Here is a 144,179-nt window from a genome sequence, read left to right as displayed (position 1 = left end):
CCGCCGTCAGTGTCAGCCAGTTTGCCGTGGCATACGGAGCTCCATCGCAGTCTTGAACACTGGTAGCATGCCGCGACAGCGTGGACGTGAACCGTATGTGCAGTTGACGGACTTTGAGCGAGGGCGTATAGTGGGCATGCGGGAGGCCGGGTGGACGTACCGCCGAATTGCTCAACACGTGGGGCGTGAGGTCTCCACAGTACATCGATGTTGTCGCCAGTGGTCGGCGGAAGGTGCACGTGCCCGTCGACCTGGGACCGGACCGCAGCGACGCACGGATGCACGCCAAGACCGTAGGATCCTACGCAGTGCCGTAGGGGACCGCACCGCCACTTCCCAGCAAATTAGGGACACTGTTGCTCCTGGGGTATCGGCGAGGACCATTCGCAACCGTCTCCACGAAGCTGGGCTACGGTCCCGCACACCGTTAGGCCGTCTTCCGCTCACGCCCCAACATCGTGCAGCCCGCCTCCAGTGGTGTCGCGACAGGCGTGAATGGAGGGACGAATGGAGACGTGTCGTCTTCAGTCGTGAGAGTCGCTTCTGCCTTGGTGCCAATGATGGTCGTATGCGTGTTTGGCGCCGTGCAGGTGAGCGCCACAATCAGGACTGCATACGACCGAGGCACACAGGGCCAACACCCGGCATCATGGTGTGGGGAGCGATCTCCTACACTGGCCGTACACCACTGGTGATCGTCGAGGGGACACTGAATAGTGCACGGTACATCCAAACCGTCATCGAACCCATCGTTCTACCATTCCTAGACCGGCAAGGGAACTTGCTGTTCCAACAGGACAATGCACGTCCGCATGTATCCCGTGCCACCCAACGTGCTCTAGAAGGTGTAAGTCAACTACCCTGGCCAGCAAGATCTCCGGATCTGTCCCCCACTGACCATGTTTGGAACTGGATGGAGCGTCGTCTCACGCGGTCTGCACGTCCAGCACGAACGCTGGTCCAACTGAGGCGCCAGGTGGAAATGGCATGGCAAGCCGTTCCACAGGACTACATCCAGCATCTCTACGATCGTCTCCATGGGAGAATAGCAGCCTGCATTGCTGCGAAAGGTGGATATACACTGTACTAGTGCCGACATTGTGCATGCTCTGTTGCCTGTGTCTATGTGCCTGTGGTTCTGTCAGTGTGATCATGTGATGTATCTGACCCCAGGAATGTGTCAATAAAGTTTCCCCTTCCTGGGACAATGAATTCACGGTGTTCTTATTTCAATTTCCAGGAGTGTATATTGGCATTCGAGACGAAACCACGATAACGAGTTACGGGTTTTATTACTGTAAATTGAACTGGCATACGATATATTGTCTGGTGCTATTAGCAGATGAGTTTTAACTCTGATGATTCAGGAGAGAGAAAATTAATTATTTATGGTCCCGTAACCACCCTGAGTACTGAGCTAGTTTGCTGATTGCTGATCCGCGTCGGGCTAAATTAAATTACATTACACTACATCTACATCTACATCCATACTCCGCAAGCCACCTGATGGTGTGTGGCGAAGGGTACACCAAGCCACCTGATGGTGTGTGGCGGAGGGTACCCTGAGTACCTCTATCGGTTCTCCCTTCTATTCCAGTCTCGTATTGTTCGTGGAAAGAAGGATTGTCGGTATGCTTCTGTGTGGGCTCTAATCTCTCTGATTTTATCCTCATGGTCTCTTCGTGAGATATACGTAGGGGGGAGCAATATTCTGCTTGACTCTTCGGTGAAGGTATGTTCTCGAAACTTTAACAAAAGCCCGTACCGAGCTACTGAGCGTCTCTCCTGCAGAGTCTTCCACTGGAGTTTATCTATCATCTCCGTAACGCTTTCGCGATTACTAAATGATCCTTTAACGAAGCGCGCAGCTCTCCGTTGGATCTTCTCTATCTCTTCTACCAACCGTATCTGGTACGGATCCCACACTGCTGAGCAGTATTCAAGCAGTGGGCGAACAAGCGTACTGTACCCTACTTTCTTTGTTTTCGGATTCATAGTTTCTCTTTTGTTTTGACATCACTTTATTAAAAGCTATCAAAGCAGATATAATACATCTAAAATTTTCTTAAATTACATTACAGTACCTCTGGGGTTTCTGGAAACAACTGGACAAGAAATAAACGACATGGAAAAAATAGACACGTATTAGCGGATAGAGAATCTCTGCAAATTGTTAACTCGCTTCACAGGTGTTCATTATGGGTGCCATAATGTCAATACCTGAAGTTCATTCAGATAGAAAATTGATTCCAGACGTGCCCTTTGACTTAAGCAATGTATGTTGCAGTATTATATACCTATATAGTCTCTATACTCTTAGCTCAATTCCATCAAAAACATTAGCAATTGACAGCGGAATAATGCGAGTGACTTCAAAAACTTTATTATTTATACCACCAATTTATTTACGTGCCCTATGTCACACATTTAGCACAATGGGCTTCTAGATGTAAAATGCAATGGAATCTGTCTAGTGATCACTGTAAATTTTTGTTCCTTTACTGTGATACGTGGCTGGCGACCACGGGGCCCCGAGCTGAGTCCTGGCATTGCTTCCACTTACTTATGCCAGGCTCCTCACTCTTATCTTTCCTATGTGGCCACCCTAGGCCAGCTCTTGTTCTTTTCCGACCCTGACGCTATTAGGTTTCGAGGGCTAGGGGTCTTTCATTTTCCAACCTATACTTCTCATGCAGCGTCTGACCCGGAGCGGGCGGCTGCAAAAGGCGTCTGTATCCCATGTTAGGGGCGGCCTCCAGAACTGCGGAAGGCAACGGAATACCACCGCAGATTATCTTCCCTGCATAATGCAGTCTCCATTTTATGCACAAAAAATGGCTTCCTCTCATGTTAAATCAGTGTCCGGAGGTAAAATAGTCCCCCATTCGGATCTCCGGGGGGGACAACTTGAAAGGAGGCAAAAAATCAAAATGAGAATTGGTACCTGGAATGTCAGAACTCTGCTACAAGCAGGAAAACTAGAAAATCTTAAAAGAGAGATGGAAAAGAATCATATGGACCTCGTAGGAGTTGCTGAAGTAAGATGGAATGGACATGGAGAGTTGCAGTCAGATGAATATGTATTCTACTACTCAGGAGGAGAAGTAAAAGGAATTAATGGAGTAGGAATGATTATGACAAAGGAATTGGCTAAATGTGTGGAATATGTAGACTATGCAAATGACCGGGTTATTGGTGTAAGGCTGAAAGGAGCACAAAAAGATTTACTGATTGTACAGGTGTATATGCCAACTTCAGAACATGATGACCAAATTGTAGAGGAAACATACAATGTAATAGAGAGAATAATGGACGAAAATAAAAAATGCTGCAAAATAGTAATGGGAGACTGGAACGCCATTGTGGGAGAAGGGAAAGAGGGAAACATAGTAGGCAGTCATGGTATTGGAAAGAGAAATGACAGAGGTGAATGGTTAATTGACTTTTGCAGGGAAAGGCAGCTGATAGTGGCAAACACATGGTTCAAGAACCATAAGAGGAGGCTCTACACTTGGAAATCACCAGCGGATAAATATAGAAACCAAATCGATTTTATACTGGTAGAAGAAAGATACAGGAATGGAATCAAGAAGGTGCACACATTACCAGGTGCAGATATTAATAGTGACCACAACTTACTTATGGCAGAAATAGAAATAAGAATGAAAAAACTGAAAAAGGCGACAATGGTGAAGAAATGGGATCTAGAGAAGATAAGGTCCAACAAAGAACAAATTACAGAAATGCTGTCTCGGGACTTTCTAATCACATTACGAGACAAAGAAGCACCTGATAATGCCAATGAGTACTGGAATATGCTGAAAGAAGGAATCATTAAAGCAGGACAGCAAAATATAGGATATGTAAAAGGGAAAAGGTAAAAAAAACCATGGGTCACACAAGAAATGATTTCCAAGATGGAGGAGAGAAGAAAATTGAAAAACAAGAACACTGAAGATGCAAGAAAGATATACCGAAGGTTAAATAACGAACTGCGAAGAGAAACAGAGCAGGCTAGGAAAAAAATGGCTAAAAGAGGAATGTCATGAAATTGAAGAACTGGACAGGAAAGGAAGATACGACTTACTATACAACAGAGTAAAGACTATGACATGGGAACAAAACAGAGCAGGAAGTGCTACTATGGAAATTTTGAGTAAAGACGAAGAGGTAGTGTATAAAGATCGTGACGATGTCCTCCAGAGATGGGAAGAATATATAAAAGAGCTATATGACACAAATAGCAAACCAGAAACTCTAGAACTTGAACCACACAACAGTGTAAGTGATGAAGAGAAAGGACCGACCATCATAATGGAAGAAGTAAAGTCTGCCATTGATGCAATGAAAAATGGCAAAGCAGTAGGTATAGATACAATACCGGGAGAAATACTAAAATGCTTGAACCACAATGGAATAAGAGAAATATTGAGGTTATGTAATAAAATATATGACAGTGGTGAATGGTCTGAGGACTTTTTGACAACAGTAATGATTCCATTGCCGAAAAAACAAGGAACCACGAAATGCAGCGAGCACAGGACAATCAGCCTCATTTCACATGCAGCCAAAGTGATGTTAAGAATAATTAATAAAAGACTTGAAAAAGTAATAGAGGAGAATCTCGGCGAGGAGCAGTTTGGCTTTAGACGGAATACGGGCACCAGAGATGCAATAGGGCTCCTACGAATCTTGGGAGAAAGGTTTATTGAAAAAGGAAGAGACCTATATATGTGCTTCATCGATTTAGAAAAGGCATTTGACAATGTGGTTTGGGACAAGCTGGCGACTATTATGAGGGAAAAGAGAGTGAACTGGAAAACCAGAAGACTTATAAACTCATTGTACCGTAATCAAAAAGTTTCAGTTAAAGTGAGAGGAGAAAGTACGAACTGGATCAGACTAGGGAAAGGAGTAAGACAAGGATGCTGTTTATCACCTACTCTTTTCAACCTGTACTTGGAAAATATGATTGACCAATGCTCATTAGATGACAAAGGAGTAGAAATTGGAGGAAGAAGAGTAGGGTGCTTGAGATTTGCTGATGACATGGTCCTTCTAGCCACAGGGGAAAAAGAATTACAGGATTTGGTGGACACCATTGCAACTAACGGAAAAAAATATGGAATGAAAATTAACACAAATAAAACAAAAGTATTGGCAATAGGAGGAAATAAGGAAATAAAAATTGTGCTGAATGGAGAAACACTAGAACAGGTGCAAAATTTTAAGTATCTTGGAAGCAGGATAGACACCGACTGGAAGTGCACCACAGAAATTAAAACAAGGATAGCAATGGCAAAAGAGGCGTTTTATAAGAAAAGGAGAATCTTCTGCAGCGGTATGGACAGAGAACTCAGAAAGAGACTCATAAAATGTCTTGTATGGAGTGTTCTTCTATATGGCGCTGAAACATGGACTATGAGGAAAAAAGACAGAGAAAGGCTGGAGGCTTTTGAGATCTGGACATGGCGGAAGATGGAGGGAATAAGTTGGATGGACAGAGTAAAAAATGAAGAGGTACTGAGAAGAGTGGGAGAGAAAAGGCAGTTACTAGATGTAATAAAGAGAAGAAAAAGAAATTGGATTGGGCATATATTAAGAAAGAATGACGGACTGATAAAAACAGTTTTAGAAGGTTATGTAGAAGGGAAAAGGAAGCGAGGAAGGAAGAGATTCCAGATACTGGATGACATGATGGACGGTACAACATACAGCAGCCTTAAGAAGGAAGCAATGGATCGCAGAAAATGGAGAGGCAAAGGACCTGCTAATATAGCAGATAACTGATGATGATGACTGTAAATTACATCTTTAAATTTTTTGCGAGGTACCGGTACTGTAACGTCGTTTCAAACCAAATTTGCAGCGCCCATCGATCATGCGAGTGGACAAAAGGTATTCAGGATTCTTATCGTTCTTTTCTGTCATTTTCATTCAGATTTGAAGGCTTCCGACGATGGATGGCTAGACTTACTGTTTTTGAGCAAATAACCACTAGACCAGCGAACATCGTCCGTACCGTGAGCAAATGATAAACTGCGCTGACAGCACAATTTTGCCGAACTGAAAAGAGTTGTGCCGACAGAAAAATACCACACCATCTTGCTGAATGAAATGTCGAGCTGTACCGAGTACTTCCGAGAAGGACCAGGCAAACCCGAGTCTCATCATTCACGCAGCCCGCACAGTCGGTGCGCGAGACATTTGGCTAGTTTACGTATTCTGACATGCCTGCCTGTTACAGTTGTAGTCTGCCTACTGATACACGCCATTTCACTGTACGCCTTTCGCGCACTTGTCTCCTGAAACCCCGGACTTAATGTGATCAAAAGTATCCGAATACCCCCAAAAACATACGTTTTTCATATTATGTGCATTGTGCTGCCATCTACTGCCAGTTACTGCCAGTTACTCCATATCAGCGACCTCAGTAGTCATTAGACATCGTGAGAGAGCAGAATGAGGCACTCTGCGGAACTCACGGACTACGAACGTCGTCAGGTGATTAGATGACACTTGGGTCATACGTCTGTACGCGAGATTTCCATACTCCTAAACATCCCTATGTCCACTGTTTCTGATGTGATTTGGAAACGTGAAGGGACACGTACAGCACAAAAGCGTACAGGCCAACCTCGTCTGTTGACTGACAGAGACCCCCGAAGTTGAAGACAGTCGCAATGTGTAATAGGCAGACGTCTAACCACACCATCACACAGGAATTCCGAACTGCAGCAGAATGCACAGCAAGTACTATGGCAATTAGGGGGAGAGGTGAGACAACTTGGATTTCATGGTAGAGCGGCTGCTCATAAGCTCTACATCACGGCGGTAAATGACAAACGAAGCCTCGTTTGGTGTAAGGAGCCTAAATATTAGACGGTTGAACTGTGGAAAATCGTTGTGTGGAGTGACGAATCAAGGTACACCTTGTGGCGATCCGATGGCACAGTGTGGGTATGGCGACTGCCCAGTGAACGTCATCTGCCAGCGTGCGTAGTGCCAACAGTGAAAATCGGAGTCGGTGGTGTTATTGTGTGGTCGTGTTTTTCATGAAAGGAGCTTGCACCCTTTGTTGTTTTGCGTGGCACTATCACAGTACAGGCCTAAATTGATGTTTTAAGCACCTTCTTGCCTCCCACTGTTGACAATTCGGGGATGGCGATTGCATCTTTCAACACAACCGAGCACCTGTTCATAATGGACTGCCTGTGGTGGAGTGGTTGCACGAAATTAACATCCTTGTAATAGACTGGCCTGCAGACAGTTCTGATGTTAATCCTATAGAACACCTACGAATGTTTTGGAGCGCTGACTTCCCCAAGAAATCTTCCAGCACCTCATTGATCTTATGCCTGCGAGAGTGAAAGCTGTCATCAAGACTAAGGGTGGGCCAACACCATAGTGAATTTCAGCATTACCGATGGAGGGCGCCACGAACTTGTAAGTAATTTTCAGTCAGATATCAGGATACTTTCGATCACATAGTTTACGTGTGAATAACGCTCTATATCTGCACCACGTGTCTCGTCTTGATACCTGCTGTTTCCCGCAGCGAAGCAAATACGCGTACTGGAATTTCCTACAACCTGTAGTAACAGAAGCGCCGGGCAGGTTTTTGCCTCTTCCAGCAACAGCAGCGGCTAAAGAAAGTCGCGGGACAAGGTGAAGAGGGGTCGATGGTAGCAAGATATGGCGACATCGGGAAAGTTTGTTTGCTGGCACTCTGGCCAGTATCCATTTACATGACATTAGCATCGCTAAACAGAGCCTTCCTGTCCGCCCGGAAGCCTTCCGCCTCCTCCGGGAGAGGAGACATGTTTTCCTTTGCTTCCGCCGACTGGCATTAGCATCCGACGCTCCGGTGGTCAGAACGTACCATATCCCATGTGGCTTCACAGACACCGTGTTTGTATTGTTCCGCGCAGGCAGAATTACCGAGCCTAACTGTTTTCTTACTTTACCGCACACCTGCTGGAACAAGTAATCCTCACATGTCGGCATACTAAACTGAGGAAAGCTACCACAGCAGTGCTTCCCTGGTGCTCGGTTGCGGGTCGTGAATTCTAAAGTACAATTTTTAGCGCCATTAAACAAAGTGGAAAGCTAGAGGGCGACTCTCAAAATACTGAAAACCTGATTCATGCAAATACAGTCCGGTGAAGTGCAAAAGCTGTACCAGAAGCACTGTAAAATTAAGACTATAATAACACTATTAAGGAGTTCTACTTTTATGTTCCCCCTCTGAAAAGAAATCGAATTCCTGATGCAAAGGTAATTCCAAAATATTGAATACCTTTTCATTAATTAATTTGAAATGAAATTTTGAACCAATCCAGGATCTGAACTCAAATATTTTGCTTTCCCGAAAGCAGTCACCTTAACCTATACGCTTTTTTAAAAATTATTATTGCTTTTTACTTTTATAAGAACTTATTGCCCTTTATCCCTTCCCCTAGTCATTTTTTTTCCTTTTCGACTGCCTCTCTCCAGAATTTATTACCTTTAAAATAAAATCTTATGTTTGTAAACATAAAATTTTGGGACATAAGACATTTCAGACTGGGATAAAATTTAATGGTGTTTTCTTTTTGTTTCTGCCTTAAAATTTGGTTCTTGATGGAATTAATACTGGTGAATGTATATAAAAAGCGAATTCTCGTTACTTTAGAATTAATCCAAATTCAGTTCTTGTTTGTATGTGAAAGGAAAGCAGGAGTACAAGATCATGTAGTTTCATTCATTTGATTGTTTCACTAAATAATTTTTTGGATGATATTAGGTATAAAATTTAAATCTTCATTCCTCCGACAGTTTTCGCGCATCTATTGCGCAGAGAATGTGCAATAGTGGATCTCCTGAGTTCTTTCCCTCTATTTGTGTTTGTTATAGCTTAAGTGTTACCTTCCAATACTACTGCGAAAGGCAGTCCTCACAGTTCTTGTTCTACGGAGCTAAATGTCCTTAAAATGAAATTAGCGAGCGGACCAGTGATTGAGTTATAATTATTTTGTTTAAGCGTTGTAACTAGCTTCCAATCCGGCTGTATATATATATATATATATATATAAGGTGGTGGTGTTTCCGTTGTTGCCATCTGCTTCTGCGTCCATTCCAGATTCTCAGTCGTTCCTTACAAGAAAAGAAGAGCGATAGTAGCAAAAGTAGCAAAGACTTTATATTGAATGCTCCGCTTTGATTTCTGAGTAATGCAAAATATCGGATTACAAACGACTGTCAACAATTTTTGTCATACGTTTCACGACAGCTTACAGTTCCTAGTGCAGATTTCCCAATTTGCAGTTTGTTGCTGTTGTCGTCTGCAGTCCTAAGACTGGTTTGATGCCGTTCTTCCTGATAGTCTGTCCTATGCTTCCACTCTTCATCTCTTCGTAACTACTGCTACCTACATCCATTCAACCCTATTTACAATTGTAAAACATTGGCACTCCTCTAGAATTTTTACCCCTACATTTCGCTCCATTATTCGTATGACAGAATGCAGATTATCGTTTATTTGTGTGATGGACACATCTGTAACATCATTGCTCATCACTCAATGCGTCTCTTGTTAAGTGAACAGGGCGACATATGTCGTGTTTCGTAGTTGGGAATGTACTCTCAATCCACGCTCCCATTCATTGTTCCTGTTTTGAATTTGACGGCACCTATAACTGACCATGTTGTACCCGTCAGCAGATTATCAAAGAGATTCACAAACAATAATTCAGCTAATGCTGACTTCAAAATTTTATCTTGTTGTTCGCGAATAAAAGTTTGCCAAGACATATGCAAAGACTAAATACCTCTCTAGTGGCCGGCCGAAGTGGCCGTGCGGTTCTAGGCGCTGCAGTCTGGAACCGCGAGACCGCTACGGTCGCAGGTTCGAATCCTGCCTCGGGCTTGGATGTGTGTGAGGTCCTCAGGTTAGTTAGGTTTAACTAGTTCTAAGTTCTAGGGGACTAATGACCTCAGAAGTTGAGTCCCATAGTGCTCAGAGCCATTTGAACCATTTGAACCTCTCTAGTGGAAACCTCATTGGCCTTTTCTTTACTTTCACTTTTCTTATTTGGTTTCTCTCAAAGCTGCATGTTTCTGCTACAGGAGTGGACGAACATAAAATTCTTATTGGGCAGTTTGTAGTTTTCTGTTCTTTTGAGATTCATTACTTTCCTCAGGGGCACCAAATGAAACTGTAGATACTTCATTTAAGACGTAAAGAAGAAAAATGTGACCAGAATAGCGCTACATTTACTTACTAGAAAGAAATCTACTACCACTACTATAATTAATCCAATTTTTTAACCACTTAAAGAAAGTGATACACGCTAGAAATGTGTCGGTTACACGTTGCAAGCCGCATCCTCCTCGTTGAGTAAATAATAACGACAATTAGCATTCCTGTTTTAAATTAGCTATAGAATTATTGGAGTCTGGGCAAACGAACGACCCTGACAAGAATGTGTGGCTCTGTAGTCGCAGCGGTTGATAGTTCACCATTGCGTTTCTGTCTTAATAGCAGCCCTCAGATGACTACGATGGGTCTTGCCAACCAATTATCGATTGAACACATGAACTGAAGCGTATATTTCAGTATTAATAAATAATAAAACAAGTTAAAGAAAATGAAAAACTGAGTAGAGCCGAGATGCTAAATATTATGGTTAACACAGTGATTCAGTAAAGTTGAATAGTGAATATTTTAGTTTCAGTGATAGAAAAAAAAGTATCAATGTGATGAACCTACGACAGACTATCAAACTTAGTTAATGAATTAAGATCATAGCTGAGTGGAGATTATATTAAGAGTCATAGGAAATACTACTTAGCAGATTTCCAAATTAAATCAGGTACCTCCATAGCAAAACCAAAGTCGACGTCTCGACTACACGCTACAGTGAAAGTTCGTCAGTGATGCTACTGCATTGTCTGCTATAGTTTATCGTGAACTAAAATGAGACTCACACCATATTTAAGTTCTCAAGTTGTGAAATCGTACATGAATTTGTAAGCAATCGGCCCACTTGATTTTTTAACACCATCACCCATAAAAAAACTTTGAAACGATGTGGCAATGCTGGCACCTCGAAAGTACATTCAGCTTCTAGCCGAGCGCTACCTGGGCTCACCAGTCACTGTCCACACAAACAACATGACTGCCTGAAATCAACTGAAAGAAAACAAGGCACAGTGCTCCTCGCATATAGCACCTGAGCATGGTAGTCATGTTGATGATTTGTCACATAATGGAAACTCCAGGTTCCAATAAGCCGGCACAGTAACTCAGCATGCTTGGTCAGAGGGTTAGCTGCCCTCTATAGTAAAAAATCTGAGTCAATGGCTCAACAGCTAACTTTAACAAGCGTCGGGGGACGTCCGCCACGAGCAAATGCAACGACAAATAACGAACAAAATGAGATAAAAAATCAACAGTGTAAAAAAAGGCAGATTGCTACCTACCATAAAGAAGACACGTTAAGTTCCAGACAGGCCCAATTAAAAGACGTTCACATATAGCTTTCGTCCACAACCTTCATCATTAAAAGAGAGGCACACATTATTCACACACACAAGCAATCGCACCTCACACGTGTGCATGAGATGTGGTTGCTTGTGTGTGTGAATGGTGTGTGTCTTTCTTATACTGATGAAGTCTGTGACCGAAAGCTCTATCGAAGTGTCTTTTAATTGTGCCTGTCTGCAACTTGATGTGTCTTCTTTACGTTAAGTAGCAATCTATCTTTTTCTGCATCATTGACTTGATACGTAAGTATATAGTTCTGGTAATACCAACCATGACACTTTTCTTCTGTGCGGATGCACACATATTCCCCGAACTCTTACAGGAGTTGGTAAAAAAGTGTGTTGGGGTGGGACACTACGAATGTGGTATGTGGACATAAAAGGTGAGAATGTGGGTTTCACGGGAGGCGTGCGCGAGATAGTCTCTGCAGTCGCACTACCCTCCCTGCCCTCGGTGGCTCAGATGGATAGAGCGTCTGTCACCTGAGCAGGAGATCTCGGGTTCGAATCCCGGTCGGGGCACACATTTTCATCTGTCCCCGTTGATATATATGAACGCCCGTCGGCAGCTGAAAGTATTAATATATAATTGTAATTTCGTGATACATAAGTCGTTTAAATGACTGTGATTGATTGTACATTGATCTCGTAGTAACTAAACATGTTGCAATCAGCGCCTCACCAAACTGGTAAATTTCTAATCTCAGAAAATATTCCAGCATTCATTTTATAGTGAATATCAATGAAAACCATCGGGCCATCGCACACAACTTTTAAAATAATAAATTACATACAAGTGTGTCATATCAAAACGCTGTGCAGTTTTTTGCTCTGTTATGTGGTCTCTCACTTTTTATGTACTGTGCACCAAATACGAATTACGACCGGTGTAATTGATGTCCTGTTTCAATAAAATCACTGAAGTTTCCTACGTACATGAACATCAATACGTTCATGAAATGGGTGAAAGTATTTCCTAATACATGGTGACATCATCATACATGTGTTGCAATGGAAACATGAACCTCTGGTAAATTTAATTAATTAATGTTAATCGAAACTGTCGTTACTTTGAATTTATTTAGGTTCGATATAAGTTACTTTTATGATTATGGCAGCGTTGATTTCCTATTTTACACTTCAAGTGTTTGTTCAATCATTATTTACAGATATTCGAGTTTCAACTACGCACAGTTCTGCCTGGAAATGGTGATGTCAAGACGTAAAATTCTATATGCTCATTTATTACGCAGACCCACTGGATGAAGTTTAATTATTTTCCCACGTAATATTTACGAATAATATTTCGTAGCTGTAAAGCGAAACTTTTGGTAGTTTGGCATTGCAAGCACCACTTGCACACGAACGAAACCTTTCTTAGATTTCCTATTCCTTCACCTGCTTCAGCAGTTTCATCTAATAGCTGGGTTACTCTACCAAGGCAAACTAAGAGCCAGAGAACCTTGTTGATTCACAACACTAAATGCATGCTTCACATCTACTACCTCCGTCACAGCGAAACATTATTTTTCGCATCATACACTTTTTGTTATCTGCGGTACTTACAAATTTTATGTACAATATCTGGCAACAGAAATTATAGTGCTGTAACATATCGAATAATTTTTATACAAAACAAATCTTGTAAACTGCTTTGTTGAACAAATATGTGACATGTTGTAACAGTCAAATTTCTGTACTACTACGTTGTACAATAAAATTATTTGTAATGTTGACAACGAAATAGATTAATTTGAAGAAACGTGTTATAGCCAAAATCGCATTAATCAATATGTATTATTGACGACTGTGTTCGACTGGTGAAACTGTAAAATTTGGAAGGTAGGAGACGAGGTACTGGCAGAAGTAAAGTTGTGAGGACGGGGCGTGAGTCGTGCTCGGACACCTCAGTTGGTAGAGCATTTGGCCGCGAAAGGCAAAGGTCCTGAGTTCGAGTCTCGGCACGGCACACAGTTTTAATCTGCCAGGAATTTTCATATCAGCGCACACTCCGCTGCAGAGTGAAAATCTCATTCTGAATCCGCTGTTTATATCTGAGGGCTTCATGTACTTAATCCCATAATTTTGTCTGTAAGAGCCTGAACATAGTCTGGAAATGAACTAGAAAGAAGATGGACTTCATCAGTGGAATGGCTGATACCTACACGACCATCTAAGAGGTACTCCACCCCTACAGGTTTGCATTTATAGTCTGCAAACGTAATGCCTATTCATCTCTGACAGTTCGTTTTGCGTACTATGCACACAAATACGAACTTCCTACACAAGTACTATCAAGATTATTCGAGAGCACTGCTTTCATAATAAATGGCATCTTAAACAGGCGAAGATTATCAAAATTTCTTACTCATGGCTGTATCACAATATGAATTTAAGAGATTAGAATCCAGTGTACCCAGTGTATGTACGAATATTCGGAATTCGAAGGTGTTCTCGCAGGTGGTGTTGTCTAGTACCAGTGGAAATTGTGTAAACAACAGTGTTATGTGCAGTAGTGCTATTTTTTTCTGTGCTCCGCCAATATCTTCGGGAAAATGGTAAACAGAAGAGTCAACAGCAGCGCGTCCAGCAGCGGGGAAGCAGCAGGTGCGGCGGGCTCGCTCTTGGCGGAAGGTGTGGCCACGGCTCCCGGTATAGCGGAGCTGGTCCGCTCTGAGGTAAACGCTGCGCTTCGCGATAAAAACAATCTCGATCTGATAGCAGGTACTATATCAGATACTGTAACGGCAGCAGTGTTGGCCAAAATGCGTGAAACTGTTGAGGCCAATACTGCCGAAATTACAGCACTAAAAAAGTCTGTGTCTGAATACGAGAAAAAGGCACGAGAGTTGGAAGTGATGCTATCTGCCGCAACAGACGAGCTAGAACAGTACCAAAGGCGAAATAGTCTACGACTGTTTGGAGTAGCAGAAAATAAGGAAGAAGACACAGACAACCTGCTTATACAGGTTGCGCGTGAAAAATTAGGCGTTGAAGTGACTAAGGCAGACATTGACAGAAGCCATCGGGTGGGACGGAAACTACCAGGTGCTACAAACCTCGTCCAATAATAATTACATTTGTCTCATACCGAAAAAGGGCAGAGACCTTTACCCAGAAGAAGTAGTTACCAAGGACAGGGCTTTCAATAAGGGAAGATCTGACACGAACGGCTAAAGATTTTAAACAGTGCCATATCCCATTTCGGTCTTCAGAATGTGTGGACTCAGGATGGCAGAGTAATCATTAAGACAGCAGCTGGAAAGAAGACAGCCACAAACATGACAGAACTGAATAGTATTAAGTGAAGCTACTCGAGCCAAGTGCAAACTTAACACCATTTGCAAATTGTAACAGCCCTATACTCAGATATACTGTCTTGTAACTGTATTAACTTTTTAATTATACCAATATTTGTACCTTCAACTAATTGTTTTTGTAACTGTATTAACTTTTTACTATTTTTTTGTACCTGTAGCTCTAATCTTCACTTAATTTTAGTTACTGCTAATACTTTTTTCATTTTCTCAGTTTATTCTCTTCCATTCTGTAATAGTTCTATTGCAATTATTAGTCTCTCCTTTAGTTCATTAATCACCCATCTCTTCGGTTTAAATTGTTCATAACAAAAATCACTATGAGTATCACTGTAGCAAATTTCAATCTAATTGTAGTTTCCTACGGTAATCACTACCAGTATCACTTCAGTAAATTTCAATTTAATTCTAGCTTCCTACGATAATCTATTAATTATTAAGTTTGCTTCTCTCTGCTGGCAGCATCGGCCTCTTAAATCACTCCCCTTTCCCTTATTTCCACCGTAAGCTGTTTCAAATATGCTAATTACATCTGTCCTCTTACGACATAGGATACACAGTGACACACAGCCGTCACTATTTTGGTCATTCTCCTTGCACCGAATACCACTAATCCATTTTCTATACTCCTGCAACCTCAGGAAACCTCTTGCAGTCGCCTTTCTTTCGGCACTCGCTGAGTCACAAACAGGGCGCGCAAAATCTCTGACACCCCTGTGTTATGTCACTTGGCGGAAGCGGTGGCCAGTGCCCCTAGCGGCAGGTAGTGCCTAACAAAGAGACAAACCAGTCTGCCACCCTACTCCAGGCTGCTCAGCGGAATGCGTCAGAGCTTTTAGCAGCTCACTGCAACATCCAGTCTTTACCTGCACATTACGAAGAACTTAGCCTCCTCTTCAACCAACTAAACTACCACGTAATCCTCTTATCCGAAACGTGGTTAAAACCACACATATCCTCTGCATCTATTCATCTCCCAGGGTACACATTTCTTAGGGCAGACAGATCAAAAAAGCGAGGTGGCGGGGTCGGCGCGTATATACGAACAGATCTCAAAGTGAAAGTCTTATGTACGTCAAACCCTGCTGAAGAAAGAGAGGCTAAAATCATGTTCATTGAAATAAATATACAAAATCGGATGTTCTTGACTGGCGTCGTGTAGAAGCCGCCAAAAATAAGCACAATGAGTTCCTTTCAGTCGGAATTACATTCACTTCAGTGTCAATACGAACATGTCATCGTAATGGGTGACTTGAACGTAGACCTGCTAAGAGACACTCCCTCCGCAATAAACCCAAGAAGAATGTTTAGTTGCAATAGCGTGAACATTCTTCCATTACAGCCTACACACCATACGCCGCACAGTCATACTCTTAGAAACGTAATCACAACCAAACAGACTGACAAAGTAAGAGATGTTGGTCAAACATCGGCCCCTGGCCTCTCAGCACATTATGTAATATTCCTGGCCTACTCTGTGCAGCCTCCAAGGATCAAATCGCGTTAAATAACTTGTAGGAACATGAAACGATTTGACCTTGACGCTCTAACAGCCGATTGGTCAGAAATCTCATGGCATCAAGTAATCAGAGAACCTACAATCGACGGAAAAACTAATGAACTTGGTGATAAACTCGCTGCCCTCTATGACAAACATGCACCTGTACGCACAATCCGTGTAAGAAAATCTCCTGCTCCATGGCTGACAGCTGAATTATGTCAGATGATAACTAATAGGGATGCTGTCCACAGGTGTTTAAAGGCAGATCCGAAACCCGAGCGTTTCGAAGAATATAGAAAGCTACGGAACAGAGTGAAACAATGCATTCGCAATGCTAAAATCAGGCACGCTCGCTCCCTTGTATGCAGCGATCTGACGCCCACGACTCTATGGAAGAATCTCCGTAGCTTGGGGGTTGGAAAGGCATAATCGGAAACTGCTTTTCATGTGTCAGCTAACGAATTAAATGAATTCTTCTCTACACCTCTGAATACCCGCACGGCTGATAACTACCGTCCACAAGAATCCCCAAACAGGATAACTAACAATGATACCTTCCATCTAAAACATGTAACAACAAGTACGGCAAGAAAAGCAATAATGAGAATCTCTTCTGATGCAATAGGCAACGACAGTATCGGTATAACCATGATTAAGAATGTTGCCAATATCTTAGTACCTGTCTTAACTGACATATTTAATTTTTCCCTCGTGAACGGAATATATCCCACTGCATGGAAAAGAAGCATAATTCAACCCATCCCTAAGATCGAAAACCCACAACTGCCTAGTGATTACCGACCAATTAGCATACTGCCTGCTGTTTCCAAAGCACTTGAATATATTGTCCATGACCAAATCACTGAACACTTGCATGAATTCAGCCTATATGACAGATTTAAATCCGGTTTCCGTAAACATCACAGCACAAACACTGCTCTAATTAAAGTAACTGATGACCTGAAATAGGCCATCGACAATCGAAAGGCAACAATATTGACGCTACTGGACTTCAGCAAAGCTTTTGACACGGTTAACTTTGACATATTGCTCAGAAAAATGCAACAGCTTAATTTCTCAGATATTGCAATGAGATGGTTTGAAAGCTACTTAAAAGACAGACAGCAATGTGTTGTCTGCGTAAATGAAAAATCTTCCTGGAAACATGTTTCCTCTGGAGTGCCACAAGGATCAGTCTTAGGACCACTTTTGTTTTCTTTATATGTCAACGATATTTCGTCGGTTCTGTCCTCCTGTAAATATAATTTCTATGCCGACGACCTCCAGCTCTACCTAAGCGTCAGACCTGAAGATGTAAACACTGCAATGGCCCAGATGAATGATGATCTGTCTTCAGTAGTAACATGGGCGAAAAACCTGGGGCTTAAACTAAATGCAAAAAAGACGCAAGTAATCTTAATAGCCCATCAGAAATTAATAAGTTCAGATTTCCGCGAACGGCTATCTCCTATTCTGCTCGACGGTACTCCAATACCATATCAGAAGAAAGTTAAGAACTTGGGTGTAGCTTTGGATGAGCATCTCAACTGGGCGGAGAATACAGTCGCAGTGTGCCGAAAGACGTCTGCTTGTCTCTATGCTCTCAAAAAGTTTCGGAACATATTTCCACAGGACTTGAAACGCCAGCTCGTGCAAGCACTCGTTCTACCGAACCTCCACTATTGTGATGTAATTCAACAAGGCATGAGTAGTGAAAACAAAAGACGGCTAGAACTAACCGTGAATGCCTGTGTGCGTTACTACTGCAACATTCGCCGATATGATCATGTTAGTGCTTCATACTCCGAGCTAGGGTGGCTGCGGCCGGACAAATTGCGTGACTACCACAGTCTATGTCTACTTCACCGACTCCTCGTCGCGCAAGCACCCCAGTACCTTGCTTCAGAGATTAAAAACCTGTCATGCCATCATAATCGAAACACGAGGTCACTCTTATTTGGTATCCTAACTGTGCCCACTCACAAAACAAAAACTTTTGGAAACTCCTTCTCAGTTGCCGCTGTCCGCCTCTGGAACAAACTGACCCTTACCTTGCGCAAAATTCAATCTCCTGCTGCTTTTAAGAAGAAGCTGAAGCATTTCCTACTCTCATCCTCATAACGTTCTCCACAAAATTAATGTACAAGGCCAATCCTCTCACCTGTCAAATAGCAAAGCTAGCGTCACCTATTTTGCTCCTGAGATGCCTTCCTCTTCATCTATCTCTATTAGCCACGCAATCTTATTTTCCTTTATATTTCCTTAATTATGTTTCATCATGTCTCTCCAATCTTCTCCTCCCTTCACCATCAGTCTCCCTCATACTCCCTGCTGCTAGCACTCCTATCTAAAATCTGTCTCTTCAATGATGTCTAATTATAACAGTACTTATGATCTACGAATATAAACTCTATATGTATGTATTTTTCCAGGTGTGCCTTTGTAATTGTTTATCTCACTTTTTGTACTAGATGTAGTTTAACATGCCTACTAAAACATATGAATGTAAAATAATAGAATGCCTGGTTAGATGTGATGGCCCTAATCTTGCTAGGTTAAATAAATAAATAAATAAATAAACGTATGTGCAGACGGACTTTAACAGCTATTACACAAGAAGCATTATTTCAGCTGTCAAATGAGAGTACAAGTTTTGCAAGTGGTTTAGAAATTAGGATCCCATTCTGGAAGGCCGAATTTTAGTTTAAGAAGTAAGTTATTGCATTTTAGTTTAATAAAAGAATGAAGTGAGGTAATATTACTTCCTGTCCACTTACGTTTCCTGTCAGTTTTCGGGACGAGGATTTCGTAGTTAATTTTTGGGTTCCAATTATAAAATGCAATAAAATAAAATAAAATAACTTAAGAGATCATAGTTAAGAAAAATCATCCACGCAATTGCGAAGATAGCAAGAACAAAAAAGTATCCTAATTATCGCATAATCAGCATAAAAGATCATGCATTCAAGTTACTGACAAGAGTAATATACATAAGAATGGAAAAGAAAACTCAGAATCTCTTAGATAAAGTTCAGTCTGATTTTAAGAGAGATGGTTCTGTCGTTGACACTGGAAATAAGAACCCAGAAAAATCAAATCGCATAGCTGTACAATGCCTGCAAAGATGCTCGTCAGCTTAAAACGGTAGAAGATATTCGAAATTCTCAGTAAAATAGGCGTAAAGTATAGGAAGAGGTGAGAAATATGCAGTATGTGTAACAAAGAATAAGGTGCAATAAGAATGGAGGACCAACGACGTTGAGCGCGAATTACAAAAGGCCTCAGACAAGAATGTAGACCATCTGCTCTATTTTCAACCCACACATCGATGAATCAATGACAATGTAAAAAGTAGCTTCAGAAGAAGTAAGATTAAAATTCACAATTAAAGGATATCAATGATAAAATTTGTTGATAACCTTACTATCATGAGTGAACTGGAAGTAATGAACAGTCTATCAGACACAGAATATGAACTGAGAGTAACCCGAGGAAAGACGAAAGTAGCGTGAAGTAGCAGCAATGAGAATAGTGATAAAATCAGCATCAACATTGAGGATTATGAAGTAGATGAAGCGAAGGAATTCTGATACCTTAGAAGAAAAATAATGTATGATGGACGAAACAGCGAGAGCGTAAAAAGCAGACTCGCTCAGGCAAAGAGTTCCTTCCTGGCCAAAAGAAGCCTGATAGTATCAAACATTGGCCTAAATCTGAGAAACAATTTTGTAAGAATATACGTCTAAAGCACAACCCTACATGATAGTGATTCATGGAAAGCTGAAAGGAAGAGAATCCAAGCGTTTCTGATTTTTTTTTTTTTTTTTTTTTTTTGGTGGGGTTTAAGGGCGCTCAACTACTGAGGTCATTAGCGCGCAGTCACCGTTGTTAGAGCACATGGAATCTAGTAAAACTCAAGGGGAGGGAGGGACACCAGAAAGACCTGACAAAGATGCAGAAAAAATAAGTAAAATGGTTAGATGTCTTTGGACAAGCCAGTCAAAGTTATAAAACGCAGAACACGAGCAGCTGCTCGAGCGTCATCAGCTAAAATATCCGGTAAAGTAGATGGCAGGGACAGGACAACACGTGATTGACTAAAGCGGGGACACGACAATAAAACATGGCGCACTGTTAATGCCTGACCACAAGGGCACTGTGGGGCTGGGTCACCGGAGAGCAGGTAGCGGTGGCTAAACCGGCAATGCCCAATCCGCAACCTGGTCAGAAGGACCTTCTCTCGCCGAGATGGTCGGGAGGAGGTTGTCCAAGCAGTTGGGAGCGGTTTTACTGCCCGGAGCTTGTTTCCTTGGAGGGATGACCGAGCATCCCACCACAACGAAACAAGCCTCTTACAAACATCACCACGAACGTCAGATGACGGGACACAATGGGAGGTTGGCCGAGGCAGGAGGACTGCAGCCTTGGCTGCAGCATCCGCAGCCTCATTCCCAGGCACTCCTACATGTCCGGGAACCCACAGAAAGTTGACAGGAGAACCATTATCAGCGAAAGAATGGAGGGACTGCTGTATCCGCTGAATCAAGGGATGGACCGGATAGGGAGCTCCAAGGCTCTGAAGAGCACTGAGTGAGTCAGAGCAGAGTACAACGATGAATGGCGGTGGCGGCGGGCGTACTGAACAGCCTGATGGAGAGCAAAAAGCTCGGCCATAAAGCTCGAACATTGGTCGAGGAGCCGGTATTTAAAGGTGGCGGCCCCGACGACAAAGGCACAGCCGACACCATTGTCAGTTTTGGAGCCATCGGTGTAAATAGAGGTGTGACCAGCAAGTCGAGCACAAAGTTCGACAAACCGTAAGCAATACACTGCAGCCGGAGTAGCCTCCTTCGGGAGTGAGCTGAGGTCAAGATAAATATGAACCGGAGCCGGGAGCCAAGGTGGTGTCGGGCTCTCACCCTCTCTGAAGGTGGTAGGGAGGGCAAAATCCAATTGTCGAAGCAGGCGACGGAAGCGGACTCCAGGGGGCAGCAGGGCAGACACATACAACCCGTACTGACGGTCGAGAGAATCGGCGAAGAAGGACTGGTAAGAGGGGTGGTCGGGCATAGACAACAGCCGGCAGGCATACCGACACAGCAGATCGTCGCGCCGGTAGGTCAATGGTAATTCAGCAGCTTCAGCATAAAGACTCTTGACAGGACTAGTGTAGAAGGCTCCGGTCGCAAGACGTAACCCCCGATGGTGGATGGAGTTGAGACGGCGTAAGAGGGATGGCCGAGCAGACGAGTAGACGAAGCTCCCATAATCCAGCTTCGATCGGACTATGGACCCATACAAGCGAAGCAGGACAGTGCGATCCGCTCCCCAAGATGAACCACTAAGAGCTTTGAGGACATTAAGGGAACGTGTACAACGGGCCGCCAAATAAGAGACATGCGGAGACCAACACAGTTTCCTGTCCAACATGAGCCCTAGAAATTTAGTTGTTTCCACGAATGGGAGAACAACGGGACCGAGATGTAAGGATGGCGGAAGGAACGCTTTATATCGCCAAAAGTTGATACAAACCGTCTTCTCTTCAGAGAACCGGAAGGCATTTGCCACGCTCCATAAGTATAGGCTGTCCAGACAACGCTGAAGGCAGCGCTCCAGGAGGCATGTTCTCTGGGCACTGCAGTAGATCGCGAAGTCATCGACAAAGAGAGAGCCTGAGACAGTAGGTGGAATGCAATCCATAATTGGATTGATCGCGATGGCAAAAAGGGCTACGCTCAAGACGGAGCCCTCAGGCACTCCGTTCTCCTGGAGGAAGACGTCGGACAATATGGAACCCACACGTACCCTAAACTTTCGATCCGTTAAAAAGGAATCAATAAAAAGGGGCAGGCGACCGCGTAGGCCCCACCTGTGCATAGTGCGGAGGATACCTCCTCTCCAACAGGTATCATAAGCCTTCTCCAAATCGAAGAACACGGCTACCGTTTGGCGCCTTCGCAAAAAGTTGTTCATGATGAATGTCGACAAGGTCACAAGGTGGTCAACAGTGGAGCGGCGGCGACGAAAGCCGCATTGGTCATTGGTAAGTAGCTGTCGAGATTCAAGAATCCAATCTAACTGAGCGTTAACCATGCGCTCCATCACCTTACAGACACAGCTTGTAAAAGAAATGGGGCAGTAACTAGAAGGAAGGTGTCTATCCTTCCCGGGTTTGGGTATAGGAACAACGACGTCGTCACGCCAACGTATGGGGACCTGACCTTCGGTCCAGACGCGATTGTTGGTACGAAGAAGGAAGCTTTTGCCCGCCTAAGAAAGGTGTGCCAGCATCTGAACGTGAATGGCATCTGGCCCTGGAGCAGAGGATCGGGACAGTGCAAGCGCACGTTTGAGTTCCCGCATAGTAAAGGGGGCATTATAAGTTTCCAGATTCAGCGAGTGGAAGGAAGGTCGCCGAGCCTCTTCTGCATCTTCCCTGGGAAGGAAGGCAGTGTGGTAATGGGCGGAGCTTGAAACCTCCGCGAAAAACCGGCCGAAGGCGTTGGAGACAGCCACAGGATCAACGAGGACCTCATTACCTGAGGTCAGGCCAGCTACCGAGAAGTGGGCCTTAATGCCCGACAGCCGGCGCAGGCCACCCCATACGACAGAAGAGGGAGTAAAACTGTTGAAGGAGCTGGTGAAAGAGGCCCAACAAGCTTTTTTGCTGTCTTTGATGACTCTATGGCATTGCGCCCAGAGTCGTTTGTATCCAATACAATTCGCCAACGTAGGATGGCGGCGAAAGGTGCGTAAAGCACGTCGTCGAGCAAGGATAGCGTCTCTACAAGCCTCATTCCACCTGGGGACGGAAACGCGACGTGAAGAAGAGGTAGTACGAGGAATGGAACGTTCGGCAGCATTGATGATAACAGCCGTGAGGTATTCGACCTGACTGTCACAACTGAGAAAATCTTGGTCCAGAAAGGTCGCCTGGGAGGAGTAAAGTCCCCAATCAGCTTTCAGTATGTTCCAGCGCGAAGGATGTGGGGATGGGGTGTATTGCAGGAGACGAACGACACAGGGGAAGTGGTCGCTCGAATAGCTGTCAGAAAGGACATACCACTCGAACCGATGGGCAAGAGTGGTAGAACAGATCGAGTGGTCCAAGTGGGAGTAGGTATGAGTAGAGTCCGAGAGGAAAGTCGGGGCGCCAGTATTGAGGCAGACAAGATTGAGATGGTTGAAGACATCCGCCAAGAGTGAGCCTCTTTGACAGGAAGCAGGAGAGCCCCAAAGGGGATGATGGACATTGAAGTCGCCAAACAATAAAAACGGCGGGGGAAGCTGAACAATCAGGTGCATCATGTCAGCCCGACTAACAGCGGATGACGATGGAGTGTAGATGGTACAAACTGAAAAAGTAAAAGCAGAAAGAGTAATACGGACAGCTATTGCTTGGAGTGGGGTGGTCAATGGGATGGGATGGTAATAGCCTCGTCCCGAACGAGCAACATGACCCCACCATGAGCTGGGATACCGTCCACAGGGGTGAGGTCATACTGCTCCGAGGTATAGTGGGTAAAGGCAATACGGTCAGTCGGGCGCAACTTGGTTTCCTGGAGACCAAGGACGAGTGGATAGTGCAGGCGGAGGAGCAGTTGTAATTCCTCCTGATTAGATCGAATACCTCAGACGGGGGAAGAGCTGGTCACCTTGACGGCCGCGGAGGGCCAGGTTTCGAGGGAACAACGCTACAACCGGCGGGAGGCGGATCCTGTTCCATCGAGTCGTCGCCAGCTGTGGCCGCTGTCCCTGGTGATGTAGGAGGGGCAGTATCATTTGCCGACGAGAGGCCAGCTGAGCACATGGCAGCAGAGCGTCCCGGCGAAACTGAGGACGGCCGGGAGCAGCGAATCACGGATGGAGCGTCAGACGAAACGCGCCGGGGTGGAGAGGGGGATAGAGACTTTTTCTTGGAGGCCTTCTTGGAAGTCCGAGGAGGCACAGGGATGGTGGGCTGGACCCGAAGAAGGTCCTCACTTGTGGGGTCCATTTTGGAACGCCGGACCTCGGAAGCTGGGGTCCAGAACGTTTCCCCGATGGACGCCTGAGAAGAGGATCACTTCTCAGGCGGCGGGGGGGGGGAGGAGGAGGAGGAAGGCTGGCCCCTGGGGCAGAGGGGGCGGGGGCCACGGGGAGGAGGATTTGGAAGGGAGGGATTTGGGAGGCGGAGGCAGAGACCCCAGATGGGAGGAGGAGGTGGAGGGGGAACAGGATAGGGGTGAGGATACCGCGGAAGGAGTGGACACAATTGAGGCAAACGAAGTGGGCGACGGCACGGGATGGAGGTGGTCATACTTCTTCCTGGCCTCACAATAAGAGAGACAATCCAAAGTTTTGAGTTCTTGTATCTTCTTCTCCTTATGATATGCGGGGCAGTCTGAGGATCTAGGCGAGTGGATGCCAGGACAATTAATGCACAAAGGTGGTGGGGTGCATGCATGTTCCTCACGAAGAGGACATCCACAGTCGCCACAAAGGGGCTCAGCCGCACACCGTGACGACATGTGCCCAAAGCGCAAACACCGAAAACAGCACATAGGAGGCGGGACATAAGGTCGCACGTTGCACCGGTAGCACATCACCTTTACCTTCTCCAGGAGAACGTCCCCCTCGAAGGCGAGGATAAAGGCCCCGGTGTCGATGCGACGGTCTTTGGGGCCGCACTGGACTCGCCGGACGAAATGCACGCCTCGGCGCTCCAGGTTGGCCCTGAGCTCCTCATCAGATTGCAGCAGGAGGTCCCGATGAAAAATAACTCCCTGCGTCCTATTTGATGCCAGATGCGGGACAATGGACACTGGGATGTCCTCTAGGCGGTCGCACGCCTGGAGCGCCGCCGACTGTGTGGCGGAGGCGGTCTTTATAAGAACGGACCCCGAACGGATCTTGCTGAGAGCCTCGATTTCCCCGAGGATGTCCTCAATGTGCTGAACAAAGAACATGGGCTTGGAGGTGGCGAACGTCCCTCCATCGGTTCGAGAACAGACTAAATAGCAGGGGAAGTACTTCACCCCAAGCCGGCGGGCCTGTCCCTCCTCCCAGGGAGTGGCCAAGGGGGAAAGGGCAGGAGAACCAGAACTAGAGATAGTACATTTCGTTTTGAAAGACTTGGAAGCAGAGCGACCTGATACGTGTTGACGTTTCATCTGTGAAACGTCCGCCCCGATACCACCCACTCCGACCAGGGGCTCTCCCCACAGGCGCCACCCAGCCTCAGCAAGGGCCACCTGGCAGGATGACCGTTGCCGGGAGTCCTGATGCCCCAAGGAGACGGGCATCTACTCCTTGGCCGACGTGGGGAGGATGCAGCTCAGGTATCGGCAGTACAATCTCTGTGTTGTCAGGGAGCTACAACCTAGAGGGTACATGACAACCCCACCACAACGGGCTGGCTACCGTGCTGGATTTCTGGTGCCATGGAAAGTCCATCATGATCGTAGGTGCATATGGGGACGCACTATGGGCGTAACTTGTACATCCCATCAGGCGTTTAGGCCCAATTTGAGGAATAGTGGGTATGGTTACAACGCCGGTACAATGCTGAGTGCCAAGGTCTTAGTGCACTGAGGACCAGTGGTACACCACGTAAGGCGTCCTTCCTCAAAAGGCTCGTACTTCTGTAGAATTTTGAAAAATGGAGGTAAAACCCCAAGTGGGACTATCACATGGAAGGCCGAAACGGTTGAAACTCCTTTTAGTCGCCTCTTACGACAGGCAGGAATACCTCGGGCCTATTCTTACCCCAGACCCGCAGGGGGCCGTTTCTGATGTGATGCTACAGAAGGACGTCGAAAATTATAAGGACTGATGAAAGAAATGTGGCCACACTCCGCTTAATCGGTGAGGAAATAAATATCTTGAAAACAGTGACAACAAGAAGGGATGTACGTAATACATCAGGAGATAACTTCCTTAGTACTAGAGGCAGCTGGAGAGGATAGACACTTTATTGAAAGGCAAATATTGCAGTATAGCCAACAGATAATTTAGGAAGATTGTGTGTAAGTGCTACTCTGACATGAAGAGGTTGTCAGAGGCCGCATCAGACACGTCGGAGGTCTGATGACCCTAAATAAATTTAAAAAAAGTGACCAAGGGAGAGCAGGGCTAGCGCACTGAGAGTTCCATACAAGCTATAGCCTTCTGCCTGTTATCGATATCGATACTGGCAAAGATATCGGTCCTGGAATTCGAAAACTGTATCAAAAGCTTTACTGTAATTTCTAAGACTAGCGCGGACACAGAAAGAACGAAGTGAGTAAGGGACTTCAGATTACGATAATGGTGTAGGACAAAGCAATGAACCAAAACTTATACCCGTGACGGGATTTAAACCTCGTTCTTCTCTTTACTTGGCAGATGCGCTATCTGCTACACCACACTTGCACTACGGATACCATAGATGCACTGACTACACTAGTATGTCTCCCTCACCGATACAAATTCATACTTATATCTCAGGCCGTTGCTACCTACCTAAACTAGCATCGGTATTTATAAGGCTCCCCAATATTGGAATAGCACCTTAGTAGTGATCGAAATGGGGTTAATCTTTCCTGTACCTCAGACAGGTGACATATTAATTAAATATACTTGATAAAAATGGTTCAAATGGCTCTGAGCACTATGAGATTTAACATCTGAGGTCATCATTCCCTAGAACTTAGAGCTACTTAAACTTAACTAACCTAAGGACATAACACACATCCATGCCCGAGGCAGGATTCGAACCTGCAAGCGTAGCAGTTGCGCGGTTCCGGACTGAAGCGCCTAGAAGCGCTCGGCCACTGCAGCCGTCTATAGTTGGTATTCCTCAAACATACTGACCCTTACCGTTGTCTGTGATAATGGTGTAGACCCAAGCAATGAATCAAAATTTGTACCAGCATTGTCATTCGAACCTGAGTCTCCTGCTTCCTAGACAGATGCCCTAGCTGTCACAGCACACTGGCACAAGATCTTCAGGGGCTGCAGTACATCCGCATCATGGGCGCAAATTCAAACAAACTCACGCTTCAGCCCATTGCTCTTCCCCTTCTAAACTCTTGACAGTGGTACGAATATTTATTATTGCTTCGGCCTACATCATTATAGTAGGTAAAGACGAGACAATATGTTTCAGGAATGTCAACTATATTTGACTTCAGTTTATATTTGTAGGGAGAGGATACGTAATAAAATGCTTTTTATTTACTTACTAAAATATGACAACAACTTACATTTTATGTTCACATGCAGTAATACTTTTACATTATTCTTTTGACGGATGATGAGTCGGCTGTAAGTTGTAAAGGTAACAGGAATTTTTATACGATATAATTACAATTTCACAATTTTTGGGCTTTTTCCCCTCTATTTGTACTGTAAGACCTTGCTTCCTGCCAAATTTCGTGGTTCTTGATCAACAGGAAGTATGCTTTTAATGAGTGGATTTGCGAGTATGAAACCATGTGATATAAATGGCCGCGTATTTGCATTGCATTGGCCTAGAAGTTTACATGTTTAACACCACGAGGGGAACTTAGTATGTCACATAAATCTGCTGTTTATATACCTACCCTAAGAAGAAAGGGTCTGAACAGACTGACAGACGGATTAACAAAATCTGACAAAAATATTTTTTCGTACTATATAATTTCAAATTGACAGATTTCAGATTTTTCCTTTTACTTGTATTGTTAAGCGTTGCTTCATAGTTCTAGGCTAAGAAATTATAGACAGCACGCCATATAAGTTTCAACTTGATATGTCTACCCTATCCCCAGAATGTGAATGCCGTGTGGCTAGGGCCTCCCGTCGGGTAAACCGGTCGCCTGGTGCAAGTCTTTCGATTTGACGCGACTTCAGCGACTTGCGTGTCGATGGGGAGGAAATGATAAGGACAACACAACACCCAGTCCCTGAGCGGAGAAAATCTCCGACCCAGCCGGGAATCGAACCCGGGCCGTTAGGTATGACATTTCGTCACGCTGACCACTCAGCTACCATGCGCGGACTTTACTGAGACTAAGGAGGCTTAATAGTCCGACAGAGAGATGGGCAACAAAGCGATTCTATAAGCGTTCCCTTTTTACAGACTGAGGTACGGAAACCTAAAAATAAGAAAAATAGTTAAGCCAATTGCTCGAGACTAACAGGAAATCGGGGTTCGATTGGATGTGCAAATAAATGTCTCTACTTATTTATTATATTGCAATTTGAGCTCATCTGAATTTTTTACATTGACATTATATCTCGTCATTGCATGTAATTTGATACCCAAATAGACGGCAAGATGCAAAATCGTCTAAACATGCGGTCCGAGACCAGTCACTAGAATCGTTCAAAACCTTTAACTGACTTGGGGTTCCTGTCTGGGGAGTTTCAAGAGGGAATGACCATATGAAATTTGCTATGGGTACTCCAGATGCCACACTAAGATTTATCAGAAGAATGAGAAGGAACTGACTTTCACAAACGATAGCAGTTAGTTATTGATCGTTAGGCTCACCTGAAGTAATCCTTGTGCTTCAAGGACTGATGTTTATCGATACCATATGGTTATGGGAATGAATATAGGTCGGTATTACAGTGCGTAAAAGCAAACATTTTCACTGCTTCGTTATTATTATTCTCGGTTTTACAATGTATTTACATTTACATTTAGATTTCATTCTCTACTTGTGCCTATCTGTTACAAATTTTCCTCGACATTTCTTCTTCTAATTGATGGCTGAATTCCTTGCATCCTCATAGCAGGCGCTCCTCTTCTTTTTTTCCTTCCTGGTGATTCCCATTGGATGATGACAATAACTCTTCTGCCATCCTTTTCGAAGATCCGTAATATATGACCTATTTTTTTTACGCAATTAATAATCGATCTTGTGATACCCATTTTCTTCGTGATAATTTCATTTCTGACTCTTTCCCGCCTCGATATTCCCACTGACATCTCCAAAAGTACATCTTATTTGCCACCAGTCTTTTCATTAATTGGGACGTAATTGTCCACACTACTGATCCATAGTCCTAACAGTTCCAGCAATTGTTTCGAAGACTTTTCTTTTATTTTCTTTCTGATCTGCTGTTCCCATGTAAAACCATTTAATATTCCAGTAGTGAACTTTCCAGCATGTATTTTAAATTAATTTCATTACCTTACTTACCGTCTTGTGTGATTTGTATTTCTGAATCTTTGTACTCTTCTGTATGTGTAATCATTTCCATCCCCTCTTCCAGTGTTGAATCTTGATTTTCTTCCTGCTATTTGCGCGTGTTCTATTTGATTTATGTTAACCTCTGGCCCCGTGTCTTTTATATTTCTCTATTAAATTCCTGGTGATATATTCAATGGCTGCCTCTCCTTGTACCAAAATTAGCTGTTGATCAGAAATTTGAAGTGAATGTGTAGTACCGTCATTTATTGGGACCGCCATGTTCTTACATTTTTTCCTTACAATTTTGAAGCAGTTTTCTGCAAATATTTTATGAAGTGTTGGTGACAGACTGCATTCCTGATGTAATCACTCTGTAACTCCAGGTGGCAGGAGGTTTTGTATTTTATTACTGCTACAGAATTGTCAAATCGGTTCCGAGCTGCTTTAATGATGACAGGAATAACATAAATTAATTTAAAACCCTTCCATCACTTGTGTTAAAGTATATTACTAAAAATGGTTCAAATGGCTCTGAGCACTATGGGACTTAACATCTGAGGTCATCAGTCCCCTAGACTTAGAACTACTTAATCCTAAATAACCTAAGGACATCACACACATCCATGCCCGAGGCAGGATTCTAACCTGCGACCGCAGCAGCGGCGCGGTTCCAGACTGAAGCGCCTTGAACCGCTCGGCCACAGCGGCCGGCAAAGTATATTACTATATGCTTTTTCTGTGTCTACAAATACTACGTGAAAGAGCTGAATTCGAATATTAATCTTTTCAAGTACTTGCTGCTAACAAACTATATGGTTTCTAGCTGATCTTCCGGCTCTGAAGCTAGCTTGTTCTTCGGCCTCCATTCTGTCTCTAAAAATGTTTTTAGATCCTTTCACAAAGACTGTTAAATATACTAGTTACAATCATTTCTTTGTAATTTTTAGAATATTCCATTTTCGTTTCTGATAAATTGTTGATATAAAGTCTGCCTTCCAATCTTTATCTCTAATTAGTTTGCATCAGTACATTCGCGCCTGATGTGTTTACTCTTCCGATAAATGGATTACTAGTCAAAGTTCTTGAATCCTGAACTGAACTACAGCGCTTCTAATTCGTTTGCTACTTTCTTTCGGAGTTTACTGTTATCCCGTTGTATTTTTATTCCGTTTCTTTCGTTCAAATAAGACCTTTAAATTGTGGACTGATAAACAAAACACATTTCACCTGGCATCTTGTAGGACATATTAGGAACAAAGATTACATGCAGTACATTAGGGCAGTGTCCGTCTCCGTAGCTGCTGAACCAGTCAGCGTGGCTGGATGCACACCGAAACGGATATGGGTTCGGTTCCCGGCAGGGTGGGGATTTTCTCCGCCACACGAGCACGAGAGAGGGAGGGAGAGAAAGAGAGAGAGAGAGAGAGAGAGAGAGAGAGAGAGAGATCAAGACAGTCACTTTCTCTAGATACAAAAGTCGTAAGTGAAGTGAAAAAATATTGCAACAAGACTGGCAGACAAACTATGATCGCCGATTCGTTGGGTCTGCTGTTCCCTATAGCCCGAAGAATGGTTTCATGCAACTTGAAACTTTACTGCAATACGTAAACTCATGTTTGTGAGTGTCCAGTAGGTATCGGAAAAACGTGTAAAACATATTTTGACATCGAAATATGTAAATCTCGCTCCAGGGCAACAGACCGACGTGAAAATTTAATTTTGAATGCAAAATGTGAATCTCACGCTGCACGATGCGAAATCCAGCCTAGCCAGTAAATCAAACGCTCGTGTGTGGCCTAACATTGTCATGCTGAAGGAGAGGATATGGATTACAGCACGCTGTTTTTCATACGCTGGCATAGCTACTTTATACACCGACATGTTACACACTACAGTTCTAAGCCCTCTAGCGGCAGAGGGTTAAAAATCTACATCAAGATCTACAGCTACATTCACATATATATTCTGAAACCATCGTGAGGTGCACGGGAGAATGTACGTCCCATTGTACCAGTTATTACGATTTCTCCCCGTTCCATTCACTTGCGGAGCGCTGGGAGAATTAGTGTTCTGTGCAGACAGGAGTTATTATAATCTTATCCTCACGATCCCTATCTGAGTGATACGGAGGGGTTGTAACATATTCCTAGGGTCATCATTTCAGCAATTTCTTGAAACTTTGTTAATAAACTTTCTCGGGATAGATTACGTCCATCCTTAAGTGTCTGACAGGACAATTCCTTCAGTATCTCAGTGACACTCACACACGGATTAAACAAACACACAATAGTGTACGGATGCCCTTCCTGTCATTACGCTTTGCAATATCGCGGCGTGCACATCACCCTGCTTTGGCGAAGAGAAGAAAAGTCCTGCCCGCTAAGTGATTTTCCTTCAGTCATCGGTCTCTTGACTGATTTGATGCGTTGTTGTATGTATTCCAATTTCCCTCCCTCCTCCTGCCCCCCCCCCTCCCCACGAACGGCGGATCTCGCCGTTGGTGGGGAGGCTTGCGTGCCTCAGCGATACACATAGCCGTACCGTATGTGCAACCACAACGGAGGGGTATCTGTTGAGAGGCCAGACAAACGCGTGGTTCCTGAAGGGAGGCTACAGCCGTAATTTTTCCCGAGGGGATACAGGTCTACTATATGTAAAATATTCCGGAGGTAAAATAGTCCCCCAGTCGTATCTCTGGGGCGGGGATCCTCTCAGGTGGACGTCTTATGAGGAGAAACATAACTAGATTTCTTCGGTTAGGAGCGTGGAATGGCAGGTGGGTTAGCAAATTTAAAAAGGGAAATTGATAGGTTAATGTTACATATGGTACGAGTTAGTGAAGTTCGTTGGCAGGAGCAAACAGGACTTCTGGCCATGTGGAAGGTTATAAATACAATCCAATAGGGGTAATGCATGAGCAGGTTTAATAACGAGTAAAAAAAAAAAGGGAATGTGGATAAGCTACTATGAACAGGTTAGTGAACGCATTATTGTAGCCAAGATGGATACGAAACCCACACCCTCCACAGTAGTACAAGTTTAAATGCCAACTAGCTTCGCAGGTGAGCAGGAGACTGAGAAAATGTATGATGCGATAAAAGATATTACTCAGATAGTTAAGTGAGCTGAAAATTTAATAGTAATTGGGATTGAAATTCGAAACTAGGAAAACGAAGAGGAGGAAAAGTAGCAGGCGAATATCGACGGGGGGAAAAGAATGAAAGAGGAAGACACCTGGTAGAATTTTCTACAGGGCAAAATTTAATCACAGCTAACACTTGATTTAAGAATCATGAGAGAAGGTTGTATATGTCGAAGAGACCTGGAGCCAAAGGGAAGATTTCAGATTGATTATATAATGGTAAGAGGTTTAGGAACCAGATTTTAAATTGTAAGACATTACCAGAGGCAGGTCTGAACTCTGACCACGATTTACTGGTTATGAACTGTAGATTAAAACTGAAGAAAATGCAAAAAGGTAGTAATTTAAGAAGACGGGACCTGGGTAAAATTGAAAGAACCAGTGGTGGTATAGAGTTTCAGAGAGAGCATTAGAGAACTATTGACGAATACGGGGGAAAGAAATACAGTAGAAGAAGAATGGGTAGCTTTGAGAGATGAAATAATGAAAAGAACAGCGGATCAAATAGGTAAAAAGACGAGGGCTAGCAGAAATGATTGCGTAACAGATGAGATACTGAACCTAACCAATAAAAGGAGAAAATATAAAAATGCAATAAATGAAGCCGGCGAAAGGGAATACAAAGGCCTAAAAAATGTTATCAACATGAAGTGAAAAATGGCTAAGCTGGAATGGCTAGAGGACAAATGTAAAGATGTAGAAGCGTATACCACTAGGGCTAAGATGGATACTGCCTACAGGAAAATTTAAGACATCTGTGGAGAAAATGGAACCAAATATACGGGTATCAAGAGCTCAGGTGGGGGATCAGTTCCAAGCAAAGAAGGAGAAACAGAAGGGTGGAATGAGTATACGGGGTGGTCCATTGATAGTGACCGGGTCAAATATCTCACGAAATATGCGTCAAACGAAAAAACTGCAAACAACGAAACTCGTTTAGCTTGAAGGGGGAAACAAGATGGCGCTGTGGTTGGCCCGCTAGATGGCGCTGCCATAGTTCAAACGAATATCAACTGCGTTTTTTAAAATAGGAACCCACATTTTTTATTACATTTTCGTGTAGTACGTAAAGAAATATGGATCTTTTAGTTGGACCACTTTTTTCGCTTTGTGATAGATGGTGCTGTAACAGTCACAAACGTATAAGTATGTGGTATCAAGTAACATTCCTCTAGTGCGGACGGTATTTGCTTCATGATACATTACCCGTGGACCGCTTACCAATTGCGGAAAATGTCGATATTGTGTTGATGTATGACAATTGTGACCAAAATGGCTAACGGGTGAGTGCTACGTATGCTGCTCGCTATCCTGGATATCATCCAAGTGCCCGGGCCGTTCGCCGGCTAGTTACGTTATTTAAGGAAACAGGAAGTGTTCAGCCACATGTGGAACGTCACCCACGACCTGCAACAAATGCTGATGCCCATGTAGGTGTTTTAGCTGCTGTCGCGGCTAATCCGCACATCAGTTGCAGACAAATTGCGCGAGAATCGGGAATCTCAAAAACGTCGGTGTCGAGAATGCTACATCAACAACGATTGCATCAGTACCATATTTCTACGCACCAGGAATTGCATGGCGACGACTTTGAACGTCGTGTACAGTTCTGCCACTGGGCACAACAGAAATTACGGGACGATGACAGATTTTTTTGCACGCGTTCTATTTAGCGACGAAGCGTCATTCACCGACAGCGGTAACGTAAACCAGCATAATTTGCACTATTGGGCAATGGAAAATCCACGATGGCTGCGACATGTGGAACATCAGCGACCTTGGCGGGTTAATGTATGGTGCAGCAGTATGGGAGTAAGGATAGTTGGCCCCCATTTTAACGACTGCAATCTAAATGGTGCAATGTATGCTGATTTCCTAATATTACTACAAGATGTTTCACTGCATGACAGAATGGCGATGTACTTCCAACATTATGGGTGTCCGGCATATAGCTCGCGTGCGGTTGAAGCGGTATTGAATAGCATATTTCAAGATAGGTGGAGTGGTCGTCGAAAAAACATACCATGGCCCACACGTTCACCGGATCTGACGTCCCCGGATATCTTTCTGTGAGGTACGTTGAAGGATATTTGCTATCGTGATCCACCAACAATGCCTGACAACACGCGTCAGCGCACTGTCAATGTATGTCCGAACATTACGGAAGGGGCGAACTACTCGCTATTGAGAGGAATGTTGTTACACGTATTGAGGTTGACGGACATCATATTGAACATTTATTTCATTAATGTGGTATTTAAAGGTAATCACGATGTAACAGCATGCGTTATCAGAAATGGTAAGTTCACAAATGTACATGTATCACATTGGAACAACCGAAATAAAATGTTCAAACGTACCTACGTTCTGTACTTTAATCTAAAAAACCTACATGTAACAACTGTTCGTCTAAAATCGTGAGCCATATGTTTGTGACTATTACAGAGTTATCTGTCACAAAGCGATAAGTGTGGTCCAACTAAAACACTCATATTTCTTTACTTACTACACTAATATGTAATAAAAAATTAGGGTTCCTATTTTTAAAAAACGCAGTTAATATCCGACATTTAGCGGGGCAACCATAGCGCCATATGGTTTCCCCTTTTCAAGCTAGACAAGTTTCGTTCTTTGGAGTTTTTTCGTTTGACGCTTATTTCGTGAGATATTTGGTCCGGTCACGATCAATGGGCCACCCAGTATAGAGGGTGCACAGAAGGCAGATATACTTGAGGGCAATATTATGAAAATGGAAGAGGACGTAGAGGAAGATGAAATGGGATATATTATACTACGTGAAGAATTTGACTAAGCAGTGAAAGAACAAAGTCGAAAGAATGCACGGGGGGTGGACGACATTCCGGTAGAACTATTGATAGCCTTGGGAGAGCCAGCCATGACAGAAGTCTTCCATCTGATGAACAAGATCTATGAATCAGGCGAAACACCCTCGAACTTCAAAACTATTATAATAATCCCAATTTCAAAGCAAGCAAATGCTGACAGGTGTGAAAATTACTGAACTAACCAGTATAATAAGTCACGTCTGTAAAATACTAACACGAATCCTTTACAAAAGAACAGAAAAACTGTTAGACTCTGCCCTCGGGGATGATGAGTTTGGATTCCGGAAAAATGTAGGAACATGAGAGGCAATACTGGCCCAACGACATTCCCTAAAAATAAGCTTAAGGAAAGGCAAGCCTAAATTTATAGCATTTGCAGACTTAGAGAAAGCTTTTGACAATGTTGACTGGGACACTCTCTTTCAAATTCTGAAGGTGGCAGGTGTAAAATACAAGTAGCGAAAAGCTATTTATAATTTGTACAGACACCAGATGACAGTTATAAGAGTCGAGGGGCTCGAAAGGGAAGCATTGGTTGAGTAGGGAGTGAGACAGAGTTGCAGCCTACATGCGATTCTGCGAATAACATCGTCATTCCTAATTTTATCAGTTCATCTAACTTTTCAATGCTCTTCTCTAGCATTACGTGCGAGACTCTTCGGTTTCTCTCGCTTCTGGTTTCCCCATAGTCTATAATTTACATACATTCAATGCTGCGCGTCAAGTGTAGGTTCTCAGAAATGTCTTCCTAAAATTAAGGCCTATTTTTGATCATGCTAGTCTGCTTTTAGGATTACATTCCTCAGTCGGTAAAAAACGGATCTGTTATAGGATCACTTTGTTGTCCTATTGCTTGACTGTGTACTGAAACCTATTTTCCACACTAGCAGGTAGACGTATCAAGTTGAAATTTATCTCACGCGCTACCATATACAGTCTTTTGTTAGTGTAAGGAATGTAAGTTTTTAAGTCAGTGTAATTAAGAGACACCGCCATTTATGTCACATATTTTAATACTCGCAGGCTCATCAGAACCTACTGCTTATTGCCTGTTGGCTTGGAAACATGGAATTTGGGAAGCTGCAAGGTTTTCCAACCAAGCAAAGGAAAAATCCGAAAATTGTTAATATCTAGCTAATTAAAGGAAAACCATATTTTTATCATTTATTAGCAATTTGTATGTCTATCCGTCTGTTAACATCCCGTTTTCTCAGGTATTACAACAGTGAATGACAAAGTACACAAAATGCAGAAATTTGAAATTAAAAAATTCTCAAAAGACTTGGAATTCCCGAGACTCACAATTTGCTAATATCGATATCAATAACACGCCAAAATCGTCGAGATTCTCGATTCTCTGATTGGGTGACCTGTTGACATACATATTACGTTTGTATGGAACCCAGAGATCGCGAGTTCTACAGGCACTTGGCCAACGTATTTTACGACCTCCTTGCTTCGTCCGTCATTGGTTATTTTACTATCGTGGTTTATTTTGCTTCCATTTTTTTCCAAGTGACGGTGCAGTTGAGAAATTCCTGCCACAACAGAAGTCTGTTCAGAGTTGTATCTTGGTTTATTACGAGTATCAGTGTAGCGAGAATCCCTTTGTCTCTGTTCGATTCTGAACACACGGATTGTTTATTACAGCGGTATACAGCTACCACTGCTGCATCGATCGATTCTGACGCAACTCCTCTCACCCCTTATGTCTATATCACGTGTCGGCCTTCCGTTTCCACACAGTTTTTTTCACAAAGGTGCCATTTCTCATGTCGCGCGGCGGTTTCATCACCAAAACACGCGAGAAGTTCACGCTTTGTGTTTTTCACAATAGCTGCGTCCTCTGTAACATAAGCTTACCTTGCCAATTGCTGCTGGTCGTAAAAATCGACTATTCTGCCGACGATGACGACATGAGTTGTTTGAAAACAGCACCTGACGCAAGATAAGTACAAACAGCACGTCATGCTACGACGTTTCATGCACTGCATGTAATCGTGCTGCCAGCATCAGACGTTCGCCGTAGTGAAAAGACTCCACTGCGTACTGACCACGTTCTTACGGCACAGCAAAAGGATACATATCCACTTAAAACGATTAAGTTTATGCTGCTGATGCATGTTGGAGTCCGTGACTGAAACATTTCAGGAAAATGGCCAGTGCTCTTTCCACTAACATTGATGAGGTACTTGTTATTCATGCAACAGCTTTCAAAACTCATTTCTTAATTATTTCATTAATAAATTTCAATACGATGAAAAGAACTGCATATACTCTTCTAAGAAGTACCCAAAGGAAGTACTGAAATCGTTGATACCGTACCACCATAGAATGATTGCTTGGAGGACTTGGTTCGCGAGAGTCAACACAAAGTTGTCTCTGTTTTTAATTTTATCGTATAGTGCTTCTACCGAACCATCAACATCCTCTCTAAGAAAAACATACAACTTAGCTAAATGTTACAGAATTTCATTACCAAAAACAAGAATAAAGTAGTGAATAATGGCAGAAAATTGAAACAAATAATTTGTGTGTGGGTGTGTGTTTGTGTGTGTGTGTGTGTGTGTGTAGTGTTTTCTCGTAATTTTCTGAAAATCTTATTGTTAGTACAATCATTAATGTTTTAGGTTGGGAGTGTAGCAGCGATGTGGTGCACTATATGGCGTAGGTGGGGCCGTGGTATGATACCTTGTAAGTTTGTCTAGAGTTCTAAAACTACCGTAGGGTACCATGGACTGTCGTCAGTAAGCGTAGACTATGATAATTTTTAAATTTTATTTTTGTGAGGGTCCACAGTCTCAACCTGTTTTGTGAATGAAAACATGGTCGAGGTATGCTGTATTATTTTTTATTATCTTTGCGATTGGCCATTTCCTACCTTTGGCCATTTTCAAGCATCACAAATGGTGACATTGATTTATTTACCAATCTCTCACATATGAGTATACTTAATAACCCAAGTTAGTTACGTATTTTAAGCTTACAGCTTCATGTAACATCATAATAAATCACTTGTACATGTGGACACGAATAATCAAAGATGTTTAGAAGTTATCTGTGGATAATCGATAACATTAGATAGACTACTACCGCTATATTTAATGGCATATTATATTAGCTATTGTTACACGCATTATCTTATTTTTAAAGTAGTGAACCGAAACTCACACATGTCATATCACATGTAGTATTAGAAATTACAGTATCTCTTCAGACTATAGAAGATTATGTCAGGACTTTTAATGAGGCAGGCCCATTAGTCTATAAATAAAAGAGTACTGCTGTAGTACATGGTACATAAGAACTAGTAACAGATTACACATAAATTAGGCGATTTTATTTTTGTCTATGGTGTTATAATAAAAATAGAAATCATAGTTTGCTTACACCATGTCAGTACAGTTACTTCACAATATATTGTGTTATAGATATTGGAACCTCCAAGTTCTATGAAAAGGAGATGGTTCAAAATGGTTCAAATGGCTCTGAGCACTATGGGACTTAACATCTATGGCCATCAGTCCCCTAGAACTTAGAACTACTTAAACCTAACTATCCTAAGGACAGCACACAACACCCAGCCATCACGAGGCAGAGAAAATCCCTGACCCCGCCGGGAATCGAACCCGGGAACCCGGGCGTGGGAAGCGAGAACGCTACCGCACGACCACGAGATGCGGGCAAAAAAAAAAGGAGATGGGGCCAGTTATATGACTTAATATGAAATGGGCGTAGCAGTTACAGTGTTGAGGAAAATTGTCTCATTTAGAGCTCATTCGGCAGGTCTTACAATACCAGCTGATTCATCATTCATGTATCATGTATCATGTGTCATGTTACATGTACACATGCAACATTCATTGCTATGTTGACACCTTTAGCAAATATGTTAGACTTCTTCATGTGGAATGTTAGTCGTAACAAAAACTAACATCTCCATTATTAAATTATCAACAGGAGCAACAGAACAACTTCCACTTTTTCTCAGTCTTTCATCTGGTCAATAGTCTTCAAAGAAAAATTATGTGTAACAATGTTACTTTTGTAAGCTCATAATTTTATTTTCATGGTTCAATTTAGTTATATAATTTCACTTCGAATTACAACACAGCCTGTCTTCAAGGATTTATCTAGTTTATACATATTACGGAGTCGATAATTAGTTTTATAATACTTTATAATCTTAATCAGTTGTGTTAATCCAAACTGAAGTTAGATCACCAGCGTTCATCAGTACTAAGGGTTTGACGTTACAACAATTTTCGAATGACGTGAATTAAATGTTGGCAATTTCGGTTTTGCTACAAATACTGATTTTTCTTAAGTAACAGTCAGGAGGATGACTATGTAAAACAAAAATGTTCCATAGGATACACAGCCCGTTATAGATCCTCACTCAGTTTCTAGACAGTTTACTGCTTTTGTTTTTTAGGGGAATCTAGTAAGACGTTGGTTACTTGCGCAGAGAAATTGATTACTATGAGGTAACGCCCAACAGATATGCAACACAACTAACACACAGGTAACGTGGGTACGACCTTAACTGACTAAAGCTACTAGGAGATTTACTGCAGTCTACTCCTTCTTACGTTAGCCTATGGTAGTATACGGTAGTTTTACAAATCTAGGCATGACAGATAGCGCAACTGAACGACTAAATTATACGAAACTGATAAAGCCACCGTACTGGATTGTTTTAAAAGACATTCGGACATGGAATTTAAATTTTTACGAGTCCATTGATAACCACGATTCTAGGAAATAAATTTATAAGAGACTGAAAGAAGCTTTAACAAACACTAGGCAGTAAATAAAGTATATCTGTGGTGATAGTGTTGATTTGAGTGTGTATTTGCAGTGAGGCCAAGATACAGAGTGGAGATACTGAACCTGTCGGAGACTGCTGGGAAGACTGAATTTAGCACACTCCAAAGCACAATTAGTAAATATGAGTCTGAGCAGGACGTATCAGCCACGTCCTGCTTAAACAAAGCTTACATGTAACAACGGGTTGTGTTTGTTCAAGTCAAACATAGCTGAAAGAACGCCACACGTCAATGATTTACGACATCACTTGCGGGATACGTATGCACATGGACAGTGTAGAAACAAACTGGCTTCCATACAGCGATACAACGCAGCTGGTTCATATGTCAAGCCTGACATTCCAGGGAAAACACATGTTTACGTTTTCTGTATCAGAAATTCCGATATTATTCACATTCTGCTGCAGTGACGGTTCGAGAGAAGAAGAATAAAAATTCATTGACTTATGTTCGCGAGCCATAGTAAACCTAGTGCACTAAAAATGCAAAGGCGTAGCGGTGGTCGTTTAAAATCTGGATGTTAATCAGAACTGCAGCTCATTATTTGAAAAATAAACAAAATTTTCTGCATACTAACTGTTTCATTCACATAGAAATTTTTACATCGAAGATAATATATGAATCCTCAACGAATCTAATATTAAAATATGATAAGCATAGTAAACTGTGTAAAACTTAGCCAATTAATAAATAGTATTCCAGAAAATTTTGCGGGAGACGCGAGTCATAATGAATCTCTTCAAAGATGAAGACAAACACTTTTGTGGAAATGGACTTTTTTTTGTTTAAATAATGTAATTATCTGATACTTTTGAAAAAAGAAACGCGCTCAGTAGACATTTTAGAAGCAACCGAAATTTCAGCTTTCAGAAAAAGATGACAGCTATGGGAGGGAAAAATCAGTGGTGTTCCCGATAATTTGTTTTCTCTCATAACACCAGTGTATTATCTCTAGTGAAGTTGATTTGTCTCGCAATATAAAATCTGTTATTGTGTGTCATCAGTTACGGCTTATCAAATGAAACCAAAAATATTTTCAAGCAGACAAAATTACAAATTCACATGGATTCAAAGCCAACTTGAACTAAAGTTCCATCTTCTTAAGAAGAAATTATTTTTGCTGAAATCTCTTGCGGCTGTACATTAAAGATAAAATTTCACTATTTTGAGCTTCATGATATCAGTCAAGGGAAAACATTCGCTGCCGGTGGTAAGACTTAATGAATATTAATTTTATTTGTAGTATTTCATTATGAGAAACTGGATACTGAAATTTGCTTAAATACAGAGTGTATATCGTCGGAAAAAAAGAATGCGGAGCGGTAAATGAGGGTAGCTGTATGTAGATACGTTCTTAAATATGAGAATCTGTGTAGTTAACAGCAAGCTGATTAAATATATACGGTGCTTCAAAGCTTTTGCATCTAACATCTAGGGGTGATAGGTCATGTCATGTGAACAACTATTGTTAGAGACGTTATGTTCGCTGACGCTTCCAGCGACGATGGGAAATGTTTTCTATTGGCTATGTCCCGAAGAGGCGCCAGAGCACAGTCGCTCTGAGGCATGCATATGCCTTCTGTCCTGCCCATAATGCAGTTATTCGTTCTGTATGAAACAGGTTAGGCCGAAAAACAGTAAATTTCAACTACTGCAAGTAGGTTATACCAGTTTATTCATTATACACGGACTAGATCGCATCTACGGTAGCGTGTAGAACCTATCTGCCCTGGTGACCACGATGCATCTTTGTGATTTGGAGAACACAAGGCATCTTGGAAGTATTGGATGGCGTTTATGTTCCGTGATGATCTAATAGTCGCACGTCTATATCGCATTTGTCGACAACCATCGACAACTCAAGTGCGGTATGACAGTGCATTTTCTTGCCGATAATATAGGTCCGTGTGGTGTACAGTGTTATCAGCTAGAATTTAACTGCAGCATTGTCTTTCTCAGACACGACGTTAGATATCAAATATAGAATTTCTGCCCACATAACTGTAACATATACGAGCATAATGTTATCGGACGTTTCGCTGATACCTAGAGGTATCCTCTACTTCGTTTCTTTTTGCTTGCGTCTAGTTATCAGAGCATACGAACACCTACTGCACACATAGCTAATTAATCAGTAATGTCATGTAACGAGAATCTCCAATCGTTTATAACCAGTGTAATGCTAAGATATTTACAACAGCAGAACAACGCAAAATCTTAGAATAGGAGGCCATATTATAGCAGCCAGACTCGCTGAGTCATCCAATCTCCTCTGTCACCGAATTTTTTTCCGTCTTTTGGTAACTAGTTACTTTGAGCTTCCATCTTACAATAGCCTCCGTTAGAAGTGATATAGGATCAGAGAATACTGAACGCCATTACAGACTATAAAATCTTTCATTCAGTCAGTGCTTATGTCAATTGCCATTTCTTTACAGAAACTCCTTATGAATATGTTGTGGGAGATGAGTATGCGTTAGCTATTACGAAAAAATAGCGTTAATTCTGACTCTGTGGCCATACAAAGCCTCCAAAAACCCTAGTGTGCACTACATCTGCAGCTTCCATTAATTTGACAATATCTGTGCTTCATACGTGCAGTTAGTTTGGTTACGGCCAATAAGTTAATGATTATTAGACATCAGAAATGATGTCTGTATACTCGCTTTAAATCTGACAGTGAATCGTGTGACATCATTTCCAAACTTACCGTTCCGTGTGCCCGCATACTCAACTCGTGAGTCTCCGTCATAGCCCTATCGTCACCTGAGTCTGTTGTTGTATAGAAGTGGACACGACTCGATCAGAAAGGTGGGCGGGACTCTCGAGTTCGCAATCAGAATAGGGGCCTCAACGCATTTCCACGACACACGCAACCGTTTTGAAAGAAATTTCCGCCACTAAATTGTAAATTTCTGTTCATTTATCTCACCGAATATCGTCCTGCATAGCCATTCTCAAGAACAAGTTAGATCTCACAAAATGGTAGACTTGCCCAAATGAGAGAAGCAACCATTGGGCTAGACTTCTATTATACACCAATATAATGACCGATCGGTTAGCAATGAAGGCCGGCCGCGGTGGTCTCGCGGTTCTAGGCGCGCAGTCCGGAACCGTGCGACTGCTACGGTCGCAGGTTCGAATCCTGCCTCGGGCATGGATGTGTGTGATGTCCTTAGATTAGTTAGGTTTAAGTAGTTCTAAGTTCTAGGGGACTGATGACCACAGCTGTTAAGTCCCATAGTGCTCAGAGCCATTTGAACCATTTTGTTAGCAATGAATATTTTTCTGTGTATACATTTATATAGGTAAAACTTATTTAAGACTGTTGTAAATTAATTGTAACATTTAGTATCTATTAGAAAAAGTGTAAGAATTACAGTGACGTGTACACACTTTCGGGGCGTTATTGAGTCTGTAACGAAAGTACCAGAAAAAGTTACATGAGAATGAAGAGGAATCTAGAAATGGTGATTAATTACGAAAATAAAGTCCAGAAATCTATGATAAGCTACACAACTCGCTTTTAATCCACAAATACAAGTTACAATGACCAAATGAATACAGAAATAGCGCACTTTCTTGTCGCAACGATGTAGCAGGCGCATTGCTCTGAGCCCAGTTTCCGTTTGACGTAGCACATACGTTGTCTCGTGGCGGAGGTGGAATAAACAGTAATACGACCATTTTGTTTGCACTGGACGAGACTTGTATATTTTCGTCTGAAGCATGGTTTATAGCATGAAACACTTCAGTTATCACTCCTTCTCTGATGGAACACGTCTGTAATTGTGTTCTTTGCATGAGTTAAATTTCGTCTCACAAAACAAAGCTTCGTTATAGGCCATCTGATATCGGTCATCGGTCACTTCGCTTTGTCAGTGCCACTTTGTCAATCAGCAAGATTGTGTATTCATCTTCCGTACTGATAGTAAGTCACGACTAGGCTTACACTCATGCATGCTTCAGGAAGCGAACCAGTCAATGCTGTCAGCATTCTCAAAAATAATAGAAGCAATTATGAAAGACAGATTAATGAATTACCTGAATAAATACAAGTGGCAAAAATACGGAGTCAGCCATAGTAGAACTCACAAAAGTTGTACTTGATGCTATTGAGAAAGACGAGTGTGTCGCAGTCATATTTTTGGACGTCTCTAAGGCGTTTGATACAGTCGACCACAAGATTCTATTAAATAAATTAGAAACATTAGGTATAAGAGGAGTAGGTAATGACTGGTTTCGATCATTCTCTTCGCTGATGACACTGAGAAAACAAGAGAACTCCTTGCTGAGAAAACAAATGAAACTCTCAAGGAAGTTTATGATCGGTCAATAAGCAATAAAGTGACATTGAATATAAAGAAAACTAAAGCCACGAATTTCAATTTGAAGATGAAAAATGACAATGTTAAATTAGATGTAGATGGCACATCTATAAATTGTGTAACAAATGCAAAATTTCTAGGAATGATTATTGATTCTCAGTTGAAGTGGTGTGAACACACACAGGTACTCTCAAACAGAATGTCATCAGCATGTTATGTCCTTAGAATCCTATCATCAGTGCGTAACATTCAGTGTCTTTTAGCTGCATATTATTCATATGTACATTCAATTCTTAACTATGGCATTCTTCTCTGGGGAACAAACGCACAAAATATGAACGCAATTTTCAAACTCTTGAAGAAAGGCATAAGAATAATAACCAACAATGCTAGTCGAGCTCTTTGTAAAGATCTGTTCAAAACACTGGAAATTTTAGCTGCTCCATGTGAAATCTTTTACCTGCCAGTTGTACACATCACAAATAACATTGGTAGCTACTGCAGAAACAGCTCTGTCTATGACCATGCAACAAGAGGTAGACTCAACGTACATTTACCAAGAAAAACTAAACATAAAACTCAAAACAGTATTTTCTACTAAGGAATAAAACTGTACAATAAATTACGAAAAAAGGCTAAAGAAATTGCAAAAACACACTTATTAAAATGGCACCTAAAAAGTACCTGTTACGCAATGCATTTTATAAATTGAAGGATTACTTAGATATAACAGAGTAGGGGTTTGATTAAAAATGTTATACAAATAAATAATAATAATAATGATTATGAAACATGCAACATTCCACATAACATCTTCACTTTATGTTTTCTTCCTTCTTTTTTCCTTTTTACAAATACTCACCCCCAATCTATGCATAGCACAACACTAACACCCCATCCTATTTCTGAGTTCAACATCTCACTCGTTATGGAGTGATGCTGACTCAGTTTTTTAGGATAGCAAATGGGAAGTTGCGGTACAGAAAATGGCCCCAGAGATCACCAGTGTGTGTATGTGTGTGTAGTGAGTGAAGTGTTATGAAACAATATGTGTATGGTGTGTCCAGTGACTGATAGTGAGATATGAGTGAAAATTGTGTCATTACATTATTTAATAAGTTATTTGGAAAAAAAGTATTATATACCAGGAGTAACTATAATGATTGTCTCTTACTACAATTCTAAATATATGTGTATACGACTTAGCTTACTTTAAATTGATCTAAACTTGTTAATACTTTGGCATGTCCTATATCCTTGTACAAAGAGATCTACAGATGAATAAATCTACTACTACTACTACTTCTACTACTACTAGTATGAAGCGACCGCGCAGCACCACAGTTTAAGACTCGTCACACTCGCAGAACTATAGCAAGAACGAAGGAAGCCCATTAGCGCTGATGTAACAGCTGCATCTCTGTTTGTGAAGTATGCAGCCCGCAACATTTGAGTCATACTCGCTCTGTTTCTGCTCTTTAGTGACTACCACACAGTATTTTTGTTTCATCGGCTCCACAGTGCACATATATCCAAGTGCATTGCATTAGAGATTAAGTATGTATCATCTCTTAATAATCGAAACACAATATCTCACTTAAGTCCCTTAGTTGTGCACATCAATAAAACAAGAAACCATCGCCGACTCCTTCTCTGTTGCTGCTGTCCGCTTGTGGAACAAGTTGCCCTGCACTCTGCACACAATTAACTCTACTGTTGCTTTTGAGAAGAAGTTGAGTCACTTCCTGCTGCCACACTCATATTTCCCAAAATACTGACAAAACATAACGTATATGGACAGGTTTTCCTCTGCACGATCCCAGGTTCTCCCAGTTAAGATTCTTCCTGTTTTCGTTTTTCAGTCGGTCACTTCATTATGTTTCTCCTATTTTTATCATTTGTGTTTCCATCACATTGCTTTATTCTAGTTGTCGGAAAACTCTTCAATCAAAAGTCATTTATTAAAAACGCAACAATGGAAATTTCTTATGAAAGCCGATTTTTTAATCTTACACTAGACAGGCAAATTTATAGTTATAAACTTAATTAAGATACTCCTAAACTTGTTTGAGTGAAGTACAGTCGCTCAGGTCGACCCTTTCCCCAATTCCCATCCACACTTCACACCCATCTTGTATACTTTTTTGTCCGCCTCCTTTCGTTCTTCCTTTCTGTATGTCCAAACAGTCTCATCTGACCTCCCTTAATATTCGACACTATATCTTCTTTCATTCCTCAACGATCCATAAAATTAAGTTAAGAAACTACTTCGTAAAGATTTAAGTCTTAGTTAGACTGTAAGTGCAATGAATAAAACTTGCTCCCGTACTTGATCATGATATTATTTATTGATAAAATTGTATACTATGGAATCCACAAATTAAATGCCAGCAGTCACTAACAAATACTAATGTGAAAATATTTTGGGAGCTCCTTGGAAAGTTCGGGTAATTTTAGGTAAGATTCCAGGTTCCCATTAATAAGCACATTTTTCAGTTTATTCTTCACAAGGTTCATGCTTGAAAATGACTGTTTGCATGAATACGTAGATCCAAATAGGAGAAGAACAGCAATCGCTAGTTCTTTCATTTGACTTGAGTAAGGAATACTATTCCAGGTGTTAAAAATCAACATAACTTTGCTTCAGAGCACTCGCCGTAAGATAAAGACACAAAAACCAACGAAGCAATGGAATTACGGAAACCAGTCATATCTACAAGTACATTTATTATTGCACATGGTTATACACTCCTGGAAATGGAAAAAAGAACACATTGACACCGGTGTGTCAGACCCACCATACTTGCTCCGGACACTGTGAGAGGGCTGTACAAGCAATGATCACGCGCACGGCACAGCGGACATACCAGGAACCGCGGTGTTGGCCGTCGAATGGCGCTAGCTGCGCAGCATTTGTGCACCGCCGCCGTCAGTGTCAGCCAGTTTGCCGTGGCATACGGAGCTCCATCGCAGTCTTTAACACTGGTAGCATGCCGCGACAGCGTGGACGTGAGCCGTATGTGCAGTTGACGGACTTTGAGCGAGGGCGTATAGTGGGCATGCGGGAGGCCGGGTGGACGTACCGCCGAATTGCTCAACACGTGGGGCGTGAGGTCTCCACAGTATATCGATGTTGTCGCCAGTGGTCGGCGGAAGGTGCACGTGCCCGTCGACCTGGGACCGGACCGCAGCGACGCACGGATGCACGCCAAGACCGTAGGATCCTACGCAGTGCCGTAGGGGACCGCACCGCCACTTCCCAGCAAATTAGGGACACTGTTGCTCCTGGGGTATCGGCGAGGACCATTCGCAACCGTCTCCATGAAGCTGGGCTACGGTCCCGCACACCGTTAGGCCGTCTTCCGCTCACGCCCCAACATCGTGCAGCCCGCCTCCAGTGGTGTCGCGACAGGCGTGAATGGAGGGACGAATGGAGACGTGTCGTCTTCAGCGATGAGAGTCGCTTCTGCCTTGGTGCCAATGATGGTCGTATGCGTGTTTGGCGCCGTGCAGGTGAGCGCCACAATCAGGACTGCATACGACCGAGGCACACAGGGCCAACACCCGGCATCATGGTGTGGGGAGCGATCTCCTACACTGGCCGTACACCACTGGTGATCGTCGAGGGGACACTGAATAGTGCACGGTACATCCAAACCGTCATCGAACCCATCGTTCTACCATTCCTAGACCGGCAAGGGAACTTGCTGTTCCAACAGGACAATGCACGTCTGCATGTATCCCGTGTCACCCAACGTGCTCTAGAAGGTGTAAGTCAACTACCCTGGCCAGCAAAATCTCCGAATCTGTCCCCCATTGAGCATGTTTGGGACTGGATGAAGCGTCGTCTCACGCGGTCTGCACGTCCAGCACGAACGCTGGTCCAACTGAGGCGCCAGGTGGAAATGGCATGGCAAGCCGTTCCACAGGACTACATCCAGCATCTCTACGATCGTCTCCATGGGAGAATAGCAGCCTGCATTGCTGCGAAAGGTGGATATACACTGTACTAGTGCCGGCATTGTGCATGCTCTGTTGCCTGTGTCTATGTGCCTGTGGTTCTGTCAGTGTGATCATGTGATGTATCTGACCCCAGGAATATGTCAATTAAGTTTCCCCTTCCTGGGACAATGAATTCACGGTGTTCTTATTTCAATTTCCAGGAGTGTATTTATTTGTTCCTGCTATCGCCTGTTGAACTTATTTCCGATTCGTAGTTACGAATAAATCGCTTCTAAATGATTTATTATTAATATAATTACCGTCGTTCTCTCGATCGCACCTATCTTCCCACAATTCTCGAGAAACTGTTCCACAGTCTTCATCAGAATTCGTATTTATTCGACTACCTTGCAATGCATGAAATTCAGCTCTCACGCGCCGGACTTAAATGCATTATCTATCCCCCACTTTCGAAGACACTGCCACAAGCAGAAAAAGCGATGCGAGTGGCAGCAAGTGGTCTGAATCACGTACACCCCCGCGTAACAATACTTCTTGCAAATAGACTCTCCCAAGCCGAAAACCTACCGTGCGTAGGCCACGAAGTTTCATTCGCGCTGTGTATGCGCGGCCCCTCGCGCTATTTCGTGGAAGAGTCGCTTGTGGCTCGCGAGTCGCCGTTTGCCATCTCTGCTCTATCCCTACCTCTTCCGCCGATTTTCTGAGGTCTTCATAGTTTAACTGGCTCCATCACTGTACCTCGTCTCTACTGTTATACATGATATAGAAGTATACACTGTAGTCATTACTAAACGTTTTATACTGTTGTGTAACTGATGTCACTTACGACATGATTATGCTAAGAAATGCGATGGAATATGTGATTAATGCCTGGTGGATGTAACACAGCCTGGCGACACCATCATTTGAGGTTAAACAAATAAATAAACCGAATTTAACGTTTCTAGCTCTACCGAATTTAGGGATAAAACTGGACACTACTGAGTTTGAAGACAATGGCACTGTACACTGCCCCAGGTTTCCTACAAATTCTTGCTGTTGATATGGTCGTGGCTCTTACCGCTTGATTTATTAAAACCATGAAAAATTGATTTCACTCCTCTGTGGCCTGTATTGCTTGTCAGTTGTCGATCCCTGCTTAGTTTCGGATACACGCTGTTATGGTTTTGCTGCCTAATAACACCAAGATGAGGAGAAGTTGGAAAATAAAAAAAAAAATCTAAAATGGCTATTGCATGCTGGCATGTACCGCAGATTTTAAGCAGCTCCACATCTAATCGCTGCCGTATCTTTCCGGTGCTGGCTTTTTACAAGACGGTGTTTTTGTGCTCATTATACTACTCGTCGCTGTTATGGTCAAATTCTGAAATCCGATGTGAATGCCCTTGTTTCCATTGTCTGTACTTATGCTCTACGAATAAAATGCTTAATACAGTTGAGAAGGGACATTAATCCATTTGACGTCACGATCTTTGCACTTACAAACCGTAATAACGACTTATGCCAAATACAGTTAACCAAACGCTACACTAAAGATGCTATGAATTCCACGAGGTACTACTGATTAGCAGATACAATCGCGTCCTTTACGTCATCTGCTGCCGTTGTCTTCATACAGCTCAGGGTGCGTCCCGAGAGTCCATTATATAAAAATCTGACAATGTCAAACCTCATCCACCTGCATCGATTTCGAGGGCTGATATTAATTCAAATAAAATGAAGTAGTTGGTACCAATTGTTTGCATACCCAGTAACCGACGCTAAAACAACCAATTACAGTAGGGCCCGTTGCCAGCATGCAAATCCCTATAATACTGCTCCGACTTGGTGCTACTGCTGATACCTATCTGCGCCTGCAGTACTGAAGCGTAGCTCAGTGCAGTAGCTGCACGTTTGCATTGCAAACGGGCTTCCATTAGAGGGGGGAGGGGGGGCGGGGTAATATGATTACCTTCCTTCTGAAGAGTGTGTTGCAGTCGTCTACGTATGGTGTGCTGCTATTGCACGCTTCAAGGCTGTTCATAATGATAACGGCAACGACGTCCGCTATGAGAGAAAGCTCAAGAATTTGTAGACAATTCTGGTGGGATATACTAGTTCTCTTGACAAGGTAAGGGTAGAGAGAGCAGATTTATTGTTATGTGCGTCCTCTATCTCGAAAAGCTTTCAAATTGTGCGAAATAAATGTAATTTCCATTTGTAGGACAAGAAAGTTGTACCTAGAGGATATTGTGCCAAGGAACACATAATGTTTTTTCTGCCGTTACTTCAGTCTAGTGACTGATTTTAGAGCCACATGAATGAAGGCGCGCTAGAGACCGCCATGAGCAGTTGTTGAGATATTCCGCACTTAAGGGGAGACGGAAGGCAATTTTTATTCCTATTCTGCAAATGCTATTTTACCCTTTGAAGGAAAACACTTTTCAAAAGAACTATAAGTGAAAAAAGAATTGATTTTTTACTGCATATATGTAACATATATGCCTCAATTTACAAGTAAAATGAACATAATACCTCTTATGGTTTTGAAGAAAAGACATTGATTCTTTCACTAGTAAAACTTAACATTTTTACATTAATTATTATAAAACAGTTTATGATTGTTTGGTAGTTCTCAATTTATTTATTATTACCATCTGCAGTTCAAATTGACCAAATTCTATGTTTCTAACCCCATTAGTTTATCAAGTAACGGTACCTGAAAGTAAAAGAAAATGTAGTTTTGAGGAAATTCGTTTTAAAGTTTAATATTGTGATTCAAGTATAGTTACTGATATTTTCTGCACCATACTGAGCATCATCTGAATCATACTGATCCTCTTTTCTTATCTTCGTCCCTCTTCTTTTCTGTTTGGCCTCTTTTGTGCATTTTAAATTACCAATATCTGCTTTGCACATTCTGTCTTCATTTATTTGCACCAAAGATTTTGCAGTATTTCCACTAGATTTTATGACCATATATTCCAAAACATCCAGTTTTCTAATTACACCATCATTGAAGCATAAAATAGCATCATAAACCCAAAATTGAGGGTTGTAAGTTGAACCAATACAGTTTTCTGTATCCGGTTCCTAATGACAGAATTCACACATTCACTTTAATTTTGGGTTTTCCCATAAAGACATTTCTTCAGCAAGATATCTGCACAAAGGTCTCTAAATATGGGTTTAATTTCATTCATTACACATCAGGTAAAAAATGTTTGTGGTCATATCTGGCACTTCTCCTGTACTTGCACCAAGTGTCAAGATCATTCGGGTAAAGACCGTGCACTGGATTTTCATTTGTGGAAAGCTTATGGACAAAGATAGCCCATACAGATTTTCATGTTTTCTAAATTCCCTACATTTCTTCTTATGGCCAAGCCATAATAATTCTGTAATCTATCTATTTCAACATTTGTCAGGCGACCTTTACTACCTATCTTCTTACCATCTTCCAATACTATTTTGACTTTTCTGTCAACAATCTTTTCAACCTGGACTCCATTCTCTTCTGGACACGCACAATGCACTCTAATGTGGAAATTGTGACATTAGGACCATTGGTTTGTTCTGCACATACCCGGTCAGAAGCCTTGCTGTAACTGTCCTCAGTTTGCACACAACGTCAAGAAAACCATCATACCTCACGAAAAAATTGTCGTATTTATATAAAACAAAAACTGTTTCACGCAGAAGAGGCCAGGAATTTGAAATATGGTAAAATCTAAAAATCGAATTGGTGAAGCCCACTTGCCTTCCGTCTCCCCTGTATTTTCCATTTCCAGTTGCACCTAGAGGATAGTGTACAAAGGAAAACAATGTTTTTTCGGCCGTTACTTCAGCCTAGTGACTGATCTTAGAGCCACGTGTAGTTTTTGAGATTTTCCGCAGTTAAAACGGAACGGTGAAATATTTAATATGTCACTCACTGGCCTAATGCAGGCTACAGACTCATCTGAAAGAAGCCTTTGGAATTACTGTCAAGAACATACTTGAAAATGGCAAACCGCTGAAACGAAACTCATAGTTTTCGTATATAACAAGCTGAGACTATCACTGTGCAGCAAAAAATGGGAAAATACTTAATTTGTCATTCATTACCTAATGCATGCAGGAAGCCCATTCGAAAAGAAGGTTTTTCAATTGCTATCAATAACAAACTTGAAAATGGCAAACTGATGAAACGCGACTTGTCGTTCGTATAAATAACGAGCTAGTAAAATCAATGTGCAGCAGAAAACAGGGAATTATACAACATGTCAGTCACTGGCCCTATGCAATCTGCGGACCTACCTGAAAAGGAGCTTTTAAAATTTAATACATTTTCGTCGGTCGTTCACCATCTTGCACCTTGAAAGAGAAGGTATTTTGTTGTGGAACATGTGATATTTGTGATTTAACTGAGTTTTGTTAATGGATTAACAAATTTACGTATCTTGAAAATGAAAATTTTTTCTATTTTCTAATAGCTTCAGTTTCAAAATGAAGGGTTGAGGGGAAAATCCCTTTAAGTACAAACCACAGATTTCTCGTTTTTTTCCATAGTTTAATAATTCTGCCAGTGAAAATTTAGCTGGCTTAACAGAAATGGTCAGCAATCTGACGAGTCGCCAAATATCTTGTAAACGCGTGCAGGGGAAAAGTCGGTCAAGTGTATGCGAAAAAGAGGTATAGTCTGACAAGTCCAGGGAATTTGAGGCGAAAATTTAACGATATGATGATTCCTAGCTTCTGCAGGTCTGTTACCGCTGATATTATCTTCGTTGCGTTTAATATGACCATTTCTGTTTGGTGTGGCAAAGTAATATGAATAAAAAAGAAAGCGAGTCATTTATTGATGAAAAAAATATATAGTACGCCTTCAGAGAATATGACTTTAAAAGGAAGAAGTTCGCTCGCATTAGTGACGGTTCAAATAGTTTCAGACCCCTATCAGACGAAACAGGAGAACCATGTAAGTGTAAAAATAATTGTTTTGCTATTATCAATGATAGAAATAAAAAGAATCTTACTAAGAAGGTGAACCAGTTTGAAAATCATGATGAATTAAACCTCTAAATCGTTTAACCGGAGTGGTCCCCGCACAGCGCAGGCGTCCGAAGAGAGTACAGCAGGAGGCACAGTTTCGATATGAACCTTACGAATTATATGTTTGCATTACTGTTAACAGAACTGTCGAAGAAATACGTGTCTGAAAGCATGCATTTATGCTATTACGTGGAATAAAGAAGGGCAAGATAGATGATTTATTCAAGAAATCTAAATATGGAGACCAATATTTGCGATATGGCCAAGGAAAACACAGAACCCCCCCTCAGGTTTTAATGCTTGTAACCCGTGGAACAATAAGATGGCACAATAGTTTATTTAAAGTTCGGAACAGCCATTACAGTTAGACGAAAATGGAAAACAGTCTACCTATCTGAGCCCTTGAATATAAAAGGTATGTTCATTATGTTCAGGGAGTAATTTAAAGAAAAGGATGTATCATATGAGACAGACCACACGATATTCAATTCAGATTTCAATATTTCTGGATATCCGGGGCTTGATACTTGTGGTTCATGTGATAAGTATCTATCCAAAAAGAAAAATTTGGAGAGGGAACTAACTGCCGAAATGAAAGTACGGCCTCATTGAGAACTTCGACCAATGCAACCATCCTGTATTGCATAGAAAACAAAAAGTGTTCTACGACAGGGAGGTAAAAGCAAAGAGTGAATGTCAGAAGAATCTCGCTAATGTTGCAATAACCACGGATTACAATAAAAATTTCCCATGTCTAAATATAAAGACAAATGAAGTTTATAATAAACTACATTTGTCTGTATTTGTTTTCAATGTTCATCTTCTGTTAACAAAGCATATTTACTTTCTTATGTATCCAGGCATCGCAGGCCGAAAAGGAGCAAACGAAGTCTCATAGTTACTTCATCATTTTCTACACACTTTTCTTCATCCACAAATCAGACATCAGAAGATTTCTGTAACTCCCACGGAGGGCAAAACTATAGTAGGGCTGTGTTCGGATGCCTGCAAGATCTAGTATTCTAATGCATACAGATAAACTACTGGGCTCTGTAAAGGTGAAATTCCTCATAATGGGTCATTCGTAGGTCAAGTATGATTGATTAAACTCAAGAATTTCAAATGCCGAAATAGTAGTGTAAAGTTTCTAGGAATTCACGCACACACCCTTAGCCATTTGTTCTAATTGGTGTTGATCAGCAACCAGAAATAATCAATGATTGGAAAGAGCGTCTGGATAAAACAATATACCAGAACAAACTGCCTTTCCAGTCCAGGCCAAGAAGACAACTGGAAGTCACATGATATAATACATCACTGGTTCGGTTTTGAAGCAGCTAAAACAGGGCATATGAGCAAGCGTCGTCATTCCTTCTTGGCAAGAAAAACTGATTACCAACTGGAGAGGGGGCAAGTTCAGTTTGTCGTCTCCTCGATATGAAGGTGTTTTGTCGTCGTGGTGAGATCTTTTCACGAAATTTCAGTCACCAACGTTCTCCTCTGAATGTGAAACGATTTGGTTGTCGCCTACCCATGTAGAGAGAAATGATCATCATAGTAAAAGAGGAGAAATCAGAGCTCGTACAGAAAGATTAAGGGGTTTACTTCTCTCACACGCTGTCAGAGTGGAACGGTAGAGAAATTGTCTCAGGGTAGTTCAAAGAACCCTCCGCCAGGCACGTAAGTGTGATTGGAGGGTAGCCACGTAAGTTGTAGATAAAGATGTTGAAAGGTGGCTACACTGAGTCACAGCGCCAGAGATTGCGCCAAAGAGTATTATTCAGCCGCCTCCACTGGCAGTGCTTTCTGAGATGTCGTAGTGAAAAGTTCTTGTCGAGAAGTCGTGGTGGAGAGTGCTTGCGGAGATGTCGTAGTGAAGAGTTCTTGTCGAGAAGTCGTGGTGGAGAGTGCTTATCGAGATGTGGCAGTAGTGAGTCGGTGTTGAGATGTTGTAGCAGGGAGTGCTTGTTCTACGTTTTATGCAGTTGTTTGATGGGCTAGACAGCAGATGTTGTTCCAATGGAGATATTGTAATGATTAGAGTGCTTTTCGTCAATATATACGAAGGTAAAAAATTTCCCTTTTCTTTTTATTATTTCAATGTCTTGAAAAATGCGTCATTACAGGTTCAGTCAACAAAGCATCTGGCTTGTGTTCTTGTATTAGAGTGTAATTCTGGTTTTCTTGCGCAATTATAGTATTTCTATTTTTTAATTACTTCAGTATAAATGGTATTTAAAATTTATTGTCTTATTGAAGAAGAACCGTGCCAGATGTGTACGTTGAATCACACTTCCACACACAGAACAGTTATACTTGTGCTTTGGTTTTGTACGTTTTATAGTTGCTGGGGACTTAATTAAATAATTGTGTTAACGGAAATTTTCTTTCATTCTTTGTTGTTATTCTATGCAGTCAGATTGCGTACTAAAACTAGTCAGGGCCAACCGTTTACGACACTTCGTAACCGGACAGTTAGCTACTAAAAAATTAAAAGTATTTGCATTTCATATTTATAATTAAGCCCCCATGCAATGTATTTCCTTTGCAGTCACAAACTATGAAATGTTTTTGTTTCATGAAGTGATTTTCTATCTTTTTAAGTGTTATAACTGTTTGAATTAGATTTTTCTGATCATTTTACAGACAATCTTACAATACCTAATGAGAAATACAAAGACATGCAGTAGTTTAAAGGTTTTTTGCCGTAGTCAAGTGCCGTCTTCCTCACTCATACCAACCATTGAAAAAGAAGAGAACAATATTTCATGGCGTATTGTTGTAAGATCACATTAGATAGTTTATTGTAATGAGAAATTAAATAAATGGTAAGTGTTTGAAAGCTAGTAGCTACGTTTCGGACATGTCAGTTTTTCCCTGTACAAGTTGCATTCACGGTATAAATACATCGTATTGCTGTCACATTAATCAGGTGTATATATGTATATCTTAAATTCAACAGTAATGCTTGTTTGGAATATGTATTACTACTTTAAACAAAAATGACGAAAATAACATTATAAAGTGAATAACATTATAAACTGAAATAATATGTGTCTAGAAACTTTAAATTTTCATCCACAAAAAAAGTAAGTTATCAGGATTCCTCCCTGTATTCTTCAAACGTATTTAACTTTTAACATTTTGCTTATATAGCTTCTGCTTTATTTGATTTCGCTTACTGATTACTTGTGCGTAGTATTGCAATGTAACAGACAGACGACCAAATACAGTACCGAAACGCTTTCAATTTTCAATTGCAAATTTGTTCCTCTGTATTAAATATACTAAACCATGTTGTTCTTTGGAGAAAATCATCACATTCCGAAAACCTTTAATTTATTGATGTACTTTTCGTAAGTTCAGAAATAAGCTACAGCACTTAGAAAGTGAATGCCTTCATTTAGAAAACGGAATTAAGAAGTCTGTTAAACCTCTACTACATGGGTGACTAGAGACGAGAATCTGAAGTGTTCCGTGGTTCCATGGTACAACACTCTCCCCTGGTACTTCTGCAAATATTCTCACCTCTAGTGCTCATCGATGCTGAACAAGTGAGGTTGTTACCAAACTCTGACGTTTCCCCTTCGTTTTCATGAAATGAAACCCGTCTGTGAATCAATGGTCGCTAATGGACTTAATCGTTATAATTCCTGTGTCGATTAATCGGGTACTGATTTATTACGACGGTGTCAACAAAGCTTGTGTGTCCAATTCTTACTCCTCTTTTTCTAGGAGGTGCTTCCAGTTCCCACTTCCTTATATCTCTTTGTCGGATTTGTGCGATTCTGAGCAAATGGTGTCACATTACTGGTTTTCAACAGCAGAAGCCCTCACTAAAAAGGTTAACGTTCACGCAGAATCCTAACTAACTCGGAAACGGCGCAATAAGGCCTAGTGCTGCTGTTTTTGACATAAGTTCGTGTAACACGTTGATGACCTTAGTAACTTTTACAGATTGTGAAAATTGGAACAATTTTTTCCCATTTTGAAGCAAAATTCGTTTTACTGTGTGTTCTACGGCTATGGTCTTATCACAAACTTTCACACGTTTGCTGCATCTAACAAGATCATGTTTACTCTTTTTAAAGGTTTTAATTTTATTGAAAATATATTTTTTTAGCTTTCTATGCTTTTAATTGATGTACCACTGCTCCACTTTCATCCCCTCCTTTTTAGCCGCTAGTAGCGATGTTCATAGGACGTTAACGACCTCAGAGAATAAACTAACAGTCGTTTTTATATACTTCATATTTTATTGCCATGTGTTATACCGTGTTACTTATTTTGCCGTAGCAAACTAGCTCTGTTCATATATTAAATATTGACAACCAAATAGTTTAAGTTGTTTATATTCTTTACAATATGTGTCATTTGCCATATTAACTGATGGTTGTCCCTTTTACTTATGATGATCTTAGGACCATGTGATAAATTATAGCTGATGATTTTTCTATGCAAGTTGCCATTCTTTTGCTACAGCAAACAACTCTTACGACTTTTTATTAGAAGAAGAATATAATTACTTTCGTATTTTCTCATCTAAAGAAATGTTTGTGTCATCTGCCTAACCATGCATTAAAATTACTGTTCTGGCTCTGAACATAAGCTTTTGACGGTCGTTAATCTCCTTCAGCAACTAGAGTAAACATTATTTGTCACAAACATGTAGCTATATAATCACATGTTATATTTGTAATGATGTGTCACCTGGAATAGTGTATCTCTAACTATTAAACGTTCGAAATGTAATAAAGACTTCCTTCTCCCATTCTCTGGATTTCAGTGGAGCATGCAGGCGCATCTGTTACTTCAGCACACTGTTCGTTTTGGATTTTTTTTTTTTTTACACTTTCGACCTTGTAGTTTATTGGGTTGGGTGTTTGGTTGTTTGGTGGAGGAAACCAGACAGCGAGATCATCGGTCTCATCGAATTAGGGAAGGACTGGGAAGGAAGTCGGCCGGGCCTGGAGCGACTTAGGGGAATCACGGAAAACCCAAATCAGGATCGTCGGACATGGGATTGAACTGTCGTCTTCCTGAATGCGAGTCCAATGTGCTAGCTACTGCGCCACCTCGCTCGGTTCTTTCAGTATACGATTATAATACCATACAGTATGTTATATCTCTGACTCTCGTATCGATGTATGGACACACTATTCATATAGACAGAAATGACAGTTGGTGGTCAACAGCGAAAGCGAACACATACTGAGGTGAAAAAAGACGTGGGTCAGCGATGTGGCGGAAGTGTTATTTTTACTCAGGCGATTCATGTGAAAGGGTTTCCGACATGATTATGGCCGCACGACGAAAATTTACTGACTTTCAACGGGGAAGAATAGTTGGAGCTAGATACAAGTGATGTTCCATTTCGGAAATCTTTAGGGAATTAAGTATTCCGAGATCCATAGTGTCAAGAGTGTGCCGGGAATACCATATTTCAGGCCGTACGCCTCACCACGGACGAAACAGTTGGTGACGGCCTTCGCTTAACGATCAAGGGAAGTGGCGTTTGCGTGGAATTATCATTTCTAACAGACAAGCAACATTGCATGAAATATCCGCATAAATCAATGTGTGACGTGTGACTAACATTCATTAGGACATTGCGGCGGAATTTGGCGTTAATGGGCTATGGCGGCAGACCACCGACGCGGTGTGCCCTTGCTAAAAGCACGACGTTATCGAAAGCGCCTCTTTTGCCGTTGTGACCTTATCGGTTGGACCATAGGCGACTGGAAAACCGTGACCTTGTCAGATTCATCCCAATTTCAGTTGGTAAGAGCTGATGGTAGAGTTTGAGTGTGGCGCAGAGCCCGCAAGATCATGGGCACAAGTTGTCGTCAAGACACTGTGGAGGCTGGTGGTGGCTCCGTAACGGTGTGAGCTATGTTTAAATGGTCCACCTGAACCAGTCATTGACTGGAAATGGCTATTTTCGTCTACTTGGAGACCGTTTGCAAACATTCATGAACTTTGTGTTTCCAGTCAAGGTTTATGGACGACAATGCGCCCTGTCACCAAGGCACAGTTGTTCACGATTGCTCTGAAGAAGGTGCTGGACAATTCGAACGAATTATTTGGCCACCCACATTGTTGATATGAACCCCATCCAACGGTTATAGCACACAATTGAGAGATCTGTTGGTGCACATAATCCTGCACCGGCAGCACTTTCGCAATTATGAACTGTAGGGGGACCCTGGCTCACTGTTTCTACAGGGGACTTCCAACGACTTGTTGAGTCCATGCCGCGTCGATTTTCCGTGCTACGCCAGGCGAAAAGAGACGCGACACGATGTTTAGGAGGTATGTCACAACTTTTGTCACTTCTGTATATATCCTACAACGTGGCATTAGTTATAAAGATGATTATTATTTTACACATTAAGCTTCCTGGTTTTAATTCTGACGCTTGTACACTGTGTGCTCGCATTCGTATCATCTAGATCAATCTTTTATTAAAAGGATAATTGCACAACACATAGACACCTGTAGGGAAAATTTTCGGCTGTCCGTTTTGGATGTCAGTATGTCAAAATCCGCTTCGTTGGACGAAAAGCAACAGTGGCAGTCAGTAGTGGCGGATTCTGACGTTTTCACCAGTACGAACAATTTCTAGAGGGACTGACGTCGTCGGAGGAAATGCTGTTTACTTTTATGACTCCAAACCCCGCCTGGATCAATGAGTGGGCCATTGTCGGGGGCTCCTTTCACACACAAATAGACTGGTCAACACACCTCCTGGTGGGAGCTGTAAACCGTTCAGAGGCCGATCGTATATTTGGGCGGACATGAAGGAGGGGCTGTTTTATGACCCGGCGGGCCACAGGGCATAAAGACGCGTGGCGTAAACCAGGCAATTCACGGCAGCCGCGTCCATCGTCCTGCGATGTCCTATGCGTGTGGACCACAGCAGCCGTCTTCCGAGCTTCCCGCGAACTTTGCCTCAGCAAGAACGCGCTGTGGAGAAAACGACACAGAGTGAAATATGAGGAGTTCGTTGAAAGTTGTAGGGAAATTGGCAGTTGGAATTTTATGGTCGCCGTGTTCTTCACGCGGCTGTTGGCTACCCACCATCACAATTACAGCAACTTCTGTTGCCGTGAACATTTATTTATACGTCTTTAAAATGGCTCAACAGATTGAAAATACCGCTGAAAGTGAAATACGCGCTGTTATTTGTTTCCAGTGCTACATTCGGATCTAAGTCGCGTTGACGCACGATAACGCGCGATCCAATTACAAAATTGTTCTGTTTGCAGCGGTACAGACTCTCTCGCAGTCTGTTTCGGTTTCTGATGCCTCCTAACGCTTCTTGCCTTAACCATGATCTACGGACAACGTCTTTCATCAATAACCAAAACGTCCTCCTCCGACTTCGAACGTGCACCGCTTAAATTCTGATTAATGATCGGCATTGTCGGCCGATGACTTCTGACACAAGAAGTCACACTGATTCTGTCAACGGCCTTGTCAAATAAGGCAGAAGAGCTGACAGAGGTACAACGCACTCTCCTGTTCTTGGAGTGGTAAACTGCCCCTAAAGGCGGAAGAATCACCAACGATCAGCAGCATGGGGATGCAGAACGCAATGGGAATCATTGCGTTAAAGAGACGTATGGTGTCTCCATAGGACTCGTGGCCTATGACAGAAAACGTGTGATGCTGATGTCTCCGTTGGAAAAAGGTTTCGGAATAGCCCCCCCCCCCCCAATTCCGATTTCTAGGAGTGGACTACCAGAGGATGGTGACCATGAGAAAGAGATTGAATAATCCACGAACAACGAAAGGATAACGTTCTACGAATCGGGGCATGGTATGTCAGAAGCTTGAACGTGATAGGGAAGCTAGAAAATCTGAAAAGGGAAATGCAAATGCTCAATCTAGACGTAGTGCTGGTCAGTGAAGTGAAATGGAAAGAAGACAAGGATTTCTGGTCGGATAAGTAGAGGATAATATTAACATCAGCAGGAAATGGTATAACGGGAGTAGAATAGAACGGTAGGCAGAAAGTGTGTCACTGCGAACAGTTCAGTGATAGAGTTCTTCTTATCAGACCCGGCCGTTGTGGCCGAGCGGTTCTAGGCGCTTCAGTCCGGAACCGCGCGACCGCTACGGTCGCAGGTTCGAATCCTGCCTCCGGCATGGATGTGTGTGATGTCCTTAGGTTACTTAGGTTTAAGTAGTTAAGTCCCATAGTGCTCACAGCCATTTGAAACATATTTTTTCTTATCGGGATGGACTCCGACAATGATGGTTCAGGTGTACATGCTGACGTCGCGAATTCGAAGATGAAGAGATATGCATATGAGAATACAGAGAGAGTAATACAGTACGTAAAGGAGGATGAAAATGAAATAAACATGGGTTACTGGAATGTGTTGTAGGGGAATCTGTGGAAGAAAACGTTATGGGAGAATATGGGCTTGGGAAAAGAAATTAGAGAGAGGAGAAAGAGTAATAGAATTCCGTAATAAATTTCAGCTATTAATAGCTAATACTCTGTTCGAGAAAAACAAGACGAAGAGGTATACTTATAAAAGGCCGGGTGATAAGGGAGAAGTTCACTTAGATTACATCATGGTCAGACAGCGATTCCGAAATCAGATACCTGACTCTAAGGCGTACCCAGGAGCAGATATAGACTCAGATCACAATCGTAGTAGTTCTGGACAGTAGGCTGAAGTTTAACACATTTTTCAGGAAGAATCAATATGTAAAGAAGTGGGATACGGAAGTACCAAGGAATGACGAGATACACTTGAAGTTCTCCAAGGCTATAGATACAGAAGTAAAGAACAGCTCTGTAGGGATTTCAAATGGATTCGGCATTTCTGGATCAACGGAAGACTTTTGACACTCGGCCACACACTCGACTTGTAGAGAAATTGGGTGCTTACGGAATATCGTCTCAGTTATGCGACTGGATTCGTCATTCCCTGTCAGAGAGGTCACAGCTCGCCTGAAAAGTTCAAAGAATGGTAGCACGTTTTGTATTATCGTGAAATAGGGGAGAGAGTGTCACTGAAATGATACAGGATTTGTGGTCGTCATCATTAAACAAAACGCGTTTTTCGTTGCGGCGGAATCTTCTCACGAAATTTCAATTACCAACTTCCTCCTGAGAATGCGAAAATATTTTGATGACTCCAACCTACATAGGGCGAAACGATCACCATGATAAATAAGCGAAATCAGAGCTCTCAAGGAAAGATACAGGTGTTCGTTCTTTCCGCGCGCTATACGAGATTGGAATAGTAGAGAATTGTGAAAGTGGTTCGATGAACGATCTGCCAGATACTTACATATGATTAGAAAACTATCCATGTAGATGTAGATGTAGATGAGGGAAATTCAGGAATACAGAAATGCAAGTGAGTGAGGGATGAAGTAAACAGGAAGTGCAGGGGAGCTAAGTCGAAATGGCTGCATGAAATATGCGAAGAAATCGAGAAAGAACCGACTGTTGGAAGAACTGACTAGCATATACAAAGTCATAAAAACCTTCAGTGAAATTATAAGCAAGGGGGGGGGGGGGGTAACAGTAAGAGTGCAACGGGAATTTCACTGTTAAATGCAGAGGGGAGACTGATACGTGGAAAGAGTACGATGAAGGCCTCAAGGGGGGGGGGGGGGGGGGAAGATTTGTCTGATGTGATAGATGAAGTAACAGGAGTCTATCTAGAAGAGATAGGGAATCCATGTTAGAATCATAATTTAAGAGAGCTTTGGAGGACTTAAGATTAAATAAGGCTGAAGGGATGGATAACATTCCATCAGAATTTCTAAAATCATTGGGGGAAGTGGCAACAAACCGGTTACTCACGTTGGTGTGTAGAATGTATGAGACTGGAGATACATCATCTGACTTTCGGGAAAATATCACCCACACAATTTCGAAAACTGCTAAAGCTGAAAAGCGCGGAATTATCGCACAATCTGTTTAACAGCTCGTGTATCCAAGTTGATGACACGAATAATATGCAGAAGAATGGAAAAGAAAATTGGGGATGTGTTAGATGACGATCAGTTTGACTTTGGGAAAGGTAAAGGCACCAGAGAGGCAATTCTGACATTGAGGCTGATAATGGCAGCAACATTAAAGAAAAATCAAGACACGTTCATAAGATTTGTCGACCTGGGAAAAATGTTCGACAATGTAAAATGGTGCAAGGATATTCGAAATTCTGAGAAAAGTCGGGTAAGCTGCAAGGAGAGACGCATAATATACAATATGGAAAAGAACCAAGAGGTATTAATAAGAGTGGACTACCAAGAACGAAGATCTCGGAATAAAAAGGATGTAGGACAGGCATATAGTCTTTCGTCCCTACTGTTCAAAATGTTCATCGAAGAAGCAACGATGGAACTAACATTCAAGGTGAAAGGATATGAACGATATAGTTCGCTCATGACATTGCTATCATGAGTGAGAGTGAAAATTTACATAATACGCTGAATGGAATGAACAGTCTAAAGAGTACAGAACATGGATTGAGAGTAAATCGAAGAAAGACGAAATTAATGACAAATAGGAGAAATGAGAACAGCGAGAAACTTAACATTAGGGTTGATGGTCACGAAGTAGATGAAGTTAGGTAATTCCATTACCTAGATAGCAAAATAACCGATGACGTTCGGAGCAAGGGGGACATCAAAAGCAGACTAGCACTGGCAAAAAGGGCATTCCTGGATAAGAGACGACCTTAAACTGCGGAAGATATTTCCGATACTGTACGTTGGGAGAACAGCATTATATATGGTAGTGAAAGATTGACTGTGGAAAAACCGGAACAGATAAGAATCGAGGCCTTTGAGATGTGATACTACAGACGATTGTTGAAAGATAGGTGGAATGCTAAGCTAAGAAATGAAAAGGTTCTGCTCAGAATCGGAGAGAAAAGGAATACTTGGAAAACACGGTCAAGGATGAGAGATAGAATGATAGGACGTCTGTTAAGACATCAGGGAATGACTTTTATGGTGCTAAGTGAGCTGCAGAGGGCAAAAACTGTAGAGAAAGGCATAGATTGCAATATATCCAGCAAATATTTGAGGGCGTATGTATGTGCGTTGAAATTCTACTCTGAGATGAAGAGGTGGGCACAGGGGGAATGGTGGCGGGCCGCATCAAACCAATCAAGAGACTGATGACTCAAAAAGAAAAAAAAAGTTTTCAGTGCCTTAATATCAATGCAGATATGAAACCGGTCAAGCTGACTGTATCTGAAGTAAGGCAGAATTATGTGGATGAAATTAAAACACATTGTAATGCCAAAACGAGAAGAAGATGGAATGAAATAGTGTACAATGGTTTGTCTTTGCATGGAGCTGTTGATGACACATGGATGGATAGAAAATCCAATACATTCGATCTCTTATATTTCACACGTATTTGTTTTCCCTGGTGATGTTGGCGCAATGTGACTCGCGATTACCGCATTTCGCGCTTATGGAAAAACCAGCGACTCCAGAAATTTCAAAGATTCAGTTCTATATGAACTCACCGTAAAACCTTAGGATAAACTAAACAAAGACTTAACATAAACCACGACATTGCCCTTTCTTACGTCAAACTAACTGATGAAATAATTGTTTGGGATGATTAAAAATTTACTGAGACCCTATGACGTAAAGCACCTGGCTTATGAAAAAAAAGGATATTTAACTATGGGCTAACTTTAACACATAGGTGCCGGTATGTCGAGTGTACTTTTGGTGCAGCGTTTAGTGAGATCCAGTGTGTATTGTGCCAAACACATTGTAAAGGGGATTACAGTAATTCACAACTACGACATAATAAGATATGGACGTAAATACGAAGAAACAGAAGAAAGAAATCTCACCAATGTAAATGCTCCCTACAACAGGCGACCAACTTCATCAGCAAATAACGTTCGGACTAAATTTAGCAACTGTTTTGTTGATCAATGTGGACTTTAACCTGCAGGCCCTACGAGAAAGGTGTTATTTTCCACAACGGGGGTGGGCTGGAAGCGGATAAAAACTGGTCTTCAGCCAAAGGTTACATAAAATGTGTTTAAAGATGGGTTAAATATGAGCAGGGAGGAAGGTAGGAAGGAAAGAAGTTTGAGTTTAATGTTCCGTCGACATTGACGTCATTAGAAACGGAGCACAAGTTTCGTTTGTGTAGAGGATGGAGGAGGAAATCGGACGTGCCCTTTCAAAGAAACCACCTCGGCATTTGCCTGGAGCGATTTAGGGAAATCATGGTCGTCCGCGGTTTTCAACCTTCGTCCTCCCGAATGCAAGTACAGTGTGCTAACCACTGGGTCACCTAGCTCGGTGAATTAAGATACATAAAAGGTGATGCTAACAGATGACCTTATAAAAAAAAAGACAGACGATTTTCAAATAAAACAAGTGACAATAAACAAGGATGTTGTAAAATACGCATAGATGGAAAATACTGATGGTTTTGAAACTCGTTTGATGATTTATATTACAAACAAAATATAGTTATTGATGAATGTGTATGAAGCTACGCTGTAATAGTGATGCTAGGTGACACATGAAAAACTTGTCATGATGAAGGTGCGATGAGGACTGTGAGTATGGGGGTGGGGGGGGGGGGCTGTAGAATAGGCTAGAAGTCAGCAAGGTGGATGTGTGAGGTGGATCATTACGATCAGGACTGGAAAGAGCTGTATATCTCGGGATGAATTTCATCGTTGGGGAGTGGGTTTTAACCCACTCCATAAGGTATGGAGTTGCATGGAATCTGGAATATGGCTGCAGTGGCGCAGCAGAGCACCTAGATTGATTGCTAGTAGGTAGAAAATTGGATTCCAGGGCTGGGTTTTGCGAATAATGTATCAGATCCGAAGGTGCTCTAGGAAAAGAAGAAGATAAGTGTAAGTGGATGAGTTGCTTCAGGATGCGAATTGGGTAAGGTAGGTGGATGCGGAAGGCGAGTTGGAGTGCATGTCTTCCCAGGATTTCAAAGGCTTCCAAGATGAAGGCAACGTCGATGTGGTTTAGTATGGGACACATGAGGAATTTATAAGTGAGGATAATTGCAGAAGACTGTAGACTCTCCGTCTAGTAGTTTTGGTCGGTTTCGGGCCTTGTGCTGGATGATGTGCGTTCCATTTTAGTTTTCTGTCGACAGTTATCCCTATATACTTTATTGTGTTAGTCAGAGGTGTAGGTTGGTGGTGGATGGAGAGATGGAAATGTGGACAATGGAAACACCAAGTATTGTGAATAAAAGTTGTCATTTGGCTTTTCTCTGGACTGACTTGAAGTTTCCACTCTACTAGGAGATCCATGTGGTGTTGCAGGAAGTCACAGGAGAGTTGAAGCTTGTGATGAGTTGGTAGGTAGGAATTATTGTCACCATATTGTAGGAGTAGGGTGGGGGCTGTCAGTTTGGGCAGGTCTGCAGTGTACATAATGTGAAGGAGGAGTGAATGAACAGAGCCTTGACACACACTTGAAGCAGTGTGAAAGATGTGGCAGTAGACTTGGTTGATTGTGATATATGTAGGACAGTGTTGAAGGAAGGATACTGTCAGGTAAGGTTTGCACCTTCAAGAGCTGTCGAGAATGCCATCCTGTCAAAGGCCTTTTGGCTCTCAAAGGAGACTAATATGACGAACACTCGTTTATTTAGCTGATGCGAGGTTAGGTGGGCAAGATAAAGAAGTCGGTTGTTGATGAAATAGTTGGGATGAAAGCCAATTTTTTGTATTGAGAATGGGTAGGTTGGTTCAAGGTGCAGGAGGATTTGCTGGGTAAGAATGGTATCAGAGATTTTGGTGAAAACTGACTGGAGGCTGAGAGGACAATATGATGAGGACTGTGAGGGTGGTTTATCAGGTTTGAGGAAGAGGAAGACTTTGGACATTTCCCAGTGCTGTGGGTAATAATTTGTGTACTGAATGGCATTGTAAAGGATGGCACGGCTTTCATGATAGGCTCTGGTACAATCCTTGAGCTGGCTGTAGGTAACTTCATCATAACTGGGCTCCGTGTTTCGATTTTTAGCGAGTATTTGTGCAATGACGTTAGCTGTTATTGGCAGTTTATTCCTGTTCATGGAGCGCTCTGCAAGTACTAGATGTTTGATGCGAGACGTGGAATAGTTATTTTGGTACCGTACATTCATACACGTAAGGGTCCATCATGTAACCAAAATTTGGGTAATGTGGGATGAAGAATGTGTCTTCTAGGTCAGATGCGAAGTAGTTGACTTCGATGAGGTTGTCTGAAAATGGTCTGTTATGTGGGATCCGATAAATGGGAGTGGTGCTGTTTTCAGAGAATATATGGTATGCTTTCCCAAACTTTATGCTGGTAGGTATTGAATTTACAGCTGATTAGATTCGTATAGCGCATGTGACCTGCCAGTCCCGACGTCGTTTGGGTTTTAAGAAACTGCGAACGTGTCGTTGGAGCTACCAGTAGCATGTGAGCTGCGATTATTTATGTGATAATGACTCGGTCTATGTGGGTTAGGAAATCGTAGGGAATTGGGTGGATACATCGGTTGTGGATATTGTAAGAATTAATATGAGTTCTGGGAGAAGGTGTGGATGAAGTGCTCAGTTTGATCTTCTAGGAGCAATTGGGGGTGGTGACGTTATCTCGGAGATGGCAGATGGCTACTCCCCCATGGGTAATAGGACTGCAATTATCAGAGTGATGTAGGATGTAGGGAGAAGTGCGTGTGGAATGGTGTGGTTGGAGAAGGGTTTTGTTGAGGAGGAGGAGGGCATGGATTTTGTGTTATTGGGGGGTTATGGATAAAACGATCTTTACTGGAGTGGAGGAAACAGAGATTTTGGTATAGGTTGCTGTATCTCTGCTACGCCATTTTCCGCAAAACAAGGAGGAGTTTGAGGGGTCAGGTAGAATAGTGTTTCATGATTACCAAAAATCAAATGGGCTTGATTTTGGGAATATGTGATGTACGTACGGAGATATAGCGGTTGGTGTGGGTTATTTGTTGTGCGATGTGGGGTCTTTCAAAGGGATGTATATTTTTTGCAGGATTATGTTATGAAACACGCGATATCATCAATGGTGGGTGGCAGATGGTGGGAGTGGTTTGTCAGGAGCTCTGATCAACTGTGCATTTGGGGATGGTGAGTTCAGGCTTTTGGGGAGAGTGTTGAATTTGGATTTGTGGCAGTAGATAGGGTGAGGCTGGTCGCATATGTTGCAGGTAGGTGGGGAATTAAGTTTTGGGCATTGTATGTGAAGGTGATTCTGCTTGCAGTGAAGACAGGTTGGTGGGTTGATGCAATATTCTGTCAGGTGGTCATTGCATTGGAGGTACCGCTGACCTGTATGTGCTTGTATAGTGGATCGAGAAGCTTCTACAGGATACTTCCTGTTGTGACTCAAAGACCTAAGTTTTATAAGTCTGTCAATAATATCGAGTCATTTTGAGAATATTCGTACCACGAAGAGAGTACCATTATCAATGCGAATGCGAAGTGCATTGTGCACATTGATTCCCCCATTGAGAGTCGAGTTTACTGTCGATATCGCACTCTAAGTTGATCTTTTTGATCACTGCTGTGAAGGGTCAGCACGGAGGTCGGGGTTGTTTTGGAGGACGGTTTGCAAGTGTCGTTATGATAGCATTTCCTCCAGAAGAGGGGATAATTCGGAGGAGGGATGATTGGGAAAGAGTATCGTTAGTTTTAATCATGACGGAATATCTCCTAGGGGTGAGTTGTTAGACTTCCATTGTTGCTACGTAGCGCTGAATTTGAGTTAGGAGTGTCTTTAGATTGACAAATTCGGAGTCATATCTACTGAGAAAGAAGAAAGAAGAATGTACTAACTGGTCATGGATGATTTCAATCTGCGTGTCTTCAGTGACTATTTGGAGTTAGCTGGGTCCATTTATTTTCACCATGGCGGTAGCTGGTATTCGGCCATTTAGTTTTAATGGTAGTTTGTGGTTGGATGTGGAAGGGAGGTTGCGGGATAACTGGTGGTAGAGAATATTCAGCTGCTGGTATCATTGGGTGCGTCATTGCTGGTGTTGTGGCTGGTGGTGTTCGGGCTGCTCCAGGTGATGGTGTGGCTGCTCCTGGTGTTTCCAAGCTCACCATCTATAAATTTGAATTTTATTCACTTCTGAAATACATTCAATGACGTTGGCCAATTTTCTCGTTTTAATTTAGTAGCTCGACGTCATTTTTTGCAACGTCCAAAAAAGAAAAGTAACAGAAACTCACAAAAAATCTGTCTGTTTACTGTGGGTACGCGCGATCAACTGACTAGTTCACGGGCGCCATCTACCCTTTTAACCGCGCGTTCGTCTCTTGGTGGAAAGTTATTCTGTGAACGTTGCTTTAACGTGAGCTCAAAAGATCGGCTCTAGGTTGAATGCTAAGATTTTAAATGCGCAGTTTGGAAACGCGGGTCAGGTTTCCGTCATTTGAGCGTAGCCTTAAAAGCAAGGAATGTGAAGGCTGGCGAAATTCATCGGGAGATTAGTGCAATGTATCCACAATATGTTACATGCGTCATAAAACGTTTGGAAAATGATGTGGACAATTTAAATATGGTAGCACAAATGTGAATGATGAGAAATGAAGTGGGCGACTGTCCATCATAACTAATGACACGGAATGGAAATTTGGCAAAAATTTCGAGAAGAAGGCCTCTTCAAGATTTCACCAGTACCGAATGCCTTTCTCGCATTTCAATTAGTGTCCTACTAGAATCAGTAGCCGAACGCTTATGGTATCGGAAGTTCTACGCAGACTGTGTTGCAGAAATGGTAAAGTGAACAAAATCAGTCGTTTAGCCCGTACAATCACTTTTCTCCAAGGGTACCATGTGGATAAGAATAAGTTTAGTCGAAGTGTCAGTGTAGAGGAAACGTGGACATGAACTGTTCACTTTCCACCCGAATCAAAACAGTAGTCCTTGGAATGGAGGCATTCAATACTCCCACTGACCTGAACTTCCGGCAGTCAATTTCACTTCGAAGACTCATCAGCACTATGTTTTCAGGGTGCTTGGTCTATCGATTTTTGCCCCTAAGTAGCACGGTCAATGCACAGACGTACTGTGAAATCTTCATGAAACTGCTCCAAGTAATTCGAAACAAAAGACGTGGCATGTTCAAGAGATGGATTAATTTGCTGCACGACACTGCCATTAGCCACGTGCCTCATCGCACTCAACACCTCTTCGCTTCGTATGGTCAGGAACAACCTGATCACCCTCCATATAGGCCTGACCTAACACCAACCATTTGTTCCTGCACTTAAAATATCAGCTTGCAGGTCACAGCTATGAGGAAGAAGAATACGTTGTCAAAACGTCAGTACGGCACTGGTTAAAAATCAGACTCTTGATTCCTATGAAGACAGTTTCAGAGGCTGGTCATACGATGTGGTAAGAGCCTACATAAAGGTGGAAATTTTGCTGAAAACTAGATTAAGCTCTAGGCATTAACGTAAAAATAAAATAGTTGAAGTATTGTTTTGGGTTTTCCCTCTATTTAAAAGCGGTACTTACTTTAAAAATGCTGAAAACTAGATTAAGCTCTAGGCATTAACGTAAAAATAAAATACACTCCTGGAAATTGAAATAAGAACACCGTGAATTCATTGTCCCAGGAAGGGGAAACTTTATTGACACATTCCTGGGGTCAGATACATCACATGATCACACTGACAGACCCACAGGCACATAGACACAGGCAACAGAGCATGCACAATGTCGGCACTAGTACAGTGTATATCCACCTTTCGCAGCAATGCAGGCTGCTATTCTCCCATGGAGACGATCGTAGAGATGCTGGATGTAGTCCTGTGGAACGGCTTGCCATGCCATTTCCACCTGGCGCCTCAGTTGGACCAGCGTTCGTGCTGGACGTGCAGACCGCGTGAGACGACGCTTCATCCAGTCCCAAACATGCTCAATGGGGGACAGATCCGGAGATCTTGCTGGCCAGGGTAGTTGACTTACACCTTCTAGAGCACGTTGGGTGGCACGGGATACAGGCGGACGTGCATTGTCCTGTTGGAACAGCAAGTTCCCTTGCCGGTCTAGGAATGGTAGAACGATGGGTTCGATGACGGTTTGGATGTACCGTGCACTATTCAGTGTCCCCTCGACGATCACCAGTGGTGTACGGCCAGTGTAGGAGATCACTCCCCACACCATGATGCCGGGTGGTGGCCTTGTGTGCCTTGGTCGTATGCAGTCCTGATTGTGGCGCTCACCTGCACGGTGCCAAACACGCATACGACCATCATTGGCACCAAGGCAGAAGCGACTCTCATCGCTGAAGACGACACGTCTCCATTCGTCCCTCCATTCACGCCTGTCGCGACACCACTGGAGGCGGGCTGCACGATGTTGGGGCGTGAGCGGAAGACGGCCTAACGGTGTGCGGGACCGTAGCCCAGCTTCATGGAGACGGTTGCGAATGGTCCTCGCCGATACCCCAGGAGCAACAGTGTCCCTAATTTGCTGGGAAGTGGCGGTGCGGTCCCCTACGGCACTGCGAAGGATCCTACGGTCTTGGTGTGGAACCGTGTGTCGCTGCGGTCCGGTCCCAGGTCGACGGGCACGTGCACCTTCCGCCGACCACTGGCGACAACATCGATGTACTGTGGAGACCTCACGCCCCACGTGTTGAGCAATTCGGCGGTACGTCCACCCGGCCTCCCGCATGCCCACTATACGCCCTCGCTCAAAGTCCGTCAACTGCACATACGGTTCACGTCCACGCTGTCGCGGCATGCTACCAGTGTTAAAGACTGCGGTGGAGCTCCGTATGCCACGGCAAACTGGCTGACACTGACGGCGGCGGTGCACAAATGCTGCGCAGCTAGCGCCATTCGACGGCCGACACCGCGGTTCCTGGTGTGTCCGCTGTGCCGTGCGTGTGATCATTGCTTGTACAGCCCTCTCGCAGTGTCCAGAGCAAGTATGGTGGGTCTGACACACCGGTGTCAATGTGTTCTTTTTTCCATTTCCAGGAGTGCAGTTGAAGTATTTTTTTGGGTTTTCCCTCTATTTAAAAGCGGTACTTACTTTAAAAATGCACCTCGTATTATCCATGCTATAGTGTTCACAAAAGTGACCTGCGACATTAATAATTTTATCTTTCCTACAGTAAGATAATTAGAGCTAAGAATCGTTGTTTTGCATAGATGTTGATTTTTAAAGCTTAAGAATGGATGTCTCGTTTTGTGTTTTTGTGTGTTTCATATTTCGCCCAATGACAAGGCTAGCGAAGACCATCCAATCCAGTTCACAGACAGAGGGGAAACAGGTAGGCATCTGACTGCAAAGTGCGACCCTGCTACCGTAAGAGAATCAGTTTCGGGTGGCTGCGATGTCGTTGCTAACTGTCCAACAGAAAAGTGTATAATTCCGTTTGCGTTTAGAAGCCGAGCTCAGAAAAGGCCAGGTTAGTTTCAGGAGAAATAGAAGGTACCAGGGACAAAACATAGGGAACAGCACGTTATTTATAACTTTTATGGAAACCAGACAGCAGTTATAAGGGTAGATGGTCATGAAAGGAGAGCAGTGGTTGAGAAGGAAGTCAGGCAAGATTGCAGCCTCTCCCCGATGTTATTCAATCTGTGTACTAAGCAAGCAGCAAAGGAAACCAAGGAGAAGCTTGGAGAGAGAACTGGAGTTTAGCGAGAAGAAATGAGAACTTTAATATCAACTCATGGGTTTGTATTTCGATAAGAGATGCCAAATGACTTCGAAGGCAGTTGAAAGGAATGGATCGTGTCTTGAAAACAGTCGCCGTATGTATGTCAAAAAAAAAAAAAAACCGAGGGTAATGAAATGTAGTCTGATTAAATCAATTGGTGGTGGTGTGTTAGGGCTGGTAGAAACAGGATGTATAGTTTATCTTGTAGCGAAATTGATGTAAATGGTTGCTGTGAGATGGTGTGGATAGAGGTTATACTTTACAACCGGAATAAATTAATAACTGGGTCCTTTTACAGGAATCACCCGGTCGCACGATAACACCCGCCCCCACACTGCCAATCGGGCGAAGGCTGCGATTCCTCCATTTGGTTGTGAAATACTGCAATATCTTCCGTGCAACCAGATTCTTTCACCTAGTAATTTTCACATCTTCGGTGATCTGAAGAAAGACATGAGTGGACGTCGATTTCAGTCGGACGTGGAAATGCAAGAGTGGGTGCGGTGGTGGACCCGTTAGCGGGCGACCGCAATCTACGAAACCAGAACCGATCGTCTCGTCTCCCAGTAGGATAAATGTCTTAATACACGTGGTGATTACTTGTGAACGGAACCATTCCGTAGACCTGTTGTGGCAGCTATTCAGTGTTCATTTTACTACCCCTTATAAAACGCAGACCAATAATTACGAGAAAATAAATTGTGAAAAAGATAAATTTATTAAGGTCTGATACAAATCTTAGTGTGGGGAAGTCTTTTCTGAAAGTATTTGTCTGGAGTGTAGTCTTGAATGGAAGTGAAACGTGGACGATAAGTACTTGAGAGAAGAAGAGAATAGAAGCTTGCGAAATTCGTGTTATAGAAAAATGCCGAAGATTTGATGATTAGATCGAATAAATAATGAGCAGGTGATCGAACTGGGGAAAAAATAAATTCATGACACAACTTGACTAAAAGAAGAGATCAGTTGATAGCACACAAGCAAGTGAAAGTCAATCTGGTAAATCAGAGGCCTGCGGGGAGTAAAACGTGTAGAATTAGAGCTAGGCATAAATAGTGTAAGCAGGTTAAAATGAATGCAGGTTGAGACAGTTATTCAAAGATGAAGAGGTTTTGCAGGACTGTCTGTCGCGGAGAGCTTCATCAACCTGATCTTCGGACTGAAGACAACTTTCTAGATCAGTCGCTGCCTGGCGTTCCACATGGATACTTTGTGACTGTTTTGCTTTCGTGATACTGTCATTGAAAATTACAAACATGCTGTAACTCAGTTTAATATTTCTTTGAGTAAATGAACATACTATATTTTCAACACATTCATTTTGTGCACTGTAACTCAAAAATAGAGACAATGTGTATCAATACTGAGACAGTGATTTGTTTGTGAATTCTTATTTTGTCGGACAGAAAGACGTCTTTCGCAGATATATTACAGAACATGATCTGACTGTTAACCAGCAATTCAGTGAAGAACTGACTTAACGGAAATATTATGTGTCGTCCTTTACTATAAAATTCCATTACGTTCGTGAATAAATAGTTAATTGAAATTGATATTTACAACATGCTAAACATGAAGCTACTGAAGAATATACCGATGCATAGCTAATTACCACCAAAAACTTTACGTCGTTCTTTTTTATTTAAACTCTCTGAATGCGAAGAAACAACAATAGAGCTTACGAAAAATACAGAAAAAATTCCACTAATATATTAGTAGCAATTTTTACTTTCCGAGTCGAGAGCAGGAGAAAATGATTAGTTGACAGTTTTTAATAATAACAGAACGGATTTTTTGTGGAATACTCGTCGAAGTCAGCTTCACAGTGTTATTTTCAGAACCATAATCGCTGATTGAGTATCAAACGCAGACGTCTTTTGCCCCTGCATCATGATGCCAAGCGTTGCGAAGATTTGCTAGGACCAGCAAATTGACGGACCGCTGAATTTAAACACACTAAAGATAAAAAGAAAGGAAGGAAGGTTAGTGTTTAACATTCCGTCGACCGCGCTGTCATTTGAAACGGACAACGCACAAGGACAGCGTCCCGAGAAGTGAGCAAACACTACAACGCAAACCCTCGTCATTCATGAACTCTACCGTAAAATAAACGTCTGCTGGATAAATTTTCAACAGGCTCCCATTGCACTCGAGTTGTTATCTACAAACAGATTTCTGGTACGTTGAAACAGGTTTAAAAAAAGTCAGGAAATCGTCGAGTAAACCGAAAAGAAACTTCTTCAAATAACAATGTTTGTGTTGTAAATGCTGGTTTGTTTTTCTTTAGAGGCTACAGCAGTTTCACTTTAGTTACTACTAAACGTTATTCTGTACCGTCATTCTCCTTGGCACCTTTGTGGTGGTGTTCACCATGTTCTTGACAGCGACAACTCTCAAAAGCCTTGATGACGATGGTACAGTAAGGAAACTGCTGACAATGATGATAAGGTAGCACGATGGCGATAAATAAACAACACTTACGTGCTTACAATTGAGATGATCAGGTGCGCATCAAAGTATGGGGGGCGTTTATACAGGGTGTAAAGTTTTAAAACGTTGTAGAAAGAGAACCACTGCTGAGAATGATGTCAAATCTGAACAGCATGCAGGGGGAAGCGTCATGGAGCAAAAAAAAATTTACGGAAACTTTACTAACAGAAGCGCGTCAGAATACACACACCAACAGATGCGTGGCACACTATTGTTCCGCAGTTTGCGTCAGAGACTCCCAACAAGACTGTATCCATGAAAGATATTGCGTTGCTGGTAAATTTCTTTTACAAAATGATTCAAATAGCTCTAAGCACTGTGGGACTTAACATCTCAGGTCATCAATCCCCTAGAACTTAGAACTACTTAAACCTAAATAACCGATGGACATTACACACATCCATGCCCGAGGCAGGATTCGAACCTGCGACCATAGCGGTCTCGCGGTTCCAGACTGTAGCGCCTAGAACGCTCGGCCACTGCGGCCGGCCTGTTTTTGGTCCAAGCACAACTGACAACCGATGTCGTTTTGCTTTATGCAGTTTTTGGCCCCAGGACACTTGAAAAACCACGTCAGTTCGCTTTTTATTCGGTTTTTCCCATCCGATGTTGTACGATCTTGTGGTGAATGGGCTTACTTGACAATACTACAACACTTGGCTTCCGTGCTTGTGCACTGAACAGTACAGTAATAATGCCATGTGGCACACCAGCCTGGTACAAGCCTTTCAATTGGACACCACTTCTGGGACTTGTCGTCAGCCAATGGCACCAAGATTGCTCCGGACGGTCACCCATCCGAGTATCATCCGGGCCCAACGTTGCTTAACTTTGGCAGTCGGGCGGGAACCAGTGTTACCAAGGTGCGAAGGCCGTTGGCTGCATGGTACAGTACGGAAGATGTAGCGTGCAACTCAAAATGTAACCGTCGTACTGTGATTCGTCTGTCCTTTTTAGTCGACCCCACTTACGTTAAGAAACTTGCAGCGGCTTCTATTGGCAAAATTGTTTAATTTTTTTTTTGTTCCATGGTATTTCACCCTGCATCAATAATATACTGTTCAAATTTGACGTCATTCTCAGGATTGGTTCTCTTTCTACAGCGATTTGAAATGGATCTTTAGTTATGGACACCCTGTACTTTTACATGCATCACTTTCCTAATTTCAGAGTTCACCTTCAGAAAATAACGTAGCACGGAGCCTGAGAGTCTCGAAAATGACAGGGACCTATACAATATTACAAACTACGCGGGATTCTTGTCAGTTTCTTACCCAGGTGGGAGCGTTTCTATCTCGATAGCCTGCGAAGAACCTTCAGGCCACGTAATAGCGTCGATTCGTAGACTGACTAGCCCTACCACCGATAACGAATCCGGTGGCGTTCGTGAGTCTACAGATGGAATGGGCAGGCCGGAAGCAATGAGTAAGACAAGACAGTAGGGGAAGGAATCCCCCCACCCCCCTATCCCCACCCCCCTATCCCCACACTCTTACACCCACAGAAAGACAGAAAAAAAGGGACCAGAAGGCTGATGACCGAAAGAAACATTATTCCACTCATTTACACGCACGGATAACCATACTCATCTGACTCCATAGCTGTCAGCGTCTTTCACTACTATGCAGAGGACTCTGATTCGATTCCCGTTGCTATCAGAGAAGTGTGGAACGGGTTGCAGCATCAAAACCCGTTGGGTACAAAAATTGGTCTGTGTGATCGTTTCGAGATTTCTGACTAATTACACAGATATCATACGTGTTACTTAGCTGTGTTCCTGTGGGTTCGACGGGACATAAAACACGTTTATACAGTTTCATCTTCATTGCGGTTGAGTACCAAAAGGTGCTGAAAATTACACTACAGGAAACAAGATTCATGAGTTTAAGTTTCCTAAAGATGATGTAATGAGACAGAAATGGCTCCATTCAACTCCAAGGCACGATTTCGCAGCTTCTTTTTATTCAGTGGTAAGTTATATTTCGAATGTAATTTAGGAATGCTTGTTTGAAATTATGACGTGTAATTGTTTTCCAGGTCAGTTGCCTTGAATTTATTATGATGAACCTACTTCACTGTTTACTTTTCAGTTCGGAACAGGCATTTCGAAGCTAGCGACATTATCTGGGACGTATCTGCCACAGACTGGGGAACCTTAACTACTCCTCTTTCAAAACCACAACATCATTCAATTGTCGTGCCAGTCATTTTTCCAGTGTGTCCAGATTACCTGTCTTCAGCTGCAGCACCATTCAGAGACCTCTCTGGATGGTCCTGCTGCTGAAGACATTTGAATCAGTACCGCATCCGAATTAGGCCATATGGCAGAGGATCACAAGGAGGCCGGTCTCTGCTGAATGGCCCAAGAGGGCTTTTATAGTCATTGTCTGAAGATCGGTGTTCATAATCCTGAAAGTAACTGGAATACCGATAATGCTGAAAGCATACTTATTGCATTGGGATGATGTATAAGTTCGCAGAGTTTTTCCTTAAGCTTCACAACAGATGCATATAACAGAGTCATCAATAATATATTCCGCTTCGCTATTTACAACAGTCTGCCAGTACTGCGGAAATTTTTCGGCTGCGCGACTGTATAAATAAATTGGTATTGAGGCGAAGAACTCGTCGATCCATGTTCGGTGCGTATTTTCATTTTCATTCGGAAGGGAAGTTGCTTGAAAGTTGTTCGATAGAGAGCGGAAAAAGGGGAAATCTGAGGGCGCAAGATCAGGCGACTAAAATGGGTGCGGAATGACTTTCCAACACAATTCTTCTATAGTGTTTTCTGTGAGTCTAGCAGAATGGGGGCGAAGCAGCATCACTTCACGGAGACTTCTGGTAGTTGTTCTTGGACTACGTCCGTAAGACGTCTCACTTGTTGACAATAAAAGTCAGCAGCGATGGTTACGACCGGGGACAGCAATTCGGAGACCACACCGTGGCGGTTCCACCAAATGCGTAACATTATCTTTTGTGGATGCTCGCAGGTCTTTGTACGAAGAGCTGCTGTTTCGTTTGTGCTCAACCATAACTCTCTTTACCTTACGTTAGCATAAAGTCATCATTTTTCGTCACCAGTAACGATGCAGGATAGGATGAGCAAGCGCAGATGTACGTATGGCCACCCGCTGATGTTTGTGACTTTGGCTTAGAGCATGCGGTACCCACACACCCGATTTTTGAACCTTCACCATTGCATACAAAAGTTGCACTATGGTGGAATGATCGCAGTTCATCACATTGGCCAGTTCTCGAGTACTCTGGCGTGGATCATTGTGGATTAATGTTTTTAAACGATCTTCTTGAAACCCCGAAAGTCTTTCTGAATTTCGAGAGTCATTAAGGTCAAAACGATCCACATTAAAACGACAAATTCAGTTTCTTGCAGTGCTCTATCCAGTGTCATTACCCATGGCGAAAATGTTTCTAGCTGCCTCCGCTGCTTCCACCCCTCTATTGAACTCAAAGAGAAGAACATGTAGGATTTGTTCCGATTTCTCTACTTGGCACTACATTTTTTAGTGTCCATAGCTCCAGATGAAAAATAAGGAGATGTAAACGCAAACAGCAACAGTGAAATAGAAACTAAAATGGTAATTAATAAATAAACCATATCCAAAACAAAACGCTACGAACTTATGCACCAACCTAATAATAGTGAACCCGGTAATTCTTCTTCAGTTGCTAAACATCTACGGGAATTCTGTATACATCCTAATGTGGAGTATCCCTGGGATTTGTGTTAGGAGTAGAATTTTATCTCTTTGTTGCGACTTCAGCCACTTTGAAATAATGTAATTCTAAATTATAGTAAATCACATGAGTAAAAACAGACTCCGTTGTTTTCGGTTTTGGTTTTCATTTTATTAAAGTTGTTTTAAACTTATTGTACACAGTACAGCTACAAAACTTTAGAATCCACATTTCTTTTCGTTTTTCGGATACTTGTAAACCACTGTTCCATGAAACAACGTAGTGCAATTGACCAAAACGAAAACTAACTTTCTAAATACCCTGCCATCTTAGTTAAAACGGCTGCAAGGAGGGAAACGAAACATTAAATTTACACACCACATAAAAATATATAATCTATGTCCTAATAGTACGAGTACAGTTTTATTTTTGGGGGGATACGGTGTGATAAGATTTAGTGAAAGGGCACATACAACCGTCTATGTTAAAAACACCTGCTCGTATATCAATTCCGACGTATTTGAATGACCGAACTCGATTGTTCTTCGTTGATACTGCAAGCAAAACCTTAATTCTCTTAAACTGAGTGGGTAGATCGGTTGGGATCATTGGTACACAGGATATGAGAGAGACTTTACCATCTGTGACGATAATAGCTAAAATGACATTCTTTCGCAAAGCTTTAATCTGCGAAGGGTTAGCGTCATGAAATTTCCAACCATGCAGATTCCATAGTAGTGTTATAATCATAAGCCGGTAAAACATAAATAACTCCCCTTATATAAGAAAGAAAACAAAGCGGTTCGTTTCTTTTGTACATACATTTTTTGTCTAAATTTATTTATACGGAGAAGCAGTATATAAGAGAGAAACAATTTGTCTACTCGTTTAAATGGCCCTCAATTTTAGTTCAGGCCAACTGCGAAAAAGAAAGCAAAACCGCTCATTTTCACAGCAAAGAATGGCGTAGCACAGCATTTTATTTCTCACAGTAGTTTTTAACACCTATAAGTTGTTGCTTAAAAAATTATACAGCGTGAACGAGGTAAAACTTGGATCGTAAATATTTCCCAGATGGAAAAAGGCTGTTGGCGTTCGGTTTTCAGGGGATGGATTGGTAGTCAGAGGGTCGTACTGTTAGCTAATAAACGGATTGTAATAATACAAAGCGTGCCTTTTGTGAAAATATACTCTTTTTTAAATGGTACTAGCCTAATGATAAAAGTACGATAAATTAAAATGTCAGTGGTGTTTGTTGCAGGATTGTAGTGAGAGTCGTTTACGAGATATCATATTTTGAAGTTTTCGACTCCGACACTTTTACAATAGCTGTGGTAACACACACTAAAGAGCAAATCAAGTGCATACACAAGTTATGTGGATTGCGACCAACAACGAGACAACTGATCTTCATAGGTTGTGTTCAAAATTACCACCGGCAGCAGTAACACACACTACCCGTCTGGTATGGAACGACAGCTGCATACAGCTAGCATACCAGCCGAAATGTCCGCTTGTCTATCCGCTGTAAATTTATCAAAAGAAGTCATTTTTCTGTGTAGGCCTTTTATTTTGAAATAAACACTTTATTTATTATCAGCATCTACATGTACATTGGTAATTACTGAGCTGGGTACAGACCCCGTTCAATACGGCTAACTGACCATGGACATCAACGCGTAAAGACATGTTAATCTGTCAGAGCTTTCTACTATCATTCTTGCAATATGCCCGTGCTTCAGGATGAAAGCATGCTACGCGCTGTCTGCTATACAATGCTATCAATTATATGTGCGACAGATCTTTTTATTACAATGTACAAACAACGATCCATAGGCTCCCGATCTTCAGCGGTGGAGCTATCCCGCAGTACGTTCGGATTAATAATTTATGATTTAGTCATTTCTGTACGATGGTTCCTTATCTCGTATGACGATTACTGTGTGAACATCTAATCTAAAAATGAGCCGACTGAAATACAAAATTTCTACTTTTCGTTTTATTTTCATAGCTTCCAATATCCACAGTGTAGTAACTGGTAACGTTCCGGCGGTAAGACAGGGACACAACGCAAATGTCACACTATGGTACATTATTGTTTTGTATTATTCAGTGCTACTCTTTTCGCAAATGTAAAAACTGTCAGTGTTTCTTTGTCTTAAGCGATCAGTTTAAATATCATGATGTTAATCTTTTACAAACAATACAATAGCTTGTTTTTTCTATTTTTGTTGTTTACAATTTTTGTAATGTAGACACACTGACAGTGTCAGAGATGTTGCATTGTGTAAGCTACGTCCAATTGAATGGGAGACCTTCACTGTAGCATCGTTATACGTAATCGCAATGGGTTAATGTGTTTGATGGATGGCATAGTGGTAACCCCAGTTGCACAAGCGGACTGAGAGTGAATGGCTTGCAGCAGTTTCCTATTTTGTGTAGAGTTGTTTCCGCTGCTCTCGCATGGTGGATTCCTTCCGATCAGTACAATGAGTGGTTATCCAGTTGCTTCGCGCAGAAGGAGAGCATGCTTTACAGTTCTATTGCGAAATGAAAGAGGCGTGGCGCAAATTATTGCGGTGGTGTCAGCGTTATCCCCTGGACAGGCGCTCGTTCACACCACCGGCGCAAGATTTCGGGTTTGGAGGAGCTCATACGGAAGAACTGTCGGTTTACCACCTGTGACATCGCTGAGGAGCTGTCAATAAGCAAAAGAACTTTGCATCACATAATCCATGAGCAGCTTCTTTATGGCAAGGTCTGTGCACACTAGGTGCTCAAATATCTTTCAGAGAATCAGATTCAGCGAGAATGAGCGTGTGTCTCATTTATCTATTGAGACACGTAGAGCAAGGAACGTATTTAAATGCTCAGATTATGTCATGTAATGAAATGTGGTGTAACACTTTGACCCTGCCACCAAACGAATGAGCACGGAGTCCTAAAGAGGTACCATTCTGCCCCAAACGCCGTAAAAGTGATGCTCGGTTTCTTTACCGATGAAGAAAGACTGCTCGTCGACTGGATACCACGGAGTGCAACAGTTAAAACTGAGTAGTACTGCAACGCTGGTGATGCTCAAACAGGCCACCAAGAACAAATGCAAGGACAAGCTCTCGAATGGGAAGGTGCTCCCCCTTGACAACGCTATTAACACATGTGGCTAAGGAGACCCTCAGGCAACTTTATAAATTTCGGTAGGAGATGCTATAAAATCCTCCTTACGGCCTCGACATCTCCTCGTATGAGCCACGTATTTTCCAACCCTTAAAACTATGTCTGAAAGGCCAGAGTTTCAAGGAAACGCAAGACGCCATGGAAAACTGGGTCCGTCAGCAGCTCAACAGATTAAACAATGAAGTCATCCACTCGCTTCGTATACGCTGAGATTGGCTTATCAGTGTCAGTGACAATTACGAGTGCGTATAGTTTTAGTGTTCCAGCGTTGTAGTGTGTCAACTATATAATCTGAAAGGTTCTTTGACGTAAGAGAGAAAAGTAGTCGGCAGTAAACAGTGAAAGATTGTGGAAGCGAAGTAACCGTAAGTACCAGAAGGCGAAATAGTTTGTGCTGTGAGTGGGGTGAAATTTCTGAGGGTCACAATACAACGATAATTTACGAAGAGGCTTCAAAAGAAATGTGGAGGTACAGCACTGGTTGGCGAAAATAGCATAAAATTATCTACAACTGGTAGATTAGCAATGGTTGAAATTGTTGTTGATGCCAAACTAATGTGTCTGGTCAATAGCTTCGCAGCAAGAAAGACTGAACATTTCAGACATACAGTTCTGTGAAAGACTTGCCAATGTCGTTACACTTAGGTGACAAAAGTCTTGGGATACATCCTAACATCTTGTCGGACCTCCTTTTGGTCAGCGAAGTGCAGAAACTCGACGTGGATGGACTCAACAAGTTGTTGAAAGTCCCCTGCAGATACAGGGCCATTTTGCCTCTGTAAACGTTCATAATTGCGAAAGGCGGAGTGGGATTTTGTGGAAGGACATCTTAATTATGTCCCATAAATACTTGATGGGATTCATGTTGGGTGATCTGGGTGGCCAAATCATTCGATAGAATTGCCCAGAAAGTTCTACAAACAAGTCGCGAACAATTGCGGCCCTATGACATGGCGCATTATCACCCATAAAAATTGCATCATTGAAGTGCATGATTGGGTGCAAATGAAGGAGCCGGACATAAACATTTCCAGTCAATGATTGGTTCAGTTGTACCAGAGGACCCAGCCCAATCCATGTAAACATAGCCCAAACCATTATGGAGCTACTACCTGCTTGCATAGTTACTTGTTGACAACTTGGATCCATGGCTTCGTGGGGTCTGCATCACACATGAATCCTACCATCAGCTCTCACCAGCTAAATCGGAACTCGTCTGACCAGGGCACGGTTTTCCAGTAGTCTAGAGTCCAACCGCTATGGTCACGAGCTCAGCAGAGTAGCTCCAAGGCGATGTAATACTGTTAGCTAAGGCACTTGCGTCGGTCATCTCCTGCGATAGCCAGATTTTGCCGCACTGTACTAAAGAACAAGTTCGTCGAAAGTCCCACATTGTTTTCTGAGGTTATCTGACGCAGTGTTGCTTGTCTGTTAGCACTGACAGCTCTAAGCAAATGTCACTGTTCTCGATCGTTAAGTGAGAGTCGTCGGCCACTGCTTTTTCTGTGGCAAGATCCATTCACTGAAATTTCGTATTCTAGGCACCCTTTCGACATTTTGGATATCGGGAATATTGAATTCCTTAAGGATTTCCGAAATGGAATGTCCCACGCGACTAGCTCCAACTACCACTCTGCGTTCAGAGTCTTAATTCTCGTCGTGCGGTCATAATCATGTCGCAAACCTCTTTACATGAATCAGCTGAGCACAAATGACAGGCCCGTCAATGAACTGCCCTTTTATGCCTTGTGTACGTGATAGCCATTTCCTTATGTGCGCCGGCCGGGGTGGCCAAGCGGTTAAAGGCGCTACAGTCTGGAACCGCGTGACCGCTACGGTCGCAGGTTCGAATCCTGCTTCGGGCATGGATGTGTGTGATGTCCTTAGGTTAGTTAGGTTTAAGTAGTTCTAAGTTCTAGGGGACTGATGACCTTAGAAGTTAAGTCCCATAGTGCTCAGAGCCATTTGAACCTTATGTGCATATCGCTGTCACATGACTTTCGTCACAGCACCCATTTCTCAGTGATCGAGATGAATAGCTGTCGTTTCATAGTCACAGCTTCACAACGGTGCATATCCGACATCCATGTACAACCTGGAAAGTTTTGCTAGATTCGATGTTGCCCAACCTGCTCTAACATTATCAAGTTATTATTTCCTACCCTATAGATTTTCAGACTCATAGAAGTGTCAATTTAGCCGGCCGAGGGGGCCGAGCGGTTCTAGGCGCTACAGTCTGGAACCGCGGGACCGCTACGGTCGCAGGTTCGAATCCTGCCTCGGGCATGGATGTGTGTGATGTCACTAGGTTAGTTAGGTTTAAGTAGTTCTAATTTCTAGGGGACTAATGACCTCTGAAGTTAAGTCCAAAAGTGCTAAGAGCCGTTTGAACCATTTTGAACTAGTGTCAATTTAGGATAACAGATGCAGTAGCAATCTGCAAGTAACGCTAGAAGTTGAATCTCGTTATTAGGCTCTGTTCACAACACATTTTACTAAAAGTAGACTGCAACTTACTTCACTCATGGACACAACAGCACCCACAGCGCTCTGTACAAACCGTGGATCCGAAAAGTTCCGAAATTGGTTTTACTACTGACATATAAGCCAGGTCAGCTCAGTATGTACTAAGGCAACTTCAACTACCACTGAAGACAACAGATGTGCATTGTCAGTTGTAAGCAGGTAGTGATAATCCATGGACATGCGGCCATACTGTGTCAACGATGTTTTGTCACAAATCGCAATGGAGCATCATTTCTAAATAAAGTATTCAAGACATTGTCCACAATGGTTTGAAGAAGAGAAAAGTGTTGGGAAAGTTTGCCCCACACTCCTTAAAAAAAAGGAAGGAGGAAGGTAGATTAAAGTTTAACGTCTCATTGATATCGATGTCGTTAAAGACGGCCTACACCTTTACTCTAGAACAAAGACAACTATACGTGGACGCTTGCCACGACCTGACTGAACTACAAAACGGGAACAGTTCTTTTCTGGAAAAAATCATCATGGGTCACAAGACGTGTATCAAGAAGAACCTGCCCTAAAACGACAGAGCGCAGGTATTCAGATGGAATCGGCTGAAGTGACGTTCAAGTTTCTCATGGTTGTACGAACATAGCGTGATCTATACTCAAGTGAAGGGAGACCACGTACAACTAAATCTGCAGACATACTTCGCAAGTGACTGTACGTTGCGTGGTGGACGGTACCCTGTACCACTATGAGTCATTTCCTTTCCTGCTTCACTCGCAGACAGAGCGGGTGAAAAAACGACTATCTATATGCCTCCGTATGAGACCTAATTTCTCGTATCTTGTCTTCGTGGTCCTTACGCGAGGTGTACGTTGACGGCAGCAGAATTGTCCTGCAAGCAGCTTCTAATACCGATTTTTTACAGTTTCTCTATAACTTTCCTCGAAAAGAACGGCACATACCCTCCAGAGATTCCCATTTGAGTTCCCCAGCATCACCCTACTACTTGCTTGTTGTTAGAATCTAGCGGTAAAAATTTATCATCTAACCTCTCAGTTGTCTTCCTTTAATGCGACCTGAAGAATGTGTTGCACTAGTGCCCCGTATGTGGTATCCTTTATAGATGCACCACAAATCCCTAAGGTTCTCCCCATAAACCGAAGTCAACCATTCGCTTTTCCTACTACAGCCCTTGCGTGCTCGTTGCAATTCATATCTCTCTGCAACGTTGCCCTCAGAGTTTTAACAGACGCTACTGTCTCAAGCAACACATTACTAATCACACTACTCATCTGCATTAATTTACACTTTTCCTCCATTTAGAGCTAGCGGCCATTCATCACACCAACTGGAAATGTGTAGGTCATCTTGTATTCTCCTACAGTCACTTGACGATGACACTTCCCCGTATCCCACAGCATCAGTAGCAAACAGCCACAGATTGCATTCCTGACGATACCATTGCCTCCGACGCACACACGCCGGCAAGGAGAACCTACTGGGTTCTATTACTTAAGACGTCTTCGAGCGATTTACGCACCTGGGAACCTATTTCATATGCCCGTACCTTCGTTAATAACCTGCAGCGGGTCATCGTGTCAAATGCTTTTCGGAAATCTATGAATATGGACTCTGCCTGTTATCTTTCATCCGTAATTCGCAGGATATCATGTAACGACATCGTAAGATGATTTTCACACGAGTGATGCTTTCTAAACCTGTGCGGATTCCTTGGCAGAAGCTTTTCCGTCTCAAGTGAATTTATTATGTTTGAACTAAGGATATGTTCAAGCATATGCAACAAACCGATGTTAAGGACATTGGTCTGTAATTTTGCGAATCCGTTCAATACTATTCTTATATACAGGAGTTACTTGTGCTTTCTTCCATTAGCTTCGGACTTTGCGCTGGTTGAGAGATTTATGATACATGCAAACAAATTAAGGGATATCCAAAGCATTAAAACCAGTAGCTTAACGTTTCTCTATCATTTATTAATCCAGTTTTGAAACTTTTCGGTCTGGGGGTTGTTTCATACCGGAGAAAGGGGCTAGTAAGTTAGGTAGCAGCGGAATGTGGCAGTGCAGGTATGTTTATTTTCGGAACCAAATTTATCTCTGGTTGGTAAAAGGCCAGCTAAGGCGAACATGCGCACCCGTCAGCGGGAATATCTGAGGAACAATAAGCAGCCGCCTACAGACCGCAGCATGCAATTTGGCTGCGGCCTCTACTACGCCTGCGGGCGACTATACACCCATTTCGGCTGCTCCGCCGACACAGCTCAAACGCCGACGGGTAGGAGTAAACATGAGGGAAACTCTCTGAACGAGAGAGAGAGAGAGAGAGAGAGAGAGAGAGAGAGAGAGAAAATCAGTAGTCCAATTAACGAAGGAACTACGGGAAATAATTCTTGCGGTCGCAAATTTTTGTACTGTGATAGTGGGGGCTGGCACGAACGAAATACTACAAGTTCTGACCGTTATGTGGTGAACGTGGGGTACCGCTTTTTTTTCGTTGTTCTTGAATAACTCGAAAATCGCGACTTCTAGCGAAAACTTACAAAATCAAACTACATTAATTCTGCAATAAAGGTCATGCTATTTTTTCTAATCGAATAACATTTGGTTTGATGCAGGGGATTTAGAAGTCGCAAATATGCATTCGCATTCGCGTATGCATTCGACACTGGTATTGAACACACCTCCTCCTCCTCCTTCTCACCCTCTTTGTGGCTTCCTATTTCTCCTCTGTCGGTTACCCTCGTCCTCCAACCTATCTATCATACCCTCCTCACTTTCTCCTCTTCATTTCCTCGTCCGCCTCTCTCTGTCAGTTTCGTCGACCCCTTTTCTCTCATCATGTTCTCCCACCGCTTAATCGGACCATATTTTCCTATCCGTCTCTCTTTCCATTTCTGACCACCATATTCCCTCCCCACTATCCCTCGGCACCTTCCACCTGCCTCATGCATCTCCTGGTCCTCCCTCTCTCTATGTCCATTTTCTCCTCCCATTTCCTCTGTCCAGCCCCTCCTCTGTCCTTCTCAATTTGTCTCCTGCCGTGCTCTCCGGAAAGTGTAGCCCCTGCAATACAGTTCAATAGGGCAGTTCAAGACTGATCACACAACATGCCTGCTATGCAGGGCAGGCTACACATCACTGACAGGCTAAATATCACTACACATCCATGAAGAACAGGCCACCATACTAAACAGATCGATAAAATTGGATAACGAAACTCCCAACACAACTCGCCTGTGCCGGCCGGGGTGGCCGAGCGGTTCTAGGCGCTTCAGTCTGGAACCGCACCACTGCTACAGTCGCAGGTTCGAATCCTGCCTCAGGCATGGATGTGTGTGATGTCCTTAGGTTAGTTAAGTTCAAGTAGTTCTAAGTTATTGATGTTGAGTCCCACAGTGCACAGAGCTATTTGAACCATTTGAACTCTCCTGTCATGCAGGGTGGCCTACATGTTGGGGCCTCTAAAACCGTTTCTTGCAGCTGACAGGTACGTTATCGTGCAAATCAGGTTGTTTCAGCAGGCCAATACTGTCCCCACACAACATGATTGTTTTACAGGGTTGTCAATATACCAGAGCTGTGATAAAATATGTTTTTCCCTTTATCTTTGACCCTATTGGGGCTAAGAGGTTATAAACCCCACAGTGCTGCTACTGGTAGTGGCGGCTGTTTCTCAGAACGCATATTAAATGTGTGCACTATATGTAAGTGCATTTGAGCCATATTGAGTGATGACTCGTATTCTGTGGTCTCGTGGGAAGGATAGGGGGAGGGGGAGGAGAAACTGGAGAAAAAGCACATCGCCTGGAATGTGATCAGTCACTTCTCTCCATTATGGGTCTGCAGCTGAAGAGTGAAGAGGCGACTCACAACTCACTCTAACCTACTACATCACCACAAGCAACTGCACACTCTTTCGCAGTTATACCGACTCTTCCTCGGTGTGCTCTATAAATCAGTGGCAACGCATTGTACATACTTATCAGTGGGATGTTTGTTTTCACAAAATGCGTTAAAGCTACACAGAATGCGGATATTAATTACTGATAGCAGCAACACAAGAAATTAATACAGACAGGGGTTACACAAATCTCTGCACTCTTCCCTATGCTGCTTGACTGCAAACACACTCTTGGTCTTCCTATATGGTAGTTGTAGATTTATTCCAGGAGTAGCAACTTTGAACGCTGCCTCCTATTCAGGTTACAGCCAGGCTGTATTTCCCCAGCACTTCCTGTCCAGTCCTGTTATGTGAGTAGATTAAATAAGTGTGCTCGTATTTTTCTGATAGGGCTATTTTCAGTTTTTTACATTAGCAATTCACTGCAGTTATTAAGTGTGCGTTTATGTAGCACACTTTATAAACAATGACTGGAAAGAGTTTAATTTGAAGTGTTTTGTTGGCAGTGAGTCATGTAATGTGACTGGGAAAAGGATTGGATTGTAATCTAAGGAATGATGGATATACCAAATGTTTCAGAAACAAAAAACATGGGGTTATTCACGTATCTTGCAAAAAAGATTAAATCAGAGCTGACTCGAAAGTCTTCTGAGAGCATCTCTTTCAGAGCAACATTCTTCGACGATAGGTAGAGTCCCATCTTTGCGTTCAAATGAAGTCAAATATAGTAAGAACAACCGATTTCGCGTTGTCACAAGAAACGCAGATTTCGCACTATTTTTCTAGTTATCGTTTACGTGGAGTTTTCCTGTCACGAGCAAAGGAACTTCTGCTTGGTTTATGCATTAGCATTCCACGTCTTAGTGTTACAATACATATCGGTAAAGCCTTTAAGACTCATCTGAAGCTTAGTTTGAGAAACGATACCATTTTTTCTGAAACTGCTAAAAGCTGTTTTTATTCTTCTGTTAATTACTTTGGTTGCACGTCTTGTGGTTGTCTTCATCTGCTCAAAATCCAAGATTGTGTCAAGTTCATCGTCAATTTCCTCTGTTTCCTTTTTATATACTGACTGAAACTACAATCTCATTATAATTTATTATGTGGTTACTTTGAGACTGGCTCTACTGAGTTGTCTGATTGGTTACTGAAACTTACTAGACGGAAATAGTACAATATAATTGAGAAAACGAAGGTGGTTCGGATATGTAGCGGCAATTTTGGAGTACCCATATTTTACTCTACCATGTGTAAAGGCTGTTTTGATTATATGTGGCAAGTTCAAATTATACACCGTGTTGGCACTGGAAAATACCTTACCCGCAGTGTCTTTTCTCTCAAAGGTACAATTTTTACATTATCGTGAGAAAATTTTTGCTGGGCTTGTGAGGAAATGTTATGAGCCCCTGACAAATTATAGTTGTGAGTCAGTCACCAAGATCTGCTCAAATGGCGCAACTGCTAGCGTGCTGCCGGCCAGAGGCAAAGTTCTGAGTTAGAGTCCCGGTCCGACATACGATTTTAGACCATTACTTAAGTCATCGATCAAATATTACGCCCAGAATGTAAAATTTCCTTTCCATTACATGCAGTTTTAAAGCATGTAGAAAAAAAAATCAGATAAACAGTGAACAGGTGACGCAACTTGGTGTAATATTAGTCTCAGATTCCTAAAATTTCATTACTAATACTTACTCCCAAAACCGAGTAAGATGACGAAGTCTTAAGACACAGTACTGGATTCCGGAGAGCGGCGGTTCAAATCCTCGTCCGATAATCCTGATTTAGGTATTCTGCCATTTCCCTATGCTGCTTAATACGATTCCTCATGTGGTTTCCTCGAAATGGGACAGATAATTTTCCTCATTATCCTCCAGGTAGAGCTTGTACTCCATCTCTAAGGACCTTATCATTGACAGTACGGTAACCCTTTCATGGTTAAAATTTATTTTGCATGCATTTGATAAATAAATGTAAAAAACAGTCTTTCTTTGTAATGAATAACACACTTTCACGACCATAAAATTTTTTGAGTTAACCGAGTTTAAAACCTGGTGAACTAACTAGATCCATGTTTTCATGTGAAGCTGGAATTTTCAGATTGAAATTTTTTATTTTAAAATTTTTTTCGCAGAATGGTAATTACGGAAATATGTAACATCAAAACCAAAACATAGTCCCTTTTCTGACATTGAAAAACATGAACATCGCTCAAAAGGTCATAACACACATTTAAAGATGGCTTTGATACACCACACACCAATGTCTTCTACATTCTACGACGTTTTCTAAGGCATATACGTACTACTGTATCCAAAAATGTACAAACCAGCTGAATTGATGAAATTTGTATTAATGTTTCAAAACAATATGTTGTATAAGAAAACACAATTAGTTAATTCAGACATTCTTGGAATGGAGGACAGGGTGATTTGATCCGATCTTCGTGAAACAGACACGCTGTGCCATCTGTAAACACACGCCATTGCATTTGATCGCTCAGAGCATTCTATATATCCATTCTGTGGTCCGTAGTACTTTTCTTCAAGTTCCGAAAGCATCTCGCTACATGGTAACACCAGACAGACATGAGATATAGACGTCCCAACGCACAAAACTGCTCATTGTTTTAGTGGGACATAGGTGTCCCATCAACCAGGAAAGATGTAACAGACTTCCTCTATTAGGACCCCCCCACCCCCCACCACATATCGTTGCCACTAATGTGAATGCTCTAGTATGAAAAAGTTTTCTAGTTACTGTTACCAGTCACAAAATTCGTTTACTTCTATTACTCAATGTAGCAACATGTTTCGAGGTATAAACCTTACCTTCAGGCTACAAAGGCTGCACAAATATCCTTAACAAAAGTACACACACACTGATTGGTCAAATATATGGAAGCACCACAAACATAACACATTACCATGCCTAAAACGGATTATGAAACCCGTTGGCATTCGAAAGAGTTTCCTGGAGTTTCGGAATGGATAAATACGGTCCCGTCAGATTTTCTAGGGATTTTTATACCATTCTTCTGCAAACAAATGGCAAGTTCAGGTAAGGGTGATGGATATGGATAGCGATCACACACCTTACTCTCCAAAGTAGACCACAAAGGCTGAAAAATTTTGCGGTCTGGTGACTGTGGTCCCCAGAGGAGATGTAACAATTCATCCTCGTCTTCACAAAATCAGTCTTGGATGTCGCGAGCTGTGTGAACAAGGGCATATAGCATTGTTAACGCAGTTTCACCATTAAGGAATCAGAGTTGTACCATGGATTGGATCTGATCAACCAAAATGGTCACATAATCCTTGGCAGTAAGGCGAAATTGTAGGGGAACCGTGGATCCCCTGGAATACCATGACATGTGCATGCAGTAGTTTAAGACCGTTGTCTGTTCATTGGTGTCTTATTTTATCATTATGCTTCGCTGTAAGTGACGTGATAATATTATCGATTCTGAAAAAGTCATTATGCTCTATAAAATAGGTCTTAAAATATTTGTCCGTTTGGCGAATGTAGTATTTGGTACAATAACTGTATGCTACTTTATAAATTTATAGTATACTAAGTTTCTCGGCCTTTGTGAAATGTCGAACATCAGGTTCTTCCTTACGTTGTTAGTAGTGGCAAAAGTGATACTGATATCTGTATTTTGAAGGAACGTAGCTAGTTTGTCTAACAGGTCCCGTCATTTCGAACAAAGGATCCAAAATGTTTAAAAACACAGATATTAGAATCGCTTTTGGCACTGCTAAGAATTTGTAAAGTAACATACAGCAACTGCAACAGATACTACATTGCCCAAAGGGTCGGAAATTTTAAAAATGGTTCAAATGGCTCTGAGCACAATGGGACTCAACTTCTGAGGTCATCAGTCCCCTAGAACTTAAAAGTACTTAAACCTAACTAACTTAAGGACATCACACACATCCATGCCCGAGGCAGGATTCGAACCTGCGACCGTAGCGGTTGCGCGATTCCAGACTGTAGCGCCTAGAACCGCTCGGCCACTTCGGCCGGTGGTAATTTTAAAACCTGTCTTAAAGGACATAATGACTATTTAAGACTTGATAAACCTAACAAGTCAGTTATCGGACAGCATAATGACGAAACAAGGCAGCATTTCAATGGACAAAGAAATTGAAATAATGCGTAATTTAGAGAATGTCCCGAAAATGGACATCCTGGAGGAAATCGAAATATTCGTCCCTGGCCAAAATTGGAAAATCAAAATCCTAAAAGATGCGACACGTTTCAAGATTTCAGATTTCTTCACCAACTTCAGTTCAGTATTGTTAAAATACGAATACGTAACAGTTATGAATACATATGGATCTGGGTTCCAACAGCAAGACCTCTTTATTTTTCATAATGATTTTTGTACTGTCATCTTTAATATAAAAGTGACATAGTCTCTCGTATGGTAATATATTTTGCCGGTTAACATCAGACACCAAAAAGGTGTGCAGAAAACATTGCTAGTAACTGACAACGCCAGAATCGACACACCGACAGTTAAATCTAAGCAAGCTTTGTTTTGACCCCCATCGTGTTTCTACAGCACAGCAGAGTCGATTGTGATCTCGTGTATCAAGTGTCCCTTGCAAGTTGAGGATCAGTAGTTAACAAGAGGTAAGGAACCACAGAAAATAAAGGAAATAGAAACACCAGATGATGAGAGCGATTTTGTAGGAACAAACTGAGTAATTATTTGAAACTTTTTATAAACAACAGACCAAGTAACGAAGTGAATAAGCCCTCATGTTACGTTTTCTTTCTCTTTTGCTGCAGAATGACAACACAAGCCTAGTCTGTGCTGAACAACTTTAATATCTCTGTGTAATTTTGTTAAATGTTTTTGTATTGCCATGGTAGCCTGAATATGAGGTTTATAGCTCGAAATAATTTGTTTCGTTAACTAATTTAAGTAAGTCAACAAATGTTGTCAACCAGTGGCGGTATGTCTGGAAATTTTTCACATTTTTGAAAGAGTCACAGTCGATTACAGGTCAGTGTGGCTTCAAAATGGGTTCAATAGACTGTTTATAGAGTTGGCTGTGAGAAAACGTCAGCCAATCGCACGCTGACCGACCCCTCTCCTGGACGACAAAGCAACAGCAGGGGCCCTGTGTGATGTGGGCAAACGCAGCGACCGTCTGGCGACGCCGCAGTTGAAAAGCAGCTTCAAGACTAGCGACTTGGATAGAAGCGTCATCTCTAATCACTTCGCTTGTGCACTCTATGCAGCACACACATGGAATTGTTTATACTGAAGAAGTGTCATTATCTCGTATGTCGCCCTTTGCTTGAGACGCATCTGTGTAATTGCGAAGTTAGGTATTGTATCTTCTCATTTTGTAATGAAACTCATTAATACGATTTCTTTGAATTATTTGTCTAGCGAACCGAGTAAGTGGGATTCCTAGACTCCACATATTTGACGACGAGCATGAAGACATAATAGGGAGCATGGTGGTTAATGTAAATGTGCTTTAATCTGTTACAGTATTTATAAGCTGTGACGGTCCTTTACGACCTCCTGTGATTTTTACCTGCATTGTGGTGAATAAATGCCTACCACACTGTGGCGTAGTTTCACAGCAACACATGCAATGGAAATATGCCGACCTCGGGAGTGGAAGTTACATATTTGAGTATTTGTAAGTGTACTTTAAAAACATACTATGTTCGCCGATAAAAAGAGCAAAGACGTAATGGCAGTGCACTGACTTTACGATTAGTGGCATCTGCGGTTGTTGCACATAGCCAACTCTGAGCTATGTAGCTAACCACCTTGGCATAAAAATTTAACAAAGAGACGAACGCTTCAAGATTTCAAATGAGAATCCCTGGAAGGAAGGTGAACTACTACTCGAGGAACACCATTGAGAAAATTTAGAGAACCGGCATTTGAAGCTGATTGCAGAATGATTCTACTGCCACCAACATAAATTTCGCTTAAGGACCAGGAAGATAAGATAGGAGAAATTATGGCTCATACGGAAGCATACAGACAGTCGTTTTTTCATCGCTGTATTATAATCGGAACAGGAAAGGAAACACTCCGTCACGCACCGTACGGTGGGTTGCGGAGTGTACAGGGTGTAAATTTTCAGTTGATAAACCAGAATAACTCGAAAAATAAGGTTCACACCAAAACATGTGTAGAATCCAAATACCTATTTACTTCGTAAATTTTGATTCATTAAAACTAAAACTCCCCCTCTCTGCCCATAGGGAGGGGTTCGAGAGAGACGAATTAGAGTTTTACAAATGTTGACCCAAATATTAATTTTTTCCTCAGGTTCGGATAAGTTTTGTTTGTTTCGTGGTCCCGAGGCCACAAAACTTTGAATTATCAAACAAATCATCTGACTAGCTAACTAACTACCATTTACGAAGTAAGTAAGTATTTTTACTTATCCGTAACCATTTTCCACCCAAAAATGAGAACATGGATTTTCTTGAATTACAGCGCCAACTACCAAGAATCAAAACAAATGTTTAAGACAAAATGTAAGTAGTTTTTTATGTAGAATCTGATTCTGCAATAAAAAGTGGGGGTTCCCATTTGAAATTTTAGAGTTACCTCCCGCCCCACCCGCAGGGGGATGTGATGGTGGGCTAATTTTAGTACCAGCAGATGTCCCCCGCGAGAATAATCAACTTTGGATTCTACACATTTTTTGGTGTGAAGCTTATTTCTCGAGTTATTCTGGTTTGTCAACTTAAAATTTACACCCTGTATTGGTAGATGTAGGTACAAATGCAGTCACGATAACGTAATCACCACCTACGCCCTACGTCAATGTGAAGTAATCGCTCTCAGACGGCAGACAGCAGACAAGCGTGTCTGTGGTACTGAAAACAGTGTAGTCGTTGTCATAGTGCGAAAACGGAGCGATTTACATGACGTCGAGGAGGTCATGATCATTAGCTTTCGGGCCAAGGGTGGAAGCGTTTCCGAAAGACCTAAGTTTTTAAACCGTTCTTGTGTCGCCGTGGTTAAAGTATGCTGTGTACTGTAAAATGGCGCTATCCAAAACTGGTGCAGAGGCAACTGCCATGCAACACGGGCCACAGTTGAAAGGGCGGAACGGCAGCTGCAGAGATGTGTACGGGCAAGTAAACGTGCAGGTGTTGAGCAAATGACCACCCAAACGAAACAACAAGCTACCAACGGTGTTTCCTCGACGACCATTTAGCGAACATTGCTTCGTATGTGCCTCCCCAACAGGATCCTGGTCCATACGCCCATCCATGCTGACTGCTCTTCATCGGCGACGAGGGCTGGAATTTTCACGCCAGTACCGCAACTGGACGGCCACTGAGTGGAGACAGGTTACCTTTTCAGACGGATCACGTTTTATGCTTCATCGGACGAATGGCTGCTAGTGCGTAGGGCCCTGCAACAATTGTTCAGGAAAGAGGAGGAAGCGTTGTGCCTTAGAGAACGTTTCCGTGGCTCCCCTGCGTTATCTCGTCGTTCTAGAAGACGCAATGGATCAACAAAAATATACATTTACCCTTATTGATGATGTCAACACATATATGCAGTTTGTTTGCCCTCGACACTATGGCCTCTACCAACAGGATAATGTAACGTGTCACACAGTTTGCAGGGAAGGTGCGTGGTTCGAAGAGCACCTGGATGTGTTTACCTTACTCCCCTGTCCCCAAACTTCTCGGATTTGAAGACAATCGAGAATCTACGGGACCACCTCTATAATGTACGTGTCATGGATCGTCAACCGAGGAAACCAGTCACTGCTTTCGGCATAGCTCCACATTCCAGGCGGTACCTTGCAGAACCTCACTGACTCTTCCTACACTTGTCGCAGCGGTCTGCGCTGAAAAAAGTGGTTATTATGCTTTTTGACAGGTGGTCAAATTAACGTGAGTGGACAGCCATGAACAAGAATGGATGGCGATTGCACAAGAGCGAGATCGTTTTCGGTTTGTCGAGGGCTTCTCATTGAGGTGACGCGAAGCACCCACCTCCACGCATACAATGCCGGCCACTGTGGCATAGCGGTTCTAGGCGCTTCTGTGCTGAGCCGCGCTGCTGCTACGGTCGCAGGTTCGAACCCTGCCTCGGGCATGGATGTGTGTGTGTCCTTAGGTTAGTTAGGTTTAAGTAGTTCTAAGTCTAGGGGACTGATGACCTCAGATGTCAAGTCCAATAGTGCTTAGACCCATTTGAAATATTTGACGCACACAACAGCTTTCCGCCGATTCAATAGTTTAAATATTGGCTTGAGAGACCAAAGTTACATCTAAAAACTATCTTGGTTTCTTATGAGGGACAGGTTTGCCCTGAATTGAAGGCATAGTGATTATTTCAGTGTATTTGGGATTTAGATTAGATCCGGCCAGATCGTGAAGGAGAACTTTTTATCTAAAAAGGGTCAAGTGTGGTGGCAATGAGTCAACAAAGATTTAACATGGTTGTATCGTTGGTATCTACGACTTAATGTGTTGTTAGTGCATGGGTCGTAAACTGAAGAGACCATGGAAATTCTTTTCTCGTATCACAGAATATGAATAAACTAGGGTCCGGATTAAATCTAACTACAGTTTACTGATTTGTAGCGCGAGATTTCGCCATTTTTAACCTCGCAAAACATGATAGGCCTAACCGTACGCCTAAAACAAAAGCTAAGAAAGTATAAAGTTCTGGTAATCTTAGTCTGCAGTCTGGCAGCATTAACCGATGTGCTAAAGGAAAAAATTATATCAGAGCCGCTGTTCATAATGCAGGAAATATGTCAAACAACAAAAAATTTTCAAATATGTGTGAATTCCTAAGGGACCAAACTGCTTAGGTCTCAAGACCTAGACACTTAAACTAACCTAGTCTAAGAACTACACACACACCCATGCCTGAGAGAGGTCTCGAACCTCCGGCGGGAGAGGCTGCGCAGTCCGCAACATGACGCCTCAAACCGCACGGCCACCCCGCGCGGCGTCAAACAACATTTCGTGACTCCGATCATTTTACGTTCTGATCACTGGTAGAGGACGGAACACCACAAAAACTATTTAGCTACGACGGAGCAGCAGTTAAATAATAGCTGTGGCAGGAATCGTTATGTGAAACTCGCCTTTGCTTTCAGAGGCGGACTTTTTCATCCCACAGAGTCTTCATCGTTCAATCGCGGGTCTAGTACGCCTACAGCTCCCCGTGATACATGAGTATTCATTCACACACTTATAGCAAGTTTTTAATGGGTTTTAGCGCAACTGTACGCTTACATGTGTTAATAATACGCTTGTGCTGTACCTCAACTGGCTACTTTACAATGGGTGTTATACGGCCTTTTCTGTGTAATAATCAAACAAACCGTCACTTTGATTCTGCAATAGTACTGCAGCTGATCAACATAATGATAGGTAACGAGCGGCGCCCAACAAATCATTTTATACATACAGTTTCATGCAGGAAAACCATACATGTAATGTGATAATTTTTGTTCTGGCCGGAGCCACATTAATGGTAAATTTTTGAATGATGTTCCCGTCATTTGACTGTAACAATTTTTATTATTATACGATTCTGGTTTCGGCCTTTGGCCATTTTCAAGTACAAACTTATCTATATGCCAATATTTCATACCAGTCTGATGTCCTTTCATGGATACGTAAACTTTTGTGCTAGAAAAGTGGCCTAAGGCCGAAATCTGGGACGTGTAACAATAAACTAAAAATTATTATAGTCAAATAGCGTAGCATCGTACAAAAAACATATTTAATGTGGTCTGGCCTCACTTCCATTTTTCAGTAATTTTCCAGCTTGTACAAGAAGTGGGCTGCACGCGATTGCGTCGTTCGCAGATAACCGTGCTTAACCTTAATATCCGGGTTTAACTACGTACCGCACACGTTGTAGCAATAATCCAAGAGGCTATGCGCGGCCGGCCAGAACGAGCTTAGCTTTCAGGCGACTGTCACACTGGGCACAAAAGGAGCAGACACAAGGCCTTGTAAACAGGCTTCGGGGAATCCCAGCAGTGAAACTTCACAGCGCCGCCGGCGCCATATTGTTTCGGCGAACGCCTAAATTCGTGCGTCCTGGGAGGTGTCGGGCTGCACAGTCTCATAGGAGATGCAAACTTCTGACCTAAACTCCTGCTGCACAGCTTGCGTGTGAACGGCCGTTTGCTGTTATGTGCAGAGATACTTCAGACGTACAGTATATCAACAAAGAAAGCGAGCTCAACCAAGAAACTTTATTCACTGATCTGGATGGTACAGAACGGGAAGTGTTTGTAACAATTGATCTTCTACTGCATTTATAAAGGACTAAAATCACATTTCCTGGTTTTAGTTTTCACTGTATCCTATTCTTGTGACAGTGACGCTTATGTTTTGTTACTCGCAAGATGAAGGCTTTAGTGATACAGCTAAGTTTGGATTGAGGAAAGGACGCGGAAGGAAATGGGGCATGTTGTTTTGAAGTGAATCATTACGACATTTGCCACAATCCGGTTAGAAAGACCACAGACATCCCCACGCTATTGTGGTTATTTGATTTGCCTTTACGTAATCTATATCTTTTTTTACACCATTCTACTGTATATACTTTATACTACGAGGGGTACTCAATAAACAATCCATTTATTTTCTCGGGCAGTTTAGATTGAAAAAGACGTGATTTCTTGTGGGACATCTTAGAATATTCCCACTTCAGTCCTTATAATTTTATAAAATTCCCATAGGTGACACCGCTGTAAGTAGCCTTTAATATGATGTCTGTAACGGACATGCTGTCCAAGGAGAGATCTGTCATTCAGAAACTTCTGACGGAAAACCAGACCGTGGACGTTTGCAGAATGTCTACACAGACCTCGCAGTGAACAAAAGCACGGCGAGCCATTGGGCGATGCGTACATCATCATTTCTAAAAGGTCGCGGAAACCTGTCCAGTCTCCATCACGCCAGCTGGCCACACAAAGGTGTGACTCTTGCAGTGCTGTAACGTGCGGACACACTCATTCGGGTGATCGGTGGATCACAATAAAACACATCGCTGCGCAACTGGAAGTCAATGTTGATAACGCTGACACTTGTCTACCAATTGCACTACTCGAAGGTACGTGCCCAGTTTGGTTCTCGCCGCCTAACACAAGACCATGACGAGCAACGAAGAACCATCTGTGAGGAATTGCGTGTGCATTACGTGGCTGATCGTAGCAGTCTTTTGTAGAACATTGTCACACACAGTGTAACATGGGTCCATTACTTAGAACCCGAAACAAACTGACAATCCGTGGAGTGGCGCCGCACCACCTCTCCTCTGAAGAAAATGTTGAAAACCTCACCCTCAGCCTGTGAAGTCCTGCTCTTCTGCGAGTCTGAAAAGGTTACTCTGACATCTTCCGTCATGGTGCAACGATCAAATCTGTAGCGTATTGTGCTACCCTCAAAATATTGAAGAAAGGACTTCAGCGTGTTCGTCGCGCACATATGTAAACAAACTTCCCCTTCCCCACGACAGCGCCCCACACTAGTATGCGCCCCCGAGAGGAGGTCACAAAATTTTAAGGGACTGTTCTTCTCCATCCACCCTACATATAGGATCTTGTCCGTTGCGTGTTCTATCTGTTTGACACAATGAAGGAAGCAATATGTTGATAATGGGAAGGTTTTTGATGCAGTAATATCGTGTCCCCGACTTCGACCAGTAGAGTGGTACCACGACGGCATTGAGGTCCTCCCAGTCGGGTGGCAAGAGGCCGTCACATTGAACGGAGCTTATGCTGTAAAACAGGGTTTTCTAGTCAAAAGAGCGGGCAGTGATATGGTGTATAGGAATCCTGAATAAAAGTGGTGTATTAGTTTTCGAACGCCTCTTGTAGATACTAATAATGAAACTGTAAAAGCGGCGTGTCTGTAGAACCTACGAATCTCCCAATCTACTAGACGATTTTTCACGGAGTTTTCACAGATTACAGGTTTTTTCACGGAATTTTCACAGTTAGGTACAGTGTGGCAACGTATTGGGTTAATTTTATCAATATGGGATCATGGAAAAATAATATATTGTGATTTAAAGTTTTAAATAAAACAGACGTAGGAGAGGTAGAAAATACAGCTTCAGTTGTAAGATTCTTTATACTTTTCGGTAGTTGAAACACGACCGGTTTGGGCTCTTACATGCCCATCATCAGTTAAAATAAACAAGAGACTGCAGCTGATAAGAGATTTTACGCGTAGTAATACACAAAGAAGCAAACAAGAAATCCCATATAACATTCCAGAGAACAGCGGTCGGGTTGGATGCGACAGAACCTAAGTCAATGACAAAGTGACACCAGACAGTACTACGGACAACTACCTGGATAAAGAAATATGCAATAAACACCAGGACACTTACACTTTGCGCTGTGACGCCGAGCGCCGCGGTTGGCGGTTGTAGGACACAGTGTTATCACCAGCGAGCGCAGAGCACGGAGTAGCGTGCACGAAGGGGGAAGCGAACTGGTGAACCGGAGTGGCAAAGGTGCTGCCATCTGTTGACGGGAAGAACAACGCGGGGCCAACTGTCAGGTAAATAACGGTGTGGTAAGCACCTTCCATTTGCAAACGAAAAAAATTTCATTGTGTTTTACAGTTTATACATAAATTTTTGTCGCTAACTTCCTTACTACAATTCTGTAATGCTCCTGTTCAGTACGTTCCTTTACCACTCATAATGTACTTTTAACGCTTTTCGTTTAACTTTCTACGTAATCATTTTGAATGTAAATCACTAATTCAAATTGTGAAGGGCCAGGTCAGTTCACCTCGCGCTATTCTTCCCGTCAACAGATGGCAGCACTTTTGCCACTCTGGCTCTCTACTTTGCTTCCCCCTTCGTATACGCTACGCCGTGCTCGCTGGTGACACACTGAGTTATGCACGCGGCCACCGTGGCGCTCGGAGTCACAACACAAAGTGTAAGTGTCCTGGTGGTCATTGCGCATTTCTTTACCCAGGTAGTTGTCCGTAGTACTGTCTGATGTCTCTTTGCCATTGACTCAGTACAGAACTGTAGTAAAACTAACTAGAAGCCGACGACATAAAATTTATTTATAAGTCGTAAAACACAATGAAAATTTTTCCCTCACCACGAGTGGTACGCAAGTTTTAAACTTAGTGGAGATATACTGGGTGATCAAAAAGTCAGTACAAATTTGAAAACTTAATAAACCACGGAATAATGTAGATAGACGTAAAAATTGACACACATGCGTGGAATGAGATGGGATTTTATTAGAACAAAAAACAGTTCAGGAAATGTCCGACAGATGGCGCTGGACAGCAAACCGTCAGTGACTGCGATTGATAATCGTGTATAAAAGGAGCTGTAATGAAAGAGAGAATCAGCATCATCGGCGGTAATCCGGTAGGATACCGCCCTTCGATTGACCATTCGGTTTAATCGAAGCGTTAGGTATTGCAGGTGCCAGCCAGCAGTCCAGCCAGCCAGCAGTCCAGCCAGCAGCAGCAGCAGCAGCAGCAGCGGTCCCGGTCCCTGTCCCGGTCTGCAGCAGCGGTCCAGCCGGCAGCAGCCCGCCAGTCCTCCTGCGGCAGCAGCAGCGGTCCAGCCAGCAGCAGCGGTCCAGCCAGCAGCAGCAGCAGCGGCAGCCGCCGCCCCGGCCCCGTCCGTGGCAGCAGCAGCAGCAGCAGAAGCAGCAGCTGAGGCGTTCCTGCCCCCCGCCGTCGCCATCGCCGTCGCCGTCCTGACCCTGGTCTTCGGCCGTCTTCGTCTTCATCCGTCTTTGCCTTCGTCTTCGTCTGTCCCCCAGTTTGTGTCCTTTCCTTTTCGTTCTGTTCGTTGTTGTTTCTCCCTGTCGTCATGTCCGCCCCCACCACCACCGCCACCGCTACCACCACCGCCATAGTTTATACTTCCCCTTCCGCCGCCTCCACCACTATAACATGGTGTGCCCAGTCCCACCCCCCTCCTTCCATCCCTCCTCTTCTCACTCTCCCTTCGCCCTCGCTCTTTGTCGCCCCCTCTCCAGCTACTTCCTCCCGCTCCTCTCGATCTGATCCTTTCCCCCCACTCCCCCAGCCTGTCACTGCAGCTCCGGCTCGGGTGGTAGCCCATCGGGCCACTGTCCATGCGCAACTCTCCCCGTCGCCTTCGCCATCACCGCCGCCACCGTCGCCGTCACCGTCACCGTCACCTTCACCATCTCCGGCGCTGCCTGCTGCGTCCACGCCGGGACCTGTCCCTTCCCACCACCTCCCTATAGCTCCCGTACCTCATGTCACCACCCGCCCTTCTGCCGCTGTTAAGCGCCCTAGTGCCACCACCACCTCCTCCGCCCCCAAAAAGGCCCCGCCCCGTCCTCCTTCCCCCCCCTCCAGGGTGCCATGGATGTCTCCCCACCTGGCCCTGCTCCCTCCACCTCTTCCTCCTCCTCCCCCCCCCTCTTTCTACAAATACCTCCTCTCCCGTATCGATCCTTCCCTTCTTGAGGCCCGGAATCTCTCCCTCCTCCTCCGCCAACACTTCCCTGGTGCACCCATCTCTCTCCTCACTCCCAGACGGGATTCCGTTCTCATTTCCTCCCCCAGCCCCACCCTCCATACTGACATCCTCTCCTGCCTCCCCATCACCCGTTTTGGCCCCAATGCCTCCCTCACCCCTGCTCCTTCCCCATCTCCTGCCCGCCAACCCCAACCCCTGCGTCGCCCGCCGACCCTCACCGCCGTGATCACTCGGCTCAGTCCATCGATCACAGAGGAGGAGGTGTTGGCAGAGCTCAAGGCGCATCCCATGCTGGAGGTGCGGGTGGTCCACCGCATTTTCAACTCAGCCGGCCCCACCCGCCTTATGCGGGTTTTCTCCGAGGACGCCCCCTCCATTGACCGTCTCCTGAAGGAGTGCGCCCTCCTCTTCAACCAGCGTTACAGGGTCGACCCCTCCCGTTCCCCTCCTCAATCCTTGTGCTGCCAGAGGTGTCTGTGCTATAATGTGCAACCCACAGCTAAGTGCCGCGAGGCCCCCACCTGCCCGCATTGTAGGCAAGCGCACTTCCTCCGGCAGTGCCCTAACCTCCAATCCCCTCCTTCCTGTAATACCTGCAATCTTCCCCATCCCACCTACTCCCAAAAGTGTAAAGCCCGACCCCCTCCAACCACTCCTGAACTCACCGTCCCTGTCTGTCCTCTGGACGCCCCCACCCCTCCTGGAAATTCCCTTCGTCCCCCCCCCCACCGCTGAGGACATCATCCGGTTCCTCACCATCATCCTCCAGAATGTCCATCCTTTCAGCGCCCCCACACCCTCCAACAGGTATCCCTCGCCACCCGTTCCATTTTCCGTCTCAAAATGTACGCCACCTACTCCAACAACCAGGCCCATTTCACCTTCTCCCGCCTTGACACCCTCGTCTAAATCCCTGTCATGGCGCGACAGCAACGTATCCTTTTCAACAACATCCGCTCCCTCCCCACCAACAAGAACCTCTTCCTGCACACCCTTGCCACCCACCACGTGGATGCCTTCCTCCTTAATGAAACCTTCCTCCAACCCCACCACACCATCCACACTTCGCCCTATCTCCTCCACCGCTCCGATAATCCCCTCCCAATTGCGCGTGGTGGAGTTGCCATTGGTCACCACCGCCAGATCCCCATTCGGCTCCAACCTCTCCTTCCCTACCCCACCGAACACCTGATCCTTAGTCTCTTCTTCCCCGGCCTTACCGTTACCTGCGCCACCATCTATGTCCGCCCCAACGCTCCTATTCCCTTCGATTTCCTCTCCCACGTCGACCGTACCTTCTCCTCCTATGTGATCACCGCTGACCTCAACATCCATAGTCGTTCCGCTGCCCAGTTATGGTGGTGGCATCGGTTCCTCTCCACCCTTCAAGGCAACCTCATCCCCATCCCCCAGCACACCCGTCCCAAATCCGACTCCACTCCCAATGTTATTCTCTCCTCCCCCAACCTCCTTGGTTGCATAACGTTGGATGTCCTGGAGCCTATTGGTAGTGACCATCTCCCTGTCCTCCTCACCGTTTTGGATGGACGTCACCCCCGACCCGACCCTCGTAATGACCCTCCCCCTAAGTACGTCCATTACTATTCCCTTGCCGACTGGAATGCCTACCGGGACACTCTCTGCACCCAGGTCGATAGCCACCCTTTCACCTACCACCACCCTGATGATGTCACCCATGCTGCCTCCCTTCTCCAGCAGTCCTTGTCTGAGGCCGTGGAGGCCCACGTCCCTACTGTCGCCGTCCACCCCCACCGTCCTACCTTACCCCCACAGGCCGTCCTCCTCCTCCGTGAATCCCGCCGTCTCTACCGTGCCTTCTTTCACATGCGTGACCCGGACACGCTACGACGCCACCGGCAACTCCAGCGACACATTCGTAATTTGCTCGCGGCTAAGAAACGCCAGGACTGGCGACAGACATGCACCCGTTTAAATACTACTCTCCCTATCAACTCGTCCAAGTTCTGGTCAGCCTTCCGTCGCCTTACCTGAACTAAGCCCTTCCCCTATTATCCTCTTCTCCATGATGATCATCCCTTCCCTGACGCCCTTAGTAAGGCCAATCACTTTGCCTCCTACCTGTCCGATGTGCTTTCCATCCCCGATGATCCCCAGTTTGATTACTCCCTCTTCCTGGATATCCACAATCGCACTGACACCTCTGTCCCTCCCCTTGCTCCTGGTTTCCAGTACTTGGACCACATTGCGCACACGGAACTCAATACGCCTATCACTACACAGGATCTCATTGCCACACTCCGCACAAAACGCAACACCGCTCCTGGTCACGATCGTGTCACCTACCGTCACCTTCGTGAAGCTCCTGTCTCTTTTCTCTCCACCCTGGCCAGGCTCTACAATGTAGTTCTGTCCACTGGTTACTACCCCGACCTGTGGAAAACCTCCCGTATACTCATGTTCCTTAAACCTGGCAAACCGCCGTCCGCCATCTCCTCCTACCGTCCCATCAGCCTTACCTCGGTCTTCAGCAAGGTCCTGGAATCTATCCTCACCCGACGCATCCACCAGCATCTCCGCCAGCACCACCTCCTTCCCGTTACCTAGTGTGGCTTTCGGCCATCCTTCTCTTCCGACGACCTTCTGCTTCACCTCAATCATCTCCTTTCCGAACAGCTTAATTCCCATCGCTCCGCAATCTTCCTCTCCCTGGACCTCGGACCTCGAACGTGCCTATGACCGTGTATGGCGTTCCGGTCTCCTCTTCAAGCTCCAAACCTTCGCCCTTCCCCTTAACTACGTCCGTCTGATCGGCTCCTTTCTCTACCGCCGTCCTTCCTATGTCACCATCCATAACACTGATTCCTACACCTTTCTCCCCTCTGCCGGTGTGCCCCAAGGCTCTGTCCTCTCCTCCCTTCTGTACCTTTTGTACACGGCGGACATGCCGCCGCCGTCAGCCCCCGTCCACCTTCTCCAGTTTGCCGATGACACCGCCTTCCTTGCCCTTGCCCCCACCCTACAGCGCTCCCAACACCTTCTCCAATCCCATCTTGACCGGTTCACCGCTTGGTGCAACCAGTGGTTGCTCAAGGTCAATCCCTCCAAAACCCAGGCGATCATTGTAGGCAAAACCACCCCTTCCTTCCGCCTCCTTGATTTCTATCTCACCATCTATGGCCGTCCTATCACCCTCACTCCCACCCTTAAGTACCTTGGCGTCACCCTCGACTGTCGCCTCTCCTGGACTCCCCACCTCCGGACAATCCAAGCCAAGGCACACTCCCGACTCAGTCTCCTCAAGCTCCTCTCCGGCCGTACGTGGGGTCTGGACCCCTCCACCATCCTCCACACCTATAAATCCCTCATCCGCCCTATCCTTTGTTATGCCCATCTGGCTTGGATATCCGCCCCTCCTACCTTTTATAAATCCCTCCAAATCCTTGAACGTCATGCTCTCCGCCTCGCCTATCGCATCCATCTCCCCTCCCCCACGCAGATCCTGTACAATCTCATCCCCTTCCCCCACCTCCTCCTTTTCCTTGAAAGGATACGGATCCTGTACACCTCCCGCAAACTCGATTCTCCTCACCCCCTCGTCTCCCCGATCCTCTCCCACCCCCGCCCACTGCCGCGCCTGTATTCCCACGTCCCGCCCGGTCTTCATCTGTCCACCCTCCTTACCCTCTCCCAAGGTGGCTTCCGCCAGCTCCCCCTCCCTGATGATGTCCTCCTCCCCTCCATCTACCCCTCCTACCAACTTTAATCCTCCCTCCCTCTTCCTGTCTCTGTTCCTTTGGGCACCCTCCATCCCTCCCCCCCTCTCCCCACTTCTCCCCCGGGCCTCACCTCCCCTGTCCTTCTACTCCTCCTCCCATCTCCTCAGCCATTAGCATCTCTGTTCTGCCCTCTCCACCCTCTCCACCCGCCCTCACCCTTCTTCCCCTCTTGGCAGGTCCCCGGACTCGCACATGCTACGTGGACTTTCGCGCGCCGGAGATCATCGCCATCTGTGTCTCGTGTGTGTGACGTCGTTTAGTGTTTTTAGTGTCCGCCGTCACGCTTCTCCGTTCACTTGTGCCATTTGATTCATCAGTGTTATGTGCGTCGTGTCAACGTGTTTTCAGTGTCTTTCTTGTCGAGTGTGAACGGCTCCGTGTTTTTTGTGTGACTGTGACCACTATTTTTCGCCCGTCCCTATGGTCATTTTCATTCTCCATTCTTGTACTGTGATTGTCAACTCTACGGCTGAAGAGCGGCGTAGCATGCCGCTGCCAGCCTACCTGATTGTTCAGGTGTTAAAATAACAATAAAGTAAAAAAAAAGAGAGAATCAGATGCGCCAGCAGACGCAACATATTGACGTTACCTGAAAAGGCGCTTTTAGTGAAGCTGTATTATCAGAGTGGGGAATGTGCTAGCTCAGCGTTACGATCTTATCGCCATAGGAAGGGGATTCGAAGGGGTAAAGGTCCGTTGACAAATGCAGCTATGGCGAGAATGATTTCGAAGTTCGAAGCCACGGGTTGTTTAGACCGAGCACAAGGCGTAATGCTGCTGAGACAGTTCAGGAAGAAATGGAGGCTGTAGCGGTTTCGTCTATGCACGGGGAAGTCAGCGCTCGTGCAGTCGAACGTCGCACCGGCATTCCATACACTACTGTTTGGTTGGCACTTACGCGTACACTCCGATGCTATCTGTACAATATCCATCGGCATCATGAACTGTTACCTGGCGATTTGGTGAAGTGGAGGGCATTTGCGGTGTGGGCCTTTCAAAAGATGGCGGAAGATGACGATTGGTTGAGTAACGTGTTGTGGACCGACGAAGCTCGTTTCACGCTCCGAGGGTCTGTCAACGCGCACAAGTGCAGAATTTGGGCTACCGAAAATCCTAGAACTGTCGAGGAAACTCCATTGCACGACGAGAAAGTCATGATATGGGTTGGTTGTACCACATCTACCGTTATCGGGCGTTTTTTCTTCGAGGAAATACGTGATTCTGTTTTTGTAACTGCTACCGTGACAGGTGAGAGGTACGCCGATATGTTACAGAATCGCATCATCCCCAGCCTGGCTGATAAATACCTGCTGGAACGTACGATGTTTATGCAGGATGGCGCTCCACCCCATATTGCTAGACGCGTGGAAGATCTCTTACATGCGTCGTTTGGTGATGATCGTGTGCTCAGCCGCCACTTTCGTCATTCTTGGCCTCCCAGGTCCTCAGACCTCAGTCCGTGAAGTCACAGGTGTATCGTGATCGACCAACGTCTCTAGGGATGCTGAAAGACAACATCCGAGGCCAATGCCTCGCCATAACTCCGGACATGCTTTACAGTGCTGTTCACATTATTCCTCGACTACAGCTATTGTTGAGGAGTTATGGTGGACATATTGAGCATTTCCTGTAAAGAACATCATCTTTGCTTTGTCTTACTTTTTTATGCTAATTATTGCTATTCTGATCAGATGAAGCGCCATCTGTCGGACAATTTTTGAACTTTTGTATTTTTTTGGTTCTAATAAAACCCCATGTCACTGCAAGCATGTGTGTCAATTTGTACCTCTCTATCTACATTATTCCGTGATTTATTCAGTTTTCAAATTTATACTGACCTTTTGATCAGCCGGTATATCTCCACTAAGTTTAAAACTTGCGTGCCACTCGTGGTGAGGGAAAAATTTTCATTGTATTTTACGACTTATAAATAAATTTTATGTCGTCGGCTTCTAGTTAGTTTTACTACAGTTCTGTACTGCCCCTGATAAATATATTTATTTATCACTCATAATGTACTTCTAACGCTTTTCGTGTAACTTTCTACGTAATCTTTTTGTTTCTCGTTTTGAATGTAAATCACTAATTCAAATCGTGAACGGCCAGGTCAGTTCACCCCTCTGTGTTCTATCCGTCAACAGATGGCAGCACATTTTCCACTCTGGTTCGCTAGTTTGTTTCCCCCTTCGTGTACGCTACTGTCTTGCAGAACGGTAGACAAGTGATTGGTAACATACGTGACGTAGACATCTACGTTAACGACGTTGAAAAGATGATAAATTGGGTAAAAGTCAACAAAGCTGTAGGGTTCACAATCCCTCGAAGATCATTTATGGAAAGAGAAAGTGATTTACTTTTAATCAAAATGTAGTACCTACCCTTAAAGCAAAGAAGTGTCCCAAATGAGTATATGGAACTCATACATCTACAGGAATCAACAGAATTTATTCATGTCAATACAAATCCATGAGTACTAGAATTTTAGAACTTATGCTGGCTTCAGACATAATTGTGAACCTGGAACGTCCGCCCCAATAGCTGAGTGGTCAGCGTGTCGGATTGCCGTCCTACAGGCCCGGGTTCGATTCCCTGCTGGGTTGCGGATTTTCTCCTCTTAGGGACTGGGTGTTGTCTTCATCATCATTTCATCCCCATCCGGCGCGCAGGTTACCCAATGTGGCGTCGAATGTAATAAGACCTGCACCAAGGCGGCCGGACCTGCCCCGCAAGGGGGTTCCCGGCCAATGACGCCAAACGCTAATTTCCATTTACCTGGTACAATACAGTCTTCTCTGCGGCAGCCGATATACATTCCGTAAACATCAACCGAGTGAAACAGAGTACGCCTTTTTCGATCACGGTACCATAAGAACGAAGAAAGACTGAGTTTAAAGTTCCATCTACGACGTGATCGTTACTGGTGGAGCACATATTCCAGTCCAGTCCTCAAAGCAATCCTCCCTATTTCATACTAGTAATGTTAGCTACAGCACACTTTACGGTATTTGATTAGGAGCAAATTTGTTACTGAGAAATCTAGAGACTCCAACAGTCATACTGTCAATGGTCATGATTCTACATTTCGATGATATACACAAAGGAATAGAGGAAAGACAACTCGATGATCGTGTGAAGCAAGAAACAACGACGGGAAACTTGTATCTCCGTTATTTAGCACAGACGGGACTGTAGATATGGAGAGAAGCTAGTGTGAGGTAGAGAGAAAGAGGGAGGAGGGAGACGTGACGAGGGAGAGAAAAAACTGCTTGGATTTCCGGCAGTGTGGCAGCGCTGCACATATAAAGCCAGGAAATGAAACGCAGCATCCGAGAGAGGCCTGTTTTGTAACGCAGCTCGCGGATATTGCCGTCCACGCACGTGCGGCGTCAATACACAGACGTTACTCCTGCGTAATTTTGTAGCCTGAAGTTATACTTTGAACTTTTGCTAGTGCATGTCCTGTGGGAAACAAACGCTGCAGTCTGTTGTCACGTTCTTTTGACTTCTCTGTTGGAGTTCCCTTTTCATTTTTGAATTTTACATCACGCCGACATTACAGTCGTTCATGACGTTCATGAGCTGTGTTTCTGAACATAGTGGAGGGAATAATTGAATTTTCTGTTGAAGGACTGCCTCAGTTACGTGTTGGAAAAATTTGCACGACTATTTACGCTACCCGCGAACCTGTTTGCTTGCCAATATTCCTTCATCTGCTCATCCAGTCTCATCCGCTTTTATCCCGAAAATACTGCTAGTGTTGCTCTTACTTTTTCTTCGGATGGCTCCTGCATTTAATTACCCTTCAGTAAATATCTCTCTTCCCTATATCCTCTACATTGATCCCACACTTCCTTAGACCCTGACGTACGTCATTCATACTTATATCTTTCTGTTCTACTGTTAAGTCATTACCTTACCTATAACACTTTCTGTTTTCATTTTTTAGTGCGCAGAAAGCCAGCCTTCGTTCCTTTATTGTGAATGAGGTACTTTCAAACATGTCCTGTAACTCTCTGGTCTAAAATGAATGGAAATTCACTTGCTGTTACGGTTTGGCATTCCAGAATTTTTCTTAGAACTTTTTTCTCTTTTTATTAAAGACTCTTCTGACAACTGACTCTGCAGCGAATAAGATCTGGCTGCGGTACTGTAGTGTCAATTTTTTGTTGTTATTATTATTATTTACAACAATTCTTTTTCGTTTACTATTTTTTTCAGCATTCACAGTTCAATATTATCCCTATTTATTTTCTTTGAAACTCTTATGTACTGTTTATAAAGTGTTCTATTGCGTTTTATCGTTGTCATACATCGGAAAAATGATTCACATATTAAATAAAACTACAAATTTGGGCAGAAGTAAGTTCTATTGTCGTTTCCTCGTTAGATTACGACTTGGTCAGGCATTCACTGAGGAACGACACACGCACATACACAGTCGTCGAACTGACCAAGCCTTTCATCTCCACTGACTTAACAGCACTTCACCAAAACATACAATATGGCCGTTTGGTCCTATAAGACCTTAACACCACCAGAGAACATGCGCCATCCAAAGATTATCATCTGCTGATGCTTCTTTCAACGTTTCGCCACTACTAAGGATTGGTGAAGGGTTCTTATGTGTAGCTTTGGAGCGGCGGTGCGGAACGTTAAAATTGGTGGAGATGATTTCACACAGATACAAAAATACATAATTTATGCTTGAAGTTTATGAAATATCAATATTTTCATACATCCATAAAAATCTGAGAATGCATATTTAAAAAAGTGCGAGCCTTAATAGAACATGTCACATCTCACATAAGGTGTGAAAGATTTTCGCGATGTGAAAAAACGGAAGGCGCTGGAATTCGGTCACGTGTCACAAACATGGCCAAAACTCGAGGAAAAGTCACACAAAATGATCATGCGAAATTATTTACATAATGTGTGGTCAGGAAGACAATTACCTAAAACTACAACACTTAATCTACTTCATACAAAAACAAACAACACGTAAACAAACTGTATACTTGTCAGCCTGCTCTCCATAATGAACATGATATTCACTGGAACTATAACGTACCACGTAGAAAAAAAACCTTGGATTTTAATCAAGTAACCATGCATCACGCTGTTTCATTTGGAAGTCGTGTATTAACGAGTCATTGCATATAAGTTGTCACTTTGCCTATATCAATATAATTTCACAAAGTTTTAACTGAGTTTCAGCTGAAACTGTCCTAAAAACCGTAGAGAAACAAGAAATTTAGTAATCTCAATTTATCATTATTATAGTAGATTCAGTTTGCATCTACAGAGGATCGTGTAGTTCTTATCTCTGGTGAGCTTTCCACTTTGCTCATTGTTCTCTCGTCGTGGCGTCGTGGGCGGTTTTCCCCATTCTGAGTTCGATTCACTCCAGTTCCCAGAAACACTTCTGCTGTTAGTGACTGCATAGATTTTGATATTGTGATAATGATTCTACATTGATCACTGCAGTGAAATTCGCCGTCGATTTCCAGAGCTTCAATGTCTTTTCTTGTCCATCTGGCGTAAGTCGTTTCCCTCAAGAGTTCATGTGAACCTTAAAGTGATCCATGACCACAGAATTTTAACTTCGGCCTTAATATCTGTGTTTATCATGTAACCGAAATTTAACGCATTCGCTTTAGTACTCATGTGGGTGACTTCACGTACTTCATTATTTTGAGTCAATGCCATTTTTCACACCATACAGTTATCTTATCTAAATCGTTTTGCAATTGCTTCTGATTACTTTACGAGATGGTAAATGACAGCATCAGCAAAGAAGAGGGCTGTTCAGATCGTCTCCTAAATCATTTATGATGAGGAACGGCCGAGGGCCTATAACACTTCCTTGGGGAACGCCAGATAATAATTCTGTTTTCCTCGATGAGTTTACGTCAGTTACTACGAACTGTGAACTTTCTGATAGGAAACCACTAATCCAGTAGCACAACTGAGACTATACTCCGTAGGCACGTAATTTGATTGGAGGTCGCTTCCCGGAAGCGTTGTCAAAAGCCTTCTGGAAATCTAAAAATACGGAATCGATTTCACATTTACTGACGATAGCACTCATTAATTCGTGGCAATAAAAAGCTACTGTGTTTCACAAAAACTGTACTTTCTGAATTAGTGTTGGTTATTTGTCAATAAACAGTTTTCTTCGATGTGATTCGTAATATTCAAACACAGCATATGCTTCAAAACTGTATGGCAAATCGACGATAATGATATGGGTGTGCAATTCCGCCGATTACTCCTGCTTCCTTCCTTGACGCCGCACGGAGTTGCCGCGCGGTTTGGGGCTCCACGTCACGGATTGCACGGCCCCTCCAGCCGGATGTTCGTGTCCTCCGTCGGACATGGGTATGTGTGTTGTTCTTAGCATAAGTTAGTTTAAGTTAGTTTAGGTAGTGTGTAAATCTAGGGACCGATGACCTAAGCAGTTTGGTCGCTTAGGAATGCACACACAATTCTACAATTCCTTCCTTGACCGGTGTCGTGTCCTGTGCAACTAGGTACGGATCTTAAGAGGAGCGAGAGGCTGTATATTAATTCTAAGTATGGAGCTATTGTATTAGCATACTGTGAATGGAACTCGTATACTGTCTTGAAGGGAGGCCTTGCCTTTATTGATTTAAACTTCTTCACCACACCTATGTTATCTACGCCTTACTCATGGAATAAGTTACTGATTCCCATTCTGGAATATTTTCTTCCACGTCTTTGGTAAACCGTAAGACCGTGTTTAGTAAATCTACTGTAGCGGCGCTGTTATCAGTAACATTACCACTCCTATTTCGCATTGAAGGTATTGTCTGCGGCTTGTTGCTGGTGTACCTTACATACGACCAGAATCTCTTTTCATTTTCCGCCACATTTCGAGAAAGAGTTTCATTATGGGAACTATTAAAAGCAACTCGCTTTGAAGACCGTGCTAAACATCGACCTTCTCTAAACCTTCGACAGTCTGGAGGATTATACGTCCTTTTAAATTTGGCATGTTTTTCTTTTCAACTGTGTTCTCTCTTAAGCTCTCTTTAATTGCATGACCCTTATACACTACCTGGTCTTTCATCAATAGTGGATATTTTAATATATTTTTTTCGTTTGTGTTTGTCGGAAATAGTTAGCTAGGCACTTACATCGGAGAATGTCATCGACAAGCTCAGCCACGCAGTTCAAATATGGCGAAAAAGTGAATAGCTGAGGTCATGTGTCTTCGTCTTGTCTACTACATTCTTCCAGAACTATATTCTTCCAGAACTTTGTGGACTGATCTGATGTCACAGTCATTTGTTGCCAAAATTTTCCCTAGATAACTAATAAGTTGTTTGACTATGCGTGATACACAATGACTTTCTTGCACGTTTGTGCTCTTTCTTAACGCTCTTGCGCCTACCAAACGATCTTGTGTGACTGTTCCACGAGAGCACTACAAAAAGTGTGTTACACCTAATTGTGGCAGGCCAAATTGAAGCTGCAAAGTGACAAAGATTCGTGACACTATTTTTCGACACAGTCACCATGCTTCTGTAAACGCAGGAATATTCTACCAATCATTCAATTAGTCGACTATAGAAATCCCCTCCTTAGTCACGGAGTCATTAGAGAATCCCTGTAGGAACAACTTGGTGGTTGCAAAATCTCTTTGCCCTGCGACTGTTGCGAATCAGTTCCTCGGTTATCTAGACACTGCCGTCTATTGTCGATGTCAATGACCGTTCCCAGTAAGCATCACCCACATTTGCGCGGACTCGGTCAAATTATGTACATCATTTCACCTCGACTGAACACAAGGTTACATTTGGTCCACATACCGTCAGAATTTAACGGTGACTCCGTGTGCAGTTTAAAAAGTTTGCCCACAAGAATCGTACTGTCCCAAGTACTTCAGCTTTGGAGTACGTCCACCATTGCACTGCCAACTTGTGATGGACCTGTTAATTGATGTCAGGAAGAACACCGCTGACAAGTGACAAAATTGTTGTTTATCCAAACACAACTGGTTTCGCGGCCTACAACCACGTCATCAAGTGCAAGCTACACGTTAAATAGCAAAGTACAATGTCACCACGTTTTGTGGATATTAAAGTTAATAAATGAATATCTAAAATATGCGCACAACGTTAAAGATCATAGGCACACCCATCGCTCCTAGTCTGAATTTAATATCCAGATAGTATCGTCAGTACTGTCGCGAGCAAAAGGTAAAGAAGACGTGCCCCATTCGAAAGTAGGAAAACGAAAATATTTCATAGTGAGCGGACACTGAATCTTTTAAAAAAGGGGCCGTATTGGCAATAAAAAATTATCATTACTAACACGAGTAGTCGAGGCACCATGCAAATTACTATGTGGAAAGTACCAGATGGCAGTGTCTCACCAGTGTGACAGCACGTCAGCTTGGTGCAGGACAAGGCAAAAGCGGCACGCTCGCACGAGGGAGAGAGACTAACTCCATGTCGGAACGGAGACTATACATGTGGACACTTTGACGTCATACACTCACATCTAGGAGTGCTGGGTAGCTATCATCACAACCGATAACAGTACAGAAGTTTATTATATACTTACATTTAATCATGCAAACAATCATTCAGTCAGATGCTATGATTCTTTAATTCCAATTGGTTATTCAACGTGAGCTGTGCCTTTTCGTTTTTTATGTCTAGAACTATCTACTTCCTCTAATACATTCAAAATATGGCTTTTCCCTTTGTATCAGGTATTTTTTAATTTTCTGAAGGGCCTGTGAAGCAGTGTCCCTCTTCGCGTAACTGCGCTGTTAATGCAGATCGTTTACATGATTAGGTATTAATAGATAATAAAATTCTGTATTATTCTCGCTTGTAAAGGTAGCGACCCAACGCTCCTAGTCATAGACACTACTCTGTCCACATGGACAGCTTTCGTTTCGCCAGCCAGTTAGTCTCTCTTTCTCGTTCGTGTGGGCCGCTTTTGCCTTGCCCTGCACCCAGCTGCTCTCCTGTCATACTGGTAAGACACTGCCACTTGATTCTTTACGCATAGTAATCTACATAATGTCACGAATAACCATGTTAGCAGTGACAAATTTTTATCACGAATACGGACCACTGTTTAAAAACTTTTAGCGTCCACTCACTATAATTTTTCTTCTCTTTAGATGCGGGCAAATTTTTGAAGAATGGAGCACGTATTCTTTGTCTTTCGCTCGCCATAGTGTTGATGATATTATGTTAATAGAACAATACCCAGTTGCTTTTGTAAGCTACCTCCTTTGACTGTTGAACTACGTTTGTTCAAGAGTCATCCAACAACTATTCCTTCTGAATTTGCCTCTCCTAATATTACTTTACTTGATAGTGGCAATTATAATTAATTTGGAATCTAAATACAATTACTAAAAATTTCACGGTGGTGAGTACTTCTAGCAATAGACATAAGCATCTAAGTAATAACAACAAATTGTTTTTTTAATTAATTGACAAATAATATTCACGGCACTGAGATGATGCTGTAGCCAGGAGCTAGTTGGTGGAGGGGTGAGGGGCCGGATAAGCTAATAAACATACAATATTTTAAAACACATTTATTACAGATTAAATTTCCCTGCTTGAGGATAAACTGGATCTTAATTATTCCTTTAATTGGTTAAGTCTACAGTGAACTTAAGCAAACATTTCAGAAAATTCAGTTAAAACTCCTCATTTGAACCTTGATATGCTCAGTTAACTTTACACGAGAGAGTTCTTACAGTGACAAAATTTATGAGTAACCAAAGAAAAGTTACAAGACACTAACGAAGTTGTAACTCAATTGAAGGCTTACATAGTAGCATTTTATTGAATGACCCACTTCCTGAGCCACTTCAAGAATTAAATTTCACCCGTCAGTAAGGCTCCACACTGTCTCAAGAATTACAATAACGACAGCTCAGGCTTCACTCCCAGAAAAAAAAAAAAACGGCAGTAGCTACTGGCTTGAGCTGACACGTAGCGGTAATAAGGGACCACTAAGCCATGACACACTGTATATCTCTCGTCAGCCGTCAGTAGAAGCTCGAGGATTTACATGCACTTTTATAAAGTTAGCTGGTTCATGAAAGAAATTCAAGCACAGGCTCGAAACAAATTAACACTCACAGTTTGAAAGGAACCCGTTAAGATTTCTATAATTGGAAAAGATTTTACAACTTTGACTTTAGGAGCTAGCGGGCAGATTAAGGGCAAGACTCAAAATATCTACATAAATGTATCAACGACTCCGACCAGTGTCTTACACAACTAGGGAATAATTTAATCCCTGGGGTTAGTCTGTCACCAAATTTGCCCGCACTCAGCACACCTTAATTACTTCTCAACTATCAGAGCAAATTTTGTCACAGCCCGGATAGCTACACACAGTTCACGCCCAGTCTCTCTTCCTTTTTATTTTATTTTATTTTTTCTGTTGAAAAGAAAACCTCACTGGAGCAGACAAGTATAATGTGTTAAGGTTGGTATGATTCTGCATAACAATGACAATTTCGCGAGGAAATTAATGAGATCTCACCACTGAACAAGCAAGTCTCTGCAACAAGCGGACAAATCAGTCCTGATCCATAGGATGTCTATGATACTGGTAAGAATTCACCATCCCACTGCCTTATCATAATAGCCATGGCTCCCCCAAAGGCGTGCAGTAGAAGTTCCCGTCGGCTAAGCCACGTTCAAGCGAACCCCCTCGTCGTGATGCAAACGGGCGGTTCGCTACCCATGTCCGTATCAAGTGTGCCTCTACAACTAGGAGCGCACCAGAGCTCAAGCCATCTCAAAGAACGCCATACTAGTTTGCTCACCGAGTGAGAAATACAGAACATCCACTTCTCTCCATCATCCCCTCTGTTCACTATCGATATATTAGGCGAAAAGGATATCAGCGCACAGAGAAACTAAACTACCGCGCCACGGCTCAGACATTTAAAACCGTTTTGACGATGTTAAATTACTGTTCAATGTATTTTTAAGAACAAAACTAGAGGATCGGATGGATGTAATAATATTAAATTCCCCTACACCCAGCCGCGTAAGGTTGTTAAATATCCACTCTTCGGCCGTTGTCAAGTCGTGAATGTTGCACTATTTGGTTTCCTTTAGGTTGTCGTAATTTTAAAGGACGAAACCGGTCTTCAGCCAAACGTTATACATACCTAAGAGAAGCTTTGAATTGCATCAAAACCAAATGACAAGAAGTGATGCTTTTTTAAAAAAGTAACTGAAAAATAATATATATGACATTTAAAATCTTTTTAGACGATTTTAAATTACAGTACACTGTAATGCAATACTTCAGCATGAGGTAGATGAAGTAACATAAAATATTAACAACTCGGTGGAAATGAAGGGAAGTGCAGGAGCGTGCTGCGAGAGGTCTCCCAGTCTGGTACAGAAAGTTCATTACAATATGGCCTGGAAACAACGTCTGAATGACTCAACATGGGGAAGAATGACTGGGAGACTGGAAGAAGGACGAAGTGCGACGGGTGAAGCTCGGAAGTTTGCTACTGCTTACAGCATTGTTTCACATGCATGGGGATGGATCTGAACTACAGCCAATCTTGATATAAGGAGACGAGTTGGTCAACCACGGTCAACTACACCATCAGATGACGCTGCATTGTGCAGCAGGTGAGAAGGCACCCACGTCAAACAGCAGGTGCAACTGCAGGGGGCGCAATTTATTTTGGTAAGTTCCTTTGGGACCAAACCACTGAGGTGATCGCTCCCTAGGCTTACATACTACTTAATCTAACGTAAACTAACTTACGATAAGGATACCAACACGATTCTACACAGAGTACGCGAAAGAACTTGCCCCCCTTCTAACAGCCGTGTACCGCAAGTCTCTAGAGGAACGGAAGGTTCCAAATGATTGGAAAAGACCACAGGTAGTTCTCAAGAAGGGTCGTCGAGCAGATGCACGAAACTATAGGCCTATATCTCTGACATCGAGCTGTTGTAGAATTTTAGAGTATGTCTTTTGCTTGCGTATCATGTCATTTCTGGAAATCCAGAATCGTCTCTGTAGGAATCAACATGAATTCCGGAAACAGCGATCGTGTGAGACCCAACTCGCTTTATTTCTTCATGAGACCCAGAAAATATTTGATACAGGCTCCCAGGTAGATGCCACTTTCCCAGACTTCCGGAAGGCGTTCGATACAGTTCCGCACTGTCGCCTGATAAACAAAGTAAGAGCCTACGGAATATCAGACCAGCTTTGTGGCTGGATTGAAGAGTTTTTAGCAAACAGAACACAGCATGTTGTTCTCAATGGAGAGACGTCTACAGACGTTAAAGTAACCTCTCGCGTGCCACAGGGGAGTGTTATGGGACCATTGCTTTTCACAATATATATAAATGACCTAGTAGATAGTGTCGGAAGTTCCATGCAGCTTTTCTCGGATGATGCTGTAGTATACAGAGAAGATGCAGCATTAGAAAATTGCAGTGAAATGCAGGAAGATCTGCAGCGGATAGGCACTTGGTGCAGTGAGTGGCAACTGACTCTTAACTTAGACAAATGTAATGTAATGCGAATACATAGAAAGAAGGATCTTTTACTGTATGATTATATGATAGCGGAACAAACAATGGTAGCAGTCACTTCTTTAAAATATCTGGGAGTACGCCTACGGAACGATTTGAAGTGGAATGATCATATAAAATTAATTGTTGGTAAGGTGGGTGCCACGTTGAGATTCATTGGGAGAGTCATTAGAAAATGTAGTCCATCAACAAAGGAGGTGGCTTACAAAACACTCGTTCGACCTGTACTTGAGTATTAATCATCAGTGTGGGATCCGTACTAGATCACGTAGACAGAGGAGATAGAGAAGATCCAAAGAAGAGCTGCGCGTTTCGTCACAGGGTTATTTAGTAAACGTGATAGCGTTACGATGTTTAGCAAACTCAAGTGGCAGACTCTGCAAGAGAGGCGCTCTGAATCGCGGTGTAGCTTGCTCTCCAAGTTTCGAGAGGGTCCGTATCTGGATGAGCTATCGAATATATTGCTTCCCCCTGATTATACCTTCCGAGCAGATCACGAATGTGAAATTAGAGAGATTCGAGCGCGCACGGAGACTTTCCGGCTGTCATTCTTCCCGTAAACCATACGCGACTGGAACAGGAAAGAGAGGTAATGACAGTGGCACGGAAAGTGCCCTCCGCCACACACCGTTGGATGGTTGCGGAGTATTAATGTAGATGTAATGTAGAAGGACAACACACACACCCATGCCCGAGGGAGGACTCGAACCTCCGACGGGGGGAGTCGGGTACGCAGTCTTTGAACACGGTACACGCAATACTCCTTCCCCATGTGCATCTTTGCATCTTTCCAGCGGTCCATTCGGCCCCGACTTCAGTTTGATGCATCACAATGCTCGACCGCATCGAACAGCGCAAGTGGAGCAGCTCTTGGAACGAGAGAATAGTCGGCGAATGGACTGGCCTACCCGTTACCTAGATTTAAATCCCGTCGAGCACCTTTCCTATGCGTTGGCGAGACATATTTCAGCCCATCCATGTTCACCATCGACCCTTCAGAAGTTTCCAACCGCGCTGATGGAGGGATGGAGCGCTCTACCACAAGAATTCCTTAACAACTGTGTGGGCTCCATCGGAGCTCGTTGAAGAGCATACTCTACGGTCCGTGGGGATCTCATACTTTATTAAGAACCATGACCGCTTTTTAAAATGCGCAGGGGACCGTCATGAACCGCGGTGAATTCATTGTAACTATAGTCTTTGGATAAACATGTCAGTTCCATTCGTCTTAGTGCGTATTCAATTCTGTTACCTACTGTACCATACTGAAGCAGTTCTTTTTAAGTACGGTCGAAGTTGCGTCGGGCTATGTTAATAAGCACTGGTGGTCGTGTTAATGATGCTATGGTACTATACTTATTCTGGATCGTATGGCTATTAGTTTCTATCACACAATCATATTTATGAGACCGTTGTGACATCTGTGATTCAGCACGACATAGGGTAATGTTATCGTTGCGTGTCCACCGGGTCCGCTTTAACCTCCTGATAGGTTTATTCCATGCTGGTCGCAGCTTCAAGCCGCCGTCTTTGCTACTTATCTGACTTATCTGTATCGCTTCTTTTCTTACGCTCTTCTAGAAACCAGTTATCTACCTAATGACTTAAAAGGTGTGATCAAAATGTAGAGGGATTTTTTTGTTATTTCTCGGATTGTTTTTATCTTATTGATACGCTTGTTCCTGATGAATGTTTGCATGTTCAGCTCTTTCGAATATTTAGTTTATCGTTGACAATCTAAAAGTTTATATGTGTTTTCGAGTGCTCGGCGAATTTTTCTTCCGATAAAGATAGAAGAATGCGCATTAAATTCTGCTCGAAAAATGGAATAAAACACAGCACTACATTCGCAATGTTGCCTGCGGCTTTGGTGAATTTACTGTGAGTAAGACAAGAGATTACGAGTGGTATGAAAGTTTCAAAGAGAGTCGATAAGACGTTGAAGACGACAACCTCCCTAGACGCTCTAGCACATCAATTACTGTTGCCAACGTGGAAGAAGTGACGAAGATTTTTCTGGAAAGTCGCCGAATCACCATCAGACACGTTGCTGATGATGTCGGAATATCCGTCAGCTAAAGCCAAACAAATTTTTATGTATATTTTCGTCATGAAACGTGTAACACAGTACTTTTCCCAGAAATTTTTAAATTTTGACCAAAAATGACGTCGCTCAGGAATTTCGGAATGAAATCGACAACAGTCCATAACTTCTAAAGAAGGTATAATAGGCGATGAAACATGGATATACGGGTAGTACGTCGAAACCGAATCCCAATCGTCCCAATGGAAACTGCCTGAAGAGCCAAGACCGAAAAAAAACTCCAAAAGTTCGATCACATGTAATGTTTCTTCTCACTGTTTTCTTCGATTACAATACCTGAAAGTTTCTCGCCGTTTGCGTGAAGCAGTCCGAAGAAATCGACCAGAATTATGGCAAAGTCACTTGTGGAAATTGTATCACGATAATTCTCTCGTTCACAATCCAGTGCCTGTTTGTGATTTGTTGACCAAAAACAAAACCATTATGTTGCCTGAGGCACCATATTCGGTGGCAATTGCTTCCTGCCACTTCCTGCTATTACCGAGGCTTATGTGAAATATGAAAGGACGTCGGTTTGCCACCACTGATGAGATTAAAACAGAATCGCTAGAGGATATGAACACCATAACGAAAAGCGAGTTCCAGAAATGCTTCAAGTTTGGAAAAGCTCTAGCACCAGTGTGTTATATGTGAGGCAGATTAATATAAAGGGGAAAAGGTGATGTTGATGAATAAAAAGATTTTTTTTAAGAAAAACAAAAAATAACAGTAATTTTTGATCACACCTCGTACGTCTCTTGGAATTCAGTGTCCGTTTACCACAGGTTATTCTACAACCGCTGATTCCTACGAGTATCGTAGATGGAAACATTTTTCGTGTTCTATACGGCGCTGTGCACTATTGCGCACAGTAGTGCACACCGGGATAAAATGGTAGATAATGGTTTCTTAGATATCCAGTCTGACCCTGAGTTATCTGGAAACACGTAACATTAATTTCGGAAATGAATTTGCCCGCACACAGGAGGGTTGGCCGTGGGGCGTAAACTATGCCTCGCGCATAAACACACACACACACACACACACACACACACACACACACACACACACACACACACAGACTTCCCACACAATACCGGAGTACACCCTCCGTGGGGGCGGACTGCCGGTGTGGTAACTTCTGTTAACTGAGATAATTATCACAAAAGCGGTCCCGGCACCGCAGCGTGCCTCCCAGCAAATTCGCGACTGAAAGGTCACGTGGGTAGTGCAGCAGCTGATATAGTTTGGTTCCCTAAGCAAGCGAACAGCGTAATGTCCTCAGGTAAACGCAAGATTCAGTGGGGCGGAGCCTACGAAGTTAGCATTACGCCGTCAAAGAGCGTAATTCAGAAGCCGGTGAGACTGACTTTCCTGTATCTAGACGTTGCTCGTCCCCGTTGCTGACCGTTCAGGTTCCCCCATGAAAATTCCACTGTGCAATATTTGTCCAAAATTAGGAGAAAATCTGTCGATTTTCGATTGAAAATAACCAACCTGTGAAACTGACCTGCAACGAGCCTCAGATAAACACACTGGGCAACTTGTTCCCTATTGAGACGTAGAAGATCAACATTTGGCATGCAGGTTTTTATAAATTCCTCTGTAATGACCTTATGACGTCACCCACGGGCTCGGAGACGCTTCAAACAGCAAATTGCTGCAACATGCAATTAAAAAGCCAGAGTTCAGAAGTTCAAGTGAGCTATAAGGTGGGTTAATGATGTCACACTGTCGCCAAATTTCTCCACTATTCTGTCCAACGCCACTGCGGACGTACCGTACGATGCAAAGGTCATTACAATCCCTCTTATCTACATTTCACCCCTTCGTATGATGCCTCTGCGATACAGGCCAGAACCGCGCCGGCCGGAGTGGCCGAGCGGTTCTAGGCGCTACAGTCTGGAACCGCGCGACCGCTACGGTCGCAGGTTCGAATCCTGCCTCGGGTATGGATGTGTGTGATGTCCTTAGGTTAGTTAGGTTTAAGTAGTTCTAAGTTCTAGGGGACTGATGACCTCAGAAGTTAAGTCCCATAGTGCTCAGAGCCATTTGAATCATTTGAACCAGAACCGCGACGCCTGCCGTTGAAATCACGCAGGTTTCTTATGGAAGGGCGATGAACACATTACAGCCACGCCACCGCCCAGAATCGATACGACAGAGCTTCAGGAGATCGCACAATATGCGTCAATGAAACCATCTCTTCCGCTCTCGGAAACAATATTCTGCTGTGCGATGTACAACAGAACGATCTTTTTGTCAAATTTTTACGCAGTTGACATTCCTTGGACGAATCATCTCTTTTCTAAGGATGCCGCGGGGCTGCAATCCCAGTGAATGTGCTGTCACCCCTTTGGAATGTGCCGTGAGCGCAAGTTTTGATTTGAATACAGGGTGGAACCACTAGGGATCGCTCAAAATCGTTCGACGAAATTTGGACGTGGTTCGAAGCAGAAAAGAGTGTTCATGCTTCTTCGGTGTGACCTTGACACGCACGTGAATGAAATGGCGAACACTGTCTCTAGGACATCCCCTGCCCCCTCCCACTACAGTAACACCGTTCGTGTCGCTCGAGCAACTCTATTGGAGAAGTTTCAAAATGTCCCTGCATAGAGATATTCATTCGTTGATCCCTAACCGTAGGCGTGACAAATAGTTCGCTCTGCATTAGTGCTTGTTGGCTACATACAATGTCAGAGAGCTGTCGAAAGGATTGCCTGTCTAGCAGAGATCGGAAGATGGATGTCTCTGTACAGACATTTTAAAAGTATCCAACACAGATGGCACTGTTGATGTTGTCCGCAAATAAACTATGTGGCTAAATCCAGTGGAAAAAGCTTGGTAGTGATCGTTTAGAGTTAAAAACCTGTCTTGAGAATAATTCAGATGTTTGTGAATGGTGTCCTTACACAACTGCTGATTGTAATGAGAACAAATATAAATAATAATCAGTGTAGTTAAGAAGACTAACGCATATCAAACACGGGCGAATGGTTCAAATGGCTCTGAGCACTATGGGACTTAACTTCTGAGGTCATCAGTCTCCTAGAACTTTGAACTACTTAAACCTAACTAACCTAAGGACACCACACACATCCATGCCCGAGGCAGGATTCGAACCTGCGATCGTAGCGGACGCGCGGTTCCAGACTGTAGCGCCTAGAGCCGCTCGGCCACTCCGGCCGGCAACGTGGGCGAGCAAATTTCTTTTATGAGTTCATTAAACAGAAAATTTGCAGGCAAACACTCAGTGTTGGCAGTACCGTTTCTCACTATTACTGGAGACATAAAACTAAAGTTCATTGTCCTAAATAATTACAGCGGAAACAAGCAACGTCCATCACATGCATGTCTCAATATTAACTGCAGAGCTACAGTTGAAGTTCTTATCACCCTAAAGTCCCACAATTAAAAGTAAAGCTCTTATGACTGCTCAAATTCAGTTAGCGATAATCATCGACAAATATTCAAGCTCATTGCAAAAGTAAAATATGAGCCTGGGCTCACGCAATTATTTTCTGAGTCCAACAACTGGCACTTGAACAAAGTGCGTTACTACTACTTCTTCACCATCTAGACTGTATTAACTGCCAGCAAGCACATCCGGTGCCACAATATCGCTCGCTAAAGACGAAAACCCTCTCTGATAAAAGACTGAAAGCCAAAGACAAAGACTGTGTATACGCTGATCCACTCTCTTATATACTTTCCATAAGGTTACACTACGCTGAATCGATGTTAGTCTTAAACAACGAACACCGTTCAAAACTAATACCATTTGTACGTATGTGCGTAATTTACAATAATCCCACAATCATCTTGCGACCTCCCATTTCAAAGATAATTACGTTAGTTATTAGAAAAATTGCTAAACATATTTACATCCAGTTTTACAATATGGAATATTCACGATAAAATTACTAAATACATACACTCGAAGCAGGTGCACCATGATATCCTCTAGGTACATGTAATTTCACGAAAACGTTTTGTTTTTGATCATTCGCATTTCCTCAGCGGTTTAATACACCATTTATTCATTGTTATTTCTATAAATACTCGTTTTAAGTATTGTAATAGTTAATTGTAGGGATCTGAGCCTTGCACGGCTAGCGATTATCCCATTTATTGTTTGTCATCTTCTAATCGGTACTTCCGCCTCGTTTTCTTATTCCATTTACTGGCGTCACTAACTTCCTGCCTTACTTGCCCGTTAGCAGCAGTTGCAATGGGTATCGATAAGTGCACTGTCGTACCATCTCTGCAGCGACCGATAATATTTCCGGGTCGTCGTGTGTCTGGCAGTCAGTTCGGGACGGACCAGCAGTGCAGTGAGTGTGAGGGGCTTTTCCTACTGCTACGAGGCCCGTGACTCATCGATCCCGGACGGAAGTTAAGCCTTTACTTAATATAGCAGCCAGCCCCAGCTGTTCAGCCTCCCGCGGTAGTCGAGCGGTTCTAGGCGCTTCAGTCCGAAACGGCGCGACTGCTACGGTCGCGGGTTCGAATCCTGCCTCGGGCATGGATGTGTGTGATGTCCTTAGGTTAGTTAGGTTGAAGTAGATCTAAGTTCTAGGGGATTGATGACCTCAGATGTTAGGTCGCATAGTGGTCAGAGCCATTTTAACCATTTTGAACCAGCTGTTCACATTGTGTCGTTTGAATTTCGTTGTGGGCTGTTGGGGCATCCTGTCGCTTGGTCCGTTGACTGTCGGTCGGTTGGGTTGTCGTCGTATCGTGAATGGCTGGCCCGACTGCCTGTCTCACCTAAGCGAGCGTTAGTGTTTGAATTCCTCGCCGACCCTCGAACATCTGAGCGCCCATGGTTGTACTGCCTTTTTTGATATGTTCTTGTTGTTTGTACTTGTATGGCTTCTAGCCGACTCTTATTTTTTTAAATTAAGTTTGTTTCAACCTTAACGCGTAAGATTCTTTAGGCCTTCAGCCTAATTTAAAGAACTGTTTCACGTAAGACATTTGGTATTTTAAAGGCTTTAATGTTGTTGAATTCTAAGTGTTGGGTCTTAGCCGATTTGAATTTATCTTGTTTGGTCTTGAAGAGTCTGATTCTTTGGGCCTTCAGCCTAACTAAAGAACTGTTTTAAAATAAGACTTTGCCTTTTAACTTTCTGTTTTGGTTGAGTTCTGCCTAATTAAGAACTGTTTTACGTAAGGCCATTCTTTTAAAATTTAATGCTGTTTAGTTTTAAGTGTTGGGCTTTCAGCCGATTTTGGATTCAAATTGTTTGCTCTGAAAATCTGAGATTCTTTGGGCCTTCAGCCTAAATAAAGAACTGTTTTAAGATAAGGCTTGCCTTTTAAATTTCTAATTATGCTTGCGTTTTAAGTTATTGGCCTTCAGCCGTTTTTAAATTAAAGTGGCTTTCAGCCAGTAAATAAGTCCCAAAGATTGATGCTGTGTGTTTAAAAAAAAATGTGCTCTTGTAATGTTTGGTCAAACAAAAAAGTTGTATGTTCGAGAGTAACTGACAGCCCCTTATTTTGGCCCCTTTCCACAATTTAAACTACCTGTCCTGTCCTGTGGGTTAAGCGGGGCGTCTCGGTAGCCATTGTCTGGAATTATCAGATGAGGAATTACATAATTGACACTACCTTAATGCTATATGTAACTTATGGAGGATTTATCGCTGTGCTTGAGTTGTAAAGTTCTTTTATTATCACACGATCGGTTTCGGGCTCTATAAACCCATCTTCAGGTGTCGTACTTATTGATGGGGCTCCCGACCGCCGCGGTGGACGTTTACTAATACACGAGTACTAGCGCACGTGTACTAATACACGTCCATCGCGGCGCTCGGGAGCCCCATCAATAAGTTCGACACCTGAAGATAGGCTTATGAGAGCCCGAAACCGGTCTTGTGGTAATGAAAGAACTTTTCAACAGAAGCGCTACTTTCATCCTTTAGTATAATGCTGAGTTGCGGATGTTCGCCCAAGAGGATTGTTGGTAATTATACTGAAGTGACCACGCGTCATGATTACCCCTTGGACATTAAAATAGGCAGGTCACGGTTCCTAATAGGTTTTGCGAACACGACGGACAGCAGTGCATGATCTGCAAAGTCCTCCCGTTCTGGCCACAGTGTTGCTAAGGAGTTCTTTCGAAACTTCCTGGCAGATTAAATCTGTGTGCCGGACCGAGACTCGATCTCGGGACCTTTGCCTTTCGCGGGCAAGTGCTCTACCAACTGAGCTACCCAAGCACGACTCACGCCCCGTCCTCACAGCTTTACTTCTGCCAGTACCTCGTCTCCTACCTTCCAAACTTTACGAAAGCTCTCCTGCGAACCTTTCAGAACTAGCACTTCTGAAAGAAAGGATATTGCGGAGACATGGCTTAGCCACAGCCTGGGGGATGTTTCCAGAATGAGATTTTCACTCTGCAGCGGAGTGAGTTATGATGTGAAACTTCCTTGCAAATTAAAACTGTGTGCCGGACTGAGACTCGAACTCGGGACATTTGCCTATCGCAGGCATGTGCTCTACCAACTGAGCTACCTAAAGGCACGACGCACAATCCCTGCTCACAGCTCTACTTCAGGCGATACCTCGTCTCCTGCCTTCCAAACTTTACAGAAGCTTTCCTGCCCGCGAAAGGCAAAGGTTCCGAGTTCAAGTCTCGGTCCGGCAAAGAGAGTTTTAATCTACCAGGAAGTTTCATATCAGAGCGCCCTCCGCTGGAGGAAACATCCCCATGGCTGTGGCTAAGCCATGCCTCCGCAATATCCTTTCTTCAAACAGTGCTAGTTCTGCAAGTTCGCTGGAGACCTTCAGTGAAGTCTGGAAGGTAGGAGAAAAGGTACTGGCGGAAGTAGAGCTGTGAGGGCGGGTCGTGAGTCGTGCTTTTGGGTACCTTAGTTGGTAGAGCACTTGCCCGCGAAACACAAAGATCGCGAGTTTGAGTCTCAGTTCGGTACACAGTTTTAATACTGCAGGAAGTTTCATTATCGAGCTACTTTCGTCCTTAGGTTTTGCTTTGCGATAAGACTCTGCCTCGACTTCTTTCAGTATTATTAATCTGTACGTCACCGTCCGATAGCCGTCACTAATTTTCCTCACACTCGTCCCATCAAGTAAAGAAAAATCTATGAGGATATTATCTATGATCGTGCTGCTGTTTACCTGTATTTATGAAAAGCTGGAAAGTGTACTCCGTCTATCAAGTTATAAAATTCCAAGTAAAAACATAATACTCTCTTGTCTGGAGAAGCAGTTGGAAGTTTTACTTTGAAATCGTATCACAAAATCAGCGACATGTCTTTCTTAAGAGCAAAGACTCGCATGTCGTCAAGTCTGAGGAGGAATAGCCTGTTGTGTAAAATGGCTGTCTATAGAGGCCTGTAATGGAAAACTTCTCTTCAAAAATTCGAACTCTCTAGCGCAACATGCAAATATGTTTTCTTTAAAAGGTTTTGATTTGTCAGCACATTTGAAAGAGACATTAAATTTCGCAGAAATAATCACTCCCTCTTCTACACCGGCTTCCTCGCTTGAAAATAAGGTAAGGTGCAAACAGTTAAAGGAAGCACAGATATTTCTTCGCTAGGTAAATAATGTTCTGAGACAGAAATAATGTCCTTGTAAAGATCCATTTGTAGCACATCTACTGTGCCCCTTATTATACTAATATTTTGATGAAATAGGTTTACTACACGTTGTGATTGGTATTCCCCATTTACGGAATTATCTTTCACTTTAAAGGGACATTTTGCAAGCATATTCACTTTTGTGAGCCTACACGCACAAGCTTTACTGTCATTTTCAAGCTTTGCCAATCAGCCATTCCGAATCCTACTGAGGTTTAAGCCATGTCTAGCATAGGTAGACCTGTGAATACGCTCGATTGGCACCACAGAAGTGTACGTCTACTCAGCCACCATCATCATCATCTCAAGCCCTTTATTAACTCGACTCATAGCAACGTCAAGAATTTTTAGATCATAGGGCCGGGACGGCTGTGCAAAGAGAACGTCTTAGTTTTTGTTTGAGTAGCATCCTTTCCAAGTTACCGTTCACCATAGATGTGTGCTGGGTATATCATTATGAACCAGAGACAAAAGAGCAAGCAAGCATGTGTGAATGAACCACTGCTGGAAATGGCAAAGACCAATCATCGAGCAACTATATGATGATGTGTTTGAGACTGCTCCAGTGTGCTGCTGATTATGCTCTTAAGAAACGAACTGCCGCAGTAGCATAGTACCTTTCCCCTAAGTAAGTGTGCATAAAACTGTCGAAGGTTAAGTTATGGCTGTAGGACATCATCCCAGCTCATTTGGCACAGAACACAGGTGCACATACTGCTTCTTTGAAGTATCAAATTTTGCATCTCCCATGTATTCTTTTCACACAGAAACGAGTGACCGTTTCCGCTCATTGAGAGAGCCTTGCTGGCAGTCAGTTCCAGAATGAAGGTGGGAGGATTTTCGTGATGGAACGATTCCTAAATATCCGAAACACGGACAGCCACAATCAAATCTGCCATTGCTGGGGAAAATGCGTCCCACTAAACAGTTAGTGGGAAAGGACCATCAAAAAGTTTTGATGCTCGCAGCTCCATTTCTTCAAGGTGATATTTAAGTGCCCCTGAGACAACGAGAACATTCTAAATGAATTTTCCTGACACCCCTGAAGTTGTACAGGGGATTTCACAATTCACACTGTAGGCTTCTAGTGCCTCTATAGGGTACGTAGCATACAAAGTTTTGATAAGGACACCACAGCCGGAAAAATACTATTTGGATGTAAAGTAAGTTTGAAGATCGGTGACTTTGAAAACTCCCACTTCCTTAGCTGCTACACGTGGCTGCACTTGCATGTCAGTAATTTTATTACGGTGAGGGGTGGTGAGTAAGTAAGCTACTGTAGGCGCGAGAGACATCAGCTGCCCTCACGTGTCTGGCAGTTAGGGTAAGTATAGCTTCTGATGTGTCCCCTGCCCTCCCCTACCCTCACCAACCTCTCTAGTTCACGATGAGGCAGAACGGGGTGCATTGCTGGCGAGCGGAGCACAGCAGTGCGCCTCTATGCATATTGCTACTGAAGTAGCTACACATTATGTAGCTGTACATTATGCAATAACGACTTTCAAGGACTCTGTGAGGGCAGTATTTAATAATAATTCACTGATTAAAAAATGTTCCATTCTCTACTTTAAACTCTTAAGGGTTGATGCGTTACATTCATTACATTGAATCCTGTTATGAGAAACATTTTTAATAATAAGATTAAGTTTAAAAGTCAAACATTGTACAGTTCTTTTAAAGACTAAATATTCTGCCGGAAAAAAAAATAATACACCGTTTTAGAGGATTCCCATTTATTCAATATTTATTGTAGCAACATTGCACATGGAAGAAATTACATTTACACATCAATAGCACTAGCGGTTATGAGATACCAGGTATCGACCCATGCTGAAACACCCATATTAGTAAGTCGTGTAGCCCCACAGGTGGCACTGCCGGCGCTGACTCTGGCATCCACTCAATCGTACAGGCGACGAAAACTATCCTGGGATACGTTATGCCACACCTACTAGACCAGTTCATGTAGTTCTCTAATATATGTTGTGCTCCATTGGAGACAAGTCCGATATCTTGCTGGCCAGGGAAGTTGCCACATGTCTCGCAGAGCACGATGACTTTCACGGACTCTGTGTGGGCGAACATTATCCTGCTCGAACAACACACTCACATACCCGTTGCAAGAACAGTGAAAGATCACGTCTAGCAACGTTCTGCATTTTCTGAGTACCGGTTAGCTTCCGCTCCAGTAACACCAAAGGTGAACGAGAGTCGTAGCTTATCGCACCCCAGTCTAAAAGGCCCCGGGTGGGGGCAGTGTGTCTTGGACGAATGCACTCTACGAGACAGCACTCACCAGGTCTTCTACGTCGTACGCGCCAACGACCATCACTTGCGTTTAGTCGGAATCTGCTTTCGTCGCTGGAGACCGTGACCACCATTCCGTATTCCAAGAGACCTTCTGGCGGCACCAGTCGAGCCGTGCACTTCGATGCTGTGGTGTGAGTAGAAGACAGGCTAGAGGTGTGACTGCCTGTAGCACAGCTGCTAGTAACCGGTTCACAGCTATTCGTGTCCATGCGTCTGGGCGAACAGGCCCTCTTCTCTTCTCTCCTCTATTCTGTGGTAGCTGTACGGTCTGCCACTGCTGTCCTTACGGTACTACGATCCTGGTGGCTGTCTGTGCTGCATCTACATCTAGAACCTCGTCTACGGGTGAGAGAATGTTCACGAGACAACCTATACTAGCATCGTCGCATAGTTGACCCAGGACGTCCAGCTTGTAACGCGACTCTCCGAAAGGACCATCCCGCCACTCGGAAGGGCATATTGTGGCCCCTTTCAAACTCGTTCCTTTGGCTGTGGGAGGCACGACTGCCTCTCCGTGGCATGTTCGACTGCTTGCTTCAGACGTTTGCACCACAATGAGCCTACTGTGGGTGGCATATCCTGTCATCGAATCAAAATTGACGTAGAGTTTCCAGGTGTATCAATTTTTTTCCGGCAGTGCAGTTTTCCCAAATTCTCATAATGCTCAGATCAATAAATCTCTCGAACACACACTTTCCAAAGTGTCTTTTTATGTGCATCTTTAGGATTCAAGAAATCTCCATACCACATTTCATTAAAATCAGTTTCGTGGTTTAATCACGAAAGGTAAGAGGCAAGCACACATTTATAATATTTGTGTGCGTTATTTCTCTAACCTGCCTACTACATTATAATGATCCAAGAGTAACTTTTCTAATAAATGCATGGGATTTAAACAGCTGGTGTACTACCAACTCCTAAGACCTCAAAGCGTGCCGAGCTAATAGTCTAGGTCGTACACTGACCGCGGCAATAGTGGATTTTAAAACCTCTAGTGCACCGTAAGTGCTAAACATATTACCCCTCTCTTTTGGGAGAAGGACAGTATTAGCGATCCACAGGAGTTGAAATAAGTATTTCTAATCATTTACTGTCAGTAGTCTGCTGGTTAAATCACTGTTTTATTTATACAGCTAAATATGTAGAACTTTGGAATGGTGGTGTTCCGAGACAACTGAACCACATTTAGCTAGAGGAAAAAAGCAAAGATGAAAGTGAATCTATTATTATTAGATCAGTAAAGAGTAAATAATAAGGATTATGAAAGTAAGTGCAACATGCGATACCTGTGCGGCTTGTGTGTGTGTGTGTGTGTGTGTGTGTGTGTGTGTGTGTGTGTGTGTGTGTGTGTTTGTGTGTGTGTCAGATACTGTCAGTTTCCTGATAGATTGAAATACACGTTAGGAAAATAACTTTATAAGAAAGGTGAGAGATAAGGTAGACAATTATAGGCCACTTTCTTTCCTCTGTTTGCTACCATTTCAGTAGTTTTGAAGACAGCAATATATGGGTGTACAGTGACACATCTCAATAGATACAATTCCCGTTCAGACTCGCAATGTATTCTTTTGCATGTCAGGAACTAACAGGCTAAAGCTTAGGTTGAGGACAGTAGGTATAATATTTCATTTCCAAAGCCTTTGATTGTATGGCCTTTCAATTAATTTGGAACACTATGAGATTAGGAGAAAATAGTTCACTTTACGTCTGGAAAGTAAGATTGTGGTCCTCCGTTTACCAACAAACAGCTAATAAGTTTAAGTGGGCGGAGGTGTAGGGGATCTCAAAGGGCTATGTTCATCTACATCTACATTTATACTCCGCAAGCCACCCAACGGTGTGTGGCGGAGGGCACTTTGCGTGCCACTGTCATTACCTCCCATTCCTGTTCCAGTCGCGTATGGTTCGCGGGAAGAACGACTGCCGGAAAGCCTCCGTGCGCGCTCGAATCTCTCTAATTTCACATTCGTGATCTGCTCGGAAAGTATAAGTAGGGGGAAGCAATATATTCTATGCCTCATCCAGATACGGACCCTCTCGAAACCTGGAGAGCAAGCTACACCGCGATGCAGAGCGCCTCTCTTGCAGAGTCTGCCACTTGAGTTTGTTAAACATGTCCGTAACGCTATCACGCTTACCAAGTACCCCTGTGACGAAACGCGCCGCTCTTCTTTGGATCTTCTCTATCTCCTCCGTCAAACCGATCTGGTACGGATCCCACACTGATGAGCAATACTCAAGTATAGGTCGAACGAGTGTTTTGTAAGCCACCTCCTTTGTTGATGGACTACATTTTCTAAGCACTCTCCCAATGAATCTCAACCTGGTACCCGCCTTACCAACAATTAATTTTATATGATCATTCCACTTCAAATCGTTCCGCACACATACTCCCAGATATTTTACAGAAGTAACTGCTACCAGTGTTTGTCCCGCTATCATATAATCATACAATAAAGGATCCTTCTTTCTATGTATTCGCAATACATTACATTTGTCTATGTTAAGGGTCAGTTGCCAGTCCCTGCACCAAGTGCCTATCCGTTGCAGATCTTCCTGCATTTTGCTGCAATTTTCTAATGCTGCATCTTCTCTGTATACTACAGCATCATCCGAGAATAGCTGCATGGAACTTCCGACACTATCTACTAGGTCATTTATACATATTGTGAAAAGCAATGGTCCCATAACACTCCCCTGTGGCACGCCTGAGGTTACTTTAACGTCTGTGGACGTCTCTCCATTGAGAACAACATGCTGTGTTCTGTTTGCTAAAAACTCTTCAATTCAGCCACAAAGCTGGTCTGATATTCCGTAGGCTCTTACTTTGTTTATCAGGCGACAGTGCGGAACTGTATCGAACGCCTTCCGGAAGTCAAGGAAAATGGCATGTAGCTGGGAGTCTGTATCTAATATTTTCTGGGTCTCATGAAGAAATAAAGCGAGTTGGGTCTCACACAATCGCTGTTTCCGGAATCCATGTTGATTCCTACAGAGTAGATTCTGGGTTTCCAGAAACGACATGATACGCGAGCAAAAAACATGTCAGAGATATAGGTCTATAGTTTTGCACATCTGCTCGATGACCCTTCTTGAAGACTGGAACTACCTGTGCTCTTTTCCAATCATTTGGACCCTTCCGTTCCTCTAGAGACTTGCGGTACACGACTGTTAGAAGGGGGCAAGTTCTTTCGCGTAATCTGTGTAGAATCGAATTGGTATCCCGTCAGGTCCAGTGGACTTTCCTCTGTTGAGTGGTTTCAGTTCCTTTTCTATTGCTTAGACACTTATTTGCCTTGGAAAAAGGTTTTTAGTATCTCATCTTTACGCGTGTCATCCTCTGTTTCAATGCCATCATCATCCCGGAGTGTCTCGATTGCTGTTTCGACCTACTTACTGATTTAACGTAATACCAGAACTTCCAAGGATTTTCTGTCAAGTCGGTTCATAGAATTTTACTTTCGAATTCACTGAACGCTTCACGCATAGCCCCCCTTACGCCAACTTTGACATCTTCTAGCTTCTGTTTGTCTGAGAGGTTTCGGCTGATTTTAAACTTGCAGTGAAGCTCTCTTTGCTTTCGCAGTATTTCCTAACTTTGTTGTTGAACCACGGTGGGCTTTTCCCGTCTCTCTGTTTCCTTGGCACGTACCTGTCTAAAACGCATTTTACAATTGCCTTGAACTTTTTTTATAAACACTCAACATTGTCAGTGTCGGAACAGAAATTTTCGTTTTGATCTGTTAGATAGTCCGAAATTTGCCTTCTATTACTCTTGCTAAACAGATGAACCTTCTTCCCTTTTTTTATATTCCTTTTTACTTCTGGGTCCATTCTTTTTCTTGATAAGTATCAGTGATATGTCACTATTATCACACGTGACACAAAAATGTTCTCTTTGCAGTTGTTTATTGTGAAAGACCCAGAAGGTCGCTTAGTGACGAAGCTGATGGAGAGGTCAGTAACAGCACAATACGGTCTTTAGAAAAAAGATTCATGCTTAACTGCAACAAAACGCAGTGCATACAGTTTCTGTCACAGAACCATAAAAACAAAATTTTTGGCCAAGAATGTTCAAACTATCACTAAAGTCCTCCATTTTAAATTATTCGGACTGAGGACAGAGGGAAGAATTTCTTGGAGCGTGAACCGGTTTTTGGCCGCACGGCGCCGCACGAAGGTAGAGCCGGCGCGCACCTGAGCCGCAGGATCTGTACAGGGACTCAACAGTGTATCTTCGTTATAACAAATATCTTCATTGCCCCGACACTGAAACACGGAGGGTTGTTTAAGTTGCTCACTTTCGCTCTATTGTCTCGTGTGGTGTTGTATTTTGCGGCAACTCTGCACTCTCAGCAAGAATATTGTTAACCCAGGCATGTGCGGTCGGACTGATATATCACGCCAGTTCGCAGACTCCGTACAGGTCTGACTCTGACATCCCTGTAGGCCCACTCCACCAAGGGAAATGTTGACTGCAATATTGACTCCTCCAGAAGAAACTGCTCTATTCATTCAACGAACAATAGACAGAAAAGTTATATATATCTGGATAACACTATACAAAAAGGTGTTGACTATGTTCAAAAAATTGCGTGATGAACCCCAAGTATTTAATTTCAGGTTGACACACTCTTATTCTGTACAAGAGTTCGTCGCAGTATTTGGGAACCTTTCTCTGTAATGTGTAATTTATTCGTGTATTCCCTGTATTTCAGTGTTTTCTTAAGTCTTTGTTTATATATATTCTAATCACCATTCTGTAAACTGTGTACCGACTCGTTTCATGACCAGTTAGCTATGTGTTGCAGCTCCCACGGAATCTGATAAAAAATAAAATAAATAAAACGCCATGTTTCCAAAATTAAATTTTCATTCTGCAGTGGAGTGGCGCTGTTATGAAATTACTTGGCAGATTAAAACTGTGTGCCAGGCGCAGGCTCGAGCTCCAGACGTGTGTCTTTCGTAGGGAAATGCTCTGTCTATTGAGCTGGATGACTCAGTAAAGTACGTTCACGAGAAATACGAAGGTCCGAGTAAGAGTCTTCGTCCGGTAAACAATTTTAATCTGCAACGAAGTTTCAAGACGCAGTGCACTGAACATGTTTCTAAGATCGAAAAAAAATGTTGGTATAATCATCATAACTTTTCAAATCCACTGTATCTTGGAGTGCACAGTTGTAACTCTTTAAAACAAGTAAATATTTTGTTAATCTTCCTGTTTTATGTCGTCTACAAGACACGTTACTTCCATTGCCTTCACATCCCGAAATTACAGAAGACAGGGCCTGTTAATCCTTGTCTAGCATATTTACTGGTACCAAGAATGCAAAGAACTTCAAATAATGCATAAAAAACGGTTGTATCTGATGGAAAGAGGATACTGGTCATCGGGGTTCAGTTCTAAGCTGGATTCACCACTGAAGACAATTATACTCCAGTTAATGAGATTCCAGGCCGAGGTCGAGTCTGCAGAGCAGACAGGGGTGGAATACCAACCTGACTACCACCATTCGTATGGCTCGACAACCAGGAGTGATTGTCTGGGGTTCCATTTCCTTTCATAGCAGCCATCCGCGGCAGCCTTGCAGCACGGCGATACGTAGGCTATATTCTACGCCTCGTTTTGTTACCCTCCATGGAAGCCTGTCCTGGGTTCAGCGAGAGTTTCTACTGGTTGCCTTCGTGCTTGCCGAACCCTTTCTTGGCCAGCAAGATATTCGGTTCTCTTCTCAACTGAGAACTTTTGGAGCGTTATAGGTCCTCCAACCAGCTCGGTAATCTGACGATCTAATGCAATAATTGGGCAGACTTTGCCTTGATATCCCTCGGAGAACATCTAACAACTCCAACAGTCTATGCCATACCGAATAACTCCTTGCATAATGGCCAGAGGCGAATCACTGCGTTATTATCTTGCTCAGTTCGTGAACCTGTATCTCTTGGATACATACTCTACCAGAATTTGTAATCATTCGTTTGTCTGTACACGTACGTCACATCTACCTATTTCTGTCCTACTCAGGTTATCCTTTCGTAGCGTGTCTTTTATTGAGTTAGAAAATGAATATTCGTATTTTAATGCCATAGGCCGGCCGCGGTGGCCGTGCGGTTCTAGGCGCTCCAGTCCGGAGCCGCGCTGCTGCTACGGTCGCAGGTTCGAATCCTGCCCCAGGCATGGGTGTGTGTGATGTCCTTAGGCTAGTTAGGTTTAAGTGGTTCTAAGTTCTAGGGGACTGATAACCACAGCAGTTGAGTCCCATGGTGCTCAGAGCCATTTGAACCATTTTTAATGCCATATTTAGATGGTGGTTAGCCAGTGGTGACGTGTTATGAACATAAGTGAGGTTCAGTTGACGTTAAGTTCTGATTTCTTAATTCTAACTGCACTAAATAATCAAATAATTTGTTTAAAAATTGTTTTTCCGTCTTGTACTCTACTGGGGCAGTTTGCGTTGACTTAATTGTAGCTCAGCCACAAAGGAACATCATGGCTGTTAACCGTGAGCATTTTCATCTAAAATGTTTGTATGATCTCGTACTTATTGTCTGAACGTAATGAATGTTTGTTGATTCGCTTGAGTGGATGAATGTTTCTTTTTCATTTACCACAATCAAAGCGATGATATTCAGCTGCATTAACCGCTGTGTGTGAGCTCTGCAATTGTTCATGTTGTTCAATAATGTTTTATTTAACTTTTAGAGGGGAAACGTTCTGCACTTCATTGTGTTCTAGTTGGTATTGTTCTCCTCAACAATGTTAATTTCAACCGCGCTCAGACCGATTGTCATTGATTAATGGTAGAGCGGTGCGATCGACACCATGGCTCGTCTGTGGATTGCAAATTTATAAATGGACGTGTACGTAGCGAGGGCGCTGATTGTATAGCAAACTTGTAGCGCGTGTGTGCTGCATAACAGAATGTATCGTCTGGGATTGGTTCAGTTTGCGAACACATTCGTATTACTGACACTTGAAATAAGCCTAAGGCCAAACCCTTCCTATCTCGGGCCTGTTATTCGTCAGCTACTAAAGCGATGCAGTTTTAGCCACATGATTAAAAAAGAGTAAAATGTACGAACAACGATGACGTAGGTTTCTTGTGATAACTTTGAGACAGGCATATGTAACACTCCTGAGATAATAACTGATCCTCATAAATGAGTATGTTTAAAAGTCTGGGTGTTCGGGAAAGGATGATTTTTGGGTAGTTTTCTCACAGCCAAGCAAAATAATTATGTACACATAAAGGGTGGCAGGACGTAAAACGAGCCGACTTGGAGCAGGAGAGGCACTACACTACAGGACATTTTAAATTCCACTGTCTATACTTTTACATGTAAATTCATAAAAATTTGTCAGCATGTCCAGGAAGGATTCAGTATTCACACTCATAGCAGTGGAAGTTCAGAAACATAAGAAAAGAAATTTTTTTAGATGTGAAATATCATATTTTTCACTTACTATTGGCTGCATTTGTTGCAATATGTACACTCTTCTTCATAAGTATGAGTGATTTTTCATTGAATTTTGCACAGAATACAAACCATACTTACAGGTAGATATTTCGATAATTAACTATAAAATTTGAGATTTTTCTAAACATTAAGTTTAAAATGTAACAGCTCATTCATTTTTCATAAATTTAATAAATTCTAGAGTTTCATACACATGTAAGCATGGTTTGTATGGTGCGCAAAATTCATCGAAGAATCTCTCTTACTTGTGAAGAAAAGTCTAGCTATATAGCAACAAAAGTGAAAGAGTGGTGAAATTTCACATGTAAAAAAAATTTATTTTGTTATGTTTTTAACTTCAACTGCTATGAGTGCGAATCCTGAATCCTTCCTGGTCATGTTGACAAAGTTTTATGAATTTTTTGTAAAAGTATAGACAGTGGAAATTAAAATGTCCTATAGTGTAGTACCTCTCGTGCTTCAGTTCGACCCGTTTGACGTCCTACCCACCTTAAACTGGTAAATACTCCGCTTGTGAGTTGTTAATAGATGAAGATTTTTAATTTTCCGACTCAGGAAACTACATATTCAGAATATTCTCCATTTGCTCCTGCACATTCCTGGCGGTTATAATTAAAGTGCAGCTACTCACGGTGGTCCAGCGAGGACTGTAACTATCGTATGGGAGCGAAACTTGCTGGATACGCTAATGTGGAACCGATCTGCGCTGGAAAAGATGGTTCCAATTTTGCCCCCCCCCCCCCCCCCCCCCCCCCCCCACACACACACATATGATGCTGTGAATCAAGAAAGTCACAGAAATGTTTTCATATATAATGTATTAGGAACGGAAAGTCGGCAATAATAAGCAAATAAATGAGAAAGACGTAATATTGATTTTATTATTAATTACTACCGACATATTTTGTCCAATATGAGCAGCTAAAACGTCATCGAGGTGCTGCATCCGTAAAGCGAAGTGATAAACAGTTGTTCGCAGCAGTCCTGATGGAATCTGAGTAACGTACGACAGTATACTAGCTTTCAGATCAGGTACAGGCCAAACATGTCGTTGGCAAACGTTTTCTTTCAGATATCCCCAGGGCCAAAAGTCACATTGATTCAGATCACGTGACTTTGCAAGCCATGCACCTGGAAAACTAAGTAGATCTTCCACTGGGTCGGCAATATGAGCTGCTGCCCCATAGTGCATGAAAATAGTGGTTTCCACGCAGTTGCGCCCTTCCAAATCACAGGCTGTGCAAGGAGGTCTCGAAAACGTGCAGACGTCACGGTACACCAGACAGAAACTTAGGTTGTATTCCCTTGAAAGAATAACCGACAGAGAATAAATGTGCTCGTGAATAGCAGGGCCGATGTGGCTGAGCGGTTCTAGGCGCTTCAGTCTGGAACTGCGCGACCGCTACGGTCGCAGGTTCGAATCCTGCCTCGGGCGTGGATGCGTGTGATGTCCTTAGGTTAGTTAGGTTTCAGTAGTTCTAAGTTCTAGGGGACTGATGACCTCAGAAGTTAAGTCCCATAGTTCTCAGAGCCATTTTGCTCGTGAATACATACTCCAAAGTCACATATGGCGGCTGCAATGGCTCTTCGTGCACCACACACGGCTTAACAGTACCCCAAATTTGGCAGTTTAGTGTATTCACTGCACCGTGTAGTGTAAAATGTGCCTCTTCACACCATAGATCAGGGTCGGGCAAACGTTGCACGCGGCTCACGGGCGCACAGCGCTGCACGTGTGCTGCTCGCGTGCAATCGTCGACCGGGGCAGTGGCTACAACCGGCAGGTTGCGGCAGTGTAGTACCAGGCTAAGCTGCGGACGTTGATGCGAAGCGACCACTACGAAGTGAACGTTGTATTTCAAGAACTGGAAAATGCAGAGTGAATCAAGGAAACGGAGACGTGGAGATTTGCTATCTTTTAAAATAGGAATGGGAGAATAATTTCTTCTCTGCGCAAAAACAGTGAAAATTAAAAAAGGTTTAATATGTGGCATTATTCTCGCTGGTCAACGGAAGTTTAGTATTGATCGCCATTATAATAAATTCTATAAGGACGAGCACAATTATTGTCGGATTCTGAGTGGATGGGGAAATTGACTGAGCTTAAGAAGAACGATTTGACGATAGTAGATGAATCTGACGTAAGTTGCTGTTGTCACGAGAGATCTGCGGCTTTCTTTCGTCATGTCTCTCATCTAACTGATTTAACATTTTATGGAGCACTGTTTTCAATTTTTCAGGACGACAACAATGATAGCCCAGCGGTACGTGCAAGTTATAAGATTGCGCTTAATATAGCGAGAGCTGGAAAACAATTTGCTGAAGGTGAGTTTATAAAGGACCGCATCAATTATGCTGCTCATTTACTTTGCCCACTGAATGCAAATCAGTTTCAAGCTATCACTCTTTCTCGGCTGACTGTAAGTCATCGTATAAGTACAATGGCAGGTGACGTTTACCGTCAATTAAGGAGTGTAGTGCAGTAGTTTATTGCATTTTCCATCGCACTTGATGAATCCACAAATATTTCACACACCACACAATTAGTGATTTATGTCCGCGGCGTGGACACTGCTCTGCACATAACAGAGGAATTTTTAGATACGATATCTTTAAAAAGCATTGCCACCGGTGCAGGCATCTTAAAAGCCGTTGACAAAGATGTCGATTCACCTGGCTTAAACTGGGAACGTTAGATGTTAGTGACAACAGACGGAGCACCTGCAATGAAAGGGGAGCAAATGGGATTTGTTGGATCATCATCATCATCATCATCATTTGTTGGATTACTAAGAAAAAAGCTACAGCGTACAGAAGAATCATTGTACAGCACCCACTGCATTTTGCACCAAGAAGTACTCTGTGCAAAAGCAGCAAAACTGGGGGACTTCATGCAAGTGGTTATTCGGGCAATTAATTATTTGAGATCCCACGGGCTTACACATACACAATTTCACACATATTTAGCTGAAATTGGGGAAGAGTATGGTGACATACCACACCACAGTGAAGTCCGCTGGCTTAGCCGCGGTAATGGACTCAAAATATTTTTTGAGCTGTGAATACCATTAAATCATTTTTTAAAGGACAAAGGAAGGTATGACCCCAAGTTAGAAGATCCAGAGTGGGATGTCGACCTTACATTTTTAGTGGACATTATCGGACACATGAACGCATTGAACACAAGTTTGCAAGGAGAAAATCAGCTAATTTGTGAAATAACTGAAAAGGTGCAAGCTTTCACTAGGAAGCTTGAGCTGTGGGAACGACAGCTCTCGTCAGGGAACGAAGTGCATTTCCCTACTCTGTCTGCTGTGCAAGAACAGAATTGCAAAGAATATGTTTCCGTACTTAGTGCAATGAAAGAGGAATTTCTCAAGCGATTTGGGGATATATCATATTTATCCCAAGCTTTCGAATGGTTCTCGAGACCATTTTACTGTTTCTGTAGCTGATATTCATCCAAATTTGCAAATGGAATTAATAGATTGCCGGCCGGGCTGGTCGAGCGGTTCTGGCTCTACAGTCTGGAGCCGCGCGTCCTCTACGATCGCAGGTTCGAATCCTGCTTCGGGCATGGATGTGTGTGATGTCCTTAGGTTAGTTAGGTTTAAGTAATTCTAAGTTATAGGGGACTGATGACCTCAGAAGTTAAGTCCCATAGTGCACAGAGCCAATTGAACCCTTTTTTTGAACCAGTTAATAGATCTACAGTGTAATTCTCGTCTGAGAGACAAGTTCCTTTTGGCAGAACGTGTCTCCATCGTGAAGCCGCTAAGATAACGTCAATGATTGGCTCGACATACGTTTGTGAGTGATTTTTTTCTATTATGAAAATTAATAAGTCTCGGTTAGGAGCAAACATTAGTGATGAAAGTTTACGTAACTGTTTGTGTTTGTCTGTATGTAGAAACTTGTTCCAGACATTAAACGTATTGTAAACTCCACCTGTGATAATTAAAGAAAACGTATCGTAGGTAATAGGTACTCTTTCAAACCATGATTCCTCTCAAGCACTCCTACTAACCTTATTCCTTCATTCAGTAAAGCAAGCTAGGAAATCAGACGCATTACAGAGGAACGAGCGGAGAGACGGTATGGTGGGGAGGGGAGAGAAACGGGTGGCCATCTTGCCCCTGTGTACATGCAGAACGCCTCTTAACTGCACACGTGCAAGTGCACCACACATGTGCAGGATTCCTACCCACCCCTGCCATGGATCACTGGCTGGCCACATGTCATTATCTTCGATCGGTGCCAGAAACCAAAGAGCAAGTTCGGAACGTTGCTGCAGATTGTGAGGTTTCAGTTGCTGCACCGTCTGGGTACTGTATGCGTAACGTTATAAAATATATCGCAAAACTTCCCGTGCTGTTGACCTTTTTTTTTTCATCAGTCTGCTGACTGGTTTGATGCGGCCCGACACGAATTCCTTTCCTGTGCTAACCTCTTCATCTCAGAGTAGCACTTGCAACCTACGTCCTCAATTATTTGCTTGACGTATTCCAATCTCTGTCTTCCTCTACAGTTTTTGTCCTCTACAGCTCCCTCTAGTACCATGGAAGTCGTTCCCGCATGTCTTAGCAGATGTCCTATCATCCTGTCCCTTCACCTCATCAGTGTTTTCCACGTATTCCTTTCCTCTCCGATTCTGCGTAGAACCTCCTCATTCCTTACCTTATCAGTCCACCTAATTTTCAACATTCGTCTATAGCACCACATCTCAAATGCTTCGATTCTCTTCTGTTCCGGTTTTCCCACAGTCCATGTTTCACTACCATACAATGCTGTACTCCAGACGTACATCCTCAGAAATTTTT

This window comes from Schistocerca americana, chromosome 8 (genome assembly GCF_021461395.2).
Source record: "Schistocerca americana isolate TAMUIC-IGC-003095 chromosome 8, iqSchAmer2.1, whole genome shotgun sequence".
Classification (NCBI taxonomy): Eukaryota; Metazoa; Arthropoda; class Insecta; order Orthoptera; family Acrididae; genus Schistocerca; species Schistocerca americana.
The sequence above is the reverse complement of the archived record's forward strand: the minus strand, read 5'-3'. Positions refer to the sequence as shown.